Consider the following 144179-nt stretch of genomic DNA (forward strand, 5'->3'; position numbering starts at 1 on the left):
CATAGGAGCTACCTGAAAGTGATAAATACTATAAAGTAGTGGACACTAAGTAGTTTATGGAGTTAAAAGAAAAATGTATGGAATCAACATTTGAATCTGAAATGCCTTTAAGCTTTTCAATGCTTTATTATGTGCTTTATAACTATATAAATATATACAAGTAATTATATGTTTAACATTCATTTCATTTTTCAAATAATGTATCACTGAATTGGAAATTGATAAAAAACTAATTAAAAATACTATTAATTACACTGTACTTTGGAAGGGTGAAGTGAAGTAGTTTCTATCCAGCACAGACTCTGATGAATGAACCTTAATGCAGCCAGTTACCCTAATACTTCACAGAATGCAAGAATAGGGTTTCATGGTAATTCTGTATGAAAGTCCTTATGTCCTGTATTAAGCAACTCTTTCCTGCACTTTTTTTTAAAAATAGTAGAACATGAAACAAATAACAGTAACAATGTTTATAAAGCAAGGTTTTCTATGAAAGGAAGACTGTCTCAAAACACAACCTTTGCAGAAATTAGTGGGCTTGTTGCCCTGAAGATAAATTAACAGTCTGAACTGCTTGTGGAAGAACATATATGACTGGGATTCCTATTCAAATTCTTAATTACATTCACATACCTGAAGGAGGAACATAGCAAACTGATTCTAACATCTTTAACAGACAACTACTCACACCTGCCCTAGATAAAAAGTAACATTGTCCTGCAGTTACAAATAAAAACACACAGATTATAAATATTTTGTGGTTTTTCTCTAAATTGCAGGCCACTGCAAAAAGATGTTGAGATAATAAATCTACCAAATAAACATATTCTCCTGGCACTCAGCAGGGGCTGGCTTGGGCTCATTTGTCTCCAGTTCATTATCTTGTCTGCATTATTCAGTAGTCTGGTTCATGCTCAATAGGCTTCAAACAACTTTTAACAACTAAAGTCTTCTTCAGTTTTGACTCACTCCCTCTCTTTATAAAACAAATTTGAAAGTTGCTCAAATTGCTGTGGCGAATTAATGTCATTAATGCTGTAACTCAGTGTTACTTATTCACATCATATTGTGAATGTTCAACTTGGAATTAGCTAACATACGTGGCAAATTTCCCAAGTTTACATTTAAGCATTGTTAGATTCAGTTTTATATACGAATAGCAGTTGTTAATTCAAAAGACTTGTGCTGCATCCTTCATACATATATATGACTATTACTGTTTTAAAATTATAAAATATATACTATCTTATTTTATAAATACTTATTTTATATACAAAGATCAACAAAATGTATTGAAATAAAACTCTGAACAACTAAATATTTATTTGCATATATTTATAATTTATTGACATGTAGCAGTACTTAAAATCCCCAGAATTATGTATTCCTAAAACATGACTCGGACATATTTGAATCTTAGCGTGCCAAAGATATTTTTAATACTGTTTATTGGGTTTGCATGGCAAGGTTTTGATAACAGCATGACTAAAGGCATGAGTGAAGGCGCTGGAATGTTCCTTCATTCTTCCATGTCTGACTGAGCCAATGCCAGCTACAGGGGGACCTGTCACAAGCCAAGGCAGAGCCTATCAATGGCAGCGCCAGTGCCTTTGAAATTACTTATTTAAGAAGCGAGAAAAAAAACCCTGCTGCACAAAAAGCAGCTGAACGGGAAATAATTTAAATAAAAGAGTAAAGAGAATTTGGCTTTCAAAAGTAAGAGAATTAATAGTACTGTTTTTAATTTGGTCTCACATCTATCTGAAGATCAGTTGCTGCAATTTGTAAACTGTGCACTGGTATAATACTCAGCTGCCTGGCAGGAGACACCAACACTGAAGCTGCAAATAAATTATTAGACTACAAAAGAGAATTTCACTCATGTTTTTGAAACCTTGATTATTTAGGAAAGAGTTCCAAAAAGATAAATGAAAAAAGATACTTGAAGAAGATAAAAAGAGAATGGAGGAAGATCTTGGGCAGCCAGTAGCTGTGTGAAGACATGAATTTTTGTACAATAAATATAAATGACTGATGGTTTGCAACAAAGCTTTGCTGGGATGTGGGCAACTGAAATGTACATAAAATGAAAAATACGTGTTATTAAAGAGATGAAAAAAATAATACCAGGTTTTAAAACACACGTGGGCTGCAGATTTGAGATTTCTTCTTGTAATTGAAAAAAAGCACAAAAATGTGAATGTACATATAATAGTACTGTTTCTTAAAGAATACCTCTTCACTGAGATTAACTTTGTATCAAGAAAATACAGAAGAGTTTTAATATAAGCCAAAAAGGCCTTCTAGGTTTTTGGCACTTCTTTACGGTCTGTGAAGACAAAAATCTATTATAGTTTTTTTTTAGTAGGGCAGTTAGAGATGACAGATTTGCTTCAATGTCACTGGGATACATTTAATGGAACATCTGCACCCTAAAACATTTTTAAAATTTATTTTCAAATGTATCATATCCTCAGGTGGTAAAACCCGTTTTCTCTGTAGATGTCTTTGAATAACAGAAGCTGTGGCACATTTGCTTACATCATTATTGTCCTACCGATTAAGTAATCAAAAAAGCAATTGTGTTACTACAAAAGTGAATCACCCTCCAGAAGCTTTATATTCCACAGTGTACTAAGAAATTAATTTGAATGGGAATAGGAATGACTGTGTAGGAGAGTAATAATTGTAATGATAGATAAGGTAAACCAAAAATAGAAGAGGCAGAACAATGAAACATTACTAGCCATCAGAATTTATAATTCATATGGTTAAAAAATCAATTGAGATGTTCTCATGCTTCACTGATTTGAATTCATTATGTGGGTAAGGATTTTTTTCTCATTAGAAAAAATACACCTTCAAAATCAAGGTCTAACTTGTTTTAATTTCTGCAATTTTGTAATCGCTCAGAAGCATATACAACTCAGAAGTGCTCAGAAGCGCTGTGTAGATGTGGTATTTGTTGAGTAATACATGCTCTTATTTTAAACATTTGTAGATAGGGAGACCAGAAACCATATCATGCAAAGAGACAAATGTTATCACACAAAGAGTTATCAACTTTATGAACTAGGAATCTTGACACTACTTGACACATTCTCAGTTACCTATCTCTTGTTCCACCAGATGATTGAATAGCACTAGAAAAATCTAAAGTAAATGAATGGATTTTACGAACTCACTATGGCGCAAGAAGCATGCTTCAAAGAAATTGACCCTTTTCACCACCAAGTTGCTCAGAGCCACACCCAATCTGGCCTTGAACACTGCCATGGATTAGGCATTCACAGCTTTTTTGCACAAGCTTTTGCAGTGCCTCCCCACCCTCACAGTAAAGAATTTCTCCCAATGTTTAACATAAACTTCTAGCCCAAAGCCATTTCCTCTTGTCCTACTATCACAGGCCCTTGTACAGATCCCTCTCCTGCTTTCTTGTGGCCCTCTTCAGGTACTGTAAGGCTGCTATAAACTCTGCTTGGAGTCTTCTCTTTGCCAGATTGAGCAACCCCAGCTCTCTCAGCTTGTGGTCATGGGAGGGGTGTTCCAGCCCTGTGATCAATTTAATGGCTCTCCCCTGGACTTGTTCCAGCAGATTCATGTCTTTCTCAAGTTGGAGACTGCAGAGCTGGATGCAGCACTCTCACCAGAGCAGATCAGAGGGGCAGACTCCTCTCCCTCATCCTGCTGGCCACACTTTGATACAGCCCAGGATACAATTTGCTTTCTGGGCTGTGGGCACACAATGAACATCTAGTCCACAACACCCCCAAGTCTTTTTTCTCAGGGCTGCCCTCAATCCATTTCCCATTCAGACTGTACTCATGCTTGGGATTGCACAAACTCTGGTGCAAGACCTAGCACTTTACTTTGTTGAACTTAATGAGATTTTCATGGGCCCATCTCTGAAGTCTGTCACAGTCCCTCTGAATGGCATCCCTTCCATCCAGTATGTCGACCGTACCACACAACTTGGTGCTGTTGACAAACTTGTTGAGGGTGCACTTCATCACCCTATCCATGTTGCCAAGAGCAGTGCTGGTCACAATATGTGCTGTGAAAGAACATATTCTTAGACCTGCATATTTATTGGGGATAATGGGTTTACTTTAGAATCATTGTTACAGCATTGTTACACTAGGAAGCGAGAGAAGTTTCTCACAGTTTCACCAATCACACAGTGAACCTAAGAATCAAACCAACTGATTCAATTGATCAAACCAATTAACTAGCAGAAAAAAATCTGTAATTACTTCCTATCTAAATCTGATAATTTGTCTCTAAACCAGAAAGGTCTTGAAGGACCAATAAAAAAGGTTGTGGTACTTCCTCTATTGCATTTAATGTTGGAAAGAAATCATACCTAATTTTCAGCATGACCTATCTTCTATACCAGATAGGTATAACAACCCTTATTCTTTTTCAATCTTATTGATGGGTGATACTGTCATTTAAGACACTTGAATATTTACACTTTTCAAACCACTATTTTTTAAATCTGTTTTTCTACCAGCAGGATGGCATTCAGATCCCTCAACAATTCTTACTAATATTGCCCTGACCAGTGTAACACAGAATCTTTTTTACAGACATCTATCAAAAAAATATGATCTTTTTTCTTTTTATTCCTATAAATTTATAGGCCACTTAGTGTACCTTGAAGTCCACAAGTTTTGTCCATTTTTTCCCCCACTACTCTACCCACTTGACAGAGAAAAAATAATAAAAGGTTTCACAGCTGTTCTGTTTAGAAGTGAAATTAATTCCTGAACATGGTGTTGCAATGTGCAAAAATACTACTTTTTTCTTCCAGTTGAACATGAGTGAGAGTTGTATTTTGCTTTCATTTCCTTCCCTCACTGTATGCCTGTTGGACTACCTGCAGATACAGAAAACCAAGTCAAATGTCATGATTTAATAGGAAAGACTATCAGGCAACATCACTAAGTCACTCAATAAACATCAATATACCACTATTCACTCATGGCTCACATGTACCTTGAACAGGTAAAGTGTAAAAACAAAATCAAGACAATGGGCATAATCAAAGTTATGGGATAGTTTGTCTGAGGAGAAAATAAATAGATTAAGATTCTTCACACTTAAGAAGGTCCAGATGATACAAGATATGCACCGGGTTTTTCAAACTGTAAGTGGCTTCCAGGTCACTTTTGATGATATTTAAACCTTACATCAAAATAGTTACACTGCAATTAATGTGTGGCCTAGTAGATAATTTCCAGAAAGGATTTAAAATTATTCCACTGAGTTGCTCTGGCCAAGTGTGCTATTCTGATTAAATTGTACAGAGAGTTCGTGTTTCTTCGTAACTTTTCACAAGCTAACATTATATATAGTACTCAAATTAAAATCAAGAAAGAAAACATTAAACCTCCTGCACCTCTATGTGCCGGTTCAATCATATCTACCTTGCCAAACTAGAAACAGACTGATGCACTGAGAAGAATTAGACCTCAGTTTTAAGGGTTCCCACCAAGATCCATGGAAGCACTACTGTCATTCTGAGCTATCCTGAAATCAACACAAAAGGTTATCTTCCATCACTTTCAACCATTGATTGCCTGCCTATTCAGAAACCGCACCTATCTTGAAAACACAGCGCTGCAAAAAGCTCCAGAGATGGCAGTACAAAGAGAAAAAAATCACTATACATGTGGGTTTGTATTTATGTGTTCAACAGATTATTGCCTAATTTCTTTGGCATGTGCACATTGATAGCCCCTCAGAGTATTAGTCTTTTCAAATGGATAAATCTGTTTGAAATGGATTAGCCCTCTTACTTCCCTATGCAAGAATAATGGCACTGATATAAATGTAAATTAGCTCTTTTCTGTTACACATCACATTCAAAGCAAATACTTGCATTACAAAGGATATTGATTTACTCTGAAGGTGTGAAGAGGTTCAGTGGCACAAAATTCTAATCAACACTTGCTGCCATCTTCTGGTTTCCTAAAAATCCACAAAAAGTACTTCTCTTCAAATTCAAATACTTCTTTGGTACAAACACAAAGTTAAGTCCTACTAATCTACTTCCAATTTCCTAAAAATGTTCATATCTCACAGGTCCAATTCAACAAAACACGTACATTAAGTTTTGACAACAGCAACAAAAAAGGAATTAGGGAAAAATACTGATAATGCATATTTTGCATAGATGAATAGATGCAACAGATGTTGTGTAGATGCAATGTTGCATAGATGCTAAAAATAATGTATTTGGTAAGCTTTCAGCAACAGATATGCTTTACTATATAATGCCATTTATGATACACATGTATAGTCTTTCTAATGTATGATACATACTGGTAATTTAAATTTGTATAAAAAACTAGATTTAGCAACAAAAACAAAGTAAAACACATTTTGTGTTTAAGCCCTTTTGACATGCAGAGCACAACATAATTCTGGACACTGAAGGCCAACCTTAATGCAATACTTGGAGAAGAGGAAGGGGAAATATGAAGAATTCTAAAGCAGCTTCCAAGGCCCAAATCAACTAGAATTGAGCAGGGGCATGAAATGGGAGACGAGGCCCTAAATTCTAAACTGACAAGGCCCTAAACTGCAAAAACAAAACATCAGAAGACAACATGGGAGTACAAAACAATGACACAAGGGCTTGCCAACTAATTATAAATAAGCTAGACCTGCAAATGGACTAGGACCTTTATTTCTAGGAAAATAGATTAATTAATGTGCAAATATGAGTTAGTGGTCTGGTAATCCAAAATGCATACATGATAACATACCACAATTTATGAGCATGTAATTTTCTTTAGCATGGTGACCACTTCAAGCCTACTCTGTTCAGTTTGAAAATAACATTTTCAATAAATCACTTTTTTGGTGGGATAGGAGTATTAGGATTGTCCTATTGGATGGTTACAGGCAAGACAGAAGAGGCTGGGAGGTGGCATTCTATGTAATGACAATAATAGAATCTATGAATCTTACAGTTGGCAATCGCACAGATGAGAGACACCAGGTAAGAATCAAGGGATTAACAAATAATGTGGATATCATCGTGGGCCTCTGCTATAGACAGGATGATAATGCTGACAAATTATTCTTTGAGAAACTAAAGGACACTTTGAAGTCAACTGCCCTTGTCCTTATGGTGGACCTCAACTTACCAGAAATCAACTGGGAGCATCACACAGATGGAACAATCCAGGACAGAAGATTCATAAAAAAACCTGTGTGACAACTTTATGAAAGAGGTTCTAAGCCAGCTGACCCAGAATCAGAGAATCACAGAATTATATAATATGCTGGATTGGAAGGCACCCATCAGGACCATCAAGACCAACTCCTGGCCCTATGCATGATACCCCAAGAATCACACCATGTGCCCAAGAGCACTGTACAAATGCTTCTCAACACAGAGAGACTTGGTGCTGTGACCACTCTACTGGGGAGCCTTCTCCAGTGCTCAAGCACCCTCTGGGTGAAGAACCTTTCTCTGATATCCAACCTGAACTCCCCCAGTTCAGCTTCATGCCATTTCCTTGAGTCCTGTTATTAGTCAGATAGGGAAGAGATCAATGTCTGCACCTCCTCTTACCCTCATAGGGAAGTTGCAGGTTACAATGAAATCTGTCCTCAGTCTCCTCCAGGCTGAACAGACCAAATGACCTCAGCCACTCCTCATACTGGCTTCCCCTCAAGGTCCCTTCAAGGTCCCCTTCACCATCTCTGTGGTCCTTCTTTGGATGCTCTCTAATAGTTTAATGTCTTTCTTATATTGCAGTGCCGAAAACTTCCCTCAGCACTTGAGGCGAGGCTGCTCCATCTCAGAGCAGAGCAGGACAATCCCCTCCCTTGCCCGGCTGGCAATGCTGTGCCTGATGCCCCCCAGGACACAGTTGGTCCTGGCTTCCAGGGCACTGCTGACTTGGGTTCAACTTTCTTTCAATTAGGACTCCCAGGCCCCTTACTGCATGGCTGCTGTCTCATTCTCCAATCTGTCTGTACACCTAGGGTTGCGCCATCCCAGGTGCAGAATCTCACCCTTTCCCTTGATGAACTTCATAAGGCTGATGATTGCCCAGCCCTCTAATTTGTCAAGGTCTCTCTGCAGGGCCATTGGAGTACAAGAGCCCATACAACCATTTTCTATGAAAAAGCTCATACAGAGGAACTACAGGATTAAGATTTGCCATGCAGTCCACGTATCTTCATTTAGAACCATAGAGTGAATAACATTGCAGAAAGAGCAGGAAGCAAGGCATAGCAATGATAGCTCCAGTCCCTCTGGACTAAGCAGAGATGGCTCACCTGACACTCCATTTCAGCATGGGTAGTCATGGTTCACATTCAGATGTTATTTTGAATAACAGTTTTCCAAGGACTTGTCTTCAGGGACTCTCCAAAGACTACAATATCCATGATTTTTCAAGAGGGGACACAAATGTGGCATTAGTACCTAGGATTTCTAGAAATTATTTTTAGTATCTACATTGTCTTACTTATCCTGTAGACAGAGATAAACATGCAAGAATGTCTTTGCAATAAGTTCTGTCTTCTCTTTTACATGTAGTACCTAAGAATAAACAACATGGGAAAATCACACAGTCTTCATCTAGTTCCATATAGATGACACCCATTCAGTGCTAGATGAGTGCTGTGCTGCCAAGGGTGCTTACCAAACACCAATTCCACTGCAACTATCCAAGGCCAACTCCAAATGCAACTACCTTTGTGTTGTGGGAATTCACGTTTTCCATGTGCACCTAATTTAAAAAGGAACATAATTATAAATTATTGATTGTTACTCCTTTTTGAATATAAACTATCACAAAATCCATGAGCCTGTCAATCCAACACTATGTGTGTTGAAAACAACACAGAAGTCTGTGTATAGCCACCAGATGGTGCCATCTCCATAACTTAACTCTCCCACTCGAAGCGTCCTTCACAGAACCAGTACAATGAATAATTTGCTCTGACTCCTGCAATCTTGTGAGTAAAATACCAAATGCCAGCTTCAAGATCCAGAGTCTCCATTATGGTTAAGACTTCTCACTAGCATTTGAGCTTTGCCACTCTCTTTTCTGCAAAACAGTCCCAGCAATACACACTTCATGATAAAGAGTCATATTTCTGGTTTGGTGCGCTGGTTTTGGCTGAGATAGCGTCAATTTTCTTCAGAGTAGCTAGTGTAGGGTTATGTTTTGGATTTGTGCTGGAAACATTGTTGCTAACTCAGGTATGTTTACTGCCAAGCAGTGCTTACACAGTGTCAAGACCTCTTCTGCTCCTCATAGCAGCCCACGAGTGTGTGGGCTGGGGATACACAAAGAGCTGGGAGAGGATACAGCCAGGACAGCTGAATCCAACAGACCAAAGGGATATTCCAGACCACACGCTGCTGGGGAAGAAGGAAGAAGGGGAGACTTTCAGAGAGGTATCATTTGTCTTCCCATGTCACTGTTACGTGTGATGGAGCCCTGCCTTCCTGGAGGTGGCTGAACCCCTGCCTGTCCATGGGTAGTGATTTAATTCCGTGTTTCACTTTGCTTGTGTGCAGGGTTTGTGTTTTACCTATTAAACTGTCTCTACCTCAGCTCATGAGTTTTCTCACTTGTGATTCTCTTCTTCATCCTGCTGCAGGGCAGTGAGTGAGCAGGTCAATGGTGCTTAGTTGCCAGATGGGATTAAGCTTTGATGTTTGGTCAATTAAAACAGGTGACAAAATATTTAGCCATATGCTGGCCTTCAGATCTGACACCACACAGTTACCTTCTCTCTTGTCACTCTTCCTATTTTCCCCCATCAAGAATGCATTTAGCAGACTCAAGTCTCACAAAACTAGCAGGCAGACTACTGTTTGACTACTGCTACTACCTATCTTGAGCATTACCAGTGTGCAGCTGCATTAGCACAATGATATCACCTAACTGAAGTTCAGTAGCACAACACAAGTGGGAATGCAGTATAGAAGTGCACACTTCACTGAAGACCAGTGCTTAGTGTCTAATTAAAACACAAATAAGATCTTCAATAATTACATATCATGTATGAACAAAGTTCCACATGTTGAGCAGGATATGCAGCATGTTGTGGGTATTTGTCTGTGTCATACAGCAGGAATGTACACTGGGGTTGAATACATGGAGCTGCACTATAATAAAAAAATAAGATGATGAAGATGACCAGTAAGTTCTATGAACTGATTTCTCAAAACTAAGGAAATAACATATACCTGCCCTTTGTGTCAAAAAGAGGTCTGTGTCATGCAAAATATCACATAGGGTGCTCTGAGCAGTTCTGTCAATTGTATCTGTATCCTCTGAATAATTTTATTTATATATTCTCTTGTGCAAATTTGTCATGTCAAATACAGATTACTTGTATTTTTAGTACTCAGAGTTGCCCTATTGGGGTCCTGATGTCATTTCTACTGGAATAAGTGGCAACATATCTGTTTACTTTGCTAATAAGGGGATCACTTGGAATGACACCCAACATTGCTCTTCCAAAAACAGACAATAAAACAAATGCTACTGCAAAACTTTACTGTTTGGGAACTTCAGAGTATGTGTGATGGAAGTGCTAGGAAAGTGCCACTTTTAAGGTGAATTGCTAAAGTTGCTGCCTTCTTTTCTGTGTTTCTTTTTTCCAGTTGGAACTCTTCAGAATTCCTATTTCCCCATATTTTATCTATACTGGAAAAACAAGGATCAGGATAGAGCTCTCAAAATCCTCTGATAAATACAGTAGGAATAGGTTCGATATGGGTCTAACAATTCAAAGGATGAAAGGTCTCAACTTTTCAAGTGCTTTAATAGTGAAGCAATTGTACTATGTGTGTTCAAACTGAGTAATCGTTTCGCTCATTCCCTTTTCACTGTCAACTCCGATTTTTTGTTTATATGATAGTACTTGGGCTTCAGTGAAACTGCATACTTAAAAAGAGTAAAAGATGCTTTGATAGGCTTCAGTAATCAAAGACCTAGAAAAGTAGTGGAGCAAGAACTAAGGCTGGAGGCAGACTCTCTCAAATGGTATAAAACAAAGAAGAGATCCTTTATCTGTGAATTTTTTGGATAGAATAATGGTTTTCTTTACATATAAATGTATAAAACTGTAAATTCTTTTAAACCAATTTGATGGAAAAAATTACTGTTATTACTAAAAAAATGTCAAAAGTTTTTGTCCATCTGAAACCATAATCCATAGTTTTGGAATTGTACTGCAGCATGGCTGCTTTTTTAAATTAATTTTTTTGAAAAAAACCCCCAACTATATATCTGTAGGACCTCTCCATATTGTCTCAGTCTCCATTCAGATTTTTTCCCCCCTTTTGCAGGCTCTTAGTTTACAACAATTCTACATATTTCCCTCAAACAAAAACATCTCTCCTTCCATCTCTTGTAAATCCTGGATATATGCCTACTCTGAGAAGGATAGATAAACTGCAAAATCCATTAATCCTGCTTGTGTGAGAAGATGATGGGGTAAAAAGATAATGGTATGGAAAGCACAGAGGAAAATACAGTTGCTATCCCCTGGGTGGAATGTGGCCAGCATACCTGACCTCCCACACACAACACAGTCTCAGCGGAGCTAAAGGAAGGGTGGAGTAGGACACCGTGACACCCTGTTGACACCCTTGAAGAGGAGGGAGGAACTTGGTGGTACTTTCTAGCTGATAAGCTGCACAGCAGCTGAAAACCAAGTGAGATAAAGAAACATGTCCTGCTGTTGAATCAGCAACTGTGGTGAATTTACTCTCCTTGGACTGACACATGTCAATTTTATTGATAAGAAGACCCAGGAGTTTTTATTGTATAGCATGAGCAGGTAAAAGTTCTGATTTTGTCTTTGGGTTTCAAAGTCTTTAAGCTGTTCACGCTCAGTACAACTAACTTACTAAGATTACTACATGTTTCAGCAGTAACTACATTGCTGCATGTGTAATTGAAGAATTGTATGACTTACACATTTCACCTTGTCTTGAGGAAAAGTTTGTGTAAGCAGAGCAAACATTCCACCATGATTCAGCTGATTTTGAAGGAGATTCAAAACCAGGTGACTCGGAAAGATTTAGGAAGTAAGGCACCTCTGTGGTGAGTGGTTTTCCTGCAGTTATAGTCTAAAATTCTCCAAGAAATAGCTCAAAAATTTTGACAGCTCTGTAGGATTAGGCTTTTGGCTTTTCAGGGACACAGTAAGGAGGTTCACAGTTCCTCCTGCTCTGTTCACTGCACTTCATGCTTCTTTGAATTAAAACCATTTTGAAAGCGCTGTCTGCAACATGGAAGAAACGAGGATAAGAACACTCATATTTATGAACATGAAAATGCATAGAAACATGGCAGTATGCCTAAAGTTATGTAACTTCATTAGATCTGGAAATTAGATTTTTTTGAGGAGAGTAAAACCAAGGAGAAACATCTTTTACACTTTTTTTTTTTTTTTAATGAGGAAATCTACTTTCCTGAATTCTAATATGTGGCTGAGAAGGGTGCTTGTGACTGTCCTGAAGCAAGTACAACACTTACCCTGAAGATGACATGCCATCCTGGCAGACCTGCGAGGTTCTGAGCCACTTCAGTAGAAATCTTAGCAGCCTCCACACAGAGGGCAGCAGAAAGCTGACATGGAATCCCTCACTGTCTCAGAGAAGTCTGTGGCCTCCAGGCTCAGCTTGCAGAAATTCTATGAGCAAGGAACCCAGAAACTTGGTTGCTAACATCTAGCCACATGTTAAACAGCTTTGTTACAGGTGCAAATTGCCATCAAGCACTTCAGAAGCTTTGGTTACAAAAATGGGGAAAGCAGAGTGATTACTAATTGATTTCAATGGAGACTGCAGGAACAGCACTCTTGTACAGGACAAGAGTTCAAGTGGAAAAACTACTGTCCAGGTGCCTCTGATTGTCATATTCGCTCTGATTGTGTCGTGTATGTAGACAGAGTTGCCAAATTTTGTGGAAATGCCAGGAGAAACTTTGGTTCATGTGACTGGACGGATGCCCCACAGATGGTCCACTATTTGATGCAATCTGTTCCTTAATTCTCAGATACTGCTCCAGCCTGGGCTTGAAATTACACTGTTCCTGCCAGTGCTAGTGAGCTGTGGGACATGAAGAGAAATGAAGGGGAAAAAGATGGAAGCCTGTGTCTTGATGAGTCTGCAAATATTGTGGATTTCTAAGTAGGTAAGAGTCAGTAGTAGGAAACACATGCTTGTCTGTGGTCACCTACCCTAGGCCTAACAGTTCATCAGAGGTAGCAGTTTTTCTCAGGTGGAGAGCTTCAAGCCTTGCTGACTGCTGTGGAAGATTCACTCACACTTTATGAATTAAAAAAATCCATCATACCATGAAATTTTCTTTGAAATAACAAAATAAAAATTGTATCACTGTGATCAGAAGAAATTGTACTTGAACTTGGACACTCCTGCTCCCTGACTTCAGAAAGTCTTCTCCAGAATATTTCAACAAGACAAAGAAATCTTACCTATGCCCTAAGGAACTGTAGACTTACAAAGTAAAGTTACTTTGAAAAACGGACTGGTAGAAGATAATCCTGAAGACACATAGTGCCAAAGCCCAATTTTGGAATAGTAAATGGACAGGAGTAGACTTAACATCTATCTTTTCTACAACTAAATAGGAAGTTATGTCACTTATGCTTTTGAGTCACAAAATATAGCCTTGAGTTCACACTTTTCTCTAGAGATAGCTTACAAGAAATATGTCTGGCTTTGTGTAAGAAATTTATAGAAAGCCAGCCAGAGATTCTGTAGAGATTCTCATGTATGTGTATTAGTGCAGGGACACAGTTACATTTGGCGTGCACAAGCTGCTGATCACATTCAGGTCCAATTAATTTATTAGTCCAATTACTCTCTTTCTAACGTAGTTGTGGGTAGTGTTTTTTGTTGTGTGTCTGGGGGGGGTGGTTTTTTTGTTTTGGTTTTTTTTTTTTTTTTTTTGTATTACTGCTGTTTTCAATAGAAAAAGATGCTAAAGCCAAGAACTGGAAATGCTGATTGTAATTTTCCCAAACCATACAAAGTAACTTCAGAGGAATCTAAGCCTCAATAAGACTGTGCATTTCATATCTTCTGTTATCATTCTTCAGTATCACTCTTCCCCTTTCCTTGTGTTAATAAAGGACAACATAATCCCTGACAAAAATGTATTTCTTTATATCAAGATACTTCTTTCCAAATGATTTTATTGTGCATATTGGGTGGATGCAAGGCATTGCTGGTGTGGCAGGTTGTGTAAGCAGGCTTATAAATCCTATAGTGAAAGGAAAGGTCAGAAGTGCTAGGCAGTATGCTTTTATTTCTGTAAAAAGGAACGAAAAGGTGTATAATAACTGGCAGCTTTCTCATTCCTTTTCCCCTCAATGGTTTAATTTTTTATATTGAATACAAAGGTTCAGCAACGCTGACAGAAGGTGAGGTGTGTAGGAAGTCCAGCAGCTCACTTCAGTGAAGCCACCTGCTGTGAAGGGCCTTCGGTCCTAGCAGTGAAGGTCTCTGGCATCAGGAGTGCATCTGTCAGGGAGCCTTGTGAATGGTCAGACAGGGAAGTTTCCTTAAAAAACCTTGTGACTGCAGGGGTCCTCAGCACAGTACTCAGGGCAAACATGGCCCAGTTATTTCCATGCAATTCAGCTGACACCCAAGCCAGAAAACACCCTGGGAGTCAGGCTCTTTGGAGAGATAAATTCAATTCAGTTTGTTTTAGTCATTATGCCAGTAATAGCTCAGCCATTTTGAACAGCTCAAGACATGCAGTAATTTCTATATTTGCCTGGCCTGGGGAAGAAAAAAATACTCAAAAAACTGTGGCTATGCCGCATTTAAATCCCTTGGACAAACTAATGGGTTCAGTGGAGAGCAAAAAGATGATTAAGGGATTGCAGTACCTCTCTTAGGTTGAGGGAGTCGGGCCTGCTCAGCCTCGAGAGGAGCTGACCGAGAGGAGACCTTACCAAAGTCTGGGAGTGTCTGAAGGAGGCGGATCCAGACTCTGCTCAGAGGTGCCGAGCAACAGCACAAAAGTCAATGGGCAGAAACGGATGTACACAAAGCTCCACCTATACATGAGGAATAACTTCTTTACTGTGCAATGACCGAGCACTGTAACAGGTTCCCCAGAGAGGCTGTTGAGCTCTCCCTAACTGGCGATATTCTAGAGCCTGGTCGCAATCCTGTGCCATTTGCTCTTGGATGACCCTGTTTGAGCAGGGAGACTGGACCAGATGATCCCCTGTGACGCGTTCTGTCCCCTGACGCATTCTGTGATAACTCGTACCTTTACTAGAGCGGGCAGCTAGCGTGCGTACGGAGCGACTCCGGAAAGGCCCGAGGCCGGCGGAGCCGCGCAGCCCCCACCGGCTGCCGTAGCCTCCGACAAGCCCCGCCCCTTCCTCGCCGCTCCCGCAGAGGGCGGGGCGCGGGCACCGCTGCACCGCCCCCTCGAGCCGCGGGGCGGGGCGGACCGGCGGGGGCGGCGCTGCGGCCGGGCGGCGGCGGCGGCCGGCGGGCAGGATGGTGTTTGAGTCCCTGGTCGTGGATGTCCTGAACCGTTTCCTTGGCGACTACGTGGTGAACCTGGACAGCTCCCAGTTGAAGCTGGGCATCTGGGGAGGTACGGGCCTGGCGCGCCGCGGGGGAGCCGCCTGCCTGCCCTCATGCCGCCGCGTGCTTTCCTGCCCGGCCGGGCTCGCCCTGCCGCCCGCGCAAGGGAGGAGGCCGGGGCGGCGTCCCCTGGGCGCTGCTGGGCCAGGCCAAGCTGCCGGCCCACCCGACAACTCTGCCGCCTCTCCACCTGCCCGGCCGCTTAAAAATAGCCGCGGGGGCGGTCAGGCGGGGCGGGCTGGGGAGGTGGTGTCGGCGGAGCAGCCGGCTGCGGCAGCGGGGGGCGGCGGCGGAGCGGGAGGAGCTGCAGAACGGGGGCAAGAGAAACCGAACGAAGTGCTGGAGGCGCATGAACTGCCGATTCTGTTTCGTTTTTCCATATGGAGCCGTCCGTGCTGTCTTCTAAATGGGGACGGACCTTGGCTGGTCGTGGTGTCTCTGGTGCTCGCGGAAAGTTTGGGAATTGGTGGGCAGGCAGGCAGCTTGGAGGCGGGAGCCTGACCTGATTCTGGGAATGCGAAACTGAACCGGTTTACGGGCGTTTTCCACGCCCGGAAATAAACCGTGCATAAACGCCAAGGGTTTTAGTGCTTGTGGGGGCCTCTCCGCGAACGGCGGTGACATCCCGTTCTTCTTGGCACTGTCATCTGTAGGTCTGGAATACTTGTTATTTTTAGCCTTAAAGAACCAGGAGTAGATACTGCCTTTGGTGTTTGCGAAGGCGGTGCCTAGCTGTACTAGGCAAGGTAAGCAGTGGTCTGTAGAATTAAATGAACATGCCAGTTCTGAAGGCAGTAAAGTGTTCGGTTTGAATGTGCACTCCTGAGGTCCGCTTTAAGGTACCTACAAGAAAACATCACCAAAGGTCTGTCAGACACAGACCATGAACGGATGCATGTGCAGTGATCAGTGCTGGCTCAGTTTTGAATGTGCATCCCAGGTGTCTGCAGCATCAGCAAAAGCAAATACACACGTTCAGGGTTTTTTTACAGGTGCATTCAAATGGTAGGTGTGAAGCATCCTCGAGGTATTTGCCTACCTGCGATTTCATTCCTAGGCACTTATATGCATTAACCAGATTTTGTAAGCTTCTTCTGGAGCTTTTTGCATCATGGACATTTTTGTTTTCATACTTGTTTTCTGAAATGGCGTCCTTATTCAGTTTTGTCTCAGCAGTTATTTTCCTTCAGTTAGTCAAGGCGTTCGTAGCATCTTTGTAAAGTTCAGTCTCTATAAGGAGTCTTAACACAGCAACAGCACATGTAACTTCTAGAGACAATGTATTAGTCCTTAATCTGTAGCAGTAAGGCTTAATATTGCGTATCTCTTACTGATTAGGTGAGCCTTATTTGAAAGGTTTGACTAATTGCATCTTTCAGCACAACTGTGTCAAGCTAATTGCTTGATTTGTGTTCTGAAGTTACCATAGTTTCTTCTTTCTGTTCCATGAAGACAGGATATTTAATGAAAAATATGGAACATTGTAAATATTTTGGGCAATGCATGTACATTGCAAAAAAAGTAAAAGCTTCTTTTTCCCAGCTCTCTAGGTTGCTGATGGTTAGTCATAGCAGCTTATGCCTCTGTGAAACACCTATTAACAGATTAGATGCACATTGTCTCAATTTAAAAAAACTAAAAAAAAAACAAACCAAACAATCCAACCCAAACAAAAACTAAAAAAAACCCTCTCAATTTTACTTTGAAGTTTTAATATTCAACTGTCATATTTCTCCATGTCTGTGGAACTTAATTTTCCTTTTCATTATTTCATCTTCAAGAAGGTCTCATATTTTTGGGGGTTTAGTGTATTTTATTTAAACTAAATTTCTCACTTCTCCTGTGCTTGTGTATTAGAATGAAATTATTTTTTCTTTACATAGCCTGTTAATTTGTTTATAGTGTATACTGATATATGGAGCTATCTCTTAGTGCTCTTGCTCTAAGAGGCTCAGAACTGCTGTGTGTATTGGTGAAGCATCACCTGTAGAATTTTATTTTTTTCCTGGTCTACCACATGATGCTTTTTTTTTCACTTAAATTGTGTTTAATGATCTGTACATCTGCAATATTTATTTTATTTCAAATATCTCAAAGGTCTTAGAAATTGCATTCTGCTATGTAAAAGGCAGGTACTACTATTAGTACCAGCAGTAGAAAAAGCAGAATACATGTATATGGAGTGCATCATTGATTAGCAGATCCCTACACTCACAATATATCTAAAGTCTATGGATAATTTTTTTAGCTTGCTAATTACTAAAATTTTGTAATTAAGATATTTTTAAAACAAGTACTATTTTTGCCTTCATATTTTGTGTAAATTTAATAGCTTTTCATGCTTGTCTTTGTGCTCTGAAAGCATTTCCATTACAGCTATGTGTTTTCTTAGTGTTTGTCTTTGTGTGTCTTGATAAGATTGCTAAATTTTACATAATTCATGTACTATTGAAGTTAAATTGTCCTAAATGCGTCAAATTAAAAGAAAAAAAAAAAAGGGTTGTTTGGATTTTTTTTTCCCCTGTAATAAGTCACCACTGCTTTTTGGATGCTAGAGCATTGCACAAGTTATATATCTATATCTATCTATCTATCTATCTATCTATATATATATATATATATATAATCTTAATTTTTAAAAGGCATGTATTTTGTTGCCTCTGAATGATTAAAAACCAGAGTTTATATTAAAAACCAGGGTTTATATTAAAAGGCTGTAGGGGGCAAATTGTGGCCTAGTTTTTTATAGCTAGCCTGTTTAAATTAAGGCTAGTAACCTGTTCATAGACTGAATCTATGTATAAAACCCAATTTTACATAGTTTCAGCCTCTGTAAATTCAGAGCTTTATTAATGACTTTTTAATGATTATGCTTAATATTAACCTTGGTTTTGATGAATGAGAGAATTCATCATGCACTATTAAAGCTATTCCTTATTCAATCTGTGTAGTAAAGTTGTTTAATGACACTGCTCCAGAAAATACATGAACACATTAATAATTACGGTAATGATTTTATTTCTTTTCTTGTTAAAAAACCGTCAGGTTGAAGGGTAAAAATATAGACTATCTCAATATTGAAAAAAAGATGTGGTATGTGAAAACATTAGTGGCTGAGAATGTTGCAAGAACTGAATGACCTGAAAGATAAAAAGCAGTGCAGAAAGTTTAAGGTAGCTCAACCTACACAGGTATAAAAGGTAATTTGAATGTGTAGAGCCACATTCAAAAATGTGAAAAAGCCAAGGCTCAGAAAAAAGTGTAAAGGGAGAAAATCGTATGCCTAAGGAACTCCATTAATATGAAGCAAGGTAAAAGACTACTATGTTAGGCAGCCATCAGAGAAAGCTATTGGATGGCTGATACTGGGAAGGGCAGTGTTTTTAAACCTCTTTTTTTTTTTTTTTTTGGTGTTCACTAAGAAAGATAGTTTCATTGAACTATGTGAACAAGTGTGCAAGTACTTGGCTTAGATAAACAGGTTAGATAAGTATTTAGGTGATTTAGATGTTTTTGAATGCTCTAAGCCTGGTCTAAGCTTGAAAAGATGCTTGCAGCAATGTGAGATGTATGCAGTTATCTTTGACAAGAAGTGAAATGCTAGTGACGTTTCCAGTATTGAGAGACCAAACAATTGTTTTATGATGCTATTATTTTCTTTTGACTATGTCTAAATTTTTCAGTGTTTTGGTCAGACCCTCTGTACTGCCCTTTAAAAAGCTTAAATCTTGATTGACTTGGCGCACTTGCTTATTAGCTAATGTCTCAAGCGTGTCTTACTTAACACAACTTATTATTTGAGTAGCTGGTGTCTCTTTTTGGGGTAGCTATGCTAGTAAGATGATATAGGCAGATAATTGGCATGTTTGTGAGCACACAAACCCTTTTTTTTTTTTTTTTGGCTACAACTGTTATTATAGTGAAAGATGACTACTTTTGTTTACTTTGCCTTGTCTAGGTATAGCAGGTGCAACCTCCTTCCCTCCCCTTACATAGTAGTAATTTGAATTCACTTCAGGGATACATAATGTCTAGTAGTTTTTACTGTCTTTTGCATCCATTTTACAATAGATGTCAATAGATGAGGTATTTGGCAGACACTGATCCTCAAAGGCTTACAGCTTGTCTCTAGAGGGTATGCTTAAACAGAAATAATTAACAGCACAAACACAAGTGGGAAGTGACTAGCAAAAGCAGCTGTTTGTGTTAAGTGATCAGAGGTGTTCACAAGCTGACAATGCTGTTGGAAAAAAGCAGAAATTTTGTTAAAATATTTGAACAGGAGTGTTAGATACTGATCCAGATACTAGCTAAGGTATTTGCATTTTCTGATCTTTCATCTCTCTCTTGTCTGCTTTCCTTCCCCTGCCCTTTTATTTACAAGACAGCAGAGAGTGATTAATTAGGTAAAATCTACAGGATTTTTATGTAGATTAATTTTCTTTCCCCCTTTATCTTTTGTTTACAACCATAGCAAAATTTCTGTTAGGCCTCTTTGGTGAAATAGTTTTCTAGATCTCTTTTTGCAATCTGAATCCTTGGTGGTAGATGTTGGTTCATGCATTTAAATTAATGAAGTTATTTTGAGTATCTAAAATTAAAATGATAAAGCTATTTTTCTAGAATTTTGACAGCTGTTTTATTTTGTTGAATTATTCACATTGTCCATGGATCAGTAAATTAAAAAATTTGCTTTATAATGTAGCCTAAATAAATTCTAGACTTTGCTGTAGATATTTATAACTGTTCTGGCTTTTATTATTGTTTTGGCTGATAGCCTGCATGTTTAACCCGAGGTATTTATACAGCTCCAACTACTTGTACATACAGTTTCTAAGGTTGCTTAGTTGGGTAATTTTTAATCATGCATTGGATGCACTTCTGACATCAAAACATTTAGCTACTCCCAAGAGAGGGACACCAGCTCTGCCAAAAAAACCCAACCAACCATCAGCAAAACTGACAATCAAATATTGATGTGTTTTCTGATTTTTGCAATTAAATCTACTGTCAGTAATTCAAGGCTAATTCACTAACTGTTTTACATTCTGTAACTAGGGTTTATTCCCTGGTTTTCCTCCTTCTGTTTGTGGGGGACTTCTGGTTTTTTGCCTCCAATCCCCAACAGAGTGGTCAGGATTCAATGTAGTTGCACTTAGATCTACATTTCATTGCAAGGAAAATGGCTACATGTGGTAGAGACTAAATTTTGATAATGAAAGAGAATATTGGCATGGTCAGTAACTACATTTCAAATTCTGAGCATCAGAGTTGTTGCAAGCTTTGCAAGTGTGGTGGCTTTGGAAATATTTCCTGTTTACTGCAGGAGTGTTTAGTCAGTGTCTTGGGCTCTCTCTCAAATATAGGAAAAAGAAAGGTTACATCAATACACAAAACGTAGTGGCTCTTTAATAGACTTCTGTATGCTTTGATGGTCCATTTGCTGTGATCAGACCATAACAAGGTTTTTCTAAGTAAATTGTTGTATTTTAGTGAACGTTTCAGTAATTTTATACTAAAATTCAGATGCCTGGGGTTCTACTAAATGTGTATTTCTTCTAGTGATTCTTAACTAAAACATCAAACTTTTTGATTATAAAATCATAAGTGATTTTTTAAAATTGTAAAATCATAAGCAAAAACAGTGAAGAATTATGTACCTCGCTTCCAAATCCCAGCATTTAATGTGGAAATTTCAGAAGCTTCCTGTTTGAAATATTATTGATTCTCTGTTTATTTTTTGGTGTTACAATGTGCTCAAGTAAAATGAGAAATAGTTCTAGAAATAGAAATAGAAATCACAAAACATTGTTTGTAAATCTTTAAGATAATCCTTACTCACTTTGCAGTACTTTGTTTTTGGAAACATCCGGGCTGCCAAATTACTGTAGCTTGAGTTACTGTACCTCTGCAGAATTGTGGCATGTGTCAGACTCTTGATTAATGAGAGGGAATGTTTACATAGCCATCAGTGAAAGTGAAGAAACTCAACCCAGTTAAACTGCTTCATGTGTCACGTAGTCTTACAGTTTCCTTGTGAATGTTTTTAACATGACTCAACTGACCTGCAGAAGTTGCACCTCATGCCTGGTAACTTGGTTACAAACCTGAACCTTTGCTCTGGATACCATTAGAATTACTTGCCATTAATACATTTAAAATGTATTTAGTGATATCTTCTTGAAGAAGTGAACTGGGTTTTTTAGTGTTAAAGTGGCCTCTGCAAAGAAGGCTTTATCAGGGAGTAAATGTAGAATGGAATTGAACCAGTGGTATATAAAACTATCACCTTGTTATTGCCTACGAGACTATGTAGCTCTGGTTCCTAGAGCCCTAGTTACAGACTACTTTTGGAAATGCTCTCTTTGCTTTTTTTTTTTTTTTTCCCCTTTTCTGTTGTTCCTGTCAATGTGTGTGTATTTTAAGGCTTAACAGCAGCAGCTGTCAAAAAACATCCTTCTGCATGTAGTATTTCTCTAGAGAGGCTGATGTTAGCACATCAGATGTATACACTTCTACTGGAAAATTATTATAATTTGCTGCATAAATATTTGCTGAATAAATTAAAACATTAAAAACTTCATAGTATTTTGTGAGTGCTATGAGATGGATGGATTAGTTTACCTGATCAGCTCTTCCATATCAGTTCAACAACTTGAGCCAACTCTTCTAGTGTGTACACTTTTTGGATCCAATTTCCCAAGATTTGTGGTACTTTGAATAGTTGTTGATTGCCAGTAGCGCTGTATAACTGCAAGCATATTCTTGCCATTGGACTCCCATTTCCCCATACCTTTTGTTATTTCTAACATGCATCCTGAAAGAAAAGCATTTTGTGTCAATTCAGTCTTCATTTGCAACCTCAAGTTGTATTCCTTTCCAGGCCTGTAATCTGCTTCTGGTTTCTGGAATCTCATTTATGTCCCTGCTCAGATGTATTAGATGTCTATTCCATGTGCATGTGTTAATGCTATACAGCTAGTTTGAAAGTAACCATCACAGAAGCTCCATTCCTCTTGTAGATTTTGCAGAAGGCATTGCATTGGACTGTGTGCATGTTTAAGTTACGAGTTTTCTGGTCCCAGTATTCCTCTTGTTATGGCAAGTGTTTGATGTGAAGTATATTGTAAAAGTGATCTTGCAATTTAGATTTTCTTTGTTCACAGTATACTACATTTCTATCCCTAAAAATTAGATTACTGAAATACTTCCTGTGAATTTTTGTAGGCCTATAAATAAAACTGGCAAGAATAAGATCTTTTGAGGGCTAAAATTCCACTCACATTTACTGCTTCTAGATTTCTACAAGGATAGGAAACAGATGGTTGAGGAAAAAGAAGCTAACTTTTAATTTCAAAATGGGTTGTTACAAAATTGAGACAGGGATTTCCAGCGTCTTCACTTCGAGTAATTTTAGATTATTTTCATGGACATGCACGCTCCATGAGACAATCTCAGATATGACTTTGTGGAATGATTAATCATCTTTCATGGTCTTAATCTTCTTTCATGGATATTTGACATGTAGGCTGTGGATCTCTTCCACAGAAGTTTTCGGAACCATAGGTCATGGACCACTGGGGTGCCCCACTGTGAAGGGGAAGGGAGCACCCAAAATTTGTAAGTACCCGTGGTCAAAAAGGAACAACAAAAGTCAGTGTGTCTGTAAAAACTTAAAAAGTTTTGTTAGTAAATTATACACACAGCGTATTATTGTTAGTAAATTACACACACGCTGGAAATTGTTGTAAATTAGTCCCTTACGGTATAAACACATGATGCTAAGTCTTGGATAAGGAATGGATGAAAGAGAGAAGAGAGAGACACACAGAGATTAAAGTGCGGTACAGAGAAAGAAAGGAAGGAACAGTGGCAGTCCTGACTCCAGTGTCAGTGCAGCTGATGGAATGTCCAGGGCCCTGGGGCACACGTGTGTCCAGGTTTGAGTCTGGGTACCTTTATACAGTTAAGATTTCTGTGCCATGGAGATAATTTGCTTGTTTACTGTGCAAATGAGCTATCTTCTGCAGTTTGTTCTTCTAGACCTTTCTGGGAATGGGTCAGAGGTCTTTGCGGGTCTCTGGAGGTCTTGATCCCTTCATGCTGGATTGACCTTAGGTTGACAGTCTGTGCCTACTTCTTGACCTCATTCCTTTGCTTATGCTCTATTTCAGGAGCCAGAACATAGACCTTTGTCCAAGAAGAGTTCTGGCTTACGTCTGTATGGCCACCCTCTCCTGGCTCATCCCATTCTTTCTCATGGCATGTTCTTAACGACTAATCTTGGTTGACTCCACTGTTGTCCTCCATTGGTGTTCGAGACATATATTAGGCCCCTTATCTTCTAGGCTTCTGTAACACACTGATTCAGACTTTGGGACTTGCAGAGTGTACCACTTTGCTTATTCCAGTTTTTCTTGTTGGCTTATTTTCTTTTAGGAGCTGTAGCACTGAAAAATCTGGAAATAAAAGAAAATGCACTGGTAAGCTAGTGAAAATAACAATACTACTTGCAAAAATGATTCCTGAGCTATGTTTTATGTGTTCAACAAGCTTCATGGGTTTAACGTGCATTTTTTGGTTCTTATTTTAAGACACATGTTTTTTTGAAGTGGAAGCTTACTGACTTGCTTTCTCTGCACCTATAGAGATTATCTGATTAATTTGAGATTAAATTTAAAGGGCAAAGTGTATGCATTTTTCCCCCCTAAGAGAACTCTCAGCAATTTCTAAAAGAATGTGCTTAGGTCAAGAGCAATACTAAAAGACCTTTTTATGCTGTAGCCCATGAAGCTAGAACTTTGTTTTTTGGGAATGTATTCAGCCTAACATAGCATAACAGTCTAAATTGGTAACCAAATGCTTGCTTATCCATTATACTGATTTTTTTTTCCTGTGGTTGACAGGTAAGTTTGTTGAGGTTACATGATACCTTTTCCTGCATTGGAATATTTCACATATTGCTGAATTGAGCTTAAATTTTCTAAACCTCTTTCTTTCAGAGTCAGTTGGATGTGCCATTTAAAGTTAAAGCAGGACATATTGGTAAGTTGCATTTTATCTTGTACACGTGCAGGAGTTTCTAAAAGTACTGCCTTTCCTTGCAAGTGACTTTAGGCATCCTAAGCAAGTAATTTCATGTGTTCAGTGATTTGTATGGTTTGTGCACTCTGAAGTTGTCTCTTCCGAAAAGAAACTTAGAGGAAGCTCCTTTCAATAAGCTCCTTGTTTAATCACCTCAGTATTAGTGAGAAAATAGCCCAACACAACAAAGATGAGCAATTGGGCAGGACTGGATCTCGTTCCTTGTGTTAACAAAACTCCATAACTGATTTTTACCTTTGACTTGCCTTTTCATCTCCTTCCTTGTTTTTGCTAAAACAAAAAGTTTTCTTGTTGCAAGTTGTCTTGTAAAAGTGGTTTCATAAAGTAAAGTAAGTCTAAAGCCATTATGCTTCCTTTAAATTGACCCTGACATCATGTGTTTTCTGTGACTGATGCAGTATTTTATAAAAATTTACACTTGGGAGGCACTGTAACCTCATGATCCTGCTCACAAAACCTAGTATTTAGCTGAGTGATGATGTGTGAGCTGCCCATGTACTTTTCTTGTTTCTGAGGGTTCTGCAGTGGATTTTCAAGGAGGAAGATGTTGCTGTTAAGAAGGAGGAATGTAATTTGAGGAAATAAGGAAAGGCTGTAGACTTGACAGTTCTACTCGTGGAAAAACATCTCATGTTGTTTGTGTATTGTGTAAGAAAATACAACCCAACTGAGGCATCTTTTGCCTCAGGTGCACTGGCGTAATTTCTATCCAGTATAATAATTGTTAAGAGATTTTGTGTTTAATATAAATTATCTTTGCATTTCTTTTTCAGTCAACTATTTAATTGTATGCTTCAACCATTTTCTTTTGTGTTTATAGGTCAACTTAACCTACAGATTCCATGGCAAAACCTTTATACTCAGCCTGTTGAGGCGGTCCTTGAAGGAGTTTATTTGCTTATTGTGCCCACAGCCAGTAAGTTAATGTATAGGAAGAAGTGACTATGAATTGGTGGGGTTTCAAAATTATCTGGAATGGGTTGATACTGTTTTCATGAGCTTTATTCTTAATAGATACTTTTAGCAATTACAGTTAAATAATGGAGTGGAAGTCTTTCAGTAATTTACATTTCATCATCTAATATTTTTGCTATGTAACTGTTATGTCTAACTGTTATACAGATGTAAAAATTACAGCTTTTGAAATAGTATCTTTAAAAAAACATATAAGACTTTTTGTTATTATACATTTTTACATTATGTGTTTAGGCATAAAATATGATGCTGAAAAAGAAGCCAGGCAGCTCTTGGAAGCAAGACAAAGGGAGCTGCAGAGAATAGAAGAAGCAAAGCAGAAGGTAGCTGACCGAGGTACGGGTGAGAAAAGCTAATGAAGGTGATGCTGCTTCTTCCTATACTTTAATCCAGAAAGATGCAGACTTTGTCACTGTGTTCAGATTCTTGTTTTTTCCTTGTTACTTAAAAACCTAATAGTTACAGTTTTTTAGGTATAATTGCCATCAGTATTGCAGAACCAGCATTCTGAAAATAAAAAGGTTTGAGCGTTGATGTGATCTGATATAAATTGGGCTTCTGAAATACTGCTTTTTGTATCATATGTCACCTGGCATTTTCTTTCCTCTTTCTTAAGAAACAGTTTGTTTCTAGTGTCAAAGCATTTTTACCAATACAGCTTTTTAAAGGTTTGTTTCAATCTGTTCTTCATTACATGCAAATGCTTATCTTTAAATTCCACTTCTGGTACTTCCAAGAAGTATGATTTGTTCCCCTAGAGTATTGGTGGGTGCTGGTCATACTTTTGAACTGTCTGATTCTTCACTCTGCAGGTAGTAAAGCTAGGAAACCCTCTAATCTGAGAATGTAAATGTTGTAGATTATACAAAGCATGTTTCTATACAACTGGAGTAAAATGTAATAGAAAAGTCAAGCACTTACCATGCTAAATCTATTGTGTTATTATTTTGTCTAATTTTAAAAAATATTGGAGTGTAAACAAAATATTAAATTGTTTTCCCTTAACATAGATAAAGTAAAAGAAGAGAAGCAAGACACTTTTGTAGAAAAGCTAGTTACTCAGGTCATCAAAAATCTTCAGCTGAAAATTTCCAACATCCATATTCGCTATGAAGATGATGTAAGTACTTTTGTATATCTTAGCATAAGGGGTTGTGCACTGTAACATGAAATTGGGAACCTGTCTGATTTCTTCTAGTTGCTTTTCACGTTGAGAGAATACTAGTAAAGTTGTGGAATTTTATTAGTTTGATAAAAAACCCCAAACAAACTGAAAAAAATCTTGGACCAAAATGTAGAGATACTTAAATTCTTAGCGAAATATATGCTTATAGAGTATGAAATAATTATTTTTTTGTCTTTTCCTGTTTTGTGTTAGATCACAAATCGTGATAACCCCTTGTCATTTGGGATTTCACTTCAGAATCTAAGTTTGCAGGTAATTTTATTTCTCACCTTTTATCTGAAAGACATGTTAATACAAACCGATAGGTGAAGTTGTGCTTTTGTATGTTGTGTTTCTGGTAACATACTGTCTAATGGAAAATACACTTGTAATCATCAGCAATGCACAATGCTGTGGTTTCCAATACACTTTGCTAGATTTGGGCTGTTCATTCTGAATATTTTACTGAAACTGACTGGAGGTCCAAGAAAGGGAGTTACTGCCTGATAACAGGGAATGGTGGGAAAGTAAAAAAAAAAATGGAAAAAGAAAGAAAGAAAAAGATGACAACTCTTTTTCGACTGGAGCTAATTTTTTTTTTTTTTTTTTTTGGATCTGTGAACTGCACTTTCAGGTGCTTAGAGTAGTAATCACAAGATGGTGTGAAATTTTTTTTCTGGAAGACTATGTAGTAGGATAAGTATGTTGATTGTGCTGAGTTGCTCTGATTCAGTAGTTTTTGCTAACTGCTAGTCATAAAGAACATATGTCCTAAGTAAATGTTTCTTTCTTGAATGAAATAGTGGTTTTGTGAATGCTTGTTCCTAGCACATGAAAGGGTCTTCTTTAGACTCAAACTAAAATTGATTGCTTTCAGAATTATAAATTAATTCAGTCCCTTACTTATCTCTGTCCAAAGAGCCTGCCCAAAAATATTATTGGTGTAAAGGAAAACTGTTTACAATACTGAAAGCAGAATCTTAAGAGTATCTTTGGTTCTTGTGTGCAGCCTATCAGTGTACATACATGTACATATTTTTGGAGGAAGTAGCCTTTTCAAGCTTTCACTTAAAGTAATGCATTAATCATTTAAAATCAGAAGATTGTATTCCATTATTTTCCATGGCATTTAATTATGATGATGTAACTGTTATTATGATTTTTTTTGTAGTTTGTTTCAGTGATAACATGTTGGTGAATTATAGATACTGGAGTATTTTTGTTTAATTCTCATTTCAGACCTCAGATAAGAATTGGAATCCATGTTTACATGATGAAACTGCGAAGTTGTTCCACAAGGTACAGTATAGATTGCCTGCTAAAGGAAGAATTGCTAATAAAACAAGCTGCATTAGAGTTTCAGAAAGTAAGATTAAGAAAACATGTAACTGTGTAGGCTCTATAGCAGAAGTAACATTCTGAATATTTTTATTCATCCAGACTTTGTGAAATCCAAATTAATTTAAAATTTGTGGATACTAATGCATATGTTCTGTTGTATTTTCAGCTTGTGCGACTGGATAACCTTTTTGCTTATTGGAATGTGAAATCAGAGATGTTCTACCATGGTGGCTGGGATGAATCATTGGTAAGATAGTGTATCTATCTAGTCTTTTAGTTGAAACTGGGAAGCAGAGAACATGCTTCACATTCAGGCCTGCTTCTTTTTATGTCCATGTCCTGGGGAATTGTTTGTAACTAAAAAGTGTTTTTAGGAGAAAACCAGTATATGTTAAGGGTTTTATATGATGAAAGTATAATGCTTATCTGAGAAAGTTAAAAAACTGTCTGGTGCCAGTAACAGAATTCAGACAATTGATGGTCATTTTACCACTATTCAGTGATTTTTATTAGCTAAATATAGACATGTCATTCTCTTAAAAACATAGGTGAGTATTTTGAATTTTACTTGGAGGGATTATCTGAGAACTGTTTAAAAATGCTAACATTTTGTACTTTATAAAAACTTTATCTGGAAATAGAAACACAACTTACTGTTCACTCCATTGCGTGTGTAGGTTAACTTAAAACAGGGAGTTGCCAGCCACAATGTGATTCCAGACGGTTATGATTTTGGTAAGTGTTATTTAATTGTAATATTAATTTTTAATTGTAATTTTTACTGCATCTCAATGGTTGTCACTTTGGCTTTTACTCAAAAATCTTACAAAGGAGTGCAGTTTAAGCCTGGAAGAGTAACTGTCTTTCTGACAGTGAATACTGTATTGTTTAGGTATATAAAAAAAGTCTTGATAAAGGTGAGTCTTGAGTCATGTATCATTCTAATGGAATCACATACACAGATTCTCATTGTTAACATCTATTGATTAATTCCTTTATTTAAGAAGTTTAGCAATAACACATGCACTTTGTTTGGTGAATTCAGATTAGTTTGAGTATGTTTTTGGGTTCACCTGCTTTATGCAAAGTATCTTTTTTCCATGAGAGGTGGAAATAGTATTCACACAACTTTGAAACGTTATTTTTTTTTTAGTGGGAATATTGCAAGTTATATTGCTTTGAGTATTACTTACTTAATTTTGAAAATCACATGGGCATCACTCAAAAATGGTGATAGTTTGCTTTCCATTGTATGGAAAATATAAGGTTTGTGTTTATCATTATAAACTTCAGAAACTGTTCACAAGTCTGAATGGCCTTGGAAGTGGCTTGTTTTCCAGCAGGAAAGTTGACTATAGCCAGGGTTAAAAACTGCATTGTCAGTTTTATGCTGCTACCTTCCCCTAAAAGAGTCTCTATGTTGACTGACAGAGAACTATCTAGTAATTTCTTCTGATTCCTTACCCATCTTTTTTGGTTGCTGGATTTGATTCTTTTTGCAATAAAACAAGTATTGAACATTATAAGTTGTTCAAGTCTTTATGTGGTAAGTTCAAAATAGGTGTATGTAAAGCTTAGGATTCAAGATTTACACTCATAAAATTCAGCAGTGCCATCAGAGATGCTGACTTTGCTGGTGACTGTGGTAAGTGAAAATTTGGTCCCATTTGGGGCATGACTTCAAAAGACTAAAACTTTGATAAGAAGGTAAGAAGCATGAAGTCTAATTTTATCACTTCATGTAAATACAAACATGATACTTATGTGTAAGAACCATAAAAAAATGAACAGGGAGAAAATGAATTGAAATGCTACCATGTAGAGGTGTAACTAAAAGTTTCATGGTTTCTTCTTGCAAAAATGCATGTTTCCACTAGTATGAAGATTTCAGAGAATTTGGAGTATTTGATATGTAGGTAATGTATCAGTATTTTTGCTGAGATGAAAGAAATCATATTTGAATAAAATATGATTTATGCGAACTCAGATAATATAAAAATTCTTACTGTTGGATCAATGGCTGAAACAGATGAAAATATTGAACTAAACATGGCTTCAAAAGCCTGATATTTCCAAACTATGGAACAGATAAAATATTTCTGTTCTGAATGTTTTTTCTTGTGATGTGCCTCACTTTTATGTAGAATGCATATTGATTTTTTTCCATGCTTTCTTGGGCTTGGAATTAGAAACATGGAATGTTTGGTTTTAACCATTGTTGTGAGTATAATTTATCGAAGAGTAAAGCATTCGTAATAGCAACCACAACAAAAAAATCTTAAGAAATAAGAGTTCCTATAGTGAAATAAATGCTATATTTGAAACTGTCTTGTACTATAAATGTATCGTAGCCAAATAAGATTCCATTTGTTACAAATGTAAACCGTTTATTGAAACATCTGTGTGTAATTCAGTGTACAGGAAAGTTAATGGTGGTGCTCTGCAGAAATTTGTTTGGTAAATGTTGCCAGAGTGAAACTGAAAATTGAGTATATATTGTATTCTATTTTAAGTTATGTTGGTGCGGTTCATGTTTTTCAAGTCTAGCATTCTAGAACTATTAGTCTGACATAATTTTAGATAAGTATATGTACAATTTTATATTATATATATTTATATTATAACTGTATTTTTGTTAGTTGAGTCTGAAAATAATGTATGCAGTCTTAAATAATTTAATTGCACTTTTTATATCAACTTGTATTTTTTAGTATTCCGCCCAATTTCAGCTAAAGCCAAGCTCCTTATGAATCCTCGATCTGATGTGGACTTTTCGTCACCGAAAATAGATCTAGATGTAAACTTACAGGATATAACTGTTGAATTCAATAAGCCACAGGTACCAGTTATTTTTCTGAAATTATATGTAAGGTTGTAAAAAAGTTAGTTTGCAAGAATAAGAAAGGTGGTCTGAAATTTTATAATGTACATACAGAATTTATTAACTTAGTCTTGTGGGTTTTTTTTTTATTTTCTCTTCAAATAGAAGGTTGATACCTGTTGTTCTGTTGTTCTCAGAAAGATAATAATGCTCAGTTTGGATTTGTTTGCCTAGTACTTCAGTGTTATGGAGCTTCTTGAGTCTATTGATATGATGACTCGAAATCTGCCATATAGGAAGTACAGACCTGATGTTCCAGTGCACAACAACGCCAAGATATGGTACGCAACCTTAGACTTTGAAAATAATTTGTTAGTTCTTAACTTGAAATAATTACCAAGGAATTGCTTCTTTCTTAAGGAGGTTAGAACTAATTTCCTTCTGAAAGTAAGTCTTTTGTTTTTGTTATTTTTTCTTAAGTTAGTATTTTAGGAAGTTGATGAGGACCTCAAACCAAAGCTATGGACACAATATTTGAAAATCTGTGATTGCACTCTTAAAGACCATTATCAGGAACTTAAGTCTGATAGTATTTTTTTGTCATAAATTTGTTGAAGTGAAAGCTTCCCTGTTATATGTTAGGTAGCTCCACAAGAACATAACTATTATGTAAAAACAGGCAAACCATTGCAACACAGATGGCAAGGATTTGATTTCTTTTCAGAAGATTCCTTAAAAATATATTTTTATTATTCTCACACATGCATGCATAGATTTGACAGCAATCTGTCAACTGTGTATAGGGAAAAAGAGTAAAATTCTGAGGTTTCTCAGCTGATCAGAAGTATGCTGTTAGTCAGGGGATTTCACTCTTGGCAAATACCTTGAATTTGTATTAAGTGAGAGTCTGCAAAGCCTTAGGAATCTTTTCAATATACCAAAAGAAAGATAAGCTATACATTTGTCTTTGCTTTTAGGTGGAAATATGTTATTGATGGTGTCCTTGGAGTAAATGTTCAACCTAAACTCCAAATGTGGTCATGGGAACATATTTCACATCATAGGAAGCAAGTGAAGAACTATAAAGAGTTGTATAAAACGAAGATAACATCAAAAAAACCTAGCGAAGAAATCTTAAAATTGTTGGAGGTTAGTAGTTTTCTGTTGAAGCCTTAAATATTGTTCATCTTGATACTTGTTCAAACTTAAATGTTAAAATGTTCCTAAATCACTTCTAAGTTAAAACAAAATTTTCAGTGGCCATATTTGCAACTTTGTCACTACCTTTCTTTGTTAGTAGTATTAACAAATACATGAGGTAAATCTTTAAATTAGTAACTGCAAGAAAAACAGCTTAAGCTGGTGTGCTGTTGTTTTCCAGGTTTAAGTTTTCAGATTGAGCGAATTAACTTGGATTGCATGAATTGCTGTTATTTCCTGTAAAACTGAGCTGTGAAGTGTAACAATTGTTGAGTTGTCAAAAATAATGTCTCATCTCTCTTCTAGGAATTTGAAAAGGCCTTGGATATTTTTAACATCACTTTAGCAAGGCAACAAGCAGAAGTTGAGGTAAAATTGCATCATTTAAATGAGTCTATGAATAACTGAAACATAAGGTTGTGGAGATTTTAGGCAGACACCTTTTAGCCTGGTGATTGAATTGTGTATCACACAGTCTTTCCATTTTCCTTGTTCATGGTTTTTTATTATAAAGCACAGTTAGTTTTTCAGCTTGTAATTAAACAAAAATTAGGTAACTCCATGTACTCTTTCTTCAAAATGACTGATTTGGGGTAAATCCCTTTCTATTTCCGGTGGGAAGGATCTGCTTTAGAAAATGTGGCCAAAGGATGACCAAAGTTAAATTGGAAACACTTACACCCAAAGCTGTCCCTCCTCACAGCAGCCTAGACTATTAGTTTGTTCCTTTTTTTCGTGGTACTGTGTTACATTGAGTGCATCTGTAGTATGTTGAGTCTGAAAAGAGATGCAGTGTTCTCTTTGCAAATGTTACTCAGAGTACAGCAATATATTTAAGAAGATTAGTGCAATTAGGCAAGATAAGGTGACTTGAGTAGTTATACTTAATTTGTTAGCCTTGGTTTTCCTAGGTTAATGTGCTGCTTAGCTTTACATAAAGTGTCTGAGCATCTTTCTAGGACACTGAAGTGAAATATTTGTAGTTTTTCTGAAATCTGTGATCTTTCTCCATTAATAATTAAGGCACCTAAAAGTAAGCAGAATAAGAAGTTTACAATCTGAAAGAAGACAGTAATTAATAATTAAACTTTATAAAGCTCAGTTACTGCTTATGGCAGTGCTTGAAAGCAGTTTGATCTTCTTTTTTTTTTTTGTTTTGTTTTGGTATGTGAAGTATATTAAATATTGTATAAATGCAGTTGCTCCAGTCACAGATAGTGTGCTTCAAACCCAAAACTCTGAAGAGGAATCTGTAAATGTGATTTTTCCTTCTATTTGTCTGTATGTACACCCCCATTTGAATGCTTGTGTTACCATTATCCAGGCTCTAACAGAACCAGAAGAAACATTCATGACTGTTCCCCTTCAGTTTGTCCAAACTGGAGTGCTTTTCAAGGGGTGGCGGAAGGTTTGGTTTTGGTTTAGTTCTCATTTGATTTTGGAATAGTCTTATCTTGTAGTGCATAGTTTCTCTTGGTTTTATCTTTTTCCTTCAGCTTTTTGCAAGTTGATGGAAATTCTGAGATATTTTCTGTCTAGTTTTGTTCTTTCTTCCCCCAGTGTGACTATGCTGCTTACAAAAGGTTATGTCATATATGCATTTCTGACTACCTTCAGATCCTGAGTTTTAAGATACAATTCTGTAACACTTAGAAGTAGGTTGCAAGAAAATGAATTTTCAGTTGTTCGGCCTTTAAGTCTTGCATTTGAAAAATGTTAGAAGTACATCTTGAAAGATGTGCTGGCTGATTATCTGAATATATTTCATAGTATTGGAAATCAGGTCACAGTTATTTGAAGTTGTGTTCTGTCTCCATCTATCTGTCAGGATGTATTTGTTTTGTTGTTATCAGGCCATACCTTTGAAAAAAGATTCAAAGGATTTAGAAGAGAAAAATCTACTACTACTTTGGTATCCTGACAGTTAGCCTTAGGTCTGCCAGGTATTGAAAGGAGGACCCATTAGATGTAGGCTGAGTAAAGCCAGGCAAATGATCCTGCTGTTTGCAAAGCTTTTCTGTTTCTTAAAAGCATACCTCAGAGTTGACTTTCAAGGGCTTACTTTTATCTAGACCTTGAAATCAAGCTCCTCAGAAATCACGTTTGTGATCACAGTGCTGATTTTCGGGCAGCTTTGTAGCCAGAACTTTATATTCCAAACCTCAGACCACTTTTCCTTTTTTGTCATGAGTATTTGAAGTACCAAATAATAGCTTCAGCTTCAGTAGCTAAGCATCAAGTCTCTGTATCAGCTTGAGAAATGTTATCATTTCAACCTAGGGCAGACGTCTAGGATTTACTTCAGTTAGAACACAGGATAGAGTTACGGAATCATTTAGGTTGGAAAAGACCTGGAAGATCACCAAGGTCAACTATTAACAGAAAATTGCTAGGTCTACCAGTGAACCATGTTCCAGAGTACCACATCTATGTGCCTTTTAAATACCTCCAGGGATAGTGACTCCACCACATCCCTGGGCAGCTTGCTGCTTTGCTTGGCAACCCTTTCATTGAAGACCCTTTTCCTAACAGCCAGTATAAACCTTCCCTGGCAGCACTTGAGGCAATTTCTGCATGTTCAGTTGCTTGTTACTTGAGAGAAGAGACTGACCTACCTGGCTACACCCACTTTTTGGGTAGTTCTCTATTTTAGTCAAAATAGTTGCCTTGCTGATTAAGCTTTAAGTCTATGACTGCATTGATTACTTAACCATTGTAAATGGAGGAGAGGGAAAGTTCAAGAAGATTCTTTGGCAAATTTTTGTAGTTCCTATACTGCACAGATGTTTTTTTCTTCATCTTTGCAGAAGTGACTTCTGTCTGCAGTCTTTCTTTCCCTGAGCTCTGGTGCCTGCTTCTGCCTCAGACTTGTGAAAGAATCATAGCTTTAAACATCACTTTTTCTCCGTGGCAGTTGTCCTTCAGCACCAACCCCTCAGTATCCCAGAAGTCTGTAATCTCACAGATTTAACCTCCTTTTATCTAAGGCCTGTCCATTTTTACTTTGGGTCATTCAGTTTGTAACATCTGCTTGATGAGACGGTAACCTTTATGAAGAGGACTTTTGAGGACTTTGTTCAAACTTTTGGTAGCTTTGTGTTGTTAAGCTGACATTCTGCATCATCTCTCTGAGGTGAATCAATAGTATAAATCCAGAAGCCTTTACGTTTTTGTGGTGAGTCCTGCCTTCCTTTGTCCAGTAGGTATGTAGATGTGACAAGTCCCTACAGAGTACTGATTTATGGTCAGCTGGGTTTTTTCCTAGTGGTGTTGCAGAGATATTTGTGTTTTGAATGCTGAGAAGGGATTCCTGTCTCACTTTCACCAGAGTATCTTTAAATATTTGCAACTGATTGTATATTTTTGGATTGTATTAGTCACAAAGAAATCATATTAGTTGTGTGGATCACTATAGTTTTGAGAACAAATTTGTCTCTTGGATCACTTGATGTTTGTTTGCCATCCCCATGACAAACATTCAGTGGTCAATTTTGGATGTAGTCTACACTTGCTGTGAGGACCCAGTATTGGAATCATCACTGGCATCAGATAGGGCATCAACTAGTTGTGGAAATAATGACTGTGGGAGGAGGGAGGGCTTCCTTACTATTTTACCTATATGTATCACATGCAGGAATAGTTAGAGTAAATACTGTATTGTGAGAATAAATACTTTTTAAATTGCTTTGGGTATCCATCTTGAAATGAAAAATACAGGGTTGATGTCAAATTTGGCCTGTGATGGCTATTTAGTTGCTTACATATGTATTTTAAATTATTCTTTAGAAAACCATAGTATATAATGTTGCAGGTTTTTATGGTGAAAGCTGGAGAGAAAATCTGCTCTGTGAGAAATGTTTATTGACCTTTTACATGCTCTGTTTTTTTGTAAAGGTAGTTGTTATTATGCAAAATAAAATTGGTCCAGTAATGCACTGTGTACTTGAAATAGTGACTAGAAGAAAAACTAAATAAAAAACATTTTGCCTTTTTAATGCTTGTCTAATGATGTTCTAATATGTTAGAGCTGCTCTGGGTCTATATTTTTCTTAGGAAAATGAATAAAAAAACATGAAGAAAATTACTTACCTAAATATTTTTTAAATTTAAGGCAACTAAGGCTGGATTGAAAATCTACAGGCCAGGAGTAAAACAAGATGATGAAAATTCTGGTGGCTGGTTTAGCTGGATATGGAGCTGGTCAGGTGGAAAAAAGGATGAACAAAACCAAGAAGTAAAGGGTTCAAGTATGATAATTTATTGGTATTCTCTTTGTTACTAGGAATCTATTAGGTTCTAGGTACCTAGCAGTGGAACTTGTTATCACGTTGTTACTTGTTATCAAAGGTTATACAATTGTATAACTTCTCCATAGTTCCTTCTGAACTGTGTTCAATACAGTAGAAGTTAATGGAATGTAAACAATTCTTGCATTCATTTTAAAATTTGTGTATTTCATGCAATGTATGTTTGATATATGAGGCACCTAGTAAAGATTATGGAACACAGAAAGTAAATCACAAAGGCTGCTTCTGTTGTTAGCAAGATAGGAAATAGAATAGGTAAGGAAAAAATTATAAGAGCGTTTTAAAGCATGCTTTAGATTTGCAAGACTTGGCTTTAAACCCCAGGGTATTTTCTTTTACTAATTCATGACAGTAATGTTGACAGTATCTACTGGATATTGTACAGCTACCAAGCACAGGAAAGTGTATAACAGTATTTGCATTTTTCAGATATCTATACTCAGTTTAACTAACCTCATGAAATGTGGCAGGTCTTGAACAGCTGATGACACAGGAAGAGAAGGCTAAACTTTATGCAGCAATTGGATATAGTGAAACAGCTGGAGATCCAACCCTTCCAAAATCAGTAAGTCATAGCTGACTATGTGGTAACAACGAGTAGCTTTATCTGCTAACAAGGATCTATAAAGATGATAGCAAGTCACTTTTAAATTACTTGAAGCTTTGTCTCTATATTTGAATACTGTTCTGATACCTTTTAATGAAGATACTGCATGTCAGTTTTCTGCATCCTTAGATGCAGTTTCAATGTAGTGGTTACAGAGCTTACTTTTGGATATTCTGAAATAGGAAAGAATAAATTTTTGCTCTCTCTAACAAGAATAAGATCATAGATGTAGTGTATTATACTTTAAATATTGAAGTATATTCATATATTATCTTAAAATATTCAAAAGCTTTTTAAGAAAATGCACTAGGGAGTGTTACTAAAGGATCAAGAAATGCACTGTAATCTAAAATAGGAGTGATAGTAAAGGAGGTAGAATAAGTGATTATATATTATATAAAGAAAGAAATGATTCAATGATTGTACTGGGAAAGAGCAACATTTTGAACCATTCAGAAATAGTCTGATAAATCTTCTTACTGTGAGATACCAAGGATGATATGATGAACTGCTTTCTACTTCTGCATCAGAGGGTCTTTTTCACAAAATTTGGTAAAGATATAAAAGACTCATATTTGTAAGGATACTCTACTCTTTAGTTTAGCCTGCATGTTTGTAGACTTTTACATGAGCTATGATACAAGCTATGCACAAAAGCAGTAGTTTCAAACTTAGTTGTAGCTTTCATCTCTTCATCAACTGTATGAAGATGGATACTAATGTATTTTATACTCCTATGTTGTTTTTTTTTCTGGCATATCTAGTATGAAGCCATGAAGTTCTCTGTGAACTTATTAAGCATGTCTATATCAATAAGAGAAAACCAGCAAACTCCTAAGCTAATAGAATTTGCATTAACTGACTTGAGTACAGTATTTACCCAACGACCAGGTGCACAAGCAATAAGGTGAGCTTTCTCTATCAAACTGGTTTTGCCTATCATGAAATGATGATGATAACTAGTAGGCATTTTAAGACTGTGTTATTATATTTAAGTGTCATTCCTTGTGCAGTTTGGAGTCATTCTGTGTCTAAGGGATGAATCATCGATACTCTTCCCATGACTGAATTCTCTGCATCTCCAGAGCTTTTTGTGCTAATATGGATATACTCCTTTTTTTTTCCTTCAGTTTGTCATTGTTATGTGCAAACAATCTAGTTACTTACTTGTTACTTGCTTTGAAAAGTGACTGTTAAGTTTCCTTTTGAAACTTAACCTGAGCAAGGTGGTGTTGTAACCACTTGTTTGTGGGCATTTAACATGACTGAAAAGTTCTTGTGTTCCCAGTTCACTTTTAGATTTGTGGAAGAAATACATAAGTGATAATTTTTCATTTGTTTTATGCTCTCACAGTAGGAGGTGAAAAGCATCTAGTGAAATATTTCAATTTTATTTCAAATGTAGTGACTTAAAAATACTGGGGGAAGATAACCCTCCTGTTTTAAACCTTGTTCACTTTGAGATGTATAATATATGTATGATATTAAGATACTATTGATCTTGATTAGTTTTATGTAGAATTTTTTCTAAGGTTTTGCGTCTGTGTTTTGTGTTGGTACTTTTGTGCATCTAAATGACCCTGACAATCCTATTGTACTAAGAAAAAGGGGAAAAATACTACATTTTTTACAGTGAAATATTTTTCTTAGAGTGTTGGGAGATAAAAAAATCTTCATCTGAGAGCTGTTACAGAGGTGGATAGCATCTTGGGGGAAAAAAAAAAAGTCCCAAGACCTAAAAAGTACCTCTTGGAGTAATTAGATTATTTATCTTTGTTTCTTTAATTTCTCTGTACCAGAACCCTTTTGTCTCTGCTGTATGTTTGTTTCCCTCTATAAATACACCTTCTAATTCCTGAAGTCACACTAAAGAATTCTCATTTGAATTCTGCCACTTTGCAGAAACTCTTACCTGCCCTGACACCTGTCCTCATGAAAAGTGTATGAAGGAAATAACTTGGATGCCCTTTTGTATTTAGACAGGGGCAGCTAATAGACACAAAAGAGAATTAAATGGAAAAAAGTTAACACATGGATGTATATATTAAGTCTTTAGAATAAGCTATTTATAGTTATGGTAGGGTAGAAACATATTGTACTGGTTTGTGTTTTGGTTTTTTTTTCCATGTAATTTTTTATACTCTTATCATGTAATTGTACTTAGTCAGATGGATATTGCATCTGAACAGTCTGCTTACATATCTTTACAGGTTTGAAACAAAAATTACCTCACTTGAAGTTACAGGCGTGTCCCAAGGAAAGTGTACACCCCGTCTCCTGTCTTCTCGAACAGTCTATTCAGATGACAGTACCTCACTTTTAAGCATAATGTTTGAGACTAATCCTTTGGATGAGAAAGCAGATCAGAGGATTAGAATAGAATCACAACCACTGGAAATAGTATATGATGCAGTAAGTAAATGTTTGAATAAGCTATAAATAGTCAAAAATCCTACTTAATAGTAATTTTACCTTTTTTTTTAAAACAGATGACAGTAAATAACTTAGTGGATTTCTTCAGACCTCCGAAAGATGTACATTTAGAGCAATTGACATCAGCAACTCTGATGAAACTTGAAGAATTCCGTGAAAAAACATCAACAGGCAAGTGCTGCATATTCTTCTGACAGCACACTCAGACACATTTTAGATCATAGGAGTGCTGACTGTATCTTTCCCTATGGAGATGTGTGCATCCAAGTCATAGCTTTCTAACACACCACCTAAACAAGGTGTTTCCCACCTGCTCAGTTAGCACTATTTGCTATCATCATTTCATCTACTTGTTGCTTCTATAAGGAGTGTCTATAATGAATGGTTCAGAAGAAATATGAAGAGTATATGTACCTTTAGTATATGTACCTTTCTAACACAGCACCTAAATAAGTTGAATTATTCAATCTTATTGCAGTATATTTATTCTAGGTATTGAATAATTTTATGTTTGTATCTCTTTTAACTTAAACTATTTCTACTTATTTGTAAAATATGCTCCAAAGCCATAGATAGTCTTTCAGTATTTGTACTCCATACAGAGTTAAAACAGTTCGATACATCTTCTGTTTTGTTCATCTGGTATGTAAAAGGCCTTAGTTATTTAGTACTCCTCAAATACTGATTGCGAGATATTAGTCCTCTAAGTTAACCTCTGAATCCTTTTCAGATTTCTTTTTTTTTCCAGGAAATTATGCCTTTCTATAGGTGTTTTTGATTTTCTGACTTCCTTGATGAATATTGATTTTGATTTGGATTGCCTCAGTTCAAGTTATATAAACTGTATTTTATCTGCATTCCAGCTGCTCAGTTTTACAGCCGTTGCACTAGTTTTAATTTCATCCTGTTTATCTCTAGAGATCTTGTATTTTAAGACAGGAATGGAAATGCTGAATACTGTGAAGACTAACACTGAGATCTGTGGACTTAATTTGTTCCAGTAAGGATGTCTGAGGCTTTGTAAATAAGAGATGTGTTCAGCACAGTGTCCTGTCTCTGTGGATGGGAGTGGATGCTGAGGGGAGATTTCATATATAAATTATTTTTAAAAGGAGAAAACAAACAATGGATGTTTTCTTAAGCCTCTTATAATTTCATAACCTATTAATAATTAAATTGTAAATATAAAAAGATCTGAATACTGAAGTGATAAAGATTTAAAGAAAACTCAAGCAAAAAGTTTATTTGATTGCTTCTATCAGACTAGTATTGGGAGGGAAATCAAGCGTCAGTGGTATTTTTATTCATTAGTTCTTCTTTGAGTGAACTGTATATTTAAGGACTAATATCAGATTAACCAGAATTACATGAATCAGCTTGCTTGTCTTTCAGAAATTCTTGAGCAATATTGGGTGTATTGGTACAACGGTTCATTTTTGATTTCTGAGATGAAATTTTAAATTTACTTATATATAATATGCTTGGTTCTCTGCTCATTAACACCAAATATAGTGGTGTTGATCATGATTAGTATTTTGTGGAAATACAAAATTGTCCTCTCTGTTTATTACAGTTTTAGCTTATCATTACTGTAGAGGTATATCCAGTACTGTTTGTACCCTCACAAGAATGCTGTGTTGTCCAGAGTACCCTAAAACCTTGTTCCAGTCACAAATGAAAATTTTGATGAGAATGTGTCAAAATATGCGGTACATTGCTTGTAAAATCTTGTCTGAGTCTTAGAAAATTGCCAGGGAAAAAATATTTGATCTGCAGAATATTCTGATGCAGGGGACTATGCTAAGCGCAGAGGTAGAATAAGAAAAATGGGAACATGTAAATGTAATTAATATGTTCAGACCTGCAGTCCTCAAGAATGAGTTCTTAACACTTTTCTTGGAAGCAATAGAAGGTACCTGGAAAATATAGGGGAACTGTGAACTGCAAGGAAGGAACCTGCTACACTGGAGTAGTTCTGATTATCAGCATTAAAAGTCATTTAAAAAGCTTGGTTTACCAGAGCTCAATTTATGGATTCCACTACATTTTCTTCCCAAATAAAAGAAACAAGAAAATATTTACTTGACCTTTCTACATCACTCAAATTCAGTTAGGCAGTGCAAACTGATCAAATCCTACTTTTCTTGTTATTCCTTGTTGTTTTGTCTTGCAAATACTGAAATGTAGTTACCATCCAGTTCTTTACTGACCAACCTAGCCCTCCTGTGACAGGGCAGCCTTTGATAATGTAGCAGTTTTAATTGTTTTTTTACCGGTGGGTGTGTTTACTGTCATGTTGTTATCTTCATAATTCATTATCTGTATGTCTGTGATCATCACCTTGTTGTAAACGGTAAATATTTAATGAGTTGTGGCTGCATCATAAGGCAGTTTCCAGATTTAACTTGAAGCAATACCATTCACAATTCAGCTAAGCAAAAAAGCAGAATTTGATCTCAAATCTTAGAATGTCTGATTTTCCCAACTAATTGCATGATTTTTAAACTTAATTTTTGTAAGATCATATATTTGCATATCTTTGGTGTCTCAAGATGGAGATGTTTGTCAGCAGAGTTAATGTAAACTTGTGTATCTCAGTATCAAAAAACACTAACAGTTTGACTAGTGTAGTTGGATACTCCCAATAAAGAATTCTGGAGCAATTAAATTTCTGAATCTGTGGAACATAGGGGGTTAATTCAGTAATTTTGAAGTTGCAGTTCACATTCCATTTTTGAGTTTGCATATGTCACATTGTTGTCTATACTTGTCAGGTAGCACTGTTTGCTGTCATCATTTCATCTACTTGATGCTTCTTTAAGGAGTGTCTATAATGTCACAGTTCAGAAGAAATATGAAGAACATATGTACCTTAGTTATCTAGCATCTAGAGTTTGTTTAAAATCAGACCTGATTTTCTTTTTATCGCTTTCTTTTAATCTTTGAATTACTTTTGTTTGTTTGTATTTAATAATTGTACTATTTTTTCAGGTCTGTTGTATATTATTGAAACCCAGAAAGTTCTTGACCTCAAAATAAACCTCATGGCTTCATACATCATTGTTCCACAAAAAGGATTCTATGATCATACATCAAATTTACTACTTCTGGATCTTGGTAGTTTTAAAGTATGTATTTACGTAATGCAGTAATTTACCGAAAATAGTAATTCAGCTTTTTACCTGATATACAGTTTCTTAATTTGTGTTTTATGGTAGTGAAGAGTGCCGTAGTTCTTACTCATACAAGAGTAAGAGTAGCTCTTGCAGTTTATTTATTAGCTATTTATTTTAAAGTGCTTTCTAGTCAAGGTAAAAGTTACTGAAATCTTCTCAGTGGATTCATTCAGTGCAAAAGAAAATTGCTAGAAAATACTCCTTCCCTAGTGTGAAACTACTGTTGAGACTTTGGACTTTTACGTGGAAAATGTCTAGTTATTTTCTACATTGCCTTACAATATAAAATAGTGAACTTCTTTGTTACATGATTAAATGGTGTTCTTATTTTTCATATTACTATTACTTACCCTTCAATCACTGAATTTACTTTAAAACAAGAAAAGTAAACGTACTGGCAATTTTTAAGATAATTTGGATGAGATTAGAGGTATGTTTGAGATAATGTTTTATCTTTTTGACTTTTCCTTTGAATGAGGTTTGTAAAATTATAATTTATCACTATAAAAAAGAAAGACTTTGAATAGAAGTCTATAAAAAATAGGAGAGACTTTGTCCGTATTATTAACAGTCTTCTTCTTACTCACTGATGAACTTGTGTTCTTCAGGATAAATGATCTTACATGTGTACAGGCAATTTACTTTTTATTTACTTGTATTCTGGGTAAAATTGGTTCTGCCACTTACTATCTGTTTAGGTTGCTGTCTTTTTTAGCAAAAACTTGTTTCAAATCCTGGAATCTTGCTAATGAGAGTTAGTTTGCTGTGTAATTTCCACATGATTACTTTCTGAACATGTGATTTCAGTTTGAATTATAGAATGCTTTGGCTTGGAAGACACCTTTAAAGGTCATTGAGTTTAACCTCCCTGCAATGAGCAGAGACATCTTTAACTAGATCAGGTTCCTCAGCCACCTGTCCATCCTGACCTTGAATGTTCCCAGGGATGGGCATCCACCTCCTCTCTGGGCAACTCATGCCAGTGTCCTGCCACTTTCATTTTAAGAAAATTCCTTATATCTAGTCTATACCTACTCTTAGTTTTAAAGTGTTATCCCTTGACTTGTCAGCAGAAGTGCTGGTAAAGTCTGTTACCATCTTTCTTTTTGGCCCACTTTAAATACTGAAAGGCTGCTGAAAATCTCCCCAGAGCCTTCTCTTCTTCAGGCTGAACAGCACCAACTCTCTCTGCGTTTTTCTTAGAGGAGATGTGTTCTGTCCCTCTGATCACTTTTATGGGTCTTCTGTGGACCTGGTCCCACAGCTTGCAGTACTCCAAGTGAGGAGCAGAGTAGAGGGCAGAATCCCCTCCCTTGCCCTGCTGGCTACACTGCTTTGGATGCAGCCCAGGATATCTTTGGCTTCCTGGGCTGTGAGTGCACAGCTTTTCATCCACCAGCACTCCCAGGCCCTACTCCATAGAGCAACTCACAATCCCATTGTCAGCCTATATTGATCACAGAACTACTGAATCACTTAGATTGGAAAAGACCTTCAGAATCCTTGAGTCCAACCATTAACTCAGTACTGCCAAGTCCACCATTAAATTATGTCCCTAAGTGCCATATCTATATGGCTTCTAAATTCCTCTGGGTTCACTGACTCAACCATGTCTCTGGGCAGCCTGTTCCAGTGCATGGTAACCCTTTCAGTGAAGAAATATTTCCTAATTTCTGTTCTAAACCATCTCTGGTACAACTTGAGGCTGTTTCTAGATGTTCAGTTGCTTGTTTCTTGGGGTTAAGAGGCTAACTCCTGACCTGCATCCTCAAGAGCTAGAGACTCCTTTTGGGTAGTTTTAAGGTAAGGGCCTCACTCTGTCTCCTTTTCTCCAGACTAAGGAACCCCAGCTCCCTTGGCTACTTCTCACAGGATTTGTACTCCAGATCCATCCCCAGCTCTGTTGCCCTTCTCTGGACATATTGCAGCACCCCAGTGTCTTTGTTGCTGTGAGGAACCCCAAATAAAGTATAGTATTCAAGCTGCAGCCTCACCAGTGCCAAGTACAGGGGGATAATCCCTTCCTTTGTTTTGCTGGCCACACTATTGCTTTTGGCCACCTGGGCACTCAGTGGCTCTCATTCAGATGGCTGTCAATCAACTTGACCTGCTGCTCTCCTCCCTGAGCTATGTCACTAAGCAGAAGGATTCTCTACTTGGACATGCCTCCCACAGGTGTGCTCATTACTGCTGTCTGGTGTTAGCATAAGAGTCAGGCACATCATGCAGCCTGGCACCTGGGTGGCAGCATGTTCCCATCAGAGCTCTGATCAGGTGCATCAGGTGCTTTGGTAATGGGCTGCTCCAGTCCACCTGCAGGTCATGTTTAAAAAGAATGTGTTGGATTGCTTCAGAAAGTAGAATTAGTGAAGAAGCTTGCTCTGTAGATACTAGAAATTATGTGATCTGGTTGCAAATCCAAGTTATTTCAGTGACAGATAATTTCACCAGCTCTTCTAAGTATTGGTCATTTGTAGGCAGTTTGTAGGGTTGGCTTTTTGTAGCTGTTTGTGTGCTTGAGACAGCCTCCTGGATCTAGTCATAGATCTAATAGCCCACTTCCTTTTCCACCCATACAAGATTACTCTTGGAAGCATTACTCAGAAGAACACATTTCAGAATCAGACTTCAGTGTGTGTGACATCTTTTTCCTGAAGTGGATGAGTAATTTTTGTAGTGAATGTGACTACTAGATTAGTTCCTCTGATTTAATAGAATTTAGAAATACCATAAGAGAAAATTTAGTTGCCTCTCAGGATATGATTAGTAATTCTGTATTCACTTCGAGTGACATATGCTTAAGTGAGAGGTGGGTCATTTGTTGAATGAGTATGTTTAACACAAAACAAATAATCTTTTCCCTTCAGTTGCATACAGGAAAAGATCAAGCCCCAGAAGGAAAAATAGCATGTAAAATTAAAACTGTGTGTCAGTAGATAAATAGGGTTATTAATTTAGTAATTCTGAATTTACATCTCCAAGTTATTTTTAACATAAAAGTTACAATGGACTTAGAGCCCAGCAGTACTGAAAAATAAATGCTGTGTCTTAGATGCTAGTTTTTAAACCTCTTTTAGTTCTTTTGAAGATTACCTGGTTTGACAAAACCAAATATGAATCCAAAATTATTAGGCATATAAGGATGAGGATAGACACATTTCATCAGAGATGAACATCAGGGAGGGCACGTACAAATGTGAAATACCAAAGAACTATGAGTGTCCCAAAGCTGAATCAGAGGAATATTAACTGATATTAAAGGAAAGACATTAATGATGAACAGTCCAGATCATCTTTTCCCCTTTAATGTGTTGCAACTGAATTTAACAGAGTTCAGAAATACTTTTCACATGTATAAGTTGTTCAATGCAGTAATATTTTATATATAAAAATTCTGAATTATTATTCTACTGCTTAAAAAGGTAATTGAGACTTTATACTTTGGAGTATAAGCCACTTATTAAGGAAAAATTATTCTGTACATAGTATATAATATATTTTAATTTGCTTTTTGTTTCTTTCTTTGAGGAAGAAATGGTGTTAATACTCTGTTTTTTGTTTTGGTGCGGCCTAGAAATTTTAGATATTTGTCGTGCTTTTTTAGATAGTTGTAAGACTGTTACCCATAGTGAGGACTGAATCATTTGTTGTGGTGGGAGCAAGTATTTGTAGAATTAGTGCCTTGAATATTTCTGAAATTGATTTATGCTTTTTTTTAACATATTTTAAGATGGCAAGCAAAAGTCGTTCTGATTTATCAGAAATCAAAGTAGGACAAACCTCTATTGAAGATATAATGTCCAGAGCTTATGACAGTTTTGATGTCCAGCTCAGTAGCATGCAGTTACTATACAGCAAGCATGGTAAGTATTCATGAAAGTAATTTTTCTTTATATGACTAAATACAATGTGATGGTGGTTGTGCCTCATATTTTTAGCTGAAGCAGAGGAGAATATTTTGAAATGTACTTCTTCAAACATAAGTGTTCTAAATTCAGTGTTATGAACATGTGATGAATTTCCAAAACATACCTTTAGGACTTCAGTTCCAATCTTAGCAAATTCATGATAAAATTCCTTTTGTTGAAGGATTTTTTGATTTGTTGCGTAGAGCGTGTAAGACAGTAATTACTTTGTTTATGGTATTTTCATTCAATGACTTTGGTTTTCTCCCAATTTAAAGCAGAATCCACAAGTAGTTGTAGGTTTGATCATTTTTTTGAGGGTAAAGAAAAGATGAGAATTGAACTACTTCAGTAAGGTGTCAAAGGAAACTAGTATTTTGGGAACTAGCAACATAGAGTCAATCATAATCAGACAAGTCTTAGTAATTCAATTCTTAATCCTTTGGATTTAATTCAGTTTAATCATTTAACTCTTCTGGGTTGAATCCAGAGCCTAAACTCCCACTACCATGCATGTTAAGAATTGGGTCCTTAGAATTCTACCCCATGGATGCTGTAGCTGCAAAGATGAGAATAGGAGAAATTATTAATTAGTCTTGTATGTGTGAAGTTCAGATCCTGTATAAATACATCTGTTGATAGAACTGTAAAAGAGATCGTGGCACCTGAATTTTTAGGAATATGTACTAATATCAGATACTTGAATACTGTGATGTGTACTGAGAAGGAATCTCTTTGAGTGGTTAAAGTAGGTTTTCTCTGCTCTTCTAGATGAGAACTGGCGAGAAGCTCGGAAGCTGAAAAACTCATCTCAGTGCATCTTGCAGCCCTTGGATGTAAAACTGGAATTTAGCAGGGCTATGGTTGTTACAGATGCAAGAATGCCCAGGTATGTATTTTTCCCAATTTTGAAATTTTGTGGTAAATGACTTTTTTGAGGGGAAAAAGAGGAAAAAAATAAGGATCTGGTTATACCTGTGCACTTTTGCATTGGCTGTATTTAAATATTGAAAGTAAAATACATTTATCTAGAAAAATGGAAAGTAAATTAAAATAAGTTTTCAGATATCAAAAAGGTGATAGAATGTTATAGTAGTACGCTTAACATATTTGAAGATTTTTATTAAAAATATTACTGCCTCTTCTAATTCAGTCTTCCTAATAGCTACATTTCAGTTCTCATTGAAAATACCAAGGAGCTAAAAATCTGAATTTAAAATTAGTTCTATATATTAAAAAAAAATATTTTGAAAAGTAATGTGCTGTCATACCGCCTCTCTTTAACTTGGCTTATTGCTCTAGCTAGTTTATCTGCTATGGAAACAGCTCTTAATGCCTTGAGTTTGCACTTAGGGTTGTTTTGCAAAATCTTGTTAGTTATGGAAATTGTGCCAGTCAGAAGAAAATAAGTAGTACTGTTAATAATGATCAGTGATTGCATGATATAATGCTGCCACCTTCTGGAAACCTGGGATGTCAGATTCTGAATTTTGATGCTTACAAAACATCTTAATGTTTTCCCTCCTTACTTTTTCTCTAGTGAAGAAGGTCAGATAAAGGGAATGCAATTCACAGGAATCTTTTTATGTTAGAAAGTGTGATTACATTTCTATGGTCATATAATAGAATGACATAATTTTGATGTAGGTTTGTAATTCACATCCTTCAAGAATTTCACTGGTATAACCTGGATTACGAAGTGTGTTTTCTTAATGACTACACGCGTTGCAGTATTGCAATGCTACCTGTCTAACTATCTTGGCTACCAGGTGTGCTTTGGCAGTTAATGTGTCCAACTGATTCTGGAAAGTTTCTGTATAATATTTCTCTATATCGCATTGGGCACAAATGATAAAGGTTAACTGTAGCTTTTGTGTCAGCAAGAATCCCCTAAACTGTAAATTTTAGTATAGTTGAATAGTGTTGAATATATAGTTTAGTTGAATATTATGCTCAAATCAGTTACCTATATATATATATATATATATATATATAGTTACATATATATATATATATGTATTTTTAGTGTACATGTATCCATTCCTTTATATTTCAGTTTTTATAAGCATACTGTCATGTAAACCCAATATTATATTTTTTCCAGAGTTTTAAAATTAATATTGAGAACTACCTGCATAGAACAGCATAGTTCTGTTGAGAAAAATTAGTGGAAAGATGTTACTTTTGCAGCAAAACCTACTACCAGAAATGTTTTATGTAGTAGATAGATGTTTACAAATTAGTTTCTTAGTTTGGAAGGCCCCTGTTTTACATTTAGTCATCTGAAAAGCAGATGATTGGGTGACTCTGTTTTTGATTCTTTGATTGTCTTTCAGTGACCTTTGAACTCATTTGAATTCCTTGCAATTTTGTTCTTCAAAACAGTAATGATTTTACTAGGCTTTGTCCTGACTTTTTTTAGAAAGGCACATTTCTGTATTGCTACCTTGAGGAGAATACTAATTTAGGTAATTTTGATAATGACTACTGTATCAAAGGATTTTCACTGTTCATCTGTGTTTTCATCTGTTCATACTTCCTAATCATTAAAATGGACTTTCATTCTGGTTGGATATGAATATCTGCATTTCTTTCATTTCTGGTAATAGGATGCTCCTTATAGTTTCGGTTACTTGAAATTTGGAAGCACTAATACGCTTCTGTAGTTTTACAGCCTGTGTAAGGTTTTGTATTTTTTTTATGTTGTTTTGTCCTGTTGTATGGTTCCTCCATTTTCTGGAAGAGGTGTCTGAGAGTCTGTCATATGGTTTTTGAGGGTGTATGAAGGATAGCAATGTTAAGAGTATCCTATATAATAGCATTCGTTATAACACAATAAAAATTCCAATGTGAAGAAATGTACCAATTTGCATCTTTGATGGTGGCATTCTTTTAACATTTCTTTCTTTTTAAAAACACAACCAGACTGAACTTGAAGGAAGTTTCTGCACAGATTTCCTCATAAATTGAAGCACTTAGCTTCTCCACACCTCAGTCTCTACAAATGAGGCATAATTGATTCTCCATACTTTTAAGGTTTTCCAAACCTTAAAAGCTTTTGTTTAAAGAGCAGTGTAGAGAGCCCAGATTATTTGCAGTTGTCTGCTTTGTATCTGCTGAGTGCCTTCCTTCTAACTGTATGGGCTGTCTGTTGTACAAACACGAAAAAGTCTTGAAAATGTACACAAATTTTTGTTGAGAGGTTTAAGTGCAACAAACGTGAGAATTGCTACTATATATTTAATTGCTATTGTTTTCCAACCACCGAGGAGCGCAGTAGACAGAGAGGTCCTTCAAACCTGGTAGTTACACATCTACCTTAACCCTCTCCATAATAATGAAAGAAAAAAAAGGAAGAGTCTAAATCTCTCTCTGGTAGAACTGAAATTAAGAATTAGAATAGTAGTTGAGAATTAATCCTGTAAGTTTAAGGATGTGAAGAAATTAATAAACTGAAGAAAACTAGTTACTGCCATAGTTTAATGTGTACAATTGTGTGCTTCCTTAAGTGTCAGAAACTGTTTTTTCAGATACTCTCATAGTATCAAGTTTAGCTGAGATGGGTTGAAAATATGGAGCTTTTTTTTCTCACATCTTCTTCAGTCTTACATTTTATGTCACTTTGAAGACTCAGGTGTGAGTTAAGCACCTCAAAAGAGTAAGGAAGTAGCTTGTCTTGTTCCTTACACACTATGCATTAAGCATCTGGTGCTCCCTGTTACCTGTTGAACAGACCTCTTTATCTGTTCTAACTAGAAGTTGTAATAAAAACACAGTATGTTCTTTGAGCAAGTTTTCTGCTTGCTTCTGTTACACTCACTTCTATGAAAAACAAGTAGTGTTTTAAATCTTCAAAATCTCAGTGTACATGTTTGATGTGATTCTACTTCTTTTTTGGCCAAATCCTATTCTATTACACTTAAAATATGTTTTACTGTTTTCATTTTTAAAGATGGTTATTTTATTCTTTTATACCCTATATTGCTATATGTTTATTCCTTTATTAAATATCTAGATTACTGCTATAGTCCGATTAACTAGGAAGCATTTTGTATTCTTTTTTTGATGTTTTGAGCCCTAAACATTCATATGCAAAAAAACGCCTCCACCTTTTCTTTTGTAAAATATTTTGTAAAAGCTCAGTTATGTGATTTATTGTAAGTAATTAAATTAAGTGCATGAACACGAGGGAACAGTTTCTGATTGTAAGGAAACTATGTCTTATGTAACCAAACTGGAAGTGGTTATTAGTACTATTTGTAGTCCTGTTCCACAAGACTTTGTAGTAAATGGAATACAAGTTACGCTATTAAATTGATAGTTGCTGATCAAGTAACTTTTCTGTGTGGAACAGAAGGGTTACATATATATATATGTATATATATACACACACACATATGTATATATACACAATACATGCTGTGGTTAGATGAAGAATTTTCAGACCCAGAAGACTTTCATGTTTTTCAGAAAAATAATGTGAAATTTGATTGAAATAATTTTAAGATTAATTAACTGTGGAACTTTTGACTTTGGTTCTTTAAAAACAGGTTCAAACTGTCAGGGCAGTTGCCTTTACTTTCTATCCAAATATCAGATCAGAAGGTGACAAGTATCTTGGAGCTAATTGAGAGCATTCCTAAGCCAGAAAGTGCACCTGCTACCAGTTCTCCTCCAAAAATGACCGAGGTAAGATTTTTAGAAGAGATTGCATTAAAAACTATCAGAAAAATACCTTCTTGATATTAGCATTCTAGTTTTGAAAGGTTCGCAAGAAAGTGAGGGACAAGCATTGACTTAGTGCCTCTTGAAAAAGTTAGCTTTTTCTCTAAAGCTGTAGAAAATTTTCTTGCCGCTTAGTTAGTTTGTTGTCAACTTTGGCCAATAATTATGAAATAGTTGTCAAGTGTTTGGGTTCAAAATAGAATCCCTCAGAGTTTTACTACTGTGAGAATTAATTTGTAGTTCATAGTAATCTTGACTAATAAGCATACTCAGTTTTATTGAGGATTAGTTTTATTGTACCTTCAAATTTACAAATGTATCATAATGCTGCAGAATTTGGGTTCAGCTGTTTTGTGTAGTGAAGAAAACATTAAAATGCTGGAATTTTTGAAGTTCAAGTATTATGTCATGTTAGATGAGAATTTCAAAAGCCAAGCAAAAAAACACTATCTGTTTCATAAACAATGCCTCCCTCAAAAAAGTAGCAGGTTTTTTTCAGCTGACCTCAGTGCTTTTCCCCTTTCAAGTCCTTTATACAATGTAGCTCCTACAATGTAGGGGTGAAAGTTTTTCCTTGCTCTTGTATCAATTAGGGGTTTGGGGAGTGGTTCTTGCTCTTTCACCACCCCGTTTCCTTGGTGAAAATGGTTTGGGTCACTGTTTTATACCTTCTTCAGTGCAGAAGTTTGTCCTCTTCTTATTTTTCCTGAAAATTATGTTTCACCTTTTGAGCTGTTCTTAACAAAATTAGGAAATTAACTCACAGTTACTAATTTTTGACATGAGTAGTCCTTGTGATCTGGCTGTGTTTTATGTATGTGTAAACCAGTCCTATTATTAGAATGTATGTGAACTCTTTTAAAAGTCAAAGACAAAATTTGGCTCTCCATTTTCCTGTCATTTGTAAATACTTCTAACAATCTGTTATTTAGTAACTCATGAACTTGATTCTGCAGGAATAGTGCTCATCTTTGTATTTGGGTTTTTTTTAGATTATTTCATAGTTATCTTTCCATCTTTGTACAAATTATTCTGCACTGTTCTGGAAAGCTGTTACTCCAGTTTGGTATTTTCTGTGGGTTATATTAGCAAAATATTTATTAACAATAAATTAGACATGCATACCTATTGAAAGTATATCTACAGTGAAGAGTGTTTTTCTTCATGTGGTTCTTGTCATCTCTTTAGTGGTGCCATTAAAATTTTAGCTAGTTCTGACTTCTTTCACTCTTCACGTACTAGTAGTTTAGCCAGCCAAAGCCACCTTAGTCTCTGTTGTTTTGTGCAACTAATCACAGAGTAACTTTTTTGAGGGTAGGTATTGGGACTTTAATTTTACATAAATAGAATTTGCATGTATAAGATGCACATTGTCCTGTGCTTTATAGCACTGACTAACTTGAATTTAATTATAGAATTTAACTGTTAAGTCTGAGGTATTTTAAGAGGCCTTGAAGTAGTTAGTATTGCCTGTACATTAGTTGTGATATACAGTGGGTGAGGTGAGGAAAGACGGTGGACCAAGTATAAATATATTTATATGTGAATCCATATCAAAACTTAGGCTTAAACCTGTCTGCTCAAGCTTCCATTTACTTCAGAACATGACAGACTTTAATTGCTGGTATTAAATTCAGTTAATTTGAGCGGATTTTGTGCATTGATTGTGGCAGGTATACTACCATGCTTTCATCCTTACAGCTGTAATTCTTCTGAACTTTGTTAACATCTCATCATTTCTGGACTGAAAAGAATGTGAAATCCTTTTTCAGAGTGCTGTTTTCTTCTTTATGTTCTGAGTTAGTGGTGGAAGTGTTCTTGAGCTGTGAAAACAGAATGTTTTTTGGAACAGATCCTTCTACATTTTTGTGCTCAGCATTTTAGTCCAAGAAGACACTTGACTGTATACTCTATTTTTCGTGATTTGGTACTATGAAGTCAAATTTCAGTTTTTTCTCATTGTTTTCATAGAATGTGGAAGTGTTACAGATGAGACATTTTCACATATTTCTTAAATACTTTGTCTATTTATTACTTGTAGACAAGAATATATTCAATAAAGTCAGATTACGTAGGCTGGAGACTAAGAGAGATGTGAGAATGTTGAGAGTGAGGTGAAAAATGTAGCCTTGGAAACAGTATTCAAGATGAGTGTTTCTTGTTGCCATAATGTATAGATTTGATACTGTGATGTTGTGAATAATTGTCTGAGCTTTGAAAGATGCAGTAACAAGGGAGAGGAGAAGGTGTGGTGGTGCAGGGAAAGAGCTGTTGTATACCGTGCAGTCCAGAGCCAAAGGCACTCAAGAAAGGGCACACAGTGCACAGTTCTCTTATTTTGATACTCTGTGCAAGGCACATGTATAATACATGTGCATGTAGAACTTGCAGGTGAGAATTCTTTACAAACTCAGATTGCTGAGATTGCTTTCTGAGACTTGATGTTAACTAAATCATTTGGATACCTTTACTAAGAGCATTTAATTCTGTCATATATGAAACCATGTGGAGTGGAGGATTCCTGTTCTAGAGTGCACTCTAGTGGCATTCCACATATTTTCAAAAGCTGCTGCTTCTACCTATTTTAGGCCTCATTTCTCCCCATGCTTATAATTTTAGTGATGTGTTTAATTTTACTGAATTGCACCTAAGCTAAGCTTCCCTAAGTTGTAAAACTTGGATACAACATATATGCATGCAATAGCATAACCAATAAATACAAGAAAAAATTTTATATCTCCTGTTTCAGGCTACGCTGTCCCCTGTGCTTTCAGCACCACATCTATCTCAAGGCGTGTATCCTGTTTTGGATCTTCATTCATTTGCTGAGTCAGGTAGTATAATCTATTTTAAAGTCTTGCTTAAGAAGTGGATCAAGTCAAGAAGTTTTTGAGTTCTTTGAATTAATTTATTATTCTTGCTGTAAGCAAGGATATGGGGCTTTGTTTCAAGTTCTTGAGGGCTGAGTAGTGTTATATTCTGTTTAGGTTATAATTCATACTGTACAAACTACTTGAGTATTTTCTCATAGCAATAAAATTCTGTATGCTTGTTTTTGTCATTCCCTTCCTGAGGTATAGCGGGAACATTTGTTTGGTATGGTGGGTTTGGTTTTGTAAGCATGTTATTGTAAATCTGTATTCAGGCATTTGAACTAATAAGAAATTTTTAGCTGTAGCATATATTTAGTCCACTGATGATGGTTTTAATTATTTTCTTATGGTGAAGGATTTCTGTTTAGGTGGATTTGTTTAAATTACAAGGTAGGGAAATTATGACCATTAGAAACTACTGTGTTTTTATAAACAAACATTTTGACTTGTGCTGGATAAAGCAGAAGATGGGGTGTGGGAGAGCCAGTTGTGTTCAATACTGCCTTGTTGTTCAAAACAGCTCAGCTAGAGCCTAACATTTCATCTAGTAGTTGCATTAGAAAAATAATCAAATATATCAGTGTTATTTCAGTATCAGTCATGTTTGTGATGCCGAAACACTCAACTGGAGAAACAGACTACTACTCTTGTTTCAAGTTAATGATTTTTGTGGTTAGCAAACACTAGCAAAATTATCAGCAAAGTTATTATGTCTATTGCATAGCTTTAAATTCAGTGTGTATGTAGTATGTGTAAAAATATGTATTCGTGTATCTTCATCTGTTCTTATATAAACTCCTTTAAGTGTCCAAAGTTAGGGTAGAATGGCTTTCAGATCTTAAAAACTATGCTGAAGTGAGAATGCATGCTGGCAACAAGTAATTTGAGAAAGTAATAGCTAAATTTAGGTTTGAATCAAGCCTGATTTTTAATCTATACTATACATACAGCCATACAGTCCTTTTAAGTGATTTATGTTAGTTCTCTGTCTTCACACTCCAAAATCTCAGGGCTGCTTTCAAGCTTTACAAAATACTTCATGTAATTTGTTGAGTTTTTTAAGAAGGATATTCCTTCCACAGTTACCTTGTACTTCAGTGTTTATGGTTTTTAGGTGAAGAAGACCTTCACAAGACAGTGCAATCTATTTATCCTGGTTATATTTCTGCATTAATGTAAAGTAGATTAATAGCTTGATAGTTCTTAGAAGTCTCTCTGAAATGGGAGATCTACAGCAGCGAGAAATCCCAAGTAGTGTGGCTGATACTGAGGCCAAGGCTCCTGTACTGTCAGTAGCAGTCTGATGAGCAGACAAGTTAAGCTGTTAGGTCACACCAAAGAAAAGACAAAGCATTGATTGTGCTGTCTTTTGCAAAGCCAGAAGTAAGAAAATGCTGATGAAGGAATTAGCTAATGAGATCTGAAGTTGATGCCGACATGATGGAGGCAGCTGTAGGTGTGGTGTAAAGTTGTGGAGGAGGAATTGAGGTGGTTATGGAAATGGATTTTATTGTTAGTTGTCAGCTAGATAAGTTTTTATAGATGGATATGTAAAAACTCAGGTCATAATACTGTAAAATATTGGCTGTGTAAATTGCATATATAATGTTGTTGTGAATTAATCCTTAGAATCAGAAGAAGAATTTTATGATGCACTAAGCAGTCCTGTGGAAGATGTGCCATTTTTTGAAGTTTCATCCGATTCCCTCAAGCAGACTGTCAGTACAAGGCGAAAAAACCTACACAAACAGGAATCTCTGAAAAATATGACAGATTTCCAGCTAAAGTTTGAAGTAGCTGAGGTAAAATTACTTTTTAAAATTTCCGTGAAGCACAGCAGGGCTGTAATTTTTTTCCACATTTGTTGTGTTTATAATTCCATGTGTGCAGACATACTCATTCCCCATTTTTCCCTGAAACTATTATGCAGAGTTTTTTCCAAGTTGTAATTGTGCTTCTCTATCCTTGTCATCACTGAAGTGGTTTATCCACTTGATTTCCCACTCTGTCTCTGAGTTTTCTTTACTTATGTCTCAGAAATCACATTACATCTTTGTTTTAGCTAAATAAGTGCTTGTGGCATCTTTTTTCCAGATACTGCTGTGATCCATGGGAAAACTTCATTAATGTTTTATGTTGTAACAAGCACCTTATTTTTCTGTTCTAGTTTTTCCCAGATGCTGTCATCCACACATGTAAATCTGTAACACCTTCATTATGGAGAGTTTTCTGTGTTCTTACTGTTTCAGGCTTAGGAGGGGGAAATAGTATTTTATCCAAATGCTAGAACACTTGCTAAGTGTATCAGTTCTAGTAGAAGAGGTGACCTCTTAACACTATCATTAACTGTCATTAGATGATCATGACTATGGCACTGTTATTCCTGAACTCAGTGTATTTTACTTTACATTTATTTAAAAAATAATTCATGCTAATTCAGTTAACTTCACAAATTTTGTTTTATGCTAGGGCTTACAGAATGTCTTTAACACACCACAGCCAGCTTTTAGCATACTATATACTACACCTTTACTACAAATGAAACTGAAATGTACTGTTTATGTGATGACAGGAACTTATTTAGAACTACTAGTCTAAAATGAGGATGCCATGTTTTGCGTTATTTTCTAATGGCAACTAACTTAGAGTCTTTAAGAAAAAAATATTTTGGGAGTCTATTAGAAATCACCTCTGTTGTTCTCATAGTTTAAAATTGCTTACTGGGTTTTCTTTTGATTTTTCTTATTTGTAGACAGCATTACATAGAAAGGAAGAATACATATATTTGTTTGGTTGTCAAAATCGGATACAACAGCTCAGCTACCTATTTATTTAAAAACAGTATTGTCATGCATTGGTGAAAATGTAGTAAATCCTCTTGCCAGACATTCAGCTTGGGAATCTAACTCTTAGCGGGAGAGCTCAGAGAAATTCCCATGAAAGTAGTAAACACTTCATGCTGACTGAAAATCTAGTTTTGACTGTATTGAACATTGCTGAGTGCTGTACAGAATTTAAAAAAAAAAAAAAAATTAGTTCATGTAACTGTTACTGTGGTATTACATACATGCATGTTTGAAGTTTTTGTTATAATAACAGCAACCAGTACTGCTTGTTGAATTGTTTATTTCTCTTCAAGACATTTGCTGTATAGAATTAAATTATCAATACACAAATAGACATTAACGAATAAAATGTAAATATATTATATCCTGTATAAAAACTAAGCAGTTTTCATACTTGTTATAATCCCTTATTGGTTTTGGGTGTGTGTTTTGGTTCTTTTTTTAGGTCTTAATTAAATTATGCCGTCTTACTGGTGATACTGAGATGCCTGTGCTCCAGCTTGATATTTTGGGCTTAGGCACTGAACTTAAAATGAGAACATTTGACATGACCGGGAGTGCTTTCCTTCGTGAAATTGGTCTTCTGTGCCCAGAGTATATTGGTAAGTATTTATAATCTGGTCAAGGAATTTTTTCACAAATAACACTGTGAATTGGTCTTTAAAAACTCTGTAGGGCTTTTGTCAAATAAGGAAGATTTGCTTCCTAACTAAAATGCAGGGCTGAGGGCGAGTAAATCAGGAGCTCATCCATTTATTAGTGCTTTGGTAAATATGTTCTGGTGGTGATAATTGTAGAGATTGTAGATTGTAGATGTTTAACTATTTTATGTCTGCAAAAGAGGTTTTTTGATTAAGCAGCAATGACAGCTAGTAGCCTAGCTGGCCATTTATAGATAAAGAAGGTTTTAATAAGATAAATAATTTTCTGTATTCTCTGTTTTCTTGGTTTTTTTAGATGATAATGACAAGCCAGTTTACATAATTACTACATTGGATAATGTAGAAGATGATCTTCTCACTCTGGAGTATACAAAGGTTAGGAAAGAGTAGACTTTGATTTCGAATTGTAAGCCTGTCATAAACATCACTTTAATATGCACCAGAGGTTGAAGGTTTTTTCCTTACTTAGTGATATTTTTAACATCTTGAGTGTGATGTGCAAAGTCTGTCTGCTCCTTCAACAGAAAAACTTTTACATCTTAAGTTGTAGTGGATTTGAAAATAAGATTTTTTTAAATGGAATTTACAAACTTCTGATTTGTTTGTTTTATGTGCACTTCTGATGAAATAGACTGATATTAAGGGACCGGAACTGAAAACTGTCTGTCAGAATGTTCTACAAAAAATAAAGGTATGATAACTTCTTTTTAACATAATTTTCTCAGTTTGGGAGGAGAGGCATACTGGATAAACAAAAATTTTTCTTTTAGGTGAACTTTTCTTCTCTAGATGTTCATTTGCATACTGAAGCTCTGCTGAATGCTATGAACTATCTGAATAATCTTCTGCCTAAACAAGTAACAAAAGTTGTAGAAGAACCAGTCCATGAAAAAACAGAGGAGAAGAAGGATGTTCTTAAAAAATTAAGTGAGTTTCTTTATTATTTTTTCTTCCTTTCATTCCTCTCTCTTCACTTAAGAAATAAAACAAATGTACTTCCTATTTTTGCAAGCCTGTCAATGATGTTTGATATGAGAAATTTTGCTTTGAATTATGTGTATTTATAAGGTTGTATCCTTAGCCATGTGAAGTTTTCTGACATATTGGTCAAAGCATACATTTCCTGTGTATTGGAGGCACTAAGTCAGTGTAAATAGAAAAGCCATAAATTGTTGTCAGGTTTTTTATTGGTTTTTTTTTTTTTTTTCCTGATATGAATTAAGGCATTTGATGGCCTTGTGGTCAGTTATTACCTTATACTTGAGGAGCATTAACCTCTTGCTTGCTATGCAGTTCAAAGAGATACCAAAATAGTACATGTCCTCTTTGAAGAATGGTAACTTTTGTTATTTTTTTATTTCCCATAGCAACAAAAAAATCGAAGTGTGAAGATGTTATTGACCTCATTGTCTGTGCGGATTTATCATGTTTGCGTATTTTTATCAGAGAGAAAAACCATAGAATAGCTGAAATTCACATTGAAGGTAGGAACAAAACTTAAATCACAAACGCACAAAACTTTGTAACCATTATAGTGTATGGATTTTGTATGTCTTGTTTTTGAGGTCTGGATAGCCAAGTGATCATGAAGAAAGCAGCAACTGATGTGACTGCAAAATTGAAGAACATCAGTATTGTGGATTCTGATGAGAAAGCATTGTATAAAAAGGTAGGCATGTGCATGTATTGTTGATTTTTTTTTAATGGATGCTAAATTAAATTTACTTTTTAGACTCTGCTCTCTACTGTGACTTTTTTCAGTCATGTTTTATGTATTTGTTGGGAATAGTACTCTCTATATGATAGACTGATTTTGCACCCACAACCAGTAATTATTAGACTGACATTAATTTGTGCAGCTGTGATATTTAGCTGCTCATTGTGCCTCTTACATTGACTTTTGTGAAGAGAATTATTCAAGCTGAGATGTCAATTGAATATTTTCAGCTATTTAAATGGATTTTTAAAATTTGATTTTTTTTCATGTATTGTTGAGATACTTAAAGTAAAAACGTCTTGGTGGTGTGAGTACTACATTTTGTTTTGAAGTTAAGTTTCTTCAATATGTAAGTTTCTACAGCTAAGTTTTTTTTTTCTCCTTAAGGCTCTTTACATCACAGAAAAAGAAGTCTTCAACTTTAGAATGGTATCCTATGTGAATGCTACAGATGGCATTGCATATACAAATATGGATGTTGTTGACAATCGTATTTACCTAACTGTTGGGTGTATTCAAGTAGTTTTTGTCAACAAGTTTGTTTCATCTGTTTTGGTAAGTTTAATTTTCAGGATACTGTTTTTTATCATCCAGGTGAAGTTGTCAGAGCAAGAAAGGGATAAGATATTCCATATGAGGTGGTGTCCGTTTCTGTAAGAGCTTTTATATACTATTGTAAAAAACTTTACTGGGATTGATGGTTGGGTTTGATGGTTTATTTTTCTTCTACATGTTTGTTACTGTGGAGCAGATGAGTAAGCAAAAAACGTTTACTATTGTTAATAATAATGTTTTTCTTAGAAGGTTTATGACAGCTGTTAAATATACATACCATTCATTATTCATAACACTAAAATATAAGTAAGAAACCATGAAAATTAATGCCCTTTCCATAAATACTAAGTAAATCAATCTTCTGCTGCTCATATGGTTAAATAAAATGTAATTCCTACAAGTCATATTACAAGGTCATTGTTTTTACTGTCTAATTTTCCAAATATCTGTATGGAAATTTTTTTTTATATATACATAATCTATTATATTTGAGGGAAGATGATCCTGTTCAAGAATTTGGACAAAATGTATTGCAAAAATAACATTTTAGGGTGGTTTGCTGTTTAAATAACTATGATTCATAGTGTTTTTGAAGTACTGTAATTCTTAATAATTAATTCCTGAGGTCTGTATTCTTTTCCTAGGCTTTTATAAATAACTTTCAAGCTGCCAAGGAAGCTCTCACTGAGGCAACTGTTCGAACAGCAGAGAAAGCTGCTACAGGTGTAAAAGGGTTAGCAGAGCGTAGTTCCCGTTTGGCGCTGGATATCAACATCAAGGCACCTGTTGTGATAATTCCACAGTCAGCAATGTCTGCAAATGTCCTGGTGGCTGATCTTGGTCTAATCACTGTGAAGAACCGATTCTTTATTGCTAAAACAAAAACACGGTGTAGCCTTCCACCTGTTATTGACTCTATGACGGTGAAATTGAGTGAACTGAAGCTATACAGGTAATGTAATGTCAATATTTTTAGAATGAATTTAATCCTTTTGGGATTTTTCAGTTAGAGAGCTTCAAGGAGTAGTAAAATAATTGTTAATGGTTGGTGACTGACAGACTATTATCTTGGAATATAACAGCAAATGAGTATTTTTTTAAAGCAATGAAAATGTATGGTTTAGGAAAAGGAGCAATCTGCACATCTTTAAATAGAAGCAAATGTTTGTTCAGGGTAAATTGTGTAGTACTATAGAGTTACGCATTATTCATTACTTTAGGACAGGATATACCTATTTGTATTAGACTGTTTTGATGGGATTTTCAAGCTATGCATAGCAGCAAAGGTCCTCAGTTAGATAGCCGTTAAGAACTGTTTGAAAATCGTCCTTGGTGCAGGGGGTTCATGGAGGGACAGGGAATGGAAGGGACTTTTCAAACACAGTTGAAGAGTATGGAAGAAAGAAGGAATTGCTCTCCAGTGGAGAGCAGGTAAGAGGTCCTGACTTGCAAGAGTTTGTGTGTTGCATGCCTGGTATGTGCCTGATACCTCCTCCCTACAGAGGAAGGAGGTCTACTTCGTGGAGTAAGGCTTCAACTAGAGCTTCTTGGAGTAATATAAAGGCAGTTTTATAGCATTATTTAAAAAGATGAGGAAAAGACAGAAATGTTTTTTAGAATGTGAAGTATGTTAAAGCTGGAAGTATTTTGCTTCTTTTTACAGATCTTACTATGAGCAAGATTCTTTGCAAACTGAAGTACAGTTGCTGCAGCCAGTCAATCTGGAATTAGCTGTTGAACGAAATTTAGCTGCTGCATGGTATAATGAAGTTCCCGATATTGAAATATCTGGCCGACTCAAGCCTATGAATGTAAGCACTTGTTTCTGAAAGCAACTGTTCAAATAATTCTGGAAAACAGATTCATTTTGCTCTATAAAAGTCCAAGCTCATTGGTTAAAGTATTGTTTGATTTCAAGACATAGAGGTAGAACAGCTTTTGTTGTTTCAAAGGGGAAAAGGAAATTAATAGATGTTGGTTCTAATTTAAGGCCTGTATTTCATCTGTGATACTCCGGGCAGACTTTGTACTATGAATTACTGTTGCTAGTTAGAAATGCTTATTCTGTTCTAGCCTTTTATCTGTCAGTGTCTTCCAGTGAAGTATTGGAAAAGTTGGGGTTTGTTGGTTTGTTCAATAGCAATTGCTGAATTTTTACCTGTGACAAACCTGAGTAGTTATTAATGACCTGGCGTGCCACATAGGCATTCACAGATCTATGGGGCAAGATGGGATTCATCCTAGTGTGATTTAATTTTAAGATAAAAAACCCAACCTCATGTAAATTGAAATTTAAACAGAACATAATTTAAATTTAACATTAAAAATAGAAAGGCTGTGAAGTGTGTGAGGAAAACCAATTTGCCAGATTTTGAAATAGAATTCCTAAGTATTACTGTAAAGTACTACTGAAAAGTGCCTTGTGAATAAATGCAGATAAAAATTTTGGTTTAACTGTAAGTCATACTGTATGTGTATGTGTTCTGGCATTCCAGTTTCTAAATTGTAACTTGGTAGGGAAAGTTTGTAGATGAAAACAAAGTAATATGTGACTGATTTCTAGAAATTATTGTAAGGAGTTGTGTGAATTTGAGAAAAATGTTTGGTGTCCTAAACAGAGACTCAGATGAGATTCATTTGATTTATCTGTTTACTAGTAAGCTCAGATTTTAGTTACAAAAGTTATGGGAACAGAGTTGCTCTGATTTCCATTCCAATCTTTTTTAAAGCTCATTCTCAGTCAGGAAGATATCACCACAATACTGAGGACACTAAATGAAAATGCAGGTGAAAGCTCTGGTGCATCAACGGCTTTGTCAGAATCGAAAGCATCAGCCAGTCATTCTAGTGAAATCCATGGTACTTCTCAGCACTCTGCAGGTAATATTTTGTAAAATTACATCATCTGGCCTTTTTAGGTATTATTGTCAATATATGGCTTCTGTTGGAATTGCATTTAAAAATGGATGCCACATTCATCTGTGTATACCAATACTGTAGAATCACAAAATAGTTAAGGTAGCAAAAGACCTCCAAGGCCATCAAATGTAACCTTTGACCAAACATGGCCATGTCAACTGAACCATAGCACTAAGTGCCACAACCAGGTATGGTTACTCCACCGCCTTCCTGAGCAGAAATTCTTCCTGATGTCCAGCCTGAACCTCCCCTGTCTCAACTTGAGGCTGTATCATCTTACCCTGTCACTCACTAGCTGTCTGTGAAAAGAGAGCAGCTGCCCATCTTGCTACAACCTCCTTTCAAGTAGTTGCAGAGACTAATAGGGTCCCTCCAACCTTCCTTTTCTCTAGCCTGAGGACCCCCATATCCTTCAGCCACTCCTCATAACTTGTGTTCCAGACTGTTCAACAGTTCCCTTGTCCTTCTCTGGACATGTTTCAGGACCTCAATGGCTTTGTTTTATGAGGGGCCCAGAACTGGAAAAAGGATTCAAAGTGTAGCCTCACTTTCAGTACAGGCTGAGTACAGGCGGACAGTTGCTGTCCTGGTCCTGCTGGCCACATTGTTCCTGATACAGGCCAGGATGACGTTGGCCACCTGGGCATAGCTGGCTGATGTTCAGCCACTACTGACTAGCACTCTCAGGTCCTTTTCTCCTGAGCAGCTTTCCAGACACTCTGTCCTCAGCCTGACGGAGAGTGCATTGGTGAGCCCCTCTACCAGCTCCATCATCACCCTAGGTTGAATCCTGTCTGGTCCTGTAGAACTGTGAACACCTAAGTGGCACAGCAGTCACTAATTACTTCCTCATGGATTGCAGCAGGTTTCTTTCACTCTCTGACCCTACCAGCACAGGTGGCCAGTTGCCCAGAGAATAACCATTTTCACTCTTAAAGACTAAGGTAAAGAAGGCATGAAGTACCTCAGCCTTTTCCTCATCCTTGGTGGCAGGGTACTCGTCCACATCCAGTGAAGGGTGGAGATTATTCCTTTGCCTGCTCTTTGTTGTAATGTATTTATAAAAACATATATATATATATATATATGTATGTATGTGTGTGTATGTGTGTATATATATATATATATATATATATATATATATATATATTTGTTTATATTTATTTTCCTTCACAGCAATGGTCACATTGAGCTCTAGCTGAGTTTTTTAACCTTGCCAGTTTTCTCTGGATGTGACTTAACAGCATCCTTGTACTTTTCTTCCAGTTGTTTGCTCCTTCTTCCAAAAGTCATAAATTCTCATTTTTACCCCTGAGTTCCTCCCTATTCAGCCAGGCTAGCACATAGAGACAGTCTAGTCCTGTGCTTGTAAGATTTCATTCTTAAAGTACATCCAGACTTCGTGGACCCTTTTGGTTTTAAGGGCTTATTGCTAAGGGACTGTCTGAACCAGTGTCCTGAAAGTCTGCCCTCCAGAAGTCCAAGATTTTGTTGACACCGCTGAGTATTGAAAACTCTTGTGTCATGGTTGCTGTGCTCAAGATGGCTCCAACCACAGTGTCTCCCACGAGCCCTTCTCTGTAAGCAGCAGATTCAGCAGGGTAGCTCCTCTGGTAGGCTCATTTCCCATATGTGTTGAGCAGTTGTCTTCACACACTCCAGGAATATCCTAGACTGCCTCCTCTCCCGTGTTGAATTTCCAGCAGACATCTGGCAGGTTAAAATCACCTGCAAGAACAAGGGCTGACAATCATGAAACATCGCCATCACATCATAGAATAGTTCCTCCACCTCCTCATCCTGGTTGGGTGGTCTATAACAGACTCCCACCAGGATACCTGCCTTTTCAGCCTTCCCCCTGATTGTCACCCACAGGCACTCAACCTTCTCATCACTAGCCTTGAGCTCTGTACAGTCAAACACTCCCTAATGGACAGAGGCACCCCACCACCTCTCCTTCCTTGCCTGTCCCTACTGAAGAGCTTGTAGCCATCCAGTGTAGCGCTCTGCTCATCCCACCACATTTTTGTCATTGGTTTCCTGCTGCACAGTGGCCTCCAGCTCCTCCTGTTTGTTACCCATATTGTGTGCATTGGTGTAGTTGCACTTCAGCTAGGCTACTGATTTTACTCCTAAACCTGGCATCTACCCCCAGGCTCATCTTAAGTGACCCTGGTCTTCTTCCCATCCCCCTGCAAACCTAGTTTAAAGCCCTCTTAACTCATGCCATCTTGTGAGCAAGAATCGTTTTACCCCTTAGAGACAAATGAACCTCATCTGTCCCCAGCAGTCCTCGTATTACATCAATTGCCTCATGGTCAAAAACAGAAAATTCCACTGTTGTCACCAGCCTTCAAGCATTGTATTCATCAGGTGGGTTCTCCTATTCATTTCAGCATTCTTCCCTGCTACTGATGGGATCAAGAAAAACACCACCTTATGCTCATGTGCCTTCAACCAGTCATCCTGAAGTCCTTTCTAATTGCTGTAGGACTTTTTTCCTCAGCCTCCTAATTGCCAACCCATATAAACAGAAGTGGATAATAATCAGGGGGCTGAATCAGTCTAGAGGATCTCACAGAATCACAGAATAGGTCATGTTGGAAGAGACCAGAGCAGGTCATCTGGTCCAACCTTGCTCATGCACATGGTACTGGATTGTGTCCAAGCTGTTCTTAAATATCTTCAGTGAGTGAGACTCCGCAGCCTCTTTGGGCAATCTGTGCCAGTGTGTGGTCATCTGCACAGTAAAGAAGTTCTGTTTGGAAATTCCTGTCTGTGACTTTCTGCCCTGACCACCTCACCATCCACTCATCCAGGCAACACTTACAAGCTTGCCAGTGAGGATGTTCTGAGAGGCATTATTTAAAGCCTTGTTGGAGTCAAGGTAAACAATAACCACTGCTCTTACCTCATCCATTCAGGTAGTTATTTCACTATAGGAGACATCATGTTGGTCAAGCATGATTCCCCTTAGGTGAATCCATGCTGTCTACTCCTGACCACCTTTTATCTTTCATGGGGATAGAAGAGATGGCTTCCAGAATGAAGCAGTCCATCAAGTTTGCAGGGATTGAAGTGAGGCTGGCTGGCTGGTAGTTCCTTGGGTTCTCCTTCATTGCCCTATTTGAAGACTGGGATGACATTTGGTTCCTTCCAGTCCTCAGGCATCACTCCTAATCACCACAGCCTTTCAAAGATGAATGTATGCAGTCAGCTTTCTCAGCATTCATAATGTATCCCACCAGAGCCCATGGTCTTATGGATGTCATGGTTGACAAGTGTTCTCTCAATCCTCCCTGATCAAGGGAAAAGCTTTCTTTCAATATTCCTTTACACAGGCCTATGGGTCAGAGATTTCTGAGGGCTGGTCTTGTCAGTGAAGACTGATATAAGGAGGACATTCAGTAATTCCTTCACTTGCTCTGTTACCAGTGTCCCCTCCATTTAACAATGGTTCCATGTTATTCTTAGTTTTACTTTTCTTATTGGAGAAGCCCTTCTTGTTGTTCTTGACATCCTTGGCCAGATCTAATTCCTGATGGGCCTTGGGCTTCACTGTCTCAGCCTAGCCTGACAACCCCTCTATATGCATTCCAAGTAGCTTCATCCCACTTACATCTCCTATGTATTTCCTGCTTGTGTGTGAGTAGTGGCAGAAGCTCTTTATTCATCTATGGAGGTCTCTTGCCCCTTTGCTTGATTTCTTGCTCACTGGCCTGCATTGGGATGCCAGTTCTTGAGCCTGGAAGAGGCGATTCTTGAATGTCAACTCCTCTTCCTTACAGGGCCTGTTCCCGCAGATTTTTCCAAGATAATTCCCTGAAGTGGCTAAAATTATTTCTCCTGAAGTCCTTTTTTCCTGAAGTCCATGGCTGCAATCTTACTTGCTGCCTTGTTCATTCCTCACCCAATATGGAACTCCACAATCTCATGATCACTACCCAGCCAAGGCTGCCCCCAGCCTTCACACCCCCTACAAGGCCTTCCCTACTGGTTAGTGTGAGGTCAGACAGCTACAGCATTCCTTGTGGGATCCTCCACTATCCATGACAGGGAACTGGGATCAGTGCTTTTGAGGAACCTTTCTCGTGCTTCAGAGTGATGATTCTGCAGCAGATGTCAGGGTAGTTAAAGTCGATCCAGTGTTTGTGTTTCTGAGGCTGCTTTGTGCTGCATGTCACAGGCCTCATCCACTTCTACCTCCTGCTTGGGTGGCCTGTAGTAAACATACACAACAGTGTCATCCCTATTGGTCTGCCCTTTTACCCTGACCCATAAGCTTTTGACTTGCTCATCATCCACCGCAAGACAGAGCTGGATACATTCTGGGTATTTTCTCACATAGAATGTTTCTCCTAAGCATAATATAGCCCTTCATGACAACATTCCAGTCACATGAGCTATCCCACCACATCTCTGTAATAGCAATTAGGTCTAAGTCCTTTGACTGCACTTCTCGTTTCTCCTGTTTGTTTTCCATACTGTGTGCATTGGTGTACAGGCACATTATAGAAGTATTTGATTGTGCAGAGGGATGCCCCCTAGTCTGTCTTGTGGTTACATCTTCGGATGCTTATACTCACTGAATGTATTCTCTCATAAGCATCCTTTTGCTGCTTGAGTGGACACTAGTTCTCCCCTTCCCACACCTTATCTCTGTCAAGCCTGGCCCTGTCCTCATTCCTCTTCAAATCTAGTTTAAAGCTCTCTCAACAAGCCCTGCTAATTCCTGAGCTAAAGTCCTTTTTCCCCTTTGAGACAGGAGGACCCTGTTTGGTGTGTGCCAGCAGGCTCAGTGTTCTATAGCCTGACCCATGATGAGCAAAACCAAAATTCTGATGGTAACACAGAATTGCATTACCAAGGTGTTCACCTCTCCTCTCCTTCTTTTTCTTTCTTTCTTCTTTTTTCTTTTTCTTTCTTTCCTTCTAACCTGAAATTGTGATGCATTTGGTTGACTGACTTGCTCTGGGCAACTCCCCAGGTAGACCTTTACCTTCACTATCATTTGCTTCACCCTCAGATTCTGGAGCCTCATACCTATTTCCTAAGGTTACCTGTGAAGGCAAAGGAGATGATTCTCCTGTTGCCCCCAGCAGGCACCTGTTTTCATTTCCCCCTTGTTTTTTCTTTTAGATCCCCTCCTTCTGTCTGATGACAAGAGTGTTGGAGTTCCTCTGACTTGCTTCCACTACATTTCTCTCAGGAATTTTCACCAGTCTATTTTTCTGTCAGATCCCTTGATACTCTTCAGCCTCTCCACTTCTTTAAGCTCAGCCACCAAGCTTAGTACATCATCCACCTGGTCCCACTGCACACAAGTGTAGTCTCTTCTGCCCTCTGGTGCTAATGCCTAGCTCAAAGACTCCCTGCAGCTGCAGACCTGAACAAGTGCATGCTTCTGAGAAGCTCTGTCTGGGTTGCTGTGCTACTAGCAATGGCTTTTGGCTTTATGGAGATCACTCTTGCATCTGTTCTCACGGGGTAGGTGAAAACCACCAGGTGAGCTCTCCTCAGGAGCTGGGGAGCATCACCCTGCCCTCGTACATGCCCTGCCCGCATGAACTGCTGCAGCAAATGCTGTGCCACATCCTTCTGATGTACTGTGTCCTGTTTGCCCACATTTTCACTGTGCTCCAAGTTCTTATGCTCCCTGGAGTTGTTTAAATCTCTCTTGCTTGCTTTGGCAAGGCCCTCACTGTGTAGGCCTCACTTAGAAGAGCTCCTGGGCCCTGCTAGGTCTCTCCCATCCCTTGGATTTCTCTGACTCTAGGAACCCCCAGAAATACCTCAAAGAGCCAGGCTCTTTGAGGTTTTTTACCCTGCAAGTGTAGCCACTGCTGCTGATGTCACTAGATGAGTTTGGTTGACTGCCTGTGGACCTGTTATCTTGGCATTGTGGTTTGAGCTATATCTGACAGTATTAATAATGAATAGGAGCAAGTGAGCCACTATGGTGAGTTTTGGATCGTGACATGTAATGTAAGGGTTTTGTTTTCCCAGCCATAATGCAAGGCAGCACTTAAAAGTCTGTTGACTGCATTTGTTAATATCCCGACTTTGGAAAGCTACAATTTTACTCTCTTTCCTGTATATAGTGGTTTCCTTAATATTCTGATTTAGATCTGTTTGTCTGTTGTAATGATGACACCCCTGAAAATTGTTCCTATTTGATACATGCCATTTGCCCATTGACTCAGCACACACTAAAAAGAAAAGCAAATAAAGTTAAGAAAACCATCTTTTGTTGAACTCCTTTATTACATATGAAAACCAGCAACAATGTAGCAGATGAACAAATGAGGACAAAAGTAAATTTGTATTCTTTTTAACACTCTTGCACACAGTACTGTGTAGTAATAACTGGAAGTGGTACATTTGAGTTTTAAAGATGGTAAAAATGTCATGTAGAATATGTAAGGGGAGTGTTTTATATTCCCAAATGTGTGATTTTGCCAAAAGTAGTTACATAAAGGATGATTAACATATGCTGAGTGTGGGTGGATTTACATGTGGAGAAGAAGGTGAGTTGCTGTATTTATGGTCGTAAGAGAGGATATTTTGGTTTTTTTTTCCTTATTTGCAGTCAGGTAATTTTCTTGGTATTAACCATTTTTCTGATTCTTAAAAGGTGTAACTGTTGTGACATCAGCTGTGGTGGAATTGCATTCACCTATGAAAATAAAAACAACACTAAAACTGGACTTCAGATTTGACTCTCTGACTTTAGTGTTGTATAGCCCAAATTCAAAACAGGTAAGTATAATTTTGGTTAAAAAGAATAATCAGCAGCTTTGAGGTACCTAGAGTCCTGGAAATTCTGAGCAAGAATAGCTTAATTTATAACAGAGAAAGTGTGTTCTAGCAATAATAACAAGTGTGATGGAAATGAGAGAACAGCTATTTTATCTAAATCGCAGATTGGCAGGTTCTACAGGAAATAGAACAACTAGTGGTAGCACATAATACATGGCATCTTCTGTCATTGACTAAAAATCTGATGAAAATTTATATTAATTTAAAATACAGTTTGGGAAGAAGAATATGCAGAGGAATGAAACATATTAATTAGTTACATGTAGAGATGGGTACATGGCATACACAAAATGGTGGAGAAAGATTATTAAATTTGTCAGTAGGAATGCATTTGTATTCATCTTGCTTTAAACTTACTAAACTTGTCACTAGATTTCTGACTGAAAGTTTGTAGTTTATTGTAAACTTAGGTCTCTCACTTAACTTGCTTTAGGAAGATGATAGAAGGGCAAAGCTGTGCATTTTGTAAGTTTTGTCTTGTATGTGGTTGTTTGTGATTGTCTTTTGAGTTATTAGTGGGTTTGTTTAATTCATTATTATTGAAAATATAATCAGAGTAAAACTGTGTATCAGACCTCCATATTATTTTTGCTATCCGTAATGAAATCTACAAATGTTTCATTTAAACAGGTTAACAGTTTGGATCAGAGAGATGACCTTTTGAAGCTTGCAGAGTTTAAATTAGTTCTCATGTCAGCCGCTCTGAAAATGTTATCAGATGGTTCAATGAATGCTTCAGTCAAACTGGCAAACTGTACTTTAGACGATAAAAGACAGTCAATCCAGAAGGCTACACCAAGGTTTGTAATATTACATAAATTACTATTTATTAGAGTTAGACAAAGAGTTCATAATGTTTACGTTTCATTAGTATTCTGTTAAAACCACAATTGTTTTAGTGTAGGGGTTCTTAAAGTACTTATTACTGTGCATTTATGTTTTTCACATGCCATTTGTTCCACACATCTTTGTGAGAGACCAGTGCTAAATACAAAACATGAAATAAACTGAACTTTAAATATAAATTTAATAAATGTACATTGAAAACAATTTCACTTTCCACTTTAATGAAGTTCTAAGTAAGACTCAGATGATGTCTCATGAATAGTAACAAACTTCAGTAAAATGTAGTACTTTTGATATGTAAACAAGGAAATACAATGGTTTGTCTTGTTAAATTATTAACATCTTTAATTACCAGTGTATGGGATTCTGGTTAGTTTTAAAGTTATAAAAAATTTGTGCAAATGTTTTTATCAGTCATGTTCTAAAACTATTTGCATTGCTTTTTAAATTCAGTCTTGTTAATGTATTGCATCTGGAATGAGAATCTTGAGTGTTTTTCAGTATTTGTGGCTGGCTTTTTATTGTTTCATTAAATGCCTTCTTAATTCTTAATGTCTTTCAGAATGGTGGAAATGAAACATGGATTTGAAAAGAAAGTTATGGTGGATGTAAATTACAAACAGGGGAGAGATGGCACTGTTCTTGATGTTATTGTTCAAGAGATATACCTTTGTGCAAGCATGGAGTTTCTACTTACTGTAGCAGATATATTTCTAAAGGCTAATGCAGAAAGTGCTGCTGCACAGAGAAATCTCAAACAACCATTACCTGTAAAGGACCAAGGTATATACCAGTATACACCAGAAATAGTTTAAAATCTGCATTTGAATATTGGCTTAATTTTGGTATCATAATACTACATAAAAGATACAGTACTCCTTTCATGCTCTTTCCTATGTTTATATGTATAGAACAGCTTGTAACCATTGGTGTTGCTTTCTTTGCATCATGGAAATAGATTCATGACCTTTAGTCTTTGTTTCCAAATGAAGTCTTGTCTTGCTAGAGAAAGGAGATACCTAAAAATGTATGTTTAAAATAAAATGGGACTAATAATGGAGCATATTATATATATTGTGCTTACATGTGGAAATGGCCTGCCTGATATTGCTGCCTAGAAATGTCATTTCAGTTGTCCACTGATGTGCATTTCTTCCTACATCAGAAAACAGACTTTTAGCTTGAATACCTGACAACAAAAATTGGTCCATTAGAGCATCAGAGCAGGAAATATTCTTTTTATGCTTCCAGGCCTCAGATAGTTCTCATCAGGTCATCACATCAAAGCAAGTCCCTGTTTTTTTGGTGTTGTTTTCCTATGCTCTAAATATTGTAGTTGTGTCCCTGTCAGCCAAGCCTGTTGTGATTATTTGCTGATGATCAAAGTCTGAACAGATAAGGAATTCTTATATGAAAGTATGTTTTTATTGCAAGTATTTACGTTTGGCATCAGTAATGCCGCATTATTGTCCTGTGGAAAAATGAGGGTTTGCTACACTAGAGAGCAGAAAATGTGCCCAGCATTTCTGTAAAACTCTTACCAGAGTTAACAGATGCAAGTATGGAGTGAAGCTGATACATTTGTTAATGTCAGAGATAGTAACAGTGGTGATACTTGTCATTTTCATTCAGCAGTAGTTATCCTTTCCATTTTCACAGAGAAGCTTTGTGGAGTCTTCTGTTGTATGCAAGAGTTAGATAATTAGATATTAAATGGTCTCATGCCTGCAGTGAAGAGTCTAGAAATGTCAATTGCGGAGATCTACAGATTTGCTAACACTAGTCATGCTAGATCTTACCCCTAAATGGTCAGTGCCTCCCTATAAGTTATAAGAATTTAAAAAATACTGTAATTAATGTTATTAATTATAAAAATTAATTATATTAATAATTAAATCAGCAAGAAAATAATTGAAATTTAATCTTTGAACAATTAAACTAATGTAATTTATATTTCTGAAGCATCTGTGCAGCCTGTATCTACGATGGAAATGAACATAGTTGTTAAAAACCCAGAGATTGTGTTTGTGGCTGATTTAACAAGAAGTGATGCTCCTGCATTGGTGGTTACAACACAGTGTGAGGTCTTCATTAAAAATAGTCCTGAAAGGTACAACATGACAGCTGCTGTTAGAGAAATACAGATGAAAGCATGCCCATTTCTTCCAGAAGAAAGGAAAGGGAACATTACTACGGTGAGTTTGCAACCATTCAGTGTATTTAAAAGGTGCCGTGTAACTTAAAAGGTGCCGTGTAACTAAAATGCATATAATTTCTGAAATGTTCATAATTAAAATGTATACTACAATAGTGGCATTGGGGTTTGCTTTGTGTGACAGACTACAATGCAGAGCCCCAACAAGTATAATGTTAGTTATCTTTCATATCCCATGTAAGCCCAATAAATAGAATTTTGTAAGGGTATGCTACGTGAAATGCAGTATAATACATTTGGAGTGCTGTCAGTCTTAAACTTTATATTAAATAGCTATGTAAGAGAATAACAGTGTCACCAAAAATAAAAGGGAAGTGCATATTGAGAAATCATTTACTTACTGTATGCTGCTCATAAATTTCTTTATGTTAAGTTCTATAGATCTGTTATAGTAAAGCTGCCTATTTATATTTGGCAACAGACTTCTTAGTTACTGACCAGGTGAAAGTCGCATTGACTCCTGGAGCTTCTTACAGTTTTTCTGCCTCTACAGCAGACAGTTCCTCAGTTAACTCTGTGATGATATCACTGCATCAGAGAAAAAAATTCAGATTGGCTGTATATACAACAGTTACCCATGTTCTCAGACCACAGATGAATTTTGAAGAGCAAAACTTTTCAGCTCTCTGTTAATGCCTGCTTATTTATGGAGTGATGTAGGAAAGACCAAAGTTGTAAGCAGAAAGGACTGGGACTTCCCTTTCATCTCAGTTTCAGGTAGAATCATAGCACCTCAGTTTACTCCTTGGGTTTACACAGTCTTTAATTCCACTAAAATGTTTATCTAGTAATTTAGAAAGTGATGGGCTAGCATTGAGAGCCACAATGCAAAATTGTTTGACTATTGGTTTTGTGGCTGGCAACTGTGGCATAAACATTACTTTCTTTGTAGAAAGCTATTGGGCACCAAGTTTTCTCTCCTACAGGAATATCTTTTGATGGAATCTGTTATCTCAGACTGTAGAAACAGGGAAAAAGACCTGAATCTGACAGGATGCTTGTGCTATAGATAGGGAAAAAAACTTCAGAGCACACTAGTTTCAGTGCTTAGAACAGTACCTTCCTTGAAAGATTCAGAAACTTTTTGAGAAGAGTCAGAAAAACCATCAGAAAAACCCATGTTACCTGCAGGGAGTAGCATAACTGCTCCTTTTGAAAATATGTGTAAGCAAACCTCTGAAGCCAGGTTTTTCTGTAAACAATCCAGTTTTAGTGTGGGAAAGTGTACTGGTTTGAAAGCAGACCAGTGGGAGATCCCTAGTCAGAAATACAACTTAATAGGAAAATTACAATAAATGCAATGATACAGAAACACTGACAGAGTCAGAATACAACCTGACAGCCTGTTAAGTCAGGGTGTTGGTAGCGATCTGATTAAATGGTGACTGCAATCCTGTTGAAGTGTCAGATGTGGTTCTGTTGAAGCAGTGATCCTGTAGAAGGGCTTGATCTTCCTCTGAAGGTCCAATGGTGGCTTTGGAGCTCTTGCCCTCTGGGAATCCAGTGGCCGTTTGTGGTGTTGTCACCTCAGATTATATCCAGGTAGGAATGCTTGGCTCCTCCCCCTGGGCGGAGCATCTCAAAGTGGGATGATGTAGTTTTATCAGTCATGCAGTGAGGCTTGATGGCCCATTAGCAGAATGTATCTCCCCCCTCCCCCACCCCAGAGGGAGTTATCAGGGATGAGTCATGGAGGAGATAAGGAACACTGCCCCACCTGATTTTAATGGCTTATGAAGATGGTAATAGAGTACATACTTTTGGGTACATCTTAAATTGTAACCTAAGACAGACAGTAATTGGGTTGGGTGGATTAATCCTTTTGATGACAAAATCATCAAAACTGAAAGAGACCTTCAAGATCGTTTAATCAAACTGTCAACCCAGTGCTACCATAGTCACCTCTAAGCCATATCCCAAAGTGTCATGTCCACATGCCAAATAGGGAAACTAACCTCCAGATTTAAAGTAGCATAAATTGGTGAGGGGATTTTTGTGTATTTCTCATGTGTGTTGGTCTGAAGAGAAATCTGTTATTTTTTGTTCCTGGATGTAATACAGAGTAAGAAAGAAAAGGTAATTTGAGCAATAGGGTAAAAAACAATATTGTGGACAAAAACTTCTATTAGCTCAAACTTATTTGGGAAGAGTGTGGTCAAACTGATTCAGGGTATATCTATGCCTCCAGCAGCTGATTAAGATATGGACAGAGACGTCAGAAAAGTTTGCTGCATCAATATGGTTTTAAATAATAGTTTTTGAAAGACTGACCATCTCAGATGGGGATTTGAGTTGAAATTTTCCTGTTTGTACAGTGTCAGTATAGTCTAATTACATCTGAGTCCTCTATTAATAACATTGCACTGGTTTTGTTTGTACCATACCTCTGATTTGGTAAACTTTGGCAAGTGAAAATGTACAGGGACTGATTGCAAAACAAAGTTGGAACTGAGTGATTGTGATTCAAACGGTTATATTGTTACTCAGGAAAACTGTAACAGTGTCATTGCTGTGTTGCAACTGAAAAATTGATTTTCCTCAAAAGTCAGAGGCATGATGGTGCAGTGTGTTGAAGGTATTGGCAGACTTTACCATAAGAATGGAGTTACTGAAGTGTAATGTGTTTTACTGTAGTTGATGTTTCAGTCTCTAATGATTGAGAATGGCTGAGGTGACGCTTCTGGATACTTGTTTTTTCTTTCAACTTGTTACTGGTGTTCAGATTTCTCTTAATTTTGAAGAACCAAATATTGGTAAGTTTTCAGTAAAAAAAAAAGAAAACCTTTTATTAACATAAAACTTTATTTTTTATGTGTATGATTTCAAAGTAAGTTTCTAAAAATATTTTTCTCTCTATATGACATGTGTTTTTTACTTTATTGTATAGGTATTGCAGCCTTGTGACTTCTTCTTTGAAATGAAACAGTCAGGTACTAATCCACAGACAGCTGATCTAACCATTAAATCTCTAACAATAGAAGTAAGTAGACTTGTATTATGTTTTTAGTTTTCTACTTCCCACTTAGCAGGCTATGAAGTTGTTTCAGGAATGAGTGAAGTGGGGAATTGTTCCTGTTCTTCATTAGGTCATCTACCTGCTGAGCATGTCAAAATGAATAAAATTGAAAATAAACAACTGTGTCACTATGCTTCAGTTTTGAATCTGTGTTTTATAAAATGCCTGATATGCAGAGATAAGTTTTGAAGTGTTCAGATAAGTCATTGAATGATGTAGTTTAGAAAGCTTCCATCTGGAAATAAGGCAGGGATAGCAAATCTGAAAAGACTGAACTCTTGCTTGTGGAAGGGAAGTATGTTCAAATGAGAGTCCTGTAGAAAATGGAAGTGTTTTGTTATTGTAACATACTCATGATATTTTTGTGTCTGAATCTCTCTGTTTCTGTACTAGATTCTCATTTCCAGTTATTCCAATTTCTTATTTGTAGGTTTCACCAATAATCATAAACACAGTAATTACTATTACATCAGCCCTTTATCAAACTACAGAAACAACGAAAGAAGAGATTAGTCAAATTCCTCCTGACTTGTGGAATAAGAAAGATATAAAAAATCTGAAAATGTGGTTTCTTGAAGAGACTAATGAAAATGAAGATAAAAATCCAAACACTGAACTGGTTCCCACAGGAGAGTCATTGAAAGTTAATATAGAATCTGTTTTTATAACACTTGAAGCTGGGGTTGGGCACAGAACAGTACCAATGCTTTTAGCCAAGTCGTCATTTGTTGGCGAAGTCAAGAACTGGAGTACTCTAATCAACCTACACTCTCGTCTTGAGCTAGAGGTGAGGAATCTTACATAAAGAAACAGAAGTTTTCCTATGATGCTAAACCTTATTGTCTAAATCTTATATATGTGTTATTTAGACAATAAAATAAAAATAATATATTTGGTGACTAAACTCCTGCAAATATGTGTTGTGGGAGCATGATGGGAATGAGGGGTTAAGATAGCTAAATTAAAATGAAAATCTAATGCATTAGATGTAATGTTAATTAATGGCACAGTAATTGGTGTTATACAGCCTCACATTTACACTCTTTGCAAGTTCCTAAAGACCTGTTGCATAATTGTTAAATGTTGGAATGGCAGCTGGCTAAAAGTGTCTAATAATCTTCAGTTAATGTTACTGTAGAATATATAATGTGTTGTTTCTATAAAACGCAGTTTTATTCATAAAACATCCAAACTGACTCATATTTAGAAATTAGTGACAAAATTCAGTGATTGTTGTAGGTAGACTCTTCCTTATTTGTGGTGCTTTTGAATTCCAGTGCACCTGACATTTAACCCAAAATTGTATTTTAAGTGACACAATTTTTACCACTTACTTGGAACCAGGACTTTGCAATAGAAACTTATCTGCCTCATTTATTTCTCTAATGCATTTGTTTCATCTTATGGCTGCAGCTGAAAGTGCAATCTGATTATGAATCTGTTAGAGTACCAAAATAATTAATATACTTGTAAATCAGAATTTTTTATTTAAGTTTTATGTAAATTCCTCACTGATTTCTGGATTTTGATAGGTACATTATTTTAATGAGATGTTTGGTGTGTGGGAACCTTTGCTTGAACCACTAGAAGTTGAGAAGACTGACTTATTCAAGCCATGGACTCTTGAAATCAAGGTATAGTTTACAAAGCTGAGCTCAAATATTGCATTATGATACCTTAAAAAAACCCCAAATGCGCTCCACCTTTCATTTCTGAGACTAATCTAACGATTTGGCTCATTCTGGTTGGTTAATGAGAGTTTTTTTCCAGATAGTAAATGAAACCACTTCTTATACAAGGAAAGATCCAGACACCCAGATCTGTTAAATATTATCTTTCAAGTGGCAAAATTTTATTCTAGTTGCATGAGGTAATCATAACAACTTTATATCAGTTTGTCCTATTAGGCCGTGATGCTAATTAGGCTAATGATGCATTCAGTGATTCTGGAAAGACAAGCCACCGCTCTTGTTCCACAGCAGTAGTGTAGCAAAATTGTATTGGAAAAACTGATAGCGGTTGAATAGCACAAAGAGTACTGTGGAGGTAGTGTTCTTACCACTTAATTTTCATCTTTCATGGAAATAGTCTAGATTCTGGTCTCAAACTAGATAAGGCTTTATCAAAGGATGGGAGGTACCTTTTGTTTTTCCTCCTTCCGTCTTAACTGTTTAATTTCATTGTTTCATTACTTTTTTCAAAACCGTTGAAGTATTTTTAACCTGAGGGGTTGCTCAGAGTGGCAGACACACGCTTTTCCTAAGACTATCATTTTAAAAAACTTTCCACAGTGATAGCCTCAGAAGGATAAATACTATGGACTGAGATACTGCAGTTAAGAAACTGCTATTAAAAATACGCCAACAATTTTCCAGAAAGGTACAAGAGATAATGCAGGAGAGAGGTAGAAGATAGTGAGTCAAACCTCGTGTCTTCTCATCCTGATATGAAATAAAACATTTGGAAATACATAATTTCCAGAAGTGTTGAAGGCTAGAGAAACATATTCCATCGGGTTTTTTATTTTTTCTTTCAACTAAATGAAAGCAAAATAGGTATTTTTGATTCGGAAATACAAAAAGACTACATTTGGAGACTGTTTTAACACTAGGAAGTCAATTATGTGTAACATTTGACACAGTGTTACTCAAGAGGTTAAGATGAATGCTATCACACAGTATTTCCTGGATATGTTAGTAGTTAGTATGTATTTTCTTTACTTTGGAATAATCATAAATTTGGTTACTCCTGCTTGTATTTCGTTGACTTCCTGAGTGTATAATTTATCTCTTGTCTTATTCTCTCCCTCTTTGGTTTTTATTTGAGAATAAAAACCTTTACAAAAAGGAAAACTGTGGCAGGACACAGAAATGGGAAAGGGGGACAGATAGTCTTGAGGTGAAACTTTCTTCTACAGAGTGAGTGGTCAGATAAGAATTCTTTAAACATTTCCTTTCAGATGAAGAAGGCTAAAAAAGCGCTGTTTGAATCAGATGATGAAGAAGAAGAGAACTACAAAGTTCCAGAATATAAAACAGTAATAAATGTTTCCTCAAAAGACCAGCTCAACATTACACTGTCCAAGTTAGGACTGCAAATGTTGAGTAACTTGGGCACGGTAAGAAAGATTTCTTAACTATGTGTTGTTAGAATTGCTAGATGAATACATGCAGAGATCATCTTGGTGAAGTCTTACTCAGTATGTTTATGTTTTGTATTGATTCTTTGCTTTTCTAGGCATTTGCTGAAGCAGCTAGTCAGACTTCAGACATCTTCAAAAAGGAGCGAGCACCATTTGTAATAATAAATTCTTTAGGAGTTCCCATCACAGTCTCACCTAGTGATTCCTTTAGTGTCCTTAATGTTGAATTTGGATCAAAAATATTTCATTTAGAAGACAAAGAGAGTTTAAATATGGATTTTGTCAGAAGTAGAAATGAGAGTGACCAGTTCACAGCAATGACAACACTGAGTAGCAAGAGATTTTACATTCAGATCTGTAAGTACCAAAGTTCATACATCATCTGTTTTTGTAAATATTTATCACCCTTAAAACAATGTCTCATACAGGTCAATAAATTTTGCAGGACAACATAACATGAAAGGAGCATCTCTTTGAATTCTAGATGCATGGTATTATGTGAAATCCTGCTTTAGCCTTTACAGCTTAAAGCTATATATACCATACTTCTTAATTTTTGCAGCATAGGTTTTCTGCTGTGATAACTTATTTATATAATAATATTTATTGAGTCAGATACTTGTTTGCATTTATATGTTATTGCAGGATTCAGCTGTTCAGAATAATTTTTGTTTTAAAATAGAGTTCTGTATATATGTGTGTTTACAGAAGTTACTCTTAAGAGGGGTGTTTTTTAAAAAGATTGTTTTAAATAATTTTAAGCAACCATAGCTAAAGTTAAAATCAAAATTTAGCTATTTTTAATGGTGTATTTGTTTAAAATTTAAATTGATTTATTGTAGCAATTGGCAGTTTTTCAAACTTGACCATGTGAATTGTTCTTACAATATAATACCTGTACCTTGTTAATAAGCTGTTACATCTTGTAAACATTTCCTGTGAGGAAATGTTTACAAGATGTAATTTTATTTTCAGTAGCAAAACCCACTTAAATATTTGAGTGATGGACTCATTGACTCTTTTCCTTGTGGCACGAAAAGAATCTTTGCTGTTTCCTTAGTAACACTGCAAGAGCAATGTATTAAGAGCGCTGATTGTATTTTTTCATGTGGCGGGTGTTTTTTTTTTTATTATTAGATTGAATGACACAGAAAATTCTATTGAATGCACATCTTTGTCTTTCAGCTCTTTCTTTATGCTCCTTTTGAGCGTTTCATGTCTCTGTGTGTAAATTCTAGGTCCGCATAATCATTCTGCTGTGGAAAAGATTCCGTTGACTAAAGTGGGTCGATGTATTTACAAAGTGAGACATGAGGAATCAGGTGTTGAAAGGTCCATCGTCAGTCAAATTGACACTGTTGAAGGAAGCAAGATAATAACTATACGTTCCCCTATTCAGGTCATTATATATCCATACATTTAATTTTTTAATGAAGGAAAATGATCCTGTAGTCTTTAAATAAACATGGAAAAGACATACTTTAAAAATTCCCTGAATGGTCCATATAACTTCACTTTGTGTTTGATTTTTCAAGAATAAAAACCATTTTCAAAATGACAGATGCAGGTGGATGCAGGTTGGATGCAGGTGGACGTCAATCAGACTTTGGATCAGGATAATTAATTAGTAATGTTAACTAATACTGGCTGTAATTTTGGTCTTGAACTATTTGTTTTGTCTGAAGTGATCAAACCTCTTTTAATCTTACCTTGGTTCCACAAATTGTCCTTCAGTCAAGTTGTTTCATTTTCTTCATCCTGTACCATTGGTGTGTTATTTTTGGATTTAGTACAGTGTCAGTTGAAAAGTAAGACCTTTAAGCATATATGCCTTTTGATTGCATGGTATTTTCAATAGACATTATATGATTTATAGCTACAGTGATGAATTAGATATTACAGTTCTATAGAGGTAGTGTTCTTGTTACATTTTGCTTACTTTTTTTCACTCATAGTGGTTTATGACTTGATTAATAACAAAATTTACTATTATTTTCTAAATTATTTTTTTTCTAGGAGCTAATTAATGCCATTAAATTAACCCTGAAATAAATAAAAAAGAATGCTTGCAAGAAAGATAACTTATGTGCCTTGGAATGGACATTAATGATTTAACCTGAAACTTCTGACTTCCCTTACACTTCCACTGTATGGATTTTTGAACCTTGTATCTATTACATTTTTAGGAGATCACTGTTTGGAAAGTTACCCTATAGTTGAGATTTATTTGTCTGTGGTTTTTCAAAGTCTTGTGTTTCTCCTTGAAAAGCTTTTTGCAGTTAATGTATTTATTTCATAAATAAAATATAGCATTAAACTGCACAACCAGGTCATTTAAAAAGATTTACTGTTTTAGACACAGTTCTTGTGAAATACTGACCTTGAATGCTATATGGGAAAGATGAAAAACAAGACTTCTCATTCTTGCTTTACTAAGCTCAAAACACTTTGTCTTTACAGTTTTTCCTAATGTGTGTTGCTGGATTTTTATTTTACATAGATAAGGAATCACTTTTCAATCCCTTTAAATGTTTTTGAAGAAGGAAGATGTTTAGGGACTGCTTCACCAGCAAATGAATTCAACATACCCTTTTCCTCTTACAGGTACTTTATTGTATTTTGCTCTTATTGTAGAATATGTCTATACACTTTTGACTATTGTATCCGTACAATTATGCTAAAAAAATTGTTTACCCTTGCTTCCTAATACTGAAATAATACTGTGCTGTCATTGTTAGGTAGGATCTTCTCAGGGCATATAGTCTGAGTTAAGCAGAGTGCTATTTCATTGTTGAATTGGAAGTATTTTGAAATCCATTTTTATGAATAAGTTAAATTAGCTAAGCTACTTTAAAAATCTGAGCTCGGGAACTTTTGGAACACAGTGATTGCAATTCACATGGTACACTTCCTAGTGGGTGATGCTTGGTGAATTATTGCAGCTTTTTTGTTTTTGTCTGAAAAGGCTTCTTTTGATTTTTTGATTCTGAAGTAAAATATTAAAAGCTATACACCTAAACTCTATCCAAGATGTTAAAGAAAGACTCATCAACCTTAGAAAAACTTGGCATATAGCATAGGTATGTTATTACTACAGTCAAGCTAATAACAAAACTGTAATGAGTTTGAATGTAATTTTAGCTGAACTGTAACCAGGTTGTAGGTAGGTAGGTAGGTTTGCTTTGATGGATTTTTTTATGATTGCAAAGACTTTTCACTTCTGTGAAAGTCTCCCAAACACTCTCCTCATTCTTTATAGTGAAAGCTTTGTATCTCCTTCATTACTTGAATTGTACGGTAGATTCATTAATTCATTGATATTTCTAACCATCTGTATAAGATTTAGTGGTGTTCTAATTCCTTGCACAGATGAGTTGCACTAGGTAGTTAGGAAATGTGTTAAAACAAAAAAATTTGTTCAGGAGCAGCTGTATTAATTAAACCCATTGCCTTATAAAAGCTATGGGTGTAAACAATTCATGAACTAACTTGGTGCTTTATGTGACTGAAAAGAAGGGCACTTTCTGTGCATTGGTTTTAGGAGTAAGTTGTTGATGCAGACCTTTAGCTTGGAACAGGAGCAGAGCAGCACACAATCAGAAAATTCAGTAGTCTCTTCATAAGAATCTTCAATAAACCTTTCTTTGTAAGGGAAGTATGTGGAGGTATGGAACAAAAAACCCCAACTGGTAAAATAGTATGAAATTTTGGGATCTAGTCCATCATTTGATTCTTTCTTTAATCAAGATAGAGGCAGGCAATGAACTACTGCTAAAAATCTTCCTAAATATAAATAATATTAGAATGTCCCTGTTGCATAGGACTTTTTTATAATTGAAACATGCAGTCACATGTTAAGTGTTTAAAAATGTTTTCATTTACAGATCCATACTGAGTTTGCAACCACTAGCCAACGAAAATGGAGTGGGTGGAGAATATGATATGTGTGAAGGAATTACTTTTGATGAAATTATGAAAAATGTTGACAGTTTGTTGCAGAGGAAGTGCCAATCTGTGAGGTCAACTAACCACTCACTTATCATCAATATTGTTCCTGTAAAAGATACATTGACAACTTCATTAGGTGCAGAAGATGAATGGGATTTTCCATATGTTGTTCATTTATGGCCTTCTGTTCTTCTCCGCAATCTTCTTCCTTACCAAATAACTTACTCTGTAGAGGTAATTGTATAATGCTCAAATTTTAGTGATGTTTCCCACTTATAATGTGAAAGCTGGTTGAAATGTAGACTAGAACAAAGGGGTTCTGATGGAGTATTTGTGAAACAAGTTCACAGATCTTATAAGGACAAGTCCTACGTAGTCTAATAAAATCTGTATTTCCAGAATTGAACTATCACAGAATGTGAAATGTGGTGTTATTAAGCCATACTTTAGATATATATATATACAAAATAAAACTTAACACTGTGCAAGTTGAGCCCTGTGAGAGTCACTCAGTGTTCAAGTCACTCAGTTGCTCCAATTAACTTCAGCCTAATTAAATAGTGCAGCTTTTTCTGTGAAGACTGCCTCAGGTGGTTCACTGTATGTAAGCATTTTATGTGCAGTCACTGATTCAGCAGTAGCCTGCTTTTAACAAATTCTCACAGGCCTGCCTTTTAGCCAGGTTTTGGCTTGAATTGCAGCGTACTGCCACACTTCAAATTCTTTCCAGATGAAATGAAACAATTAGGTGTACTTTACTGTTAATAGGCATTCTTTCCAGTGCCAGATGAGAGACAGTCTTGAGTAAAATACCTAAAATATGCAGTTGTACACATTGATTCCTCAGCACTGTATGTTTCATTCTATGGATCTGGTATAATTGTGTCCCACTCCTTATTGATGTCACTTAGGAAAATAGAAATACAGTTGGGAGACAGATTTTTTTCAGATAGTCTTAATATTTAGTATTTGAACTCAAATAGTAGAATCTAATAGTAAAACTTCATCACAAATAAACAATTACTAGGACTGGAGACTGTAGCTTATACCAAATGTATGGAAGTAACAGGCTCTGTATGTCTTTTACAAATTTAAATTTACTGAAGAAAATACTGTGTTGAGGAAATTTGTCATGTAAGAGTATTTGTGTGTTTGAATTTGGTGACAGATGGGCTTTTTGATGTTGAATATTGATGACCATGCATTAAGGTTCTCTTTGCAAAATATTGTTTTAAGGTAGATGTTTAGGAAGGTATCATAGTTAAATAGCACAAAAGGTATTTTAAAATTGTGCCTAAATGGCTTGTATCTTAATTTTTGGAGCTAGCTAAAAAATAAAAGTTGATATGAATTTTGTGTGTGATTCATGAAAATGTAAACACCTGTTTGGTGTCTGCTTGTCTTTTTAAGGGAAGTGGGAACAAATATGACACTCTACAAGAAGGATGTTCTGCCCAGATTCATAACGCAGTTTTGGACCAAACAAAACTAGATTTGCAGTTGCTTAACTATCTTGATGAAGACTGGAAAAGCGAGTACCATATAAGAAGCAATCTGCCTGATATCAGCTTCACAACATTTTACTGTGTCACAGAGCTGGATAAGACTGAGCTGGATATTGCTGTTCATATGACCTACACAACTGGGCAGATGATAATAGAAATTCACAGTCCCTACTGGATGGTGAATAAAACCGGTCGAATGTTACAATACAAAGCGGATGGTATTCACCGCAAGCATCCTCCAGATTACAAAAAGCCCCTCCTTTTTTCTTTCCAGCCTAAAAACTTCCTTCAAAATAACAAGGTATTGTATTTTGCAACCTGACAGCTCTGTACTCCCTTACGTTGTTGTATTGAAAGCGTTTTTGCACTTCGAAATGTATTTACTCTATCTTGTGCTCTGTGAAGAGAGTGAAACCTACAATATCTCTGTCTAAAACAGTGTTCTAAATAAGCGTGTAGTCAAATATGCTTGAGATAGGAAATTTACATTATCAGAGGTGTTAAGGAAGAGCTCCTCACTTTGAAAGAAGAAGTTCCCTGAAACGCTGTTTTCTAAAAAAACAAATTCCTTTTACATTTAAACTGCACCAATAAAGGTTCTTAATCCAAATAAGACATAAAATTCTGTAGGAAATGTAACACTGCAGTACTGGAGCAATGAATGCTACTTGAAAAATTAATACTTGCAGTGGTGGTTGACAGATTGGTTCTGGGTACATAGAATGAACGCTAAGGTTAAGTTCACCACTTGAGTTTCCTGGGTTTTTTAATGATGAATGTTACTGATGGATGAATGGTATGAAAGAGATTACAAGAGTGCATTGATTTTCCTTTTAAATTTTAATTATGATGTTTTCTAAAGAATCCTTATCTGATTGCTTCCTCTGGAACGTCTTGTACTTACAATGCTTATTCCACATGGGTTATAACTAAGCATGGTAGAAAATACATTGATGAGGTTATACTGGCAGTTGTTATGTCTTGATATTTTTAATAGAAACACCAGTATTTCAATTTATCCTTATGCATACTTTATATTTATAATTTTAAATGTTGTCAGTGACTTGTAAATTGAAAATTAATTCAGGGTGCTTCTTCACAGGTGCAGCTTCGGGTAACTGACAGTGAACTGTCTGATCAGTTTTCACTGGACACTGTTGGAAGTCATGGTTCTGTGAAATGCAAGAGTCATAAAAAGGAATATCAAGTGAGTTAAATTTATCTTTCAAATTAATTATTTTCAGGAGATACAAAGGGGGTTTAAAAAGTGTACTTAAAATAATATCTTCCTGTTCACAGGTTGGTGTCACCATAAACAACAGCAGTTTCAATATTACTAGAATTGTAACCTTCACTCCATTTTTTATGATTTCAAATAGAAGTAAATACACTTTGGAAGTAGCTGAAGAGGGCAAGGAAAAGTGGATTCCCATTGTTTTGCAACAGGTAAACTTATAATGGAACCTATTCCAAGTTGTGTCACTGAGGGGAAAAAACTGATTTGAACACTCTGATGGGAAATGTGAGCCATATATAGTGTTCCATGACAACACCTGCCTATACCATGCTTTTTCAGTAAATGATCTATGTCCTTTACCATTTCTCAGTGTTCCATTAGGACATACTGTAAAGGTGGTTTACGTTGTAATTGGAGTTTTTTATTCAGTCACCTTGTATCATAAAAGTATGAGAAAAAGACCTCTATTATTATAGAGGTCTATATATTATATTATTGTTGTATTATCTCTCTGCAGTGGCACTAGAGCTTCTGTTCAGTTTAGCAGTGGTATGTGGTGAATATTTTGGTTGACCTGGTATGCATGAAACCACTTTGGTATGGGGAGAAATTCCCTCATGTGATTCAGTTCAGAGTGATCCAAATGGTTCTTCAGGATCTAGTCTCACTTCTGCTACTAAGTGCTCAGTGCATACTTCCTAGAAAGAGATCCCTGGCCCTCAGGCCAAGTGGTGTGAAAATGGGTTTAGGGCTTTTGTCTGTGCTGCAGAGACTGTTGCAGACTGAGTGTGCATCTTGGCAGTTTGCACAGCAGTATCACACAGTTATGTTTTTTATGTGTGTTGGGTCTTGAGGCCATCACGCCTTCTTGCAGGACAGGTAGGAAAAGCAGCGCTTGTTTGGGGTACTGTTGGAGGTTTCTTCAAGCTCTAAGTGATCTGAAGTGAAATCCTTCCTCTTCCCATTCTCCTTCCTGCTCCCCTTCCCTTTGACAAAAGCATTATCCAAAACAGTTTAGCCTAAAAAATAGTGTGGTTGAAGGGTTGAAGGCCCAGTTGATTTCCTTTAGAATCCTAGAAGTACAGGATTGTTAGGCTTGGAAAAGGTTTCTTAAAATAATGTATCAAGTCCACCCACAAACCTGGCACTACCATAAATAAATCACCACAAAAATAAATCCCCAAATGCCATATCCGTAATTTTTTTTAACACTTCCAGTAATGGTGATTCAATCACTTCCCTGGGCAGTCTATTCTAATGCCAGACCTTCCCTTTAGTGAAGAAATTTTTCCTCATAGCCGCTTTAAATGTCCTCTGCTGCCATCTGAGGCTGTTTCCTTTGTCCTGATGCTTGGAGACCAGCTCTCACTTTGCCATATCCTCCTTTCAGGAAAGTTGTAGAGAGTGATAAGGTGGTCTCTGAGTCTTCTTTTCTCCAGACTGAACAATCCCAGCACTCTCACCCACACCTCCTAGGACTTGTGCTCCAGACCTTTCAGCAGCTCCATTGCCATTCTTTGGACACACTCCAGCACCTCAATATCAGCATTGTAAATACTCCAAGTGGTTACTAAAAATGCTTGCAAACCAAATTGCAAAAGTTAAAAGAATATGTTCAATGAGATTCCTAAGCAGATCTTTCTATTACTTTTTTGGTACCTTCAGTACATGCTCCTTAGCTGTGTATATTATCTTTAATGATACAGTCATTACAGACATGCCATTTAAATAGCATTATTTCAGTTACTGAAATTGATATGTTGTTCCATTGTTATTTTTGTTAAATGTGCATAAAAGTGTAGATCTTTAGATGTTGCAATCACTTCAGCTTCCCATTATGCTTATAATTTTCAAAATAAGCTTTTTTGCTTTTACTCAACAATGGACTGTTTGACATATGTCTGCCTGCCTGTTATTTCCTAATATTCTTATGTTCCTCTGAATCAAGGTTTTTGGCTTGGCTGTACATAGTTTTTGAATTCTTACATGTATGATTCTTCCTCTATTGCTAAAGGTCTGAAATTACCACATCACTGTAGTAGTGTATGTGTAGTAGTGTGGGCAACTTCATATCTAGTTTCTTACTCTTAGGAAGTATGGTCAGATGGTATTACTTCTAGTTTTGTGGTTTATATTTGATATATCTTTGCTAATAGAATAAGCTAAAATATTTACAAAAAGTTTTGAAATTTCTGCAAAAAACTACTCAAAGGTAGTAGTTTTGGTAGTTGAAATACATGTGGCATATATCATCTGCAGATTTCCCATGTTGGCTGTTTTATTTGTATGCTTACAGGATTTTTCTAGTTTGTCCTACAAATGTCAATGTTTCTTAGGTGCTTCATAATTGTATTGATTAATCTTAGTCTTCTTTCAATAATAAAATATCCAGGGAAGACTTGTGGATCTTAGGATCATTCCTAAAAACTTATAAAAGGTTTGATATGGCAGTTTACCAAATAGGGGAGTACAGGTCAACAGAAGAATCTGTATCCCCTTCTAAAGCCTGTTTTCGCATTGTGTCCATATTTTTCCCTTTGATAGACAGTCTCTAAAAATCCATGTTGTGACAGCTTGGTCTGCCAGGGTTGTTCTTTTGTAATTCAGTTGCCTAATCCAATATCCAATATTTCATCTCTTGTAAATGTAGATAGTATCAAGCCTTTCTTGATCTGTCTTTGGCCTATCTCTGTTCTTAATCCAGAACAATTTCCAGGAGCAAGTTGATCCTGTTGCTGAGATGAGTAGCTCTGCTATTCTGATAGTCTAGATTTTTTTAAATTAATGCCTGTAATTTTTTGAGTATTTCTCGTACTACTCTCTTACAGAGATCTATTAGGTAAGAGATCTTCAAAAAATAAAGCAGCTTGCTGAAATGTTAATGCATATTTTGGCTTGCTCCTTTCTCCCACTATTCTATTTTTTGTCATTTTATGTTAAGCAGAGAATTTCCTGCTGATTTTTTTTTAATTCACTCTTCTTTCTTAGTGAAAGATAACTTGTATTTTCAGGAAAGAAAGCAATTCTTATGTAGAACTAATCTTTGAGACATCTTCCCTGTCCCATCTTTCCCTGTGGAAGGTAGTAAATATATCAGAGACCTTGATCACTATTTCTAGAAAAATCCATTGTTCTTCAAAGATTGCGATAGAGTTTATTGGACAGTGATTAGTGTGCAGTGGTTTGCTAAGGACAGTCCTTTTAATTATGTGTAGTGCAAGGCAGTTGATTCAACAAATATCCTTAGAGAAAGAAGACATTGCTGAAGACTGTTCATAAGAGCAGTGCTAAATATAAATTAAAGATGCCACTGTGGAAGCAAAATTGTTGTATAAATATAACATCTGGTGAAGCACTTAGCAAGTGTGTGGTAAAAGGCTTGAAAATTACATCATTATGTGACACAATCGCTGGCTAAAATCTACTACAAAAATTTGTCAATTCCCTGTAGTTGATTCTGTACTGTCTTGTTTAGCCAATCTTTTTTACTTATTTGGTTTGTATTTTAAACTTCCATGTATTGTGGACTGGTTCTCCTTGAATTTCCTCTGGGCTCAATTAATTCCATGTTGAGACTTACATGCTGTGTTTTATTGTCATTTACGGCACAATTTAAATTTCCTTTGTCTTTGGGATACATATTGATGTAAATTACACCTTCAATCTTACCGTTTAACTATATTTTTTTCCTTTGTCTTCCTGCTTCCTGTGGTGTGAGAAACAATGGGAAAGGGAACTTAGTGGCATGGTAAGTTGGTGAACTAGTCTTTCACCACTGAAGAATTAATTTAGGATTCAGATGCAATTAAATATGGACATCCAATTCCTTAAACCATGTTAGAGTAAAATGATTCTAGAATTTTGGATGCTGCATGGTGATTCAATTTGAAGTACAGGAAAGATGGTCTTTCTAAAAACACTTTGGCTGTTGATAGCTGAGAGTTACTGTTAGTCATAGCTTGTTCTTGTGGCAGGACTTAGTTAAGGACTTTTCATTAGTTACAATTAAAACTTTTGTCTTCGCTGTCTCCTAGTTGTGTCTATTTGACAAGTAAACTATTGAAGAGATATTGCCTTTGAGATTTTTAAATCCATAATGGTTATGATTTCAACTGTGACTGTGAATAGCACAAGATGCTCTCTGATTTAGCTGCCTGATGCTCTATACTGTGTGTTTTATACCCACATACATATGTGTGTATATGTACTTTTAAATAGATATGAAACACTCTCAAAAGGACTGCTAATAGCTGATGTCCTGTGTACTCAAGTTACCCTGGGATGGCATTTATGCTAATACCCCATTTTGTCATTCATTTTCACTTTAAAATTGATTTGAAATTTATACTTTTTTGGGAAAAGGTCTGCTGATGGAAGAACACTTCCATCTTTTTTATTTTACCAAGCTTGGCCTTTTCAATGTTCTAGTTATTTTATACTCTGAATTTTATGTACTTTATCAGTTTTAAATGTGCTTCTTTTTGTGAATATTAAGTCTTACTGTTTCCACTTTAGCCCCTTAACTCCTCACTTTCTACATTGTAGTCAGAATTATTTCTTGACTTCCTTTCAGTTTACTGTATTCAGGTAAGTGATAACTTTCAGGTTTTTTAACAGGGTTTGTGATCCTAATTGATGCACTTTTGGATAGATTTTATTAGATGAATTTTGGGCTAATGTGAATGGCATTTAAAGCCTGATTTGTATTCTCACTTTGAAATTTCTGATTTGTCTTTTCTAGTGCATTCCCTTTTGGCCTGAAAACGATGCCAACAAACTGCTTGTTAGAGTTGAAAATTCTCATCTCCCTCCAAAGAAGATAAATTTTGATCAGCAAGAAAACTGTCTTTTACTGCATTTGGACAATAAGGTAACATATTGCCTTCCATGTTTACATGTTAGGTAAAACAGCATAAATCACTTTTTCACTTTCATTCTCAAAAGTTTGTTTTCCCATGCTATCAACTATTGCAGAACATTATCTGAAGATTATGTTTATTCAAAAGCATTCTCATGCTCTCTCTTTTGTGTGTGTACAAACAGATGTAAGTAAGTATTCTGTTTTAAGTGCTTCTCTGGGGAGCAGTTTTACAGGAGCTTAAATACAGATTGTTTTGCAAGTATTCTTTGTGAGAATTATTAATATTAGTTCTAAAGTAACACTGAGTAACTTTGTCTTCACTAAATTTACTTGTATGTTGCAGATAGTCTCATCTAGAAGTAGTTTTTAAGATTAAGTAGGTGAGTAATAGTATAATAATAGTAGTAGCAAAATGTTCTTGAGGGCATGAATGCGTATGCTTGTAATAAGGAAGGTTACTCTACTACCAGTCTAACCTTTCACGATACAGAACTCTTCCATAGTTTTAGTTACAAATTGCAATACCTGCTACCTAGTATTTAGATCAAGGAAATATTTTGAAGGTATGATAAAACAGCTGGTTTTACTACATGATGGTTTTATCTCACAATGAGAGGAAAAGTTCTTCAAAATATTTAAATTACATTTGCTTTGCTGTAAATCCATTCCACTGTTTTTTACTTTATAATTTTTTACAACTGATAGCTTGGAGGAATTGCAGTGGATGTTAATTTGACTGAACATTCTACGGTGATTACCTTTTCTAATTACCATGATGGTGCAGCTCCATTTCTGTTGATAAACCATACCAAAGAAGAAATTATTGAGTACGGACAAAGGTATGTATGAAGAGATTTAGTGTGGATGTTTGCATGGAGACATATGAACTGTACTTTTGTATACTGTAAGCATGCATTCTCTAAAGAAGACTGTTTTGAGGAAATGGCTGTCAAATTTTGTCAGAGCACCCAAAAATCTCTTCCTTGGTAAGTTGAAGACAATGAATTGTTAACAGTGTTATATAGTGCTAGGTGGTTTTACAAGTGAGCTGTTTTGTGGTGTCGTTTTATATGAATTTTGTGGCCTTATGACATCTACGTTCCTCGTGGGGGGTAAAGGATATTCTTTTCTGGAACCATGCAGGTGCTGACTGTGCAGAATAAGTAATGGAAATGTAGCTGAAAGAATGGTTCAAGTTATGTGAGATAGGTGATGAGGTAGTTGGTTGAGCCAAGCCAGGACAAAAGTAAGATAATTTAAACAAATACTAGTTTTCTGCAATGAGTGAATATTTACTTCTGCACCTGAACACAGTTACACTGTTTTCTACCTGTAATGTTTTTTGTAGTGCTTTGCTACTGTATGCAGATACTGTGCAATACTGAGAAGTGTATACCTGCAGCATCCTTGAAATATTTCTTTCTAAAAGCCAAACAGCCTACTCTTCTTCCTTCAGTTAGTCAGAGCAGTGTTGTTTAAAGATTTTTACTTGGAAGGTGGAAGAGTTGTTAGTCAAATCCTGTTTGCTTCCTGTTTGCCTGAAGAATTATTGTTTGGTTTGGTTTTTCTCTGTAAAGATCAGTAATTTTTACCTTTTTAGATGAATCATGGGAATCCCTAGTGTCAGTTTAATTAGAACAGAGAACAATGTTTCGAGTGGAAGGGCCTATAATTTAGTCCAGCTGCCTGATCACTTCAGGTTTGATCAAAAGTTAAAGTATGTTATTAAAGGTATTGTCCACGTCAAGGGCTTGGGGCATCTCTTGCCTCTCAAGAACGCCTGTTCCTGTGTTTTGAAAGAAAATCTTCCTAATGTTCAGCCTAAACCTCCCCTGGCACAGCATGGATGCAGGGGAATGGTTCAAATCACTGGATCCCAGCAAGCAGAGATCAGCATCTCTTCACTTCCTCTCCTGGCGTAGCCTTCTTTCAGAGAGCTGTAGAAGACAATTCTGCCAGTTTTTAACTATATGTGAGGGGGAATGGAGTTTAAAGCACATTTGTCTAAAAATGTTGATCACAAAGGGGGGAAGAAAATGAGTATATAAAATCTACTGTATATACTTTATTTTTAAAATATATGTATGTATATTAAAGTACAAGTCCTCATTCTTATTACTGTTCTGAGAATGTTTTTGTGCATGTGTTTTCATGCATAATGCTATTTTTGTTCTGTTCTCATTACTTGAAAATATTATTAGTGTTCTTTTTGAAATGCTAGAATGCAAATGTCATTGACACAAAATATTCATTGACATTTGAATTTAAAATTACTTTGTTCTAGCTCCCTCAGTGAATTGGAAGACTGCCTTCAGCCAAATAAGGCAGTGTTGTATACCTGGGCAGACCCAACAGGATCTAGAAAATTAAAATGGAGGTGTGGAAATAGAATCGAGGAAATTGCCGCAAAGGAGGTATATTTTTTTTATCAAAAACTTATTTTAATGGTGTCTAATTTTGTATTTATATGTCCGTTCATCAGTGTATGCATGAAACTTGAGCTTGTTCAAGTAAGCAGTCTTCAGTTTAAAAGTGTCAGAGTGTGTGTGTGGTGAGAGGCTGTCATAAAACTTAGTAATTATTTTTTTTCCTGTACCTTAAAAAAAAGTCTTCCATTGTTGTGTGCTAAGACTCTGGCTTTTTTTTTTTGTGAAGTAGAATGATAATGGAGTTGTAAAAACTTTTCCTCTCATTTGTAGGACAAAATGGAAGTCCTCAGAGTGGATTCTAGAAAAGTGGTCTATTTAATGTCATTTTATGAAGGTTTGCAGCGTATTGTCCTGTTTACTGAAGATGAGAATGTATTTAAATTGACATACGAAAGTGTCAAAGCAGAACTAGCAGAACAAGAAATTGTTCTGTCTTTGCAAGATGTTGGAATTTCATTGGTTAATAATTATACAAAACAAGAGGTGTCCTACATTGGAATTACAAGGTAACTTACTTTGTGTGCAACAGTCTAAAATGTTTAACTTCAGGTATTTTCACTCTATGAATTTCATTTTGGCTTGTGCTGAAAGAGCAAATAGAGGTCTGGGTTAATAATGTTCAAACCTAATCACTATATTTTCCTGCTGCCAAGAGAAATGCTTTCACTATGTTTTGTTCTAATGCATATGCTAACTGTATTTAGATGTATGTGGTTTTGGAACATGTTTTTGTAACTCTGTGTGGCAGACTTCCCAAAACACTGGACAGAAAATATTTCCTGTCCACATAGTTTGAGAAGTGATAATAGAGTTTTAAGGAGCAGGGTCTGCTAATAGTTTGTGTCACTGGGTTTTATTATCTTCACTACAGAAACAGCTGAATTCCGCGTTGGAAATTTTGATGCAAAAGCTCGTAGATCCCTTTAGTTTTGGTTGATTAATTATGATGATCTGTAGCTCTACTGCTTGCATTTCCTACTATAATTATACATTTCAGATGGAAGCAGAAAAGAAATCAAGTAATGCTTTGCAATCCACACCCTTCTTTTTATTTAATTATGAGGTTGACAGAGCGAGAGTTTTTTTCTTGATTAATTCTTTGCACTTTACTGGAAAACAAACAAGCGTGAACTTCTCATACACATAGGCTCCACATAATCATATCCATAATTTACTAAGAAAATTCCAGTCCTTGCCCTCACCTGAGAAGCTGTGCTCTGATATTTAGGCAGTGGAAGCACTCGATTAAAAGTGGCAGCTGATTGCCAAGATTCACAATAGTGTAGAGATTTCACTACATTGGTTTTTCTTTGAAAATAGTCATCCATAGTCATTAGTCTAGCAGTGCTTATAGTTAGTTTTGTTTTCTTGTCAAACCCTGATGAGATGTCAGATTTCTTCACAATGGGTGGCAGTACTGTTGAAATTTGCTTCGTATTTTTTAAGAGCAAGAAAAAAACCCCAAAACCCAAAAACAAAACCAAAAAAGGTGTAAAGAAAAAAAAAAAACAGGGGGAAACTCTCAGCAATCAACATAGCACTCTTTTTTGTAGTTGTTGTTTTGAACTTCAGCTCACCTTTTTTTTTTTTTTCTGCCATTGATGTTATCAACAGACACAGAAGTAGCTAAAAGAGGTTAGGTGGCTGTGTCTGGAAAGCTATATATTTGTAGGCTAGAGAGTAATTTGTGAAAAGAAGTACCTTCAACCTGCCTGATAGTGCTGTTTTGAGCTGTATTGTATGCATTAAGTTTGACTGTAGGGTGAAATCATGCACAGAGCTTTTCACAGAAGCAGTGGGAAAAAGTCTAATGCCCTTTAAGGTTGTTTAATTATTTGCATTAATGAAACTGAGAGACAGAAGAAAGGATAACATTTTACAAAACCAAACAAGAAACAAACCCAAAACTCCCACTGTGAAATCAGTAGAAGAAACATGTAAAACAAAACCACCTCTTGATTTTAGATGGAAAGACTAAATAAACAAGCTGTCAAAAATAAGATGCAGTGCAGGAGGCATCTTGACTTGGGCTATTCAATTTGTAGTAAATTTAAAATGCCCAAATAAATGCAGGACTATAAGCAGAAAACTGCATGGAGATTGTAGGACAATGGATGACAGTACTGCTTCTTTGATAGAGCTTCCTTTGTATCACTACATACCCATCTTCCTCAAAGTGGTGAGTTAAACAGACTTGTTAACTTTTTCTTTTCCTCATCATAGTGGAGAGACTGGCTTCTGCTTAGTTCCAAGAAGACAGTGCATGGTTTGGGTCACTTCTGTTTTCTACAGTAGTTGTTGTGGTTTCTCATTCCCTAGTTACAACATACTAAAAGTCACTGAAGTAGGTGTGTTCTTGAAGGCTTGTTTTCAAAAAGCTAATCCTTCTCTTTTGGTTCTTTGTTTTGTTTTCAAAGTTCTGATGTGGTGTGGGAGACAAAACCCAAGAAGAAGTCAAGATGGAGACCAATGAGTGTTAAGCAAATTGATAAATTAGAACAAGAATTCAGAGATTACAGTGAGCCAAGTCCTTCAGAAAATAAGATTATTGAGTTGGAATCAAATGTTTTGGTAATACTGATAGTTCTCTAATTCTATTACTTATATGTATACACAAGAAAAAGATAATATATCAATTTTGCTGTCTTTGATAAAACTTACGGTAAAATTTTAGATGATTGATTTATGTATTCCATTTGAAAACACTTCTTTATCTCTGTATTAAAAAAATGCAGGAAAAATTCCACAAACTTGATATATTGCTCCAATTGATATTTCAATATATCAATTGATATTGATATATTTTTGTTGTTAGTGCCTGACTTTGAAATTGAGGTGTAACATTTTTGAAGGTTGTAGTATTAAATGTGCATAAAACTACAGTGAGGAAGGTTTGCATTTGGTTCATATGTTATGCCAGTAAATGTGTTAGCTTGGGGTTGATTTGTTTGTTTGTTTTACCCTGAAATCCTGTATTTTTAAAACAGCTTGTTGTGGAATGATTTAGCTGTCATTCAACCCCATAAAATTGACAAAGAAATTTCAGAAATTATCTGGAATATAGAAGCACATTATGCTCCAAATGTTCGTTCCTTGTGTATGGTTGAATTCTAGGCACTCATTAGAAATGTACTGTAGGAAAATAAACACTGGATAGATAAATAATGCTTATGTCAGTCATAGTCCATTACACTGTTCAGCTGTTCTTCTGGATAGCTATGTGGTAAATGATAGTAACCCCCAAATAATGCACTGTTTTGTAGTTTTATTTCTATTTTTAATTTATGGCAAAATTTGTTTGCTTTAATAGAGGAAAATTATGACATCTAACTTAAAAGGTACAGAACTTCTACTGCTAAGCTATACAATATTGGTGAACAGTGTAAATTTTTAAGTATATTATATGGAGCAGGATTTAAAAATACTTGGCATACTAAATTTTCTTTAATAATAATACAACAGGTATGTTTAACTCCTAATGGAATGAACATGACAATTCAGCAGCCAAATGAGATTCCTATCAGAAGAAATTATATGCCAGCTTTAAAAGTGGAATACAGTTCCTCTGCACATCAGAAGTCTTTCAGAATTCAAATTTACAGGATACAAGTGAGTCATGTCAAAAAGTCGTTGTTATTTATTCTGAAAGAACAACTTTTATGGAAACTTGGGTTCATTTCTAGAATTGTTTGGATTTCTCATGTTTTCAATTTAATAGCAGTCATTGGCTTTTACATCAGTGCTTCTCAATCTTTGAAAATACTACTTAAGTACTTCTTGGGAAAAAAAAGGAAGACAAATGTGACTGTTCAGAAAAAAAATATTTGGCATTCATCTTACTTGCTTTTTCTTGGAACATTTCTGTATGACAAGCACAAAGAGAGGTGAAATTTCTTGTCTTGTTATGCTCAATATTTAAAGAACAAATACTTTGCAGAACTTTTGCAATTTAAAGAAGCTACCAATTTAAAGAAGCTTTTCTAAATTATTAGAATTTGATTATTAGATTTTGAAAATAGTTATATTTTAAGTACAGTAATGGCTTTTTCTGCTTGTGGATTGGTGGAAGACCACAGGTAGAGATAATATCTCTAGAGTTTGTCCTGGTTTTAAAATATTTCACTATTGAAAAGCTAATGTGCTACACCTTGTCCTGTCCTTACCCCTGCTAGATACAAAACCAGATTCCTGGAGCCATATTTCCCTTTGTGTTCTATCCTATTAAACCTCCAAAGTCCATCACCTTGGATTCAGGTTTGTTCTAGTTTAACATAATCCTTCCTTTTAAAACAAAAGATAACTTGCTTGTACTGTAGTTAATAATTTTATCAGATTTATCACTTTTATCACTTTTATCTCTGCATGAGCTTTCTGACTACAGATAATACCAATAATAATGGTAGAAGTAAGGAAGTAAGTTACCTCTACATAGAAGATATACAGAACACTTTCAACAGTTAGCAATTAACAGAAAAAAAGAAAATGTATTTTATTTGTCATTATCATACCTTTTAAGAACATCTTTTTGGCACATTACTTAATTGATTGTGGACAGCATATGACATGAAAGTTACTTAATAAACTTAAAAGGAGATTTTCAGTTCAGACTACCACTAAAATTTAATGCTGACTAATATATGAGAAGACTTGTCTGTTCATAAGATAAGTTTTGTTAATTTTCATAGTAGTGAATCTGTTGAACTGTTTCTGAGCTACTTACATTTTGAGTTTTGGGGCAGTGGGGATTCACTTGTCATCTTTAGTCTTCCACTATTTCCCTACTGCTCTAGTATCATGCAATGCATATCCTAGTAACCTATCTGAAGTAATCTTAACCCTAAGAAAAGAAGTGTACCTAAGCTCAGAGTTCTTAAGTGAGGCTTATAAGCTCTCCAGATGGCAAATTATATTTTATATGGTTTTTGGGTAGCTTTCTCCATTGCTTGGGGCATAGAACATAGAGCTCTATGTTACTATACTAAGTGATGAGCTGGAGTCTTTCATTAATTTTTTCTCTCCCAAGTCACTTGGAAATTCTAAGTAATATTGAAAGGGATTCTGGATTGAGACAAAGAATACTGCTTGCAAGTTTGTTCAGAAGCTAGTGGGATGTCAGTTGTTCATTCTGAATATGGTTGGTGTTTAAGCTACAGTGCATGAATCTGCAGAATTCATTTTTGTTTGTTTAGTTTACATTTTCATATCAGCCACTGGAAAATCTTATTCCATGACTAAAGAAATTACATAAATCTAATATTATATCAATATTAGTTTGCTTTTAAATGAGAATGGTGCATTTTCAGTTAAATAGCATTTTCATGTTCCATTTCATCCTTGTCTTCCTATTACTTTCTGTTCCTGTCTTTTCCCTGTCTTAGTTGTTTGCCAGTCACATCCATTACGTAATCCTGTTGTACAGGATTGAGAAAACCCTGAATGTATATGACATTTTCGTAAAAAAATAGGAAGTTATGTATATCATATAACAGTCTGTGCTGATCTCTTCTTATTTGACAACTTCATAGCACCAAAACCGTTTACTGATGTCAGTATTGTCATGAGAACTGCAGGACACTCACAAATATCTCATATTAAGTAAGTATTTTGACAAGTTCCATCTCTGTTGCTATTGGATATGTTTCATCAAGCTTTAAAATTATTACAGAGACAAAGATAATGAAGAGTAATTTAAACACAAACTCAGTCTTGTAATCTCAGAGCATTTTAATAGAGATGAAAGCTCAGTGTCCTTTATTATCCACATAACTGAAAAGTAAAGCAAGGATTTTTACATGTCTTTTTAATGCATATTTTTAGTCATCTTTATTTAGGAAAAAAAATCTATGTGTAGTGGTGCTGTATACAATGTGAAATGCTGCTATGTGTTTCAAACTGTTTTGGTTATTTGGCAATGTGTCTATCTTACACCTAATTGGGAAGCCTTTTTTTCACCAGCAGTGGTGAATCCCTCAAAAAACCACAAAACAAATATGAAAGAACACCAACAACAAAATACACACAAAAAAAACAACCCCTCAAAACCCCAGAACAAAAACCCACACCAAAAAAACCCACCAAAACCAGTACCTGAAATTGTGTAAGTGGTCTAAATAACCTCTACTAAGCTTTTAAGTGTTACACGTTTTTGTAGAATACCTTAATAATTATTTTTTGTTTCATATGTAGGTATTTTAAGGTTCTGATTCAAGAGATGGATCTCAGATTAGATCTTGGCTTCCTGTATGCAGTTGTTGAATTTTTTACACAGACTGATGTGCCAGGTGACCAAGAGGTAGAAACCTTTTGTTGTTTGAAGATAAATAGATTTTAAATGTGTAACTATTCAACTTGTATTTTTAGAAAACTAAAAATTATTTTCTGTGTCCATATCAGTGGTTAATTTCTGTGTGTCTGGGAATAATACGAAGCTATGAGGTTTTCATTTACTGTTACCTGAGTCAGACAGTAGACTCCTTCCTTTATGCTCATTCTGTATGCTATGCAAAGAAGGCTTTAAATGTTATAGTACAGGGACAGTGAGAGGAGTTTGTACATGAGAGAGTATAAGTAGTATTAGTCAATATATGGTATCAGTTACAAATGACTAGTAGTTTTATATAGTCCAAATTTTGAAGACATATCTTTTTCAAATGCATTTACAGCTAGAACTTTTCAAAAAGGATGTTGAATCTCTTCAAGAAGAACTAATGAGTGTGTCATCAATGGATACGTCACAAATTAGCTTGTATGAATACTTCCATATCTCTCCAATTAAGGTATTCCTTTAATTAACATTAGGTAATTAAGGTATTCCTTTAATTTAGCATTATAGACTGAGTTTGCTCTCTGAAAATTTTTTGTCTCATGCGGGATAGTAGGCACTGGAAATAAAGATTGAAACAGCTGATTTTAGAGAAAGAGGGCCATGCAAGTATTTTCATTGTAACCACTAACTGTTGTATTCCTATGGCTTTACTTTATGAGTAATTTTTTTTCATTTTATTATTTACGAATTCCTTGCAAAATGCTCTTGTTTGCATGCACACAGGGTATTATGGATTGGAAAATAACATAATTTCTAAAAAACATGCGTAGCCAGGGTAGGAGATTAGTGTGCAGCTGACATTATTACAACTGTGACAGGACTTTATGGGCTCTGTAACAGTTGTTAAGAGAGTCTCCCATCTATCCATGGGAAGTAGATTGAAGAATGATTTGAGTTGCACCTCTTCGCAGTAACTTGTGAGATGTTAGAAATTATATTTGACAAGAAAAAATGCAGGGGGGAAATAGGATGGAATAAATGGGCTTGAGTTTTTAGCAAAAGGTTAGTCTTAGTGGTTGTGGATTGAGTGACAATGATTCTGCAAGGTAAGCTGTGTATCGCACAGCTACAGTTAAGCTCTGTATGCTACAGTTATGAATAAATGATCTACAGTTAAGCTCTGTTATAGCATAATGAATGTTGCATGATATTGTCTTCAGAGAGTCATAACTTCCTTTAATCTGATTTTGAAAATGGCTGGATAGATTTCTACCATTTTGTGCCATGCAAGCCATTTCAGCAATTTTCCTGACTGTTGTTCCTTTATGATTTCTTTGAAACAAATGCTTTAGTTATTTCAGGTGTGCACAGGTAGGATTTTTCCTGTATGCATATTCCAGCAATTACTTGGCACCTGCAAAACTTGTGTTAGTAATTATTTGTTTTCAAGCTTTTATATAACATTCTTGCTTGGACACTATGCTGTGTTGTCATTTTCTGTCTGCTTTGATTTTGGGTATAACTTAGACAAACTAATTGTTTTAAAAGTGAGTTAGTAATCTAAATTAAAGCTGAAAGAATCTGGAGACCATCTCTGAAAACAGAAGTAAGCAGTTTCAAGTTCTTGTTTTCTTAAAGGTAGTTTAAATTCTTCACTTTGGCTTTAAATGTCAATGGGCTTTTTTTGGCTTACATTATGTATTTGCGTGTTCTGTTACAAAGTCAGACTGGTTTCAGTCAGACTAGAAATATCCTAACTCAATTTTTAAATAATCTAAAAGATTATAAAGATAGAAATAGTGTACATCTAACAACTAACCATTTTATTTCCCAATCTTGTTTTTATCCTTCAGTTACACTTGAGCTTTTCACTCAGTACGGGTGGAGAAGATAGTAACAAAGAAGAAAGAAAGAATGAATTGATACCATTTCAGTCCTTGAATCTCCTGCTGAAGAGTATAGGGGCCACCCTTACAGACGTACAAGATATTGTTTTTAAGTAAGTTAAAAATAAGAATGTAAAAATCACTCACAAAGATTCTACCAATTTTACGTATGTTGAGTTTTATTTTGTTCTTCATAGTAAGGATTTACTTTTTCTCCTGTCTCTTTCTTTAGATTGGCATTCTTTGAGCTCAGGTATCACTTCTGTACTACACAGCAGCTCCAATCAGCAGTTGTAAGGCATTATTCAAAACAGGTGAGAATAAGAAAATGTCAATATTCCAATAAATTTTTATTTTGAAACTGCTACTGTGCCCTTTCATTCTATTAAACAAAATAAAATTTACTTTTGTCCTTGTATTTATGTACAAAGGTTAAATAAATTAATACAAACCAATTACTCATTAATAGGATTTTATTGCCTTGCCAAGGGGCGTGGATAGCAAAACAACTTGCTGGAATAGACGGGAAGCAAACACAATGGAGCTCTGATAGAACATGATTGGCATTAAAATACTAATGCAATTTCTTGGACATTAGTACTATTCAAATCATTGTTCCTTCTTGGCTTTTTTGTGTACTGTTGAAAGTCCTGCCATCCAGTGGAGAGAGTCCAACAAAAATACTTTTGCATAAAAGAATTAGTCCTCTCCATCCATCATTAATAATAAGGGGCTAGTGAAATGCTTTTAAGTACTGTTGTTTCTTGGCTGACATAATATGGTTTACTCACTGATCTTCTCATCTTTTTAGTATAATTACCTCTACTTTTCTGGACAATTTTGTGGTTTTTATATTGAAGTAATGTTTCTTTCCCTGTTTTAATCTGAGATACTACACTGTTTGCCTTTGTTTTAGTGTAATGTGGGCAATATTTTCACTAATACCTATTTTCACTTTAGGCTATTAAACAGATGTATATTCTTATTCTTGGCCTTGATGTGTTGGGTAATCCATTTGGATTCATAAGAGGCTTGTCAGAAGGCGTAGAAGCTTTTTTCTATGAACCATACCAGGTAAAATTCTCTGCTCCCCTTTTGCAAGTAGATAGATAGACATTATATTGAAAATCTGTATTAATACATTTCTGAGTTTAAATTTAGATTGAGAATTGAAAATTTCAAGTGCAAATGCCTGGAAAACTCAAGTGAGAGTATAAAAAACAGAGACGTCTACTTAACTTAACTACTAAAAGGCCATTTCGTACAGTTCATACCTTAAAATAATTTTTTCTCTTCTCCTTAAAATAAGCAGACTTAGGGAATTAATTAATATTCTAAAATTGTCTGTCTTTCTGTCACAGGAGCTTTTGTGAGTGTTTTCACACTTTATCACTCAGTGTCATCCTGTTTTCCTCTTTGTTACATATAAATCCCAATAAAAATGTAAGATTTAAAAATACATAGTGCATTCTATTCAAAGCTCATTATGAGTATCCTTTTTTTGTCATAGGGAGCCATCCAGGGTCCTGAGGAATTTATAGAAGGAATGGCACTAGGACTTAAAGCACTGGTAGGGGGAGCTGTTGGTAAGTTTCAGTGCTGTGATGGTATTTGCCTAATAGTCAACAATAGAGGTGAGTGTTTGTAAATTGCATCAGAATTTTAATTTGGTTTATATTCCAATAGGTGGATTAGCAGGAGCTGCCTCAAGAATCACAGGTGCTATGGCAAAAGGAGTAGCTGCAATAACTATGGATGAAGATTACCAGCAAAAAAGGAGAGAAGCCATGAATAAACAACCCACTGGTCTGCGAGAGGGTATCACTCGTGGTGGAAAAGGACTAGTTTCTGTAAGGAGGAAAACAAAAATGAATTAATTTTATGCAGGCAAGAGTACTAGGCGCTTGTTGTATTCGCCAGAGAGTTGTTGGTTTTCAATTTAGTTTAGTTAGTTTTTTGTTAGTTTCTTAATTTTAATTTTGGTTTTGCAGGTGTGTAGCTACAGTCACGTGACAGATTTATAGAAAAATGCAAGAGGGTAGAAAAGTGTGAAGCAGGTGCCTCTAATTCTGTTGGCTTGTAGTGAATTCTGGAATACTCCCAACACATGTACTTTGAGGCTATTCTCCAATGAAGTATAAAGAAAAATGTTAAAAATGAAAAATATTGTATGGAAGCATATTTGTAATGTCTGTTTTGTTTATCCTGGTAGGGTTTTGTCAGTGGCATAACAGGAATAGTTACAAAACCAATAAGAGGTAAGTTTGGTCTTGATGCATTAACTGTTCACACAATGGTAAATTCTTGATATTTGATGAGCTGTTGTAAATCAGATTTATAAAACTCTTTGTCAAGATTTTATATTCCTGCTGACTTACAGTTTAAACATTGTTTACATTAACTTTGTGTGGAGACTACTTAGTTGTATATCAAGTAAGATTTGTAATTAAATGGTAATAAAACTTGTTAAGACTTTAAGAGAAGCTCTGTGGTTTATAATGATTTACTCTTTTTAATGCTTTTTAGGAGCTCAAGAAGAAGGAGCAGCTGGTTTTTTCAAAGGTGTTGGAAAAGGCTTAGTTGGAGCAGTAGCGAGGCCCACTGGTGGAATCATAGATATGGCAAGCAGCACGTTTCAGGGTATTAAAAAGTAAGTAAAATAATTGTACAGAATATCATGTGACATGAAAGAGACAATAGTAATACTAGTAGTACCTTGTGTCTTTGTATCACTTCTAAGTTATTTACGTAATAAATAGGTGGCTCTAACAAAATGCCTACTTGATATAATTAAAAAAAAACAGACACAAATCTTAGGTATTTCTAGCATTACTGAAAAAACTATTTTAAATATCTCAGCAATCAGACTTCCTTTAGCTGATGATTTTTAACTTTTACCCCATATAAGCAGGAAAAAAAGGGACTTCTCAGATGCTTTCAAAGTTACTTTATGTGTTATTACTGCTTTATGAAATATGTTCCAAGATCACTAAATGATGTCAGTCTCAGAACTGTGATAAGACTGCATTTAAATCTTGGGATAGTTACACTTTAATAAATTCATTGATGAAGATTATTCCACACTGTTATGTGCAATGAAGGAGGAGACAGTGTTTTGAAAAGGCACTTAGTAATTTTAAATACAATTGTTCAGTGGCCATGTTCTTAGTGAGCTGGATCACTTCTGTTACCAGAAGAATGCCAGTCTCTTTTGTTTTCATGTTCAAGTTTTTTAGCAGAGAAATGCAAGAAAAATATCAGAGTGAAATATGGTACAGTTCTATTCTATTGTCTTTACTTTTGAAGTTTTGAAGTGCAGTAGTTAGGCACTGATAAGTATTTGCAGATATGTCCTGCTCTGTGCCATCTAATTTGATAATTGTTATTCTTGGAAATAGATTTCTGAGTCTGTTGCTGTTTTATGTAATGTGTGTTACTATGCCAAAATGCATATACAGACAACAATAGTTGTTATACAAGTGCTTGAATTTAACTTGTATACAAAATAACTTAGTTCCTTAGCTGAATAGTACAGTTGAGTAGAGACATTCATACATATCTTAAATTTTCTGCTTTGTCAGGGTTGCAGATTCATCAGAAGATGTGATAAGCCTGAGACCACCTCGTTTCTTTGGTGAAGATGGAGTTATTAGACCTTACAGATTAAGAGATGGAACTGGAAGTCAAATGTTACAGGTGAAGAAAATGAAAGATAAATTTTTGACATAAATTTAAACTCATCTTACGTAGAAATAAATACTTTAAAATTTCCCTCTTCCTCAATTCCCATTCACTTCTTACCTAGTAACTCAGTAGTCAAGAATTTAATTTAATTTCTTAGGCATGTAACCACATTGGGGATTTGGCTGCTGTGGTACAATTTTTGAGGAAGACACCATAAAGTAGATCAGTATATCTATAAAAGTTTATGAACAGAGCATTCTGAAGAAAGAAAAATGTTTATATTTGCAAATGAAAAGTTTTATGCCTTTAATTTTTTTTTGGTGAAAATTGTTGATAAATACATATAGTTTTTTCAGTAATTTTATAATACATAGCTTAAACAGTGATTTTTAAGTCTCAATTTTATGTAAAACAGCATTTTAAAGACACTTAGAAATAGTTCTTTATGTCATAATGAATCCTTTGAAAGAACATAAACAGTTCTGAAATGGAATACTGTTTGCAGGAAGTATATGCTGAACAGCCCTTACTTTTTAATGATTCATCTGCCATTTAAGCAAATTTGACTCAAAAAATTCCCCTCAGAAAGGGAAATAATTTCAGTTGTGACGCACACAGCTTAATGAGTTTGTTTTTTTCTTTTGTTAGAAATAAAACTTCTTTCTAGAAATGTTCAACCATAACAAATAAAGTAGTAATTAGTGATTGCTTAAATTTAAACAGAATTAAAGAAATATGCATGTAAGGATTCACACTGTGCTACAAAAATGTCATACCGGAATGACCTTTCTGGAGAAGTAAATAAGAATGTAGTAGCCTTTGGAGAGCATTTTGTTACTAATTTTGATTATTGCTACAGCTGTTTGTTCCATGTTGAGTTCCACTCTTTTTTCTGTTTCTCCTGCATTTCATTAGTTTCTTATTAATTTTTTGTTAGAACAGGATTGATCTGTTGGGGACACCTTAGCTATGTTCATTGTTCCATTCACTGGTCATGTAGTTCAGCCAGCTGTGAAAGTGCTTTGATAAGAAATACTGTACCTGTGCCTTTCTTTAAATGAGATGGCTTTAACCTGCGCTCTCGAATTTATAACTGGTGTTATAAAGCCTTAACTACCCTCTGCCCTCTGGGAGTTAGAAGCTGCTACTGATGGATAGCATAAATTTGTTACTAACCTTTATCCTCTTTTTGTTAAAATAAATTTTCAAACATCCCCTTGTCTGTTTTAAAGTATATTGTTAAAACAAATGCTAGCAAACAGTCAGCTGTAATAAGCTAACTCTACATTGCTTTTGCTTCTTAAATTTGTACATTTTTATATTGTGGGGATTTTTTCTGAGACGCCTTTACAAAAAGCTGCCAGGTAACATGTAATTTTAATTTTTCTGTATTGTATGGCTGAGTGCAGTACCTTCCATTATCCAACTTAAAATACACTAAGGTGTGGCCTTGTGTAATGCCTTTGATATTTTGTGATGGGAGCCACCATTTGAATGTCACTAAAACTGAAGGATTGTTAGATTCATATTAGTTTTTGATATTGATGATTCTAAGGCATAATTACTTTTGAAGAAATGTTTTCAGAGCTCCAAGCAGAGTAGACAGCTCTTCCTGTAGACAGTCAAATAAGAAAATAGAGATTTGCAATTTTTTTCTCAGCCGTTAAGTTCTGCTATAAGATATTTGGTGTTTTAATTTACCCCTTAAGTATACTAATGTTTTTGGTTCTTAGTGTTTGTGGTTCTAGAGCTGTTACTTTGTTTTGCATGAGTCTCAGTGTAGTGCATGTCCACTATTTCAAAGAGTTTGAATAGAATATTTTCTTATGGATAAAAATATTTCTCTCCCCTTTTGCAATGCTTCTTTGCATACAGGTCTGGTGACTGGTCACACTGTGGTCACTGTATTGTAGCTTTTCAACAGATTGCAGGATTAGGTTGGAATAAAACTTATTTTGGTAATTTAGAAATTGTATGTGCTGATCAAAGGAAATAGGATATAGGTTATTTTGTGTGCTGATACTGTGCCCTAAACTTAGGATGTTACATCAGAATTTCTGTTTTCTGTGGTTTTATTTTGCTATAATTAACAAACTTGCCAGGCAAACTAGTACTTTTAAACTAATACTTCTGCTTTCTTCTTCCCTTACCATGCTTTCAGAAAAGGCAGGCCTACAAAGAGTGGATTATGGCTCACAGTAGTAGTGATGATGATGACAGTTAGGATAATGTGGATTGTAACAGATATACATGGCCTTTGTCACATTCTTTTGACCTTTAAATTTTAATTGTTGCTGCTATAATTCCCGCTGAGAAATCGGGGTTTTGTGATACTAAATTCTTACCTTTTAAACTGTGGAAAAAACGTGGGGATAATAAAATGTATGATGATGACTGCTAGGCAAACAAGCAAATAATATAATAAAGACAGTCTTACAGATAAACCCAGACATTAGGTAAAATAGTATTGAATAATATGAAGAAATAAGTAATACCGTGACTTAGAGTTTATTTCCAGATGTATTTTTATCAGCTGTGTTTAATGTTTTTTGCATTTATATAAGTGTTTAAGAGGGTTTATTTACTATTGCTTTAAATGTGTTTAGTAAAACTTTACTGATTTGTACAGTCCTTATTGGTGTTAAAATGCTGTTTGACTGTTTTATTCAATTACTATTTTGAAAGTATTTTGTCTGATTTTCTTCTTAACAATAAACATGTCTAAAGTATATCTAAAATGGATTCATCTGTTCTGTTCCAACATTGTTTCTCTTGTTTCCTGGAACTAGATAGTGTGAGAACACTAAATGGCTTATAAAGATATTTAATAGATAAAATACATACATTTTTCAAGAAACGTTATCATATACTTTTTGGTTTTCATTTATCCTTTGTTTTACCATGATTTTTAATACTTATTTTGTGTAACTTTTGGTATCCTTAAACATGTGAAATGACAGTTTATTTTGGTTTTTATTTTGACTATAAATTATTTGTTTCATAAGTCAGTATTTTTATTTTCATAACAACAAAAAAAAGTAAATCTGCCCCAAGACTAAACTCCATGTAAAAAGCACAGACAGATGTAAAACAATACCCGTAGTTCTTCAAGACATTGTGTAATAAAACATACCTAATATGCAAAAGTGTTTAGTTTTTTATTTACCTAGACATTGGGGGGATGAGGGGGGAAAGTGTGAACACTGATTGAATACAATTTGGTATTATAAATTCTACCAAATACCTTTACAAGTTTCTTATTTCTTAAAAAAGTGTTTATTCTATATTCACAGAAATGCTTGCACAGTTTTCTTGATCTTTTTCTGTGGTTTGTTACTAAATTCAGGTTTTTGTGTTGCACTTTAAAGATACCTTGTAATAGATAATTCTGTACCAGTAAGTATTATAATGAGAATTAATTCTTCTGCCACCATCTGAGCAGTTGGCATTGCTCTAAAACAACAAGAGCTTCTGAAATGTTTGCATATTCTATGAGGTAATGTTATGTCTTTCATTGTCTGTTGGCTTCCATTTATTAAAATTCTGGGGGAGGAACCATTAAAATTGTTAAGATTGCTTATTCTGGCACTGTGCATTCAAAAACTGCTGTACCAGTTGATCTCTTGGGCAGTTACCCTTTGCCCTTAATGTCACAGAGAAAAAGGGGGACTAAGTCTGGGACATGGTTTTAGCTGAAATTGATGATGCTTGTGATTGCTACAGGTCATGTGTTCCTGTTTGTATTATAATGCTGTCACCTCAAAAGGATGCCTTGCAGAAACAGATGAAAGGCTCTGTTGCAGTGTGTTACTGCCTGAAACATTGTGGGAAGGATTTTGGATGTTTCAGGAACAAATGGATCTCCCATATTTCATTGAAGAACGTAGGAAATAATTTTGATCTTCAGTTCTGAAAAAGGACACATGATGTCAAAAAGTTGAGGAAATTGTTGGTATAACATAATGTAAAGGTTACTGTGACATTTAATTAACTTTACTAGGTTTTGAAAATTTGGAATAATGTTACTTAACATTATAATTTTTCTTTGCCCTGCTTTACTGCAATTTGTTTTTTTGTTCTATAAAATTGTTTTTCTTTTGTAATGACCAATCTTACTAGAAAATGCATTAGAAATTTCATAATTTTTTGACCAAAATTGACCTAGGTTTTAAATTTTTTTGACTTAAAATCTTGCAAGTGTATGCAGAAAATGCAGGTAAAATTAGTACATGAATGGTAGTATTTCTGGGTCAGATATTACTAATTCAAATTACAGTGCAGTATAAATGAAAATAATTTGTTCTTTACTTGCTAGATTAAACAGTTACAGAATGTTAACTAAAAAAAAAAAAAAAGCCCAACAAAACTAACAACTCCAGTTGGAGTGGGCAAATATGTTCATATGTCCTAGAATATTTTATCTCTTTGATGGAGTATAGTTCTATTTTTCTGTTTTTGAAATTTTTGTGTTAAAAAGATAGTAATTTTCTACAAGACTCTCTCTTGAGTCTAGACTTCTCTGAACATACATTTATTTCTTTTTCATATTTCATAGAAAAATAAATAAATTGGATCTGTGAATATGGAGATTTGGGATAATAAAAAATTTTATCATCTGGGATATTAGTACTTACATTCTCTTTAGGTGATGGGACAAAAAGCTGTGAAAACTAATAGCAGAAACTGATGTTCTTTCAGGATAGAAAAATCCCCAGAGCTAAAACAAAACGCTGAAACATGTAGAGATTATTTTCTTTAGGGATTTTTTAAAATTCAATTTAAAGTATTTTAACAGTTGAACTTTTGGCTTCATAATTCTGCCATCCTATCCCTTTTTAACTGCTGAACTGAATTTGAAGTCCAGTACTGTCCCTGTAAACTCCAGGTCTAAGTGCCCTCCTTTTGTCTCAAATTGCTAAATTTTGTGCTGTTGGCAAATTGACAATGCAGCCTTTCACAAGAGTTCAGTTTTACTCTTACAGTGACTTGTATAATTTCCTCCTTGCTGAGGTGAATAACTGGCTGTGGTCTTTACCTTTGAGCATATCCAGTACATCCCTTTTGTTCAGGCCTCTCTGGTGGTCTGGTTTTCTCAAGATGCTCCGTAGACATAGGTCATTGCCAGGGGATACTTTAGACAGTTTCAGGGATCATTTAATAGACTGTTTGTGCATAAATTGTTATTAGAAATATTTCCAGAAGCAACAGACCTGCGAGGTCTTGGCCCTGCCAGGGAATAAAGATGAAAGACTGATTTTGTGCTTTTGAAGCTAAGTCATTAGCAGTTGCGCCATGCAGTCGCTGGTTCTCTGTGTCAGTGTCTACCCAACCTCAAAACATATGCAAACTATTTTTGTTACTATTATTTTAAATTTTATTTTATAACTTGGGAGTTTGTGAAGATGCTTATACTGTGTTGTATAAGGTTGCTGCATAATTATGTTGCTTCAGAGAAGACAGTCATTCAAAGCTGTGCTTCCATACCGTATCCTCTTTTATTGGAGGTATTCAGCTTTTGGTTTACTGATTCTTTTTGGTCATGAGCTTCGTATCAGGTAGGATGTTGAAGTGATTTGAGAAGGCTCTTGTTCCTTCATATTCACATTTTGGTCTGCCAGGAAGAACATCTGAGGAGAAAAGTATGTCATGCTAATCCTTGCTGTCTTTCCCTCACTGCTCTTGAGCTTGGTTTAAAATCAAAACATAAACATCCTTATCCTGAAGTACCCTAAAACTAAGGTTTCACTTTGCAAAATTACATTCTTTATGAAGTTCAAAATAACTTCATTTTTATTTGACATTGTCCAGATTCTCACCAGGTACTCATGCATACCATCTAGTTTGTTGGTCTCTTAGTACTGAGTCACAGATACCATGATCTGGTCCTGCTTTGGAAAATTTTGTTTGTCTAGGTTAAAGGAAAAAGCAGGATCCTTACCACTTAAATATGCAACATTTGGATACTATTACATAGCATTGCCCAATCCCAAATAGAAGACAGTTATGGGAAGCTGTCTGAAACCAGCTGACACCAGTTGTTCCAGAGGAATATGGAAGCTTGCATTACTCAATTTCATTTTAACTTTACTGTGACTGAAGTGTGAAGACAATATTCTTTAACTTCTCTGCTGATACTGTAATCATGTATCAAATGGTATGAACCCAAGAGTTTTGGTTGTATTGGCAGGAAACAGAACATCTAGATGAAAGTGTAGATCAGTATGGTTTCTCCATTTCAGCTGATCAAAAAATTCTCCTCTGTATTCAGATCAAAAATTTATTAAGATAATTCTGCCAGTCAGCATAGGCAATTTATATTTCTGCTGTGAAATAGAAGTTTTGCATTCTGAAAGAAAGCTGCTGTCCTAATTTTAATTGTCTTTTAATTGCTGTGGCCTTAGATTTAAATGTTAAATGACTACAAATTCCCACTGATTTTAATAAAACCAGGTAGATTTTGGAGTTACTATTCAGCATGGCTAAATGGAATCTGAATACAGATATTAACACATCATAGACATTGTGCATTGCTTTGCATTTTGTGTAATGCCATTGCACATTAGGATAACTGAAATGAGGAAGGAGGTAATAAAGGATTATTGGTAGTTATTATTCATAAATGATGAAAGAATTTTTCATGGAAAAATGAATGTTTTACATGTTACTTTTTCTTTAACAGTTTCCCCCTTTTTCACACATTCAAGCTACATCTAAGAAGTCATCTAGGAACTGCTTAGAACTATTAAATGTTTCTGTGGGGAAGACTGGATAGGTAATAATACCAGGTTAGCCTGCTGAAATTAGCAATTCTACAACTTTTGAAAAAGTTACCTTATAATTTGAGCTGAAAGATGCATTCAGGGTTGGAGTTTCTAGCAACGACAGTGGATTGCCTTCAGAATTCACACATTTGGACAGTAACCAGTTCATAGGGAAATTCGCTGGTAGTCCAGGTGAAAGTTAATTTGAACATCAAAAGAGAACAGCAGGCTTACAACCACTTTTTAAGCAGTAACAGCCTTTTCAGTATTTTTTTACATACTGTTTCATGTGAGTGAGTTCAAGAAGGTTGTCAAACATTCTGACTGAAGTATCACACATACTAATAGTATTTTTTAGAACTATTACCAGAAGATTAATAGATTTTAATTTTTGCCTCCACTATTTAATTTTGCTCTGTGTCATTTCTAACTTTGTCAAAGGCCTCTTGGCTTGCTTCTCATTACATTAAGAGGGTGTGGTGTGATTAGGAATCTCCAAGTGCAGAGATACCACTTTTAAGACCACTTGAGCATATTTGCATATATTTGCATAACTGATCACTTTTACTGTTAGATTATTGCAGTGGCATTTAAGTAATCGTACTACGGGTAAGAATTTGCAAAGGAGGGGATCTCTTCTTGTGTTACCTCATGTTCACAGCTTCTGGAGTGTCTTTTTTTAATTGATCTGCATATACTTAATCAGGTGATGAAAATGTTTTTAATTTGAAATACAGACATTGCATTTTGAAGATTTGTGTTTTCTTCCAGTGTTGAAACTAACGTTGAACAAAGAATGACTGATTAATGTTACCTTTCATAGTTTTGCATCACCAAACAGTGGTCCAAGTTGCTGTCTTTCTCCAAACAATAGCTACATACCATAAAATTTTTAAGAACTACTTATGCATCTGTATTGAGTGATCAATTGTATATCGTTTTATGTTTGAGTTGTATAAGGCACTTTGGTAGCAAAGTGTAGTACTGAGCTTGTTACAAGAATTGTCAGCAGTCTCCCTCTATGATGTATTTCCTAATGAATAGGTAAAAGTCTAATGCTAAAAGGGATAAAGCTTGAAAATAAAAGGTAGAAAAATCCAAAGGCAGAAAATTTAAAAGTATTTAGTGCTTAGCATTAGCAAGTGTTTGTTCCCTTTATAAATAGTCAGTGCAGAATTTACTTGTGTTTTATTTCCCAATTAACTCCTGTTGTCTACAAAACTATAAACACAGTTTATGATTTTTGACTCATAGCTAACAATGTGGGCTAGTTATCTCAGTGTGTGCCACATGGCAACAATGCTTTTGTTCTCCATGAGTCACATGTTTGGGAATCTTATAGAATGAAACACTTTTTGTGGAATTTGGTATATGTTTAAATAGCTTTTGTTTAAGGTTGTCACTTGTGCGATAATTGAAGTACTGTACTTCCATAATAATTTTCACGATTCCCAATTTGTTATCTGTAAGCTAAGCAAGTTACAGCAGAGGGACATGACTAGCTGAAAATTAGTTAGCAATCTAATCAGAAGACAGAAAAAGGTAACGCCCCTTTCCTAAATCCCACTTAAAGGGAATTAATATTTGGATTGAGAGCCTTACTTCTATGCTATGCAAAGCATAAGGTTACTTTCTCCAACATGGAAAATCCTCTCCATCCTAATAAGGCTAAATTTATAAATGTTTTTGCCTATACTTACTTTGAATAGAACAGAGATACACTTCATTCTGTGTGATATTTATATGTTTGGTCAGTAAGACTAATTTGTGTCAATTGTCAAAGTGTCTTGCAGTTAAGTGAAGTTTAGTGTATTTTATACCTATTCTGAACCACCCTTGCTCTTTCCACATGTTTCTTTAAGTTCTTGTCAGCCCTCTCTGCCATTTCTCTGTCATTCTGTCTAGACTACTAATGAAAGGCCATCAGTATACAGACCTAGTAGACCAGTAGCCTGACCTGTGGATCGGGTATCCTATCCATGCTGTCCATAGTTTGTCCATACAGCCTCCTTTGTCTTCTAAACATCCAGTGTGTTATGTACTGGAATGTAGTAGGTGCTACCTTTTAGAGAGGTTTTTTCAGTCATTTATTTATTTAGGTTGAAGCTTCTAATACAAGAGGCAGGGAGAGACACATTTCAGAGGCAGAGCAATGCCTTGATAAAGCTTGAATAAGACATTTCCAATTTTTTTTTTAAAGCTTATTTTCCAAGCCCTTAGTTCCTTATTTCTTCTTGTGGAATTCATCCTGCTTCTTAAAAATTTTGGCATACATATCTGAATCTATATATTTGTAGTTAAAACTATTTTTTATTTCATACTAGTTTGTTCTAATCTGGTGTTGCTTCCAAGTTGTAACAGCTGGAAAGCATGCAAGCAGTTGTGTTGCTATTCTCAACAAAGATGCAGCAATATTAATTTAACCACTAGTTTAATCACTCACTGCTCAGGAAATCAGAAATAAAATGCTTACCAAGTCATGTGAGAGGTACAGGGTTTCTGTTTTAAAAAAATTATTAATCTGCTATCATCAATATTTTAAATATATTGCTCATTAAAAATATTCTACTACAGTATTCACATTAATTATAGGAAATGGTTTAGTTCATACTTCAAGTGCATTATTTTTAGTCCCACTGTCTACATGATAATGGTGCTTATATACAGCTAGGTATAGATTTATTCTCGGGGTTAATTAGTCAATGTTTTGGAGGCAGTGCAATAAAGTAGGAAAGGAATCCTTATTTTGTTTGTTGTCTCAGAAATGTATTAGTTAGTAGAAGTTCGGTGTATACCAGAAGTATGTAGAAAACTGAGTGCTGATATTTTTAGAGAAATTATTCCTTGTCAGTTTTGGTTAGGATTGATTTCTATTTACATAGATGTATTAACAGCAACCAAGTAGTTATGAACATTAGCTATTACAGATGTTAGTTATATTTTGACTTAATGAAGGTAGCCTTTTATTTAAAGTCTATGCTTTGTGTTTTGTTGCAATTTATATTTTTGGAGCATAAATAACTTTTAAGCACAAAATTAGTACATTACTAGCATATTCAAAGCTATAAAACTTTTATCTCTTTTAGAAAATTGAAAATGGAAGATTTGCAAAACTCAGATATATTGCACATGCTATGGTCAACAGTACAGATCTGTTAATGGTAACAAAAAGGTAAACAGTTTTGACTCTGAATAATATGTACTTAAAACAGTCATAAAAATGTGCATGCCTTGATGATTGGTGATCAGTAACTGTACTGTCACCATATATGTAGACAAAATAATGGGGAAGGCATGCCTTGTGTGCTGGTAATAATCTTCAGCAGTGTCATTGTTTTTAGTTTTTAGTGTTCAGTTTTATTTTTCTCCTCTTTAAGAAGGGAAAGAAATACTGATTTTAAGATTTCTTTAGCTGAGAAGGATTTGTTATAAACTGGGTTTGGCTAGAATTAACTGAACAGTGGGATTTACTTACGGAGGTGTATTGAAGGAAAGGAAGGATAATATAGGAACAGTCAATGTCTAGCAGTGGAGTATGAGGCATCCTTCTCAAATACAACTTGAAGTAGTGATACAGTTTTGCTATGAAATGCAGTATTTTAAATGTTAGAGGGAGTTTCAAATCTCACTCTTTTGGAAAGTGTGCTGTATAGTTAGAGATCATGAGATTAAACCTATTTTGCAATGACAAAGAATTCACTAGAGCGAGGGTAACATGATAACTTCTAAGTGTTTTTACATTAATTTTTAAAACTACTTTTATTTTCTGGTGCCTAGTGGTGTGTTATTTGTGACAAAAGGGGCGTTTGGACAGCTGACATGTGAATGGCAATACACTTATGATGAATTTACCAAAGAACCATTCATCGTTGATGGTCGAAGATTGCGCATTGAAGCCAAGGTATGTCACTCTTACCATGTTTTGTTGTTTTTTTGAGTTACTGTTTATGAAATTGAACTTTGAATTTCTGCTCATTGTCCTCTGAGTTCTTGATCTCCTTTGTATTTGAGATGTACTCAGAGAAAGGAGTTGAAACTTGACATGGGTTAACTCCTCAGATAACTAGTCTCTGTTTTAAGCAGCATAGTGATTTGGTCTTTGCAGATGAGATTTTTCCTTGAGCTGTAGGAATTTTTTGTTTGTATTCCCCAGTTAATGGTGTATTCATAGTCGGGAAAATGCTGATACAAGAAAAGAGTCAGAGGATTGCAGAATATTTTTATTACATTCTCTGGGGCATATAATAAGGTTTTATTGTCTTCAAAACTGACCATAATGACATACATATTTTCCCTCTTGATACAAAATGAAGAATGTTGCTCTTAGTTGCAAGTTTTCTTTAAAAAAAAAAACAAACAACCTTAAAATTCTTTTCCCTGGTAAGCTGGCAAAGGATATAAGGAGAAAGATGACCTCCAATGAGGTAGTATTGCTGCCTCCAAAGAAGCAGTATTATCTCTGCCAGTATTTTGTTTCTGTTTTTAATAAGCTGCACATGTGTACTTACACATATGGTTATCAAGACAGTCTTGATGGTGCACAGCGTCATTCAGTTTTTCACTCAGATTATTTGTTTCTATTGCAGAGAGCATGAAAGGCAGAGCCAAACTGGATTTCTGACTGCAAGTGAACTTTTACAGGATGAAATAATTCTTAGCATTTCTGCCATTTCAGACAATGCTGAATAACATATCCATCTTTACCCCTTCACAGCAGTCATTTCAGAATCCATTAACATGTCTGCAGTATGCTCTTTATTGAAATCTATGGTTGAAAACTGTATTTTGCAAATAACTCCTTACATTTTTTTTTCTGAAGTTTAAGTTGCTGTTTTCACTACCTGTGTCCACTACTTGCAAGTCAGTATTGGTGGAATGTCCACTCAAGTAATGACTTGAAGGAGAATTACAAATTAAAACCTTGGGGAGTAATGGATTTTGTTACCACATGTACATTATCTGCCTTCCATTCCTACACATGTTTATAGACCCTTATATAACCAGGGATTCCATGGTAAAAAGGGGAGTCTGTTACTGCTGGAGTATTCACCCTACTGTGCTTTCATGCAGAAAATGGTCTCTCTCGGGGTATGTGCATGTGATACCAACATACTCAGATGACTGTTCTTGGTACACGTGGCTGTTTGAACCATTGTAGTTGCCTTGATAGTAAATAGCATCGTGGTGTTAAAGCCTGAAGTAGCTAACTTCACTTTTTAATTACTGTTTTGGTTTTATTTTTAGGAACGAGTTAAATCTGTCTTCCATGCCAAAGAATTTGGAAAAATTATTAATTTTAGAAGTCCAGAGGATGCTAAGGTAAAGCCAAATACAATTAAAAATATAGTGGTAAATTTAACTTAAAAAGTGTAACAGAAATACTCTTAACCTGAAACTATGTATAGTTAAAATTCAGTATTTCTACATATCTGTTACAGATATGGAAATAGCAATAATCTACTCAGTACCGAATTTCAAAAATAGTCAATTCCAACACCAGACTTGTCTCTACATAAATCTTCTGAATTACAGCAGTCTGACAAAAGATTGATTAAGCAGTAATGCTAACAAAAACTAAACAGAATATGAATTAGAATAGTACATTTTAATAGACCAAAATTATTTGTAAATTACACCTACTTTTGTTCCAGTTGGTGGGCAGGGATGGGGTGTTACTTCTCTGTTCTTCAAAATATAGGTTTTTTGAAGAATGAAGAAAATCATTAATAAAAATATCAGTAGTTTATGTGATATATGATATTGCTGCTATTGTTGTATACGTTTTCTGTATAACATCTTCATTTTGACATCACTAGTTTTGACTGGAACAGACAGTAGGAACAGTTCAGATCTGCTACCAGAAGGTAGTTGCTTGTCAAAGTTCTGCCTTGTTTTTAACTAGTGTAGCTAGTAATTTTCACCAAAAAAATGAATGAGTCTTGCGTATATTTCAGAGGGGCGTGGTTCCCTGGGATCATGGATTGAGACAGCTTGCAAAAGTTGTATTCTCTCATTAGTTTAAGTTGCTTTTGCATCTTCTCATCAGTTTAAGTTGCTTTTGTCTTTGTGAGGGTAGTTTCTAGTTACAGATAAGTGATGGCAGTTAACTCTTACCTCAGAAAGGTAAGGGCCCTGTGCTGAATTTCACTTGCCTGTAATCTTTGGAGGTACTGAGGTTTCACGTTTTTTTACTTTTTGGCTGTGTGGAGCAAGGGTAGGCAGTGCTGAGGCCCATTAGTCTCTCTGGGAGAGGAATCCCATCTATGCTCAAGCTAAATCAGGAACTATTAAAAAAGGGAAACTAATACATCATATTACATATATCACAAGTCTTAAGTAAAGGAAAGAATGGTAAAAAATAACCAATATACCATTCACAAAAATATTGGGGTGTTTATTTTTCTGGAGAGGCCCAGGAGCTTCACAAAATTACCAACACAAATGTTCAAATGAGGGGATAGAACCTGATACAGTAACAGGCTCTGATTTATAATAATCCACTCATCTTTCTTCAAAGCGATATGCACACCTTTTATGGCAGACCCTTGATATAACTTCATATCCAACTCTAGATTTTCATCTTACTGCCCTTTCCCCCAAACCTCCTTTTTTTTTTTCTTTAATACTCTTGGGAAAATAATTTCCACATTCCAGTAGAAATTCCTTAAAAGAAACAAGATATAGTTAAAGAAAGCTTTTTTTCTAAATTACCCATCACACTGCTGCAACCTATTATTGCCTTCTGTCTGTTGTGATCCTCACTTCTCTGTTGTCATCAGTGATTTGTCTAGAGCTGTAGATGAAAGCTGAGCCAGGATGTGAGTTAAAAGTTGTCTTCTCTTTTTTTCAAATCTTACTCCTTGAAGTGTAGACCAGGAAACAAGTCTAATGTGACATGGTATCAAATGTTGAATATTGGTGCTTAAACAGCTCCATTTTCATGTTAGAAAGACAGGGGTTTATAGTCTACTGAAGAATTTTTAACACACTGTTAAAACTTGGTTAGGAAAAGAGCAGGTGGTAAAGACAGTGACAAAAGCCAGTCCAGTTTTCAGCTGCTTTGTCCATTTTGTACCACAGAAAGATTTTAATTTTTGCTTTTTTCTTCACACAGTGGATCCTTTCTAAACTAGAAGAAGTACGAGAGAATCAGCCAAAATTGTAATGAGTGGAGAGACCAAGACGAAGAACACTCAACAGCTATCTTCTAATTCCTCTTTCACAAGCAGAACTGTTTGAATATCATCAACAAAAGCAAAAACAGCAAGGAAGGAAGATATATGCAATTATTTATTATGGTCAGAAGAGTCTATATCGGAAGAGTAGATGATGTTAGATTAAAAATTATGTATTGATAAAAAAATCTGCCAAGTTTTGTCTTGGTTTGCTTGATTTTTTAATGTAAGAATTTCAGATTTCATTTTTTATATAAGCAGTATAAAGTGAGTTTGTCTTAACCTTTGATACTGAAATTGAACTCTGGAATAATTCTTATGATAGTATTTGGAGCAAGTCTTGCAGTTTTGATTTGATTGTGATAATCATTGCTTACTTAATATTTTGGTTTTAATGTGACTTGAGGCTGTGTTGAAATGCAAATTTCTCTGTCAAAGCAAATGTTAACTTAATCACTATTGTTACAACTCAAAATATAAGAAGGAGGCTACTGGTCAGAGAATTTGAATTTAAGTCACAAGTGGCTGCTTAGTTGACAATACTAGGGCTTTTTGTAAATGAATGGACCAGGTCCCAATAATTTATAGTGCAGTATTGCTTTTAGTGTAAACTTTTTTATATCCTACTCAAGGAAATGTTGCATCATCACCTCTATCAATTATTACAGAAAATTTAACAGTTTACAAAAATGCATATTGGGGAGAATTAACTCTGCACTAAAAATATTAATAAAAGCCTATTATTAGTTAGTAAGTTAGTGACAGTCTTGCAACTCAAGAAGGAGTTTATGGGGTTATAAGTGCACTGTTGCATACCAAATATAAATGCCTTGAATTACACTATATTGTGTGCTAAGCAAAAGACTAGTGGAGTCAAATTTATATTAAATAATAAATATAATATGTCACAGTTGCTTTTATTAACTTTTCTTACTCGATGAAATTTGTTTGTTTCATACCCTGACAGCAGCATTTTATTAGCTTGAATGTCTGCAATTCTGTTTATTTCTTAGATGTAGTAGTCATTGTATTGCCGAATGGCTGTTTACTGCAGTTGATACAAAAAGTACATGAAACAATACAGTGTTACATGAAGGTTTCCATAAATTCCCATATCAAAGTCTTCAAAATATCTTGTACATATAGAAAACACCTACTGCCAAAATATGATTTCCAGACAATAGTTTGGAATATTTATAGCTACAGGATAGAATTCTAACATTGCTGGTGATGCTTGAAGTACCCAAATTGTTCCGTTATTGTAAATCTAAAACAACTAGCATGTAACCTGTATTTGCAAATATTTAATTTACCGTAAGTCTTGCCATTGGTATTGAGTAACCATTTAGCAGGTTACAAAATACAGATAATCTTGCAATTTCCCCCATAAATTGCAAATGGAATCAAAATATTATAAGGGGATTCAAAACTATTACAATGATGGTGTTATTCCAGTCATTTTGTACACCAAGTACATACCAAGAGTATTAACTCAGGTTGTATCACGCCAAACTTCCATCCTTTGCCTTAGATAAGTAGTGGTTTTAGGTGCACTGAGTACCGTTCTTTATCTGTCTCTTGTTTTTCATCTGTCATTTCTGTCTTAGGCATGATAGTTCATTTAATAGCCTCATAATGTTCTTGATAAAGTGTGTGGTCTCCTCTGCATCCCCAGAATTTACAGACTACCTGCTGCAAATTTCACTTAAAATGCATCATGTGTGTGTACTTTGTACATTCCCATTTGTGTGTAGCTTTTTCATTTACCCGGTTCTAAGTATTTTTTCTCCACAGATCCTCTATTTTAATTATTTCTTACATTTATTTTGCCAACAAATACTCAAATACAGCTCTGATTCTCAAATCTCAGCTGGCTCTTTGATAATATTTAAGCAATTTAACTCTTAATGTTGAAGGATTTATTTTAAGTGTGCATATTTGTGGTTGAGCAGGTGATGTTTTGGAAAACATAACAATTTCACCAGAATGGCATTTTTCTTAGAGACTATAAAATATTTTCATCTTCTTCTAACTAAAAGCCTTAAGACAGGATTTGAAATGTCCACAAGTCAGTGTGGGACTTATCTTCCATTTCCCTTGGTTTCCACTTATAATGAAAATATGATTTTCTGTAGTTTCCTTTTCTAGTCTGTAATTTTTGTCTTTTGACTTTGTTTTTTAATAAAGCTTTTTCCATACCGTCATGAAAGAATTTTGCCACTTCTTGGCAAACACCAGTTTTTTCCTTTAACTGTGTATCACCCCAGAGTGAAGAGAAAGCTATTAGATTTGTGCCATTTTGTAGTTTTCTGGATTACTGCAGGTTGTATGAGATGTCTGCTCTGCTGTGCCTCATTCCTTATTGCAATATGCATATTTTTTTCAACAAGAAGGCTGACTAGGTGTGTTATTTTTTAATAAAAGTGTATATGCAACCAGAAAAGGGGATCTCGATAAACATTAAAATGTAGGCATTTGGTTCTGCCCACTGTGGTGTTTAAAAGTGTATCTTGGCTTTTACTGAAATGCTGAAGAACTGCTCCTCTACTATATGACTGTTATATAAACTTAAAATATTTGAGAAATGTAATTTGGGTTCTCAGTTTGCTAAGGGTTACAATTACCTCTAAGAAATTCCTGAAACATTCGTAAGTCTGATTGTTGCACTTCCTTTTTGTTCAGCTGCTGCATGGCTTTCATAGCATGGCTCTCTTGGTTTCCACCCCACCCTACCCCACTTCTTAATCTTGAATAAAGTGAAACTGAATTTTATTTGACTGAAATGTGATTATTACTTGTTTTCTTTATGTACTGCTTTAATTAACAGATAAAACCATTCATTACTCAGAATTTCATAGGTCAGCTCAAACTCTGTCTCTGAGAATACGTGGTCAAACTTCTTTTGCAGCCATCTCAGGAAAAGAGAATTGCAGATTTTAGAATTTACCTTTAGTTTATTGTTTTAAGATAAGTTTTTAGTAACTGGATTAATATGTATAAGTTCCTTTTAAAATTTTTTTGGAGATGTGGGGTTTTTTGGCTGTTGATTTTTGTTGGTTTTTTTTCTTCTGTTGCTGTGTTGAAAGAGACATAATGATGTTGCCAGATGATAGAATCAAGGAATGATTTGGGTTGAAAGGGACATTGTAGATGACCTACTTCCAGTTCCCTGCTGTGGGCAGGGACACTTTCAGCTAGACCAGGTTGCTCAGAGCCCCATCTAACCTGGCCTTGAACAGCCTCAGGATGGGGCATGCATAACTTCCTGGGACAACCTATTGCAGTGATTCACCATCCTCACAGGAAAGAATTTCTTCCTGATATCTTAATCTAAACCTACTCTCTTAGTCTGAAGCTGTTCCCTCTTGTCCTGTCACTACATACTCTTGTCAAAAGTTCTTCCTGAGCTTTCTTGTAGGCTCTCTTTTGATACATGAGGCTGCTGCATCATCTTCCCAGAATCTTCCCGTCCCAGACTTAATCTCCTGAACTGTCTTCATAAAAGGGCTGCTCCAGCACTCAGACCATATTCCTGGCCTTTCTCCAGACCATCTTCAAGTCTGTGTCTTCCATTGAGAGCCACAGAGCTGGCACAGCACTCCAGGTGCACTCTCATCAAACTGGAAGAGAATCCCCTCCCCCCCACCCCCCTGGCCACACCGCTTTGGATGCAGCCCAGGATACATTTGGATTTCTGGGCTGCAAGTGCAGTTGGCTGGGTCTTCTTCCATCTTCCCATCCACCAGCACCTCCAAGTCCTATTCAGGGGTGCTCTCAATGCATTCTCTACTGAGCCTGTACTTGCACTTAGAATAACCCAATTCTTGTGAAATCCTCTTTTCAATTCTTTTTTCTCATCATAACGATTGTGTATGTATGCCATTAGCTATTTGTTTGTTATCTTTAGCATTTTACAAAATTACTCTTACCTGCAGACCTGGGAATTTTCTGCCCAGTCTATGCAAGTACATCTATGCATCGCCTAAGAGATGAAGTTTTATCTAATCTGTGCAATGATCATCTTGGTCACAATTTTTGTTTTTGTGACTGCAAGAATCTAAAGTTCACTGACCACACCCCAAGATTTTGTAATTTGGATTTGATTGTCCTCATGGCAAATCTGGAACAAGAATTCTAAATGTTCTTGTTATACCTCAAGGGAAAAGTAGATTTGTTTTAAGTCTGCTCCAACAAGAAGTAAAAGAATGTCTTGTGTAATTTTTTGTTTTAACTTGTCATGGTACAGCAAAGACTGCAACATATGGTTGCCAGAACACGCATTGTGAGGTAGGACACTAATATGCAAAAAGGGAAAACAATAAATTGAATTCTCTTTTTGCTGGATGTCTCCAAGTGTTTTTTTTTCTCTGTGCATGTTCACTCCTTGTTGCGTCAAGCAGATTGAGAACTATGTGCAGAGGTTTGTCTTGGTCCATGCCTTCATGTATGCTTTTGATTGTTGGTTGTGAAGTGTGACAATTACCATTCCAGGACCCATGATGATGGGTCCTGCAATGGTAACAGTCACAACATCTGCAAAACTTGTAATCCAGCAAAGCCAGGTTCCCACATTCATGGTGCAAATATCCTACTCACACACTCAGCAAATCTTGACTCTCAGAGCAAACCTCTAAGAGTTTAAACATATTTTTCTGGAAGTCCCAGGGGGCTCAAAAGTGGGTCAAGCAGTCGAGGCATTTGGGCATTTTATATGCCACCTTCTAATAAATCTGCTGCCCTAGAAAAGTATTTCATTGATGTCTTTTCATGTGGCGGGAATTTTTAAAGTAAAATTCCATTATCTATAGATGTTATGACAAGAATTGCTTTTGAATTATTCTCTGAGCAACAATGGTTAATTTTGGACAGTAGGTTTGAGGACTTAGCATGACATCAGTGCTTCTAAAGGAGGGTTCAGATGATATATTGGTAACATGGATGATATTCACACAGATGGGCTGTTGTATAGTGTGCTTTCTGCCACGCCCTCTTGGCTGCTGCTCATTCAGCAAGTGGCTTTGTGTCCTCTACCTCATCCTAGAGTGTTCTTCACTGTTCCCCCAGCACAGAAAACTGCCATTCACTAGTATGGATGCTGTGTTATAGGTCAGTGTCCTTCACTTCCTTAAAAACATAAAAGCATTGTTAATAAGGGCCTTCTCCTGATTTTCTGACACTAAAGAAAAAGTGGATTAGTCAAACATTACAGACTGTTTTCTTCTGGAAAGACTGCTTTTTCTGTACTTTGGTAAAAAAGTGATCCGTGTTGTTTAATATGTGAAACTGCAAACATCTTTTATGAGCAGGGAAAGGTCAGGGTGTGCTTTTCCCAGGACTGGGCTGTGAGAGCTGTCACCTGGCAGCATACACAAGAGCACTACTCAAACTGAAAAGTCAGTAGAACTTTTTTATTTTTCTGTGCTGCACAGAAATTGTTATTTTATGCCAATAGTAAAAGCTATTACTATATTATTTTCCCTTAGAAAATGGCATTTTGATGTATTTAAGTGTAGGAGAAACTTGGCACATCTTTTGAGGTTAATTACCACTATTACGAGGCTGTTCTACTAACATGCTGTACCACCAGTGTTGCTGGGCGAGGTGATAAGTGCCAGTAACCTCCGCGAGTTTTGCATGGTAAGAACAGCTTTCAAAACTGTCCTCATGTCTTTATTATTTTGTCTGAGAATTGTTGCCACAGTGAAGGGGAACTGAATGTGCTATTAGTGGTGCTGCCATTTTTAGTGGAGGGTTTGTAGTTGGGCAGAAAGTGTGAGAGGTAGGAAAATGGCTGGAAATCTAAAGAATGACCATTACTGCTCTCTAAGCCATGGAAAACTACCGATGAAGCTTAATAGCTGCAGAAATGCAGCGTGCAAAAAGCAGGTTATGTTAGTGACTTGGAGGAATTTAAGGCCTAGTCACTAGGACCTGTGGATAATCTTTCAGTTCCCAAGGTAGTGAATGCTGGGAATATTTGTTAAGTGCCTTGCTCTTTGAGAAAAGCGTTATTGTAAAGCATTTGAACAAAAATGTAATGATATGCAAGAGTCACCAGTAATTAATATTTTGTACTTACTGTTAGAACATCCAAAGACTTGGTCTATCAAGACTACAGAGAGCTACTTCTGTAAAACATGATGGGCTTACCCATGTCGTTCAACTACATTGTTCAAACAAGAATATAAAAATATCTAGCACCCTAAAAAACTCTAACTTGTTACTTTTAAGGCAATACTTTTCAAATTTTATAAGCTATGATTTTAAATGCTAAATTAAAAAAAATCTGAAGAAGATACGAACTGGACAGCAATGTAGGTATGTACATTCTTCTAAATACACCTGATTATATAGCTGTCAAAAAATAATTCACAGGCAAAAATGAGATGGGAAATATGAACACAATATTTTAAATGTACAACTTGTAAAAACTAATTCTTTAAAACTCTTCTAATCCATATTTCTTCAGTAAATAGAAATCCCCCTTCCATTTCTGTAAATAGTATTTTAAAAGACCCTTTTTTAAATCAACACAGGCTGTATTATAAGCAAGCCACACTTTGTGGCTGCAACCATGTTTTTCTTTAAAACAGATGAAACTCCCTCAGGTTTAATGGACTTGACAACAGCAAAGGCCAAATGAGTATTTTTTGTGTGAGGCACAAGCAGGAAAGATTATAATCTTGTCTGGATTTTGATCCTCATACAGCTCCAAAATTAAGTCTCTGACAGCTTTGACTTCTTGTTTAAATCATAGTTCAAAGCTCAATTTGTGGTTTTGAACAATTAAAAGCTATGGGTTAAGGAAATAAAATATGGACAGTATCAAAACAGTCTAATTTTGTATTTAAATATCAAATTACCATAAAGACATAGTCCCCTGATAGGTTTTTTTCATTCGTCTGTTAGTGGAACAAAAGCTGTTTGTAACACTGCTTTCTGAAATGTGTGGAGTATGTTTTTTCAAAGGTAAACTTTACAGGACAATGAAATTTTTTTCCAAAAGCCTACTGAAATTATCCAGCATATATTAATAGTTTGCTACACTGTCATAGTTTGTCAATGATCATGAGAGAAATTTGGTTTTCTAAAACACAGAGAGTAAATAGGATTCTCTTTGGCCAAGAAGGAAATATGTTTTCTCTATAGCTAATAAATTAATATGACATTTCTAATTTCTAATAGGAGGATTCAATATAGAATCAAGGAATCATTTAGGTTAGAAAAGACTTCCAAGATCATCAAATCCAACATTTGATTGATCATCACCTTGTCAACTAGAACATGCCACATCCAGTTGTTTTTCAGTACACCTCCAGGGATGGTGACTCCACCCACCACATCCTTGGGCAGCCTGTTCCTGAAGCTCCCCTGGTGTAGGTTGAAGCTTGATACATGTCTTGCAGAACATAATCCTGTATTATGTAATAGGATACCTAATCTTTTTGGTGATGTAAAGCATCAGTAACATTTGTTAAGGAAAGTTATTCAGGCTGCTTTTACAACTTTGACTTTTTCTCTCAAGTCCACTGAACAAAATTATTCTTTTAATTATTTCTATTATATGGCAAGAAGAATAGAAGCATCTACAGTTGTGGCCCTTTGCTTTTTTGGTTCCCTGTCCTCCTTCTCTCAGTTTCTCCAGCTTGCTTCCATAACTATAATTGAAAGTTGTAAACATACTTCAGGTCTTCAGCATATCTACCAGGGCACTCTCTTCCAAATAGCTATAGTCAGGAGACAAACTGTTAGCTCTAAATGGAATTAAACTACATTCCAATAGGAACACTCAGGTTACTACAAATACCTTGTCTCTGCACCACCTCTCTCCCCTATCCAAAACTTAATTAAATAATAGTTCACCATACACAGTAATTGGGCTGCTTGAATTGGAAAGATTTTTTTCATGTAATGTAAATCTTCTAAAGCAATGTTTTGAAACATCATTCATGTTTCTGTGTTAACTTTGGAAAATAAAAGGAATGGGTACACATGCACCCAATGCCCACTGAGTGCAAAAACTTAAAGGACTGTAGAAGGAAAGCTGCAGCATTTACTTTCACAATTGTATCCTGAATAATTTGGCAGGTCATCTTACCTAAACAGAATATTTTATAAATAAAAAGGACACTTAATAATTCCTGTAGTTGGCACCAGTACTCCAGGAATATCTTGACAAGTTGGCACAAAAGAGGACATAACAATATGACCAAGGTCACCCAACAAAAACAAGATGAAGGCGTTATCATAAATGAATCACACACACTCAAGCACAGAGTAGTAATCAGCAATCAAAAAAGTGTTGCCACAGAACCAGCTAAATAGAAATTAATTTGTACATGGCCTTAGCCCAGTTGTTGCTGACATAAAAAAATAAAACCCTTTAACTTTTGTTTGAATAATCTTTGCTATTACCCCAAAATAAACATAGGGATTAAGATCTGAAGACAAATATAAATATCAGTCTAGTTATAATGTTTACCAACACCTTCATCCATGGTATTTATATAGCACAGTAAAGTGAAAGGCTGCAAATAAGAATTTACAAAGGTTGCAAACAAGACTTAAATATGAGACTTAAAAATGAGGCATTTAGTTTCTCGTCTGACTATGCAGTTATTCTTAACCTTGCTTTTCGTAGCTCCACAAGTCTTACGGTTTTAATGGCTGAGTTTAAATTTTAGGATAACGTTTCCTGTGCCTCGATATAATGTGTGTGCGTGTACAAGCAGGGCAGGATTGCTCTCTGCAATCTATCTTCCCACCACTAGACGTCAACATTAGATCATCCAAAACCCCAAGAAGGGTAGAATTCCTAGGAGGATTAGAACAAAAGGTAGGAGGTGTATTTCAAATCCTACACCATGGTTGTAGCACAAACCTTCCTTTATTTAAGCACCAATTTCTCTCTCCCTTTTCCTTTTATGGAAAACAAGGACTGCTATGTATTCTTCCCTTGCTGCCCCAGCACCCCTCACATTTGGGCTTAAGAATGAAAAATACCTGCAATGTAACCACTTGCTCAGAAAAGTTTTCTCTTAAGAAAATTCATCCTCTTCAGTAATGTAGCAAACTATTGTTGAGATTGCATCTGTAAGTAACAGTAAAAGGAAGATTTAATAAAATTGAAAATAAAACTAATTACTGATTGTGACTGATTTCTTAGAAAATGAGGCTATAGTACACTGCTAAATGACATCCTTCTTCTTCAGTGTAGGATTATTTAAGGAAAATGCAGACAAACATATGACAAGAATGATAATGCCTGACACAGAGAAGCAGATTGCCTATGTGTAACTGTTCTGAGTTAAATTTTACCATAAATGCATAATCTAAATATTTCTTGCTGAAATTTAACCCTATTACTTCTCACCCTTGATACAAACAGAAATGTAATTCTTCTGTTATCAGAATAAAGGTCCCCCTGCTCCATCCCCTCCCCTCATCAATTAAATTATTTGAAAGGGGGGGAACTTATCTTAATTCTTATTTATATGCCAAACATTTCATGTAACTGAACTGTCTGACCTGCCTGCTTGTTGTCAATATATTTTGTACAGCTGTTTTTCATGATTTTCCCCAAGTGTAATTCAGTTATGTACAAGCTGGGTTTATCTTAGAACTGGGAGGAAGGATGGTTCCTGTATGTTTAGAACACCTAAAATTAGTTCGTTTCATCTCTCCAGCTTAAAATTTGCTGTATACCACTGGCAGATAGCTCTGCATAGAGACGGGTATAATTAATAAAATCAGAGGGAAACCGTCTCTTCTTTATGAGCCAGCATGTGCCCAGGCGGCCATGTAACAAAACTAGTGTGGATGACAGGGCCAGGAAAGGGATTGTCCCCTGTACTCGACATGGTGAAGGCCACACCTTGAATCCTGTGTTCAGTTTTGGGCCCCTCACTCACTACAGGAAGGACAGTGAGTGTGTCCAGAAAAGGGGAACAGAGCAGGTAAATGGTCTGGAGCACAAATCCTGTGAGGAGCAGCTTTCTTCCAGGTTGTCTAGCCTGGAAGAAAGGAGGCTCAGGGGATATCTTCCTTATTGCACTCTACAACCCTTTGAATGGAGGCTGTAGTGAGGTGGGGGTTGGCCTCTACTTCCAAGTAACAAGTGAGAGGACGAGACAAAATTGCCTTAATTTGCACCAGGGGAGATAAATATTGGATATAAGGAAAAAAATTCTTAACTGAAAGTGTTTTCAGAGCACAGGCTGCCCAGGGCAGTGGTTGAGTCACCATCCCTGCAGGTGTTTGAATGTTGTGCAGAAGTGGCACCTTGAGACATGGTTTAGTGGTGGACTTGGTAGTGTTAGGTTAATGGTTGGATTTGATGACCTTAAGGGAGTCAAAATGAAACAATTCTATTATTAACTTCTTTAAGTCTTGTTTATTGCTGTAATTAGGCATGGTAATTACTGCTTAGAGGAGTCTAAGAGATGCTATTCCCTCTGTCTGTTGTAGAACTCCTGAATTCACAGAGTCATAAAAAATGTTTGGGATTTTAAAGATGTGTTAGCTTCAACACTCCTATCATGGGCAGGAACATCTTGTGCCAGACCAGGTTGCTCAGATGTCTTCCAGCGTCTTCAGACATCCTCCTTGAAGACCAGGGATAGGAGTTGCACAAACTACTCAGCAATTTCTTTCTTTTATCTAGTCTAAACCTACTTTCTTTTAGGTTAAATCTGTTTCCCCCATCCTAGTCTGACTTCCTGAATCTTCCCAGGATTCCTTGATTGCCTCAACTCGTCTTTCCAGCAATGTCACTTTATTCACTACCACTTCTTTCATCACCTACTCAATTAAATATTACACACCTGTAATTGCTATTGGCACGCAATGCAGCACAATAGCAAAAGGATTGCTATTGGCACACAATGCAGCCCATTTCCCCCTTTCTTATTGTACTCTTCCCATCAATGAGACTAGGCATCACAAAGGAACCTAGGAGAAATCAAGCAGTTTCAATCCTTGAATGTATTTAATTTTCAAGTAAATGGCTGCTATAGAATGTTTGAACCTCTTAAATTTCAACAATGCCAAGTATGAGGTCCTGCACCTGGGTTGGGGCAGTCCCCTACATCAATATAGACTGAGGGACAAAACGCAGTGAGAGCAGCCCTGAGGAGAAGACTACTGGGGATACTGGTGGATTACAAACTAAATATGAGCCAGGGACATGTGCTTGCAGCCCAGAAAGGCAACTACATCCAACTGACCAGTGTGGCCAACAGGTTGAGAGAGATCTTTTGAGATCACATCCTGGTGTGCTCCATACAGTGCTGGATTCCCCGGTACAAGAAAGACCTGTCAAAATGAGTCCAGTGAACACACTTTTTCTGGGGCCTGTAGAGGAAGGACAAGGAGCAATGGCTTTATGCTGAAAGTGGGAAGATTTAATTTGGACATAAGGGAGAAATTTATTATGTTGAGGGTGGTGAGACACTGGAACAGGTTGCCCAGAGAATCTGAGGACACCCTTTTGCTGGAAGTGTTTAAGGTCATGCTGGATGAGGCTCTGAGTAACCTGGTCTAGTGGAAAGTGCCCCCATAGTAGTTGGACTAGAGGATCTTTAAAGGTCCCTTCCAAACCAAACCAGTCTATGATTGGAAGCATTGTCCTCTGTAACTGTTGAACTGGTAGATACTGATGTTTGTTTAGGGGTCACAAAAGAATTGTTCTAAAATTCACTAATTTTCTAATAGATTATTTAGCGGGTGGAATATAAATTGGTTACAGTAAATTCAGCTGGCCTACACTTTTCCCAGTACACTGACAGATATCAAAACCTATCAAAGATTGCAATCCCTGTCAAAAAAACTTAGATCCAATGTAGAAATTAAATAACCTTTCTTGCCTACCTCTTATTGAGGACACAAATGGTAGTGCTGCATACAGATCTGGTTTGGATCTGGAGCAGTGAATTCCTGGGTCTGTGGAGGACCAGGCATAACCATGTTGTTTCTCAAACATTCTGACTGTTGTAACAGGACAGTTGTGCTTAGAAGAGAGTGTCCTGCAGAGCTGGGGCAGCGCTGTGCTGAGCCAACGTATTTTTCTGCCTTGAGACTCCTGCTCAATCCATCCCCTCTGCCAACAACATGCTTCCTAGAGGAGGGCCCCAGAGGGCTGGCTGTGCAAGTGTGAACAAAATGGTGTGAAATAACTAATTTACATAAGAGGTGTGCCCCATACAGCCACTCACTCTGTCCCCCACCAGTAGTATTGGGGAGAAAATTGGAAAGGTAAAAAGTAGAAAACTTATGGGCTGAGAGAAAGACACTAATAGGAAAAGCAAAGCCATGCACAAAAGAAAAGCAAACCAAGGAATTAACTCTCTGCTTTCTGTGGGCAGACAGGGGTCCAACCATCCCCAGGAGAGCAGGGTCCCACGTTACAGTGACCCAGGAAGATAAATGCCATCACTCCAAACAACTGCCCCTTCCTCCTTTTCCCCCCAAATTTATATACTGAGCATGGTATTGTATGGTTTGGGACACCCTTTGGTCAGCTGGGGCCACCTGTCCTGGCTGTCTTCTCCCAACCTCCCAACTGCCTTGCCAAGTGTGGGGGTATGGAAAACAGAAAATGCCCTGGCTCTGTGTAAAACCAGCTCAGCAGTAACAAAAACATCTCTTTTACAGCACTGATTAGAAAGGCTAGAGATCTTATGTCCTGACCATACACTTTCTCTGTATTTTCAACCTTACCAGGGGAAAGATGTGCAGAGTAATTTTGATTATGAATTACTTTTCCTTCAATTTACTGAAGACACAGAACAGACATTGTTTTGTAGAGAATCTAAAGGGCAATGTCATGAAAAGGCACATCACAGCATTTTGACAGGGGTTGACTCTGGCTTCATTCCATACTAAAACTTTGCATATCTAAGGGGGTTTCATGTAATTGTAGCTGCAAAACCAGCTTTGTAATCAGAGTCTTGTGAGAACAATTATTTTTTCATAAGCATCTACATCTGCAAACCTCAGTCACCTTATGTGGCCAAGTACCATGTAACATCAGGATTAATCATCAATCTGGCAGAATATTACAAAAGGAATTTGACACAGGCAGCTAGTCTCATGCTGTAATTCAAAGAAAAGCAAAGTCTTACAATGAAGTGAAAAATTACTTAAAGCACCAAGTGATTATAGTATAAAGCTGTGGATATATCTTCCTCATTCTCAGAAAACAGGTATATTACTAATAAAAAATGCTTATGGTGTGGGTTATAGTGGATAACATGATATGAAAGCAAGACACAGGAATTTTAGTGTTCCTTAAAATGCAGTTCTCAGGACAAATGAGTATGCCTAACACTAGGAGACAGCCTGAAATAACCCAGCCAGGATCTGATAGAGGAGGGGATTAATATCAAACACACTAAAGTATCCTTAGAAGCAGCAGAAAGTCTTTCAAACTGGGCAGCAGGAGAATCCTGTAGTTTTTTATAGTGGGAAATATTAGCATTTTATATATACTGGGAAATATTAGCATTAGGTGTCACAGTGCTTTGTTTGAGTGCTTGTGCTTGTGTTCTTGTGTTTGTGATGATTTACTACTAACAGGAAACATTCATTGCAAGACCAGTGCAACACCAGCTGTTTCAGCCTCACTACTGTAATGATTGAAAAAAATTCCTTTTCTAGAAAATTGTGTTGGCAGGCTAGAAAATATCAATGTAGAATAGGATTATAATTGGAAAATTATTGTTTTGGATCTAGTTTTAAATAAAATAGAATATCAGGCTTTGATATAAGTTACAGCTAAGTTACAGATTTTCTGTGTTGCATTCATGGTGAAGACAAATAATTGCAACTGAACTGAAAATCTCTAAACCAATGGAAAATTAAGTGAATGCCCAAGCTGTATTCACAGCTCCTCCTGTATATAAGAACCAATTCTGCTAACCAATTATTTTTTTTTACACTGTGGTATCTCTCCCATTGAAGGGTTTTTGAGGATTACTGCCAATAGGTGGACTTTGACTCTATATCTCTAGCTATTAAGTGGCTATAGTTCTAGCTCTTTAAGCTAGTCTGATAAAATGCTTAAATGTGTCCCCCCTACCCCCACCTTATTAATACTCTAAAAGAGTAACTGAATGAGATAAGATGTCCCACAAGGCTTGCAGGCTTTCTGCTATTTTGCTGTAGAATCTCAAAACTAAGAAGTCTATAAAAGGGTTATTAAATCTTGTCAGCACTTAGTAATAACATAAATTTACATTTTAACAAATATCTTTTGGCTTTTCCGACTCTGTATCATGAAAGGAGTTAAAACACCCTGAAAATTTACATCAAGATTGGAATTTATATAAAAGTCTCACCACTAAGAAGTTAGCCCAAGAGACATGATGGAAAAATGCAACACTGTAAACACACGAGCGGTAGCTGCTCTACAGAAAGGATTCAAAGCAAATCTATAATCATTACAGAGCAAACCAAGGGACAAAGAAGGAAAATAGAAAACAGCAAAAGAACATGTTAATGTCACTTCCTGGCAGAAATTTTTGTTAATGAAATATAACCCACAAATTAATTCCAGAATTCACTCTTAATTGAAATTCATATAATATAACACATTCTTTGTAAACACAGTATAAGTAGGAACAGCAAGAGTTACATTTAACACGCTATAAAATTTTGATATTCAATATATCCATGCCAAAGTTGCCTTACTTCAGGCTGATATTTTTTTTTTTAAATAAAAAACACATGAGAAACCAAGCCAAACCAAAATCCCCAAAAACCTATAGTCCTGGAAAGAAAACTGATCATGTATAATAAAGACAGCAGCAAAATCACTTGACAAAAAAACTTCAAAACCTCTATCTAACTTCAACTGAATACTAAAAATCTATTAGTCTCTTCAAAATGTGCTATATTACTCTCCAGTGGGAATCAAATTTAATTCTGCAATAAAAGGGAAATTGATGATGAATAAGAGGCGCCATGACAAGGTCCCGTTGTTAATCTGTTTTCATCAAAAAGTGATAAAAAAAAAAGAAACAAAATAATCAGGAGAGGTCTTGAGTATTTATTTTTCACTTCAATCAGTAATACCACTGGGTAAAAGTAGCCTTCCCCTGTTTTGTGAAAGTGACAAGAAAGAGGGAGAAACACCAGGTGAATAAGTATATTAATTACAACTCATAGTAAAAACAAATATTTGTCAGGCAACAAATGGATAACACTGTGAGTGAAATATAATTTTTGGAAAATATTTGAATAAATTTTATCTCCAGCTGTTATATGTAATGCTGTTATTTCAGTAAAGCTTCTCTTTTGGAGGGTTTGAATCTCTATTTTAAATTTAAACAAATTGTGTCTGGTTTGATACCTTGCACTTCTATCCTATTTCCTAGGAAATTAAACACTAAATAGAGCCCAAAGCAGTGCTAATGGCCGGAGGCAGAGAGGCTGGAAAGCTGTCCAGAAGAATAGGACCTGGGAGTGCTGGCTGACAGTGGCCGAGCATGAGCCAGTGTGTGCACAGCTGGCCAAGAAGTCCAGTGGCATCCTGGCCTGTATCAGCAATAGTGTGGCCAGCAGGAGCAGGGAAAGAATTCTCCCCCTGAACTCAAAAGACCACACCTCAAACCTTGTGCTCAGTTCTGGACACCTCACTGGGAGTAGTGGGTGTCCAGAGAAGGGCAGCAGAGCTGGGGAAGTGTCTGACACACAAATCCTGTGAGGAATGGCTGAAGGAGCTGGGGTTGTTTAGCCTGAAGAGGTTCAGGAGAATCCTTATTATTCTTGACAACTACTTGAATGGAGGGTGTAAAAGGGTGGCACAGCATCAGCCATGTCTCTACATTAGCCCCATCAGCAGGCTGGGGTGGTCCTGGGAGGGGACACAGCTAGGCCAGCTGACCCAAACTGACCAAAGGGAACTCCATGCCATGTGATGTCACTCAGATAGAAAACTAAGGGAAGGAGGAGGAAGGGGGACATTTGTTATTTACAATATTTACCTTCTGTAGCAACCTCTACTCATGAAGGAGCCGTGCATCCTGGGAAGTGGCTGAACACTGAATATCACTTGCTGATGGCAAACAGAAAATAATTATTTTTTCACTTTGCTTATGTGTATGTAAACTTTGCTTTTCCTTTAATGAACTGCTTTGTCTCAACTTATGAGTTGTTTCCCATTTGATTTTCCCTCCTTTTTTCAGCTGTGGAACAGTAGAAAGGCTTGGTGGTCACCTGCTATCCCGCCAAGGTTAGCCCACCACACCTGTCTAGTCAGCACTACATGCAATAGCACTCAAAAAGCACAAAAAGAACGTTTCCTATCACTAACCAATGCCAAACACTGGCATTCTTACAGGACATTCTGCTTGAATTAGGTTAGTTTTTACTCTGCTGCCACTGTTTTTTACAATAGTGAAAATGTGGAGATATCAAGTGTAACTCTGACTACACTAGTTAATAGTGTTTCAACACTGCTAAATAACTCATATTTTTAAGAAAATCCTTCTTTAATACAGATTTTCTCAGAAGTAAGGAATCTATCAGATTATCAGAGAAATGGATAAACATAAACGATAGAATCATAGAATATATTGAGTCAGAAGAGACCCACAAGGAACACTGAAGTCCAGCTCCTGGTCCTGCAAAGGCCGGCCTGAAGAGTTACACCATGAGCCTGTCGACATTGTCCAAACACTGAGCTTCCAGGCTGATGCTGTGACCATTTCCCCAGGGACCTCTTCCAGTGCCCAAACACCTCTGGGGAATTCCTAATAGCCAACATACACGTCCCCTGCCACAACTTCAGGCCATTCCCTGGTCACCACAGAGATCAGTGTCTGCCCTCTTCTTCCCCTTGCATGGAAGTTGTAACTGCAGTGAGGTCTGTCCTCAGTCTCCTCCAGGCTGAACAGACCAAGTGACCTCAGCTGCTCCTCACACAGCTTCCCTCAAGGCCCTTCACCATCCTTGTTGCCCTCCTTTAAATGTTCTCCAATAGTTTAATGTCTTTCTCGCATTGTGGCACCCAAACCAGCCCCCAGCACTGGAGGTGAGGCTGCCCCAGCTCAGAGCAGAGCAGGACAATCCCCTCCCTTGCCCGGCTGGCGATGCTGTGCCTGATGCCCCCCAGGACAGGGCTGTCCCTCCTGGCTGCCAGGGCACTGCTGACTCATGTTCAACTTGCCATCAACCAGGACCGCCAAGTTTGTTTCCATGGCACTGCTTACAGCATCTTATTCCCACTCTGTCCAGCCAGGGTTGCCCCATCCCAGATGCAGAATCTGATTCATCTAGTAATGCCACAGCTTTTTTCAAGAGCATGCAGTTTTCACAAGGAGAGAAAAACTGTATGTTTTATTGAGAGGTCACAATATATCACATGTGCCATTTCACATTAATCTTATTTATTCATACTGTGCCTAAATATTTGAGGAATTTGCTCCATAGTCTTTACCCTCACAAATCTCTCTGACATTCCCGTATAGTCTGTTCTCTGATTCCAGCTGAGCCCATTCCAGCAATTTCAAGTAGTGATATGCCAAGAAGATGTCAACTACTTGGGAAGGTTCTATTCAGGAATATCTGTTTCTGTGATGCCAAAGTCTATAATTGAATTTGATAACTTATATTAGACAATGATAAAAAGAATCAATATTTCATATATCTATATCCTATTTGTATTAAACCTTTCTAGAGAGATAACTTTATCTTCCATTCTTTTAGCATTTGCTCTTTAAGGATGACTTCCAGAAAATCAGAAGAAGAAAGACATAACAAAAAGTTAACACAGTCTGATATTCTTGATTCTTACTTTTGTTCTAATTAGATTGGCCCTAGCAAATTTCAGCAGTAATACAGATTTCAATCCATGATGTTTCAAAACCTAGCAAAAAACAACAGCATAGGAATAACCATATATAGTAAGCAATGAGTAACACAAGATTGTTAAGTGAACTGACATGAAAAATTAAAGGGATTATTTTTCTATTTTTTTTTTCTAGAAGTACTTAAAAAATGAATGAAACTGAATTTTCATACCCTTATAACATATTAATACATATCCACAACAATAACTGTCTCTTTTCCTGAATAAATTATTCTAATTATCTAACCCTGGAATGTAGACTGATTTCTAGTTGCAGAATTTAATCCAGCTAATCCTCTACCTAGCTTCTGTTTTTTTTACAGTATACTATGAGAAAATCAAGTTTAGTGAAGATAGGTATTAATGTCTATAATTTTTCAAAAGTTAAATCAGAGGAATAGGTCTAGGCACGCAAAAACTAACAAAATATGTCTATTTTGTTCAATACTTTCTTGTCACTTCCTTTTTCTTCACCAATACACTTGCAATAATTTTATCACAAAACCTGCCAGAACTTAATTACCTTTGACATTTCTCTCCTCTGCAACTTTGGCTGACACATGCCAATGCGTTTAAAACCTACAAGGAGTGAAGAAAGGCAGTCATGCACAGTGTGATCACAGAATATTTCTTGTTTAAGAAATCAGCCTTAATACTTATTAAATTTATTCCAGCCTTACATAACACTAGAAAAACCTCCTTTTAAGTAGTCACAGTCAATTAAAAATTCTATGAAGAAAAGAAAACATGTTTCCAAGTAACAATATTCACTAAGAATGTGCTCAAATCAGGGAGAAATTCACTAGTGTGTTTTCTGACTCGGCTGGTTTGTAAATGTATCCCACCACTGACTGTAATGGAATTCTTTCAGATTCATAGTGATTCAGGAAAAACATGAATAGGTCTCTGAAGGCACAATATGTGTAGATTCCTGAAAGGAAGGAAACAAATTCAGGGGGGAAAAAAATTGTGATTAGATAACATGCATATCAAATTGAAACAAACCACAAAAATGCAGCTGGCTAAGAATAGGAAATTCGTCCATGCCTTGATTTCCTTCCTTGAAAGTAACAAGGTTCATAGATCCAAAAGCCTGCATGTACAGCCCTGTGTGTGGAGCAAACTTTTCAAGCAGGAGAACAGGGGGCACTCCGGGCACTCCACTACTTGGAAGTTTCTTATGCTGAGGAAGAGATTCAATTAGCGAATTCAGAGACAGGAAACAAAAATAAAACAAAATGCAAGCACTAAGATGAAAAAGAATGATCTGGCAAGGCAACAAATTAAGCTATTGGTCAGAAAAAACAAACAGTTGGACATAACTTGCATAAAATTTCATACTTCTGGGTGTAATTTTCACAGTGGAAACTAGCTGGCATAGGACAAAAGTGACATTAAAAAGCTTTTAAATATGTGATTATTATATAAGTAAGAGCTACTGAAGTCATAAAGAGGTTCTCTAACCAGGTGAAGCCATGCATACACACATACACACACATAAAAAGAAAAAAAATTAGAAAAGGACAAGAATGTGGATGAGAATGCGGATGTCTATCTTCTACAGTTTGGTGCAAGTTTGCTAGACTTCCTCTTTTCTGTCAAAACCACAGACCTTTCCACCTATTAACATATCAAATTTCTGCAGGAGTAAACACTGATACTGTAAGATTAATTTCCTCTCAATTATTTCTGTAGTTCTATCAGCAAATACCTCAATTTCCTGGAAACAGAAAATTCTTCAATTGTAGAGAATGAGAATACATTGTGAAAAGGAGCTTATGCAGTCAATAATTGCGAATAACTATTTCAGATATTTACATCAAAATTTTAGGAATTGATTCCTACATTCTATCTCCAGCTTCTTAAATTACTGTATAGAGGTTCTGCATTACAAGCAGTTGGAGACAACATTCAAATGATTTAGACTTTACCATGCAACCAGGAGCAACTCGAAAGATAAAAGTGTCTCTTACCCAGGATTTTATCATAGAATGAAAATATACATGGGAAACCAAGAGCTATTGGTTATCTTTTCTCAAACAAAGCTCTAGACAAAGCTCTAGACAAAGGAGCAGTTTTGTCTCTGCACCTCTGAAGGACTAAGAGTGTCAATAAAATGAGCCCTTAGGAAAACTAATTTCTTTCCTGGAATGAAATTGTCTCAGTTGGTCTCTACACAATTTCCCATCCCTGGTGATTTTTACATCTGTCTTCATTACTTCTGACACAAGAAATCCTGATCTGAATAAAGAAAATACATGACATCACTTGCCATCAGCAGCCATATGACATGAAATCACATACTGTCTCATTTTTAAGACACTTATGAATATCAAAATTGAAAATAAGAAGAAATACACCATGTCCTTGGAGGCTTCACGTTAAGAGCATTTGGAGAAAATGAAATTTCTGACCACCTTAATTTTTTGCAACATACCACAGGAGAAAAAGAGGCAAATATAATACAGTTCCACTGATTCCTTTCAGGACACAATGCTGCATCTTCACTATCACCCAGTACTTTGAAACAATATCACATTTACCTAACACTTTCTGCAATGATTTTGGCATCCTTTTTAGAATAGAGATGGGCATTTCAAAGGTATTTCACAGGTCACACCACCTCTCAAGGATTCACTCTCTTGCAGCCTTACTGGTGTACTTACATTATAAAAACTTATTGCAGAGAAGGTTTTGGATTATGGATATTCTTTTTGAGCATGTGCATTAAGATGTATAACAGCTCCATCAAGTAGAGATCATCCAGAATTTTCCCCTGCTTTCTTCAGTCAGGGATACCTGTGGGCTGACCAGAGAAGACTGATGCAAAGGAGGGCATTCAGTATCTCAGCCTTCTCAGCAACTTCTATTGCAAGTGTCCGTGCTCTTTTCAGTAGAATGCCCAGACAGCAGGTATTAAATACTTCTGTTAATTCAGTGTACAAAGATATGTGAAAATACATATTCAAGAATATTTAGGCCTCAACTGAAAATAATCTGAAGAGATCCTAGATAAGTCCCCAAAATATATCTTTGTTTATGAGATTATATTTAACATTTCACCTTTGAGCGGTAACAGTTACACTGCACTGAATATTAGATTGATTCTTCCAAACTTTCCCCATCTTTTCAAAAATAATAAATCTTCCATCACTGTGAAGTAACTAATAGCTTGAATTTCTAAAATGGTTTGAGTACAGAAAATACCACATATCTAACAATACATAACAATCTGCTTTGCCATATTTCCAATTTGTGGACATAATGAGTTTAGCTGCCATTGCTATCTTAACTAAAATGAACTCCAACTTTTTGATGTTTACCCATTAATAAGGACTGGTTTTAAGGACAATTTCCTTGAAAGTGGATGCTTTCCCACTGTGCCAAGCTACTCAGCTGTCTAATTTCCTTGCTAAGTGAATTCCTTGGATGTTATCTTAGGTAGGATTGTTAGAGTATATCATGTTGTACAGAAAGTGAATTCTGCCAAATATAGCATGACCCTGCCCTAGGAGACTACATTCTAAACACAATTCACATTCTAAACACTTCAGACACCTCACAGCACAGCTCAAGTAAATATGGCTTCAGTTATATACAAGTCAAAAATAATTTCTCCTTTCACCTTCAACCTATGTAGGGCACCAGACATGCTATTTTTTTTTTCAGTGCCCAGAGGAAAAGAAAGTGACAAGGAATGTAAAACATAAATGTCATTATTATTTTTCTATATTCAAAAATATCTCTGTATTCTCAAACAGGGATAAGGAGAATCCTTTGCTAGACTTCTGTTAAAACATCTCTCCTCAATCTCTGAAGATTTTGAATGATGAGCATCTGTTTAATTCACTAATTTATCAGTTTAAGTACTGAATAGACCAAAAGAATTTTACTTAAGAAGTTAACTTCACATTTTCATGAAAGCCATTTTTTTTATTTCCTCTTCGTTACTCTGAATTTCTTAAAATCCACAGACACAAAAGCCTTTTCTTTCATGTGGTGAAATATGGGGAAGCAGACCACTCTGCATTTTGGTTTTAACTACTGAAAGACAAAAGGAAAGAAATTTTAAACACTGTCATTGGCTTGCTAAGTAGTGACAACCTCTAAGAAAATCATAGAATCACAGAATCATAGAAACATAGAACCATGCAATAACCTGTGTTGGAAGGGACCTTAAATATTACCTGCTTCCAGCTTCTCTGTGATGGGCAAGGACACCTTCCACCAGACCAGGTTGCTCAGAGCCCCATCCAACCTTGGCCTGAACAGTGCCAGGAATGGGGTATTCACAGATTCCTTGGGCAAGCTGTGCCATGGCATGCCTTACCATGCTCACAGTAAACAATTTCTTCCTAAAATCTACATGTAAAATATAAACCTACTCTTTTACAGTCTGAAGCCATCCCCCCTTGTCCTATCACTGCATGACATTGCCAGAAGTCTTTGTCCAGTTTTCCTGTAGGGACTCTTTAGGTAGTGCTCTAATGTCTCCCTTAAGCCTTCTCTTATCCGGCTGAACAACTGCAACTCTCTAAGCCCATCTTCTGAGGAGAGCTGCTGCAGCCCCTGAATCATCTTCCTGGCCCTCTGGTTAACAGGTTGAAGTCTTTCTCATGTAGGGGACCCCAGAGCTGATGCAGCCCTGCAGGTGGGGTCTCAGCAGAGCAGAGCAGAGGGGCAGAATCCCCTCCCTGGCCCTGCTGCCCACGCTGCTTTGGATGCAGCCCAGGATACATTTGGCTTTCTGGGCTGGGAGTGTCCAGCTTTTCATCCACCAGCACTCCAAGTTCTTGGCAAGACCACTCTCCATTAATTCCCCTTCCAGCCTGAGTTTGTGCTTGGGATTGCCCTGACATGACGATACGCCAAGACAGAAATGCATCTTAAATGCTTGCCCATTTTACTACTGAATTATGTCAACAAGGAATGTAAGAAAACCCATTTACCTCTACCCCGTAGGTAACTGTTACTTTTGAAGTGATAAAAATCAAATTAAAGAACCAACCCCCCAAAATCTTAGCTTGTAAGTTCTGATGTATTCCTGTTGGCATTTTTTTCCAAACACTCCATATACACTGGGACAGGAGATGGAATAGAATATTTATTCGTAATGCAAATCAGCCTTGTCAAAGGCATTGCAAATACTAGGTGTGGGTTTTCTAATTTTGTTATGACTCAGCTGTGTGACAGAAATGGGCCTGTGTTCTGGTGCTGTAAACCTTTCCAGAAAAAAAGGTTAAAAAACATTTCACAAAGAACATACATGACAACTTTTTATGTTTTCTATGCTGCTCTCTGAGTTCACATAGTAAACTTTACCTCTTTCATTTTGCATATTAATGTGAATAAAATATTGCTTGTGATAGAGGTCATTATTTTAAAATTTGCTGCTTAAAAAACTGTATTTACATAGTACTGTAAATACTCTTCTTCTTTTAAAAGAACTTACTACATATGTCATCAAAATGAATGACATGCAATTTCAAACCAAAAAGTTGTTTTCATTTATGAGAACGGTACCACATTTGAATTACAGAATATCATGTTGATCAATATTTTCAGAGTATATAATTTTATTTTCAATCTATGAATATTCTGCACCTGTAAGATTTGATGTCTACAGTCCAGACCCTCTTTTTTTCCTCTTTGCCTCTACTACCTTAGATATTAAAAGAAAAAAAAAGCTAAATGCTGCTAAAAATAAAATGAAATATTATGAAATGCTTTTCATAAAAATAAAAATGCCATAAAAATTGCCTTCTAAAGAATTCTGCTGGACAAATGGCTGTCCTTTACTTATCAGTAATTATTACTTATCAATATTTCATTTTTTGCTTTAAGAATGGGAAGACACCATCATAGAACTTTTCAACTGACAGCTGTGGTAGTAGTAAAATAGAAAAAAACTACAGCCTTCTAATAAATAGGGCTTAGACAATCTGCCTCAGGTAGGACTTTTTTTGATAGAAAGGTGGGAGCAGTGGCCGATACCCCAGAGGGCTGTGCTGTCCTTCAGAAGAGCCTCAACAGGGTGGAGAGATGAGCAGAGAAGAACTGTCTGAAATTCAACAAAGGCAAATGCAGGCTCCTGCACTTGGGGAGGAAGAACCCCAGGCAGCAGCACAGGCTGGGGCTGACCTGCTGGAAAGCAGCTCTGAGCAGAAGGACCTGGGGTTCCTGGTGGACAGCAAGCTCTCCATGAGCCAGCAGTGTGTCCTGGTGGCCAAGAAGGCCAACGGTGTCCGGGGTGCATTGGGAAGAGCAGTGCCAGCAGGTTGGGGGAGGTGATCCTGGCCCTCTACTCAGCCCTGGTGAGGCACATCTGGGAGTGCTGTGTCCAGTTCTGGGCTCCTCAGGACAAGGGAGACACAGAGCTGCTGGAGCTGGTCCAGCAGAGCGTGACAAAGATGATGGGGGACAGGAGCATCTCTCAGGAGGAAAGGCTGAGGGAGCTGGGCCTGCTCAGCCTCGAGCAGAGATGCCTGAGAGGGGCCCTCATCAGTGTCTGTGAGTACCTGAAGGGAGGGTGTCAGAGCATGGATCCAGGCTCTGCTTGGTGTTGCCAATGGAAATTGGGAAAATGCTAGCTTAGCCAGTCTGGCTCTTGATTTTCTCCTTCACCATGAATAAACTTGGAACTGACCTGTTTAAAGGACTGGAGCCATGCCTAATGTATGTCTTCATGAGGAGTGAAACTTTTAAGGGATCAAAGAGAATAAGCGTGAGTAACTTAATTGCACAAAGTGTAGAACAAAAAGTAACAGATGACTTTGCAAGATAACCAACAAATATGTAACAATTTCCACACATCAAAAGTGGAACCTTGGCATGGAACAGAACAAGGCAAACTTTCCACCCATTTCTGTGAGAATAACCTATCACTGGAATACTGTACCAGGAGCTGAAGTTAATTTACTATTATAGTGACTCTCATTTTATTTCTAATTGGAGCATAGCTTTCAGAAAAACAGACAAGCTGGGATGAAAGGAATTCCTATGGTCTGTATTGTACAGGAAATTAGACCAGAAATTTACAGCAACATCTCTCCAGCCCTTATGCTAATCTATAATGCACTTTTGTGCCAAGAAATCTTGGGGCTTATTGACATGGTATAGCAAAAGAATAGCTGTCAACTTTTGAGAGACTTCTAAGAAGTGTTATCTCTTGAAATTCAGAGTAATGTGTGTTACATTCCATTTATTTAATTTGATTTGTTGCTAACAGGAACATGGAGCAGAAGCCAGCTGAGCAGGGAAATTACATGCGTATATCCAGCATCAAAGCATGGTGGTAACAACACCAATGTTATGGGTTCAGTGCCTGTACAGGTTATTCACTTAAGAATTGGACTCAATGATCCTGGTGAGTCCCTTCCAACTCACAATATTTCAGGATTCTGTGAAAAGGAAAAGGAAATAAACATCAATTTAACAGAGGACAACTAGGAATAAAATACTAACTCATACAATACCAAGTTTTACTTACTTTTAGAGTTCCCACTCCACTTTCCAGCTCACTATTTGTCCCTTTTCCATTTGAGCTTCCTATGGCTTTATATTTTGATTGCTCAACTGC

At 36.2% G+C, this 144179-nt stretch overlaps 1 protein-coding gene across 4 annotated transcripts; it reads left to right on the plus strand.

Annotated features, from left to right (window-relative positions):
• The first annotated feature begins 15490 nt into the window (after positions 1-15490).
• On the plus strand, positions 15491-121524 carry VPS13A (vacuolar protein sorting 13 homolog A). Of its 4 annotated transcripts, XM_041464203.1 has the most exons (73): positions 15491-15641; positions 24071-24114; positions 24634-24676; positions 25557-25652; positions 25946-26047; positions 26722-26831; positions 27090-27149; positions 28116-28175; positions 28384-28464; positions 28895-28952; positions 30929-31056; positions 31273-31379; positions 32016-32187; positions 32545-32607; positions 36350-36485; positions 37016-37110; positions 37917-38059; positions 39363-39564; positions 39642-39756; positions 42577-42713; positions 46492-46624; positions 47438-47555; positions 51217-51355; positions 54141-54225; positions 55894-56066; positions 57556-57712; positions 58068-58147; positions 58404-58463; positions 58543-58699; positions 59140-59256; positions 59338-59441; positions 59877-60044; positions 60689-60996; positions 61708-61855; positions 62774-62924; positions 69598-69722; positions 70413-70582; positions 71191-71411; positions 72591-72823; positions 75731-75823; positions 76290-76646; positions 77392-77493; positions 78819-78977; positions 79097-79358; positions 80240-80400; positions 81502-81605; positions 82886-83183; positions 84360-84755; positions 85557-85661; positions 85754-85900; positions 89410-89439; positions 90433-90561; positions 91258-91391; positions 92837-92966; positions 93252-93487; positions 95399-95552; positions 96444-96590; positions 97154-97235; positions 98507-98576; positions 99168-99273; positions 99644-99757; positions 101100-101245; positions 101365-101446; positions 102093-102206; positions 102643-102718; positions 102819-102982; positions 103345-103390; positions 103659-103782; positions 104714-104828; positions 114664-114749; positions 115355-115478; positions 116822-116896; positions 118692-121524. In XM_041464203.1, exons 1-73 carry the CDS (start codon positions 15542-15544, stop codon positions 118740-118742), a joined length of 9618 nt encoding a protein of 3205 aa, XP_041320137.1. In that variant the 5' UTR covers positions 15491-15541; the 3' UTR covers positions 118743-121524. The 4 variants fall into 4 exon arrangements, with proteins under 4 accessions (XP_041320137.1, XP_041320138.1, XP_041320140.1 ...); XM_041464204.1 differs by lacking the exon at positions 89410-89439; XM_041464206.1 differs by lacking the exons at positions 97154-97235; positions 99644-99757; positions 101100-101245; ... (9 more) ...; positions 116822-116896; positions 118692-121524.
• The last annotated feature ends 22655 nt before the right edge of the window (positions 121525-144179 follow it).

The sequence above is a fragment of the Pyrgilauda ruficollis genome, unplaced genomic scaffold (genome assembly GCF_017590135.1).
Source record: "Pyrgilauda ruficollis isolate IOZ18807 unplaced genomic scaffold, ASM1759013v1 scaffold174, whole genome shotgun sequence".
In the NCBI taxonomy this organism is placed as follows: domain Eukaryota; kingdom Metazoa; phylum Chordata; class Aves; order Passeriformes; family Passeridae; genus Pyrgilauda; species Pyrgilauda ruficollis.

What these genes read in the sequence shown, in the direction of transcription:
- VPS13A (XM_041464203.1), top strand. Translation starts at nt 15,542, where the DNA reads ATGGTGTTTGAGTCCCTGGTCGTGGATGTCCTGAACCGTTTCCTTGGC. An exon ending in GAAGCTGGGCATCTGGGGAG is followed by an intron (nt 15,642 to 24,070) that starts GTACGGGCCTGG and finishes ATTTTCTTTTAG; the next exon opens with GAGCTGTAGCACTGAAAAAT. An exon ending in GTGGAAAAGGACTAGTTTCT is followed by an intron (nt 102,983 to 103,344) that starts GTAAGGAGGAAA and finishes TTATCCTGGTAG; the next exon opens with GGTTTTGTCAGTGGCATAAC.